General features: G+C 52.2%; 1 protein-coding gene across 2 annotated transcripts; it reads right to left on the minus strand.

The window, feature by feature from the left end:
• Positions 1-5,401: 5,401 nt before the first annotated feature.
• On the minus strand, positions 5,402-99,234 carry PDE5A (phosphodiesterase 5A). 2 transcript variants are annotated; one of them, XM_036450391.2, is made up of 21 exons: positions 99,107-99,234; positions 81,749-82,340; positions 79,043-79,132; positions 69,049-69,120; positions 66,726-66,815; positions 63,935-64,072; positions 61,255-61,322; positions 57,921-58,029; positions 56,491-56,578; positions 51,055-51,230; positions 49,001-49,060; positions 40,330-40,476; positions 39,277-39,402; positions 37,325-37,419; positions 36,044-36,131; positions 34,186-34,286; positions 33,028-33,105; positions 13,316-13,379; positions 11,509-11,583; positions 9,880-9,963; positions 5,402-9,041 (listed from the first exon to the last, which is right to left on the minus strand). In XM_036450391.2, exons 1-21 carry the CDS (start codon positions 99,187-99,189, stop codon positions 8,907-8,909), a joined length of 2,559 nt encoding a protein of 852 aa, XP_036306284.2. In that variant the 5' UTR covers positions 99,190-99,234; the 3' UTR covers positions 5,402-8,906. The 2 variants fall into 2 exon arrangements, with proteins under 2 accessions (XP_036306284.2, XP_036306281.2); XM_036450388.2 differs by lacking the exon at positions 99,107-99,234 and adding an exon at positions 98,344-98,439.
• Between the last annotated feature and the right edge of the window lie 44,945 nt (positions 99,235-144,179).

Consider the following 144,179-nt stretch of genomic DNA (forward strand, 5'->3'; position numbering starts at 1 on the left):
AAGGAGATGGAAGAACATACCATGTTCATGGATTGGTAGAATCAACATCATCAAAATGTCCATACTTCCTAAAGCAATCTATAGGTTCAATGCACTCCCCATTAAAATACCAACGACATATTTCACTGACCTAGAAAGAACTCTCCAAAAGTTCATTTGGAACAATAAAAGACCCTGAATAGCCACAGCAATCCTGAGAAAGAAGAGTAAAGTAGGAGGGATCTCAATACCAGACTTCAAACTATATTACAAAGCCACTGTTCTTAAAACAGCCTTGTACTGGCACAAGAACAGACATATAGATCAATGGAATAGAATTGAGAACCCAGATATCAACCCAAATCACTATGCTCAATTAATATTCGACAAAGGAGGCACAAATATACAATGGAATCAAGACAGTTTCTTCAATAAATGGTGTTGGGAAAATTGGACAGACACATGCAAAAGAATGAAACTAGATCACTAACTTACACCATTCACAAAAATAAACTCAAAATGGATACAGGACTTAAACATCAGACGGAAAACCATAAAAATACTAGAAGCATCCACAGGAAGCAAAATCTCAGACGTATGCCAAAAGAACTTCTTCACCGATACTGCCCCTAGGGCAATGGAAGCTAAAGAGAAAATAAACAAATGGGACTTCATCAAAATAAAAAGCTTTTTTACAGCAAAAGAAACCATCAACAAAACAACAAGAAAGCCCACGGTGTGGGAGAACATATTTGCAAATAATACCACTGATAAAGGTTTAATCTCCAACATTTACAGACAGCTTATACAAATAAATAAAAGGAAGATGAATGATCCAATTAAGAAATGGGCAATGGATCTAAATAGAATATTTTCAAAAGAAGACAGAAGGAAGGCCAAAAGGCACATGAAAACATGCTCAAAGTCACTAATTGTCCGAGAGGTGCAAATCAAAACAACAATGCGGTACCATCTCACACCTGTCAGAATGGCCAACATCAACAAATCAACAAATGACAAGTGTTGGCGAGGTTGCGGAGAAAAAGGAACCCTCGTGCACTGCTGGTGGGAATGCAGACTGGTACAACCACTGTGGAGAACAGTGTGGAGTTTCCTCAAAAAACTGAAAATGGAACTCCCATTTGACCCAGTAATCCCACTTCTAGGAATATATCCCGAGAAACTAGAAACACCAATCAGAAAGGATATTTGCACCCCTATGTTCATAGCAGCACAATCTACAATAGCCAGAATTTGGAAACAGCCTAGGTGCCCGTCAGCAGATGATTGGATCCAAAAACTATGGTACATTTACACAATGGAATACTATGCGGCCATAAAAAAGAAGGAATTCACATCATTTGCAGCAACCTGGATGGAATTGGAGAACATCATGCTGGGTGAAATAAGCCAATCAATGAAGGAGAAACACCACATGACCTCACTCTTTGGTGGATGATAAAGATCATTATAAACTGATGAACCAAGAGACAGATATAGAGAAAGTAAAGCAACAGGCAGACTGTCAAATAACAGTGGGAAGGGGAGGAAGATCTGGAGGAGATAACAGATCAACCGAAGGACTTGTGTACATGCATATAAGTACAACCAATGGACACAAAACTCTGGGGAGGGAGGGGATGTGTGGGAGGGAGGGAGGGGGGCAAAAAAATTAATAAAATATGTAAAAATAAATAAATAAATAAATAAATAAATAAATAAATAAATAAAGGTTAGTTGTAATTTCTCCAGTAAAAGGAGCATTAGGGCCATTTTGTATCACACTATCACGCAAGGCCTTTATCATTTTGAAGTAAAATATTTCATGCTGTCTTATTATTTGATTTTGGAATTACGGGTTAGTTACCTGTATAATAGGAAAAACAAGTCTATTCTTCACTGTCATCCTTTAATCCTTCTCGGGTAGCTCTTTGCATCGGTGATTCTATTAGTGGCGATTTAAATGTTTCAGAATCAGGATAAGGCCACTTCTCCAATTTATCTTTCTGCTTCTCTTCAGGAATGGAGGGTGCATAGGGAGGAGGTCTTTCTTCTCTGAAAGGCTCTAGCAAATGCAATACCATTTCCCACAAGGAGAAACAATTTGGAGGCAAACTTTTCCCCTGCTGCTGAGCTTCTTTCAAGTTTTGACCTATTCTTTCCCAACATTCAACATCCAATGTACCCTCATCAGAAAACAATGAATTATCTACCCAATAAAAGGGTAACATGCTAATTGACCATACCTTTGCAACGCCCACCAGCCAATCAAGAGTGAGTATGCAAATAAACTGAACAAAGATGGTGGGTTAATTTACATATGTGGGCACTGAGCAGCCAGGGGTGGGGTGGGATGCTTGTGTTGGTGACGATGCATGCATTCTGCACGCCCCCAGCTGCTCAGGGCCTCTGAGAAGCATAGGAAGGCGGAAAGGTGGGAGGCTCTGGGGCAGAAAGGCGGCTCTGGCCAGAGGGAAGGCAGTGCCTGCAGCCAGAGAAAGGAAGTCCCATTCTGGCACAAATCTTCATGTACGGGGCTTGTAGTATTCTAAAATAGGCTATAGAAACTGTAAAAGAAGATCTCCTGACACTGCAATTCCCTTATCCTTGAACATGCAAGCCAAAAGTCTACAAGAAAGTCCCCTTTCAACGAATTCTGTCCCATTATAATCTGACTGAAACAAAAGAAATTACTTGAGCACTTACAAATCTGTGGGTTTCTGCAGCTGACACGAGTTTTACATTCCGTTAATCTTCCACCTTCGGACCAGTGATTTCTTTCTCTGCTCTGGTGAATTCTTTTTCTCCAAGTTGCAGTTCAAGGATGCCAAATGTGAAGCCATGGCCCATGTGGCCTTGGGTTCAAAGACTTGGAGAAAGGGCTGACATGTAAATTAGTATACAAGACAAGAAATGGAGAAAGAAGAATTTGAAAAACCAAACGGGGGAAGCCAGTTGTGAGCTTGGTACAAGGGACCAGGTTCCACTGAGTCTCCATTCCCATCTGCTTTTATTTACTAGAATACACAATTACCTTTTAGGAATGCAAACAGACATGTCAAAGGTGATGTTTGGCAAACAGTAAGATTATCAGGTTGGGGGAGTTTGCTTTAGGCCATCAGTCATTAGCAGTAGGTAATAAAATGCAAATATTCAACCCTGCGAATATCAAAAAGCCCCATTTGGCCTTCTGACCAGACTTCTTGCATTTATATTAATTGCTGTTGATCTTGGCTCCTGGCAGATACAAATAATTAGTATTTTGATTCCATTCTGAATGCCTATGGATTTCCATTTGGAACAAGTGGTTTGTGAATTGGAAATGTGTTGCGTTGTTCCTTTTGAGGCTGAATGTAGCTTGAAATCAGAGCATCATCTCTGCCTATTCAATGGGCTTGTCCGTTCCTTGATCTCCTGTGGCTTACACATGGAGTCATCCGACACCGACCCGTCACTCAGGGCGTGTCTGATGGGAGGCAGCACGACCGGCACAGGACGGGGTGCAGAGCTGCCGGGCTGGCGGCCTCAGGGAGGGGTGCTGAGGGTCAGTGGACCTTCCAGAGGTCAGTGATTGTTCATTTGGAGAAAGTCACCATGAAATGTCACTGGACAAAAGGCAGCCAGTCTTCTTTCTCCATTGACTTTTTCCCCCATTTATTTCTCCTTTGCTAGTAAAATCTTTTTATTTTTATTATTGTGGGCGAAAGAAACCACATACTAACCTGACAAGCTCAGGGAAGGCCTGCGTGGCAGTCTTGCAAACTCGGAGACCTAAAATAACCACAAAAGATGGTTTGAAAATTAAATATTTAACTACAAACAAGTTATAGTGGGTAGTCATGTCGTAGGCCGATATTTTCCCAAAGATCAACTTGGGTCTTCTTTCCTGAGCCCATTTGCCTTTTGCCTCTAAGATAACACATCTGTGAGATGTCTGGGTAACTTGTAACTTCCCTTTTTCTGGAGCCCCTGGGGCACAACCAAATGTGGTGGGCGCCAGGACAGATGCCTCAAATTCCTTCTTTATCATGTTAATTGTTCCTGTACTCACCTAAGTGTGTGTCCATCGTTTTACTTTTTATCCAATCCCAGGGGTTTCCCACCACTTTGCTTTCTCCGGCCTCCTTACTCCATCACCAATGAATTTCATGTAACCCACCTATGTCCCTCCTTTGATTGCAATGTATAAATACAGATGTGTAACCTGCCATTCTCCGGAGCATTATCTCAATCCGTTAAGGTTCTGCTTCTCGGCATATGTTGACAGTTTGGCTCAGATGAACTCACACAAATTCTTTACAGGTTTCAATGGTTTTTTTTTTTTGTTAACATTTTTTTTTAAATGTATTTTTTAGTGTTGATAGTATTACAGATGTCCCCATGCCCCCCAGGCCTTCACCACCCGATGGCCTGTGCCCATGGGTTACACACATCGGTATATAAGGTCTTCAGTTTCTCTCTTCTCGGCCCCTGCCCCCACATCGAGGTGTGCCAGTCTGGTCCGCGCCTCCCTGCTTCAGGTCTTATTTTGTTGGTCAATTCTTTTTTTGTTCATTAGATTCCACTAGTAAGTGAGATCGTGTGATATTGTTTTTTTCTCAGTTTGGCTTATTTCACTTAGCATAATATTTCCCAGCTCCTAAAAACTTTTAAAGAGCACTTCTACTCACTGTTTGTACCCAGTGTGTGGGTGGGTTTGGGGAAGGGGTGATGGTCATTTTTAAATACAACTTCTGGTGCCCTCTAGTGGCCCGGAAGCCTGAACGTTGGCTGCAGGCGAGCTCTGTGCACCAGGCCTTCAGCCCTGCTGTGCAGGCTCAGCTCCCCAGCCTCAGGAAGGGGCCTGTCCAGGCAGAGCCTACAAGGCCCGTGACCCTGAAATGAACCCCCTTCTGCCTCTGCAGTGCGTGGGAGGGCCCTGTGCCCGAGGAAAGAAGGGGTCACTGTGGATCCCAAACACACCAACCGGCGTGGTGAGTGACGCCCGTCTCCATGCTTCCGGCTGCCCACCTGACCCCCACACACAGACTGGGCCCTCTCACAGTGACAATGAGAGGCGGACTGAGTGGAGTTGCATCCACTTGGAATCCGGGAAGCTGGGCTGGCATCCGGCCATGCATGTGGCCAGCACCCTCCCTCCCTCCCCCTCCCCCCACACCTGCACCTCCACGCACGAGGCTGGGCCTGCCCTCCAGAGCGCAGCTGGGCTCTCGGAGGGAGGAGACGGGAAGTGTGGCTGCCAGTGGGTGGCAGAGGACATGGCTAACAAGAGGGCTGCTGCTGGGAGAAGTCTGGGCCGGGGAGGACTTTTCCCAGCTGGCAGGACCCCGGGGAGCGAGATCTAAAGTCTCCCCATCTATTCGACTCCTTCCCTCCGCCTGAAACCCACACCCGATGACCATGGCGCACTCACACGTGGTTGCTCATTCTGCCTTTTATTTTTACAAAGCGTGGCAGCACCGGAGACACCGGGCAGCAATGAGCCTGCCCTCTGGGGCCACCCTGACAGAGGCTTGTAGGGCTGGTCCTTGTGGGGGGTGGTCCCCGTGAGTTCCTTCACAGGGACCTGTCTCTGACATGCTTCTCGCGGTGGGGGTGGGGTAAGACGAGAAATCAACACCCACAATTATTCAAATGCTAACACAATATACATAGGACCTCCGTTATCCTAGTACAAAAATAGTGCCAGAAACTATATATTTGTTCAAATATGCTGAAAAGGTATAAGAATACAAATAGATATGAACAGTGGCTAGTGAGGACTCATAAGGTTTTCTTGTCTTAACCTGGAATAGAAATTTCTATTTTCAAGATTTCCACGGCTTTCCACAGATTCACCCGGACGCGTCCACAGGCCTCAGGAGGGGGTGCAGACGGCGTGAGCGCCACCCTCCCTGCCGCTCCCGCAGCAGCCGCACCCGCCCGTGGCCAGGCGGCGGCGACTGGGCCCGGCGGGCGCTCTGGTGGCAACCGTCCGCAGGAAGACAGGTGTCCCACCAGGTCCCCGAGGGGGTGGGCGAGGAGCTCCTTGGAAAGCTGCGCCACCACACGTTACCGATGAAAACACACGTGGCACACGTGCCTGGGTCCCATGGCCACACGCAGGCTCAGCGCTGAGCGGGCTCACCAGCGCCGCCCAGGGGCCGGGAGCGCCTGGTGCGCGGCGGGGCCAGGCGGGCCGGGCGGTGGAGATGCCCGGTGGCCGCGGGCACTCGGAGGCCATGGCAGAGCCAGGGTGTCCTCCTCTTGTCGCCAGCGACCTCAGGACGGAGCAGCAGCATTGCTGTGGGATGTGAAGTCTGCGGAGCACGGACGGTGAAAAACGCAGGGGACGTGACATCCCAGGGCTGTCACGCGTGCTCAGAGCGGGACACGGCACGTCCCTCGCTGCTGGCCGTCCCCTCGGAGCCGCAGTCCGGCGGGTTCCCACGCGCCCGCGGCCAGCAGGGCGTCAGGAACCTTCTGGAATCAGGAGCAGGGCCGCTCACCAGCCTCTGCATGGGAGCCAGTGAGGCGTGTCTGAGGGGCCGCACGTGGGGCCACAGCTCCGTGGCCGCGGGTCCCAGGCGGCAGTGGCCTGGGCGCCGGGGGACAGCCGCCGCCTGTGATGTCCCCTCGGGGACACGGCTTCGCCCGGACACAGCGCCCCGTTCCCCGGCCGGGACAGAGGCTGTGGCCCCCGGACTCACAGGATGCAGCCACGGTCACAGGGTTTTAACGCCTGAGAGGAGGGGGCTGGGGCTGGAAATGGAGTGAAGTCCCGGCCTCATGGTGCTCAGCCAAAACCACAGCGCCCTTCTCCGGGCAGAGCGGGCCGCCATGTGGGGGACACAGGGAGGCGGCGGCGGCACACGGGGCGGTGGGGGCTGCTGAGTGGGGGGACCGCTGTGAGCACAGGAAGCAGCTTGCTCTTTCGTGCTGCTTACTCACTGCTGCACTGTTTTCCCCACCACAGACTGTACACCCCCCATTTCCCACTAGGAAGCGGCAGGAGAGCAAACAGTCACGCAAGAATGGAAACTTGGTGCCACATACCAATAGGAGTCCACGAACGGAATGATTTTCCTAAAGTTAAACGGTTGGAAGCAGCTCTGAGGAGGGTCCTTCTGTGGGGGCTGAAGCGCCAGGCAGGGCAGCGCCCCTTCTAACTGCTAAGCACGTGAAGTGAGACCGACCGGTCTGAGGGCAAACCGAGGGGCTTCTGACCTAAGTTACTTCTGTGCCTGTTCAATGGCCCTCACGCCCGCACAGACGGCTCTGCGGGGCTTTCACAGGCTCAGAGGCGTGTGCGGGTCGGAACGGAAGCTGTGACGCAGATGGAGGCCTGGTCACGGTGCACGGTGACAGGGGGCTATTAGAGATGCCACTTCAGACAGTGTTCCACACGGAGGAACACGCGTGCACATGCGTGTGCACAGGGCACAGGGGCGTGATTCAGGGGCAGCCTGGGACAGACACCCTTGTGCCCCCAAAGAGGCTCCTCACTCATCTATATGACATGAAATAGGAATGGGGTGACATCCCGAACATACCAGTGTCATGACAACCACACACACGGCACCACACAGTCTGTAACTTGCAGACTGGCCTTTCCCACAGAGGAATGGCCGTAAGACACCCCCCCCCCCCCCCCTTTATTTTTATTTTTACCTGAGTGGCAAGAATGCAGAGGCATTAGCTCAAAGTGCACAGACAGGAAACTTCACATGTCGAGTGTTAGGCAGTTTGGAGGAAAATGCTACACAAGGGAACCTTGTTTCACGAAAGCTTTGCTAATGCTGTTACCGCCCCCACCCCCCACCCCAAGGAGATTTCCCCCCCAAAACAGTGACAGAAACTTGGTGTTGTTTGGGGGAGGGGGAGGTAACAAACCCAGCAAATACCTCTCTTCCTGCTCAGTGCAGACATTTGCACGGGTTTGGAGCAGACTGTCTTCCCAGAAGCAGCGCCTGCCCCGCCCTGCGTCTCCAGGACAGGAGCACACGCTGCGCGTGGAGCTCAGATTCTAAAACGTTCACACTCCCCACGTGGCCTGGAAGCTAAGGCGTGGACACAGCTCCGCCCGGGGCCAGGGTGCAGGGCACGTGCCCACTCTGCCACCCGGGCGGGCTGTCCTCCAGGCCATGCTGGGCGATGCCGCCACCAGCAGCCTGGTGACCTCCTTTGGCGGAGTGGTTCCTGCTGCCCCACGTCCATCCAGAGGGCCTTCGGCTGCGCGTTCTTATCTGCAGCCACCGCTCCCGTCAGCTCTGGGCTCCGATCGCCACTCGGTTCCTGACTTCCCACCGAGGTGCACGCCGCCTGCTGTAAGGCGAACGGAGGTCACACAGAGAAGGGACAGAACCGGTGGCCGTGGCGTTCCTGGGTCACATGGTCTGGTGATCAGACCAGTGATCGTCAGTGAGAGGGCACCTTTGCTTTACAACCCCGCCTGGCAGCACCTCCCGCTGGTCTGGGAGTGTTCAGTGTTTTAACATCACACATTGCTGACAAATCTCCCCCTCCCCCCTTCTCATCCACGCAGCCCCGATTTTTCTCAACCTTATGCAGGTTTCACGTGCCACGAAATATATTCCATTTGCTCGGGGCCTATTTTTGAGAAAGAAAAGATTCCAAACATTCTCGAAAGGTCAGCAATCCCAAAACCATAAAACCAATTACTTAAAATTCCCAAGCCAAACAGCCCACGCTTTCAGCACCGATTCTTGCGTGGACCTGCAGTGGGGGGTGGAGTCCGTGCAGAGCCTCAGGGGAGCCTCAGCTCAGTGGGCAACACACACACAGTAGGACACCCCGCACACAGTCTGCGGTGCTCTCAGAAGCTGTGCACACACACCGGGACAGCGTGGGGAGGGCACAGGCAGGGGGCTGTGTCCAGGCCGGCCGGGCAGGCCGAGGTCATGACATCCCGCCCAGGGCCCAGGCGGTCAGCTGCGCGGGGCGGAGCCGCTGGCCCCGTTGACCAGCGCATCCTGCTGCTCGGCTAGCGCCTGCCACTTCTGCCTGTTGTGCCTGCAGCCGTCCAGCAGCGGGGAGCAGTCGGGGGACACGCACGCCAGCGCCTGGGGAAGGAGAGAGAGCCGCCTTAGGGGGTGCCAGGCAGCAGCCGCCCCGGGTGCTGGCTGCACCGCTCCCCGTGGGCAGCCGCGCTTCCCCAGGCTCCGCCAGCACCCATGAGACCACGGCTATGCCACAAGGACGGTCCCCGGGGAGCGGGTACGAGCTGACAGAGCAAACACACGTCCAAACCACAGCACTGGCTGGGAATTAGGCGTTTTGCACAGACGTCGCTCTGCCGGTGACTGGCCTGGTTTTTGTGTTTTTCTATAAAATGTTTTTTTTCTTATCATGTACTTAAAAATCAATTTAACCCACTATTACAATAAGGATGAAATCATAATTCTCTGTGGTTTTATTTTTAGCAACTATAGTGTCATAAACATTTGGGGAAAAGGATGTTCACTGCAGATTGCTTCATAATAGAGAAGCATTGACTTGAGCACCCAACAACGGGGTTGGGGATGGGATACCATTTACATTTCAAAAGATGAGGCAGCATTTACTTCCTGGAAGCAGTTGTGTTAGGGAACATCATCACCTCGAAAATAAAGTGTCTGGAGGAGGGACTGCAATGTCCCCCAGCCCCTCCTTTTCCCTCACAGACACTGGTCTCCGGGAAACAGCTGGACAACAAGCTTCTCTGTTTAGATCAGACTTAATGTACAAAGAGCAACACCGACAGAGAGCGTGCCCGTACATGTCCTCGGGCGGACACGGGGCAACAGTCCCCATGTGCCTGCACCATTGGGACCAGCACACGGCAGGCACTCGCTAGATGGCTGCCCTCGGTGGAGTGAAGGGTCTGAGGAGTTAGCAGCCCACCAGTCTGCATGGAGATACCTCATACAGCTGCAGGCAGATGGCGTCGATGAAGCCGACCTGCATGCTGGGGATCTTGTTCTTCTTCTCCCTGTTCATCAGGTCCTGGAGCACAAGCACAGGATGGACACTCAGACCTGCAGCCACGGAAAGAGGACACTGCCCGTCCCGGGCCAGTGGAGGGCGGCCTGGCGCCTGCTCACCACCTCCTGACCTGTGCTCGTCTCCTCAGCAGTGCCAGCCTCCAGCACTGCCCGGAAAGAAGGCCTGATCCTCAGCCTTGTCTGACTTGGTGGTGACCTTCCCACATCACCCAGAACTGACCATTGCCCTAGAGCTGACCACTCCAAGGGCTGACCTCTCCTAGAGCTGACCCTGCCCTAGAGCTGACACTGTCCTAGAGCTGACCCTGCCCTAGCGCTGACACTGTCATAGAGCTGACCCTGTCCTAGAGCTGACACTGTCATAGAGCTGACACTGTCCTAGAGCTGACCCTGCCCTAGCGCTGACACTGTCATAGAGCTGACCCTGCCCTAGAGCTGACACTGTCATAGAGCTGACACTGTCCTAGAGCTGACCTTGCCCTAGAGCTGACCCTGTCCTAGAGCTGACACTGTCCTAGAGCTGACATTGTGCTAGAGCTGACATTGTGCTAGAGCTGACCCTGTCCTAGCGCTGACACTGTCCTAGAGCTGACCCTGCCCTAGAGCTGACCACTGACTTGCAGCCCATCATCACTCTAACGTTCATTGCTAATGTTGAACTGAATGATGACGTGCATTTGGAAGACACTCAGGCTGTGAGCTGAATCTGCTGTGGATCTAACACCTGCTCTGTGGGAGGTGCCGAGGCCACAGTGGGTACAACTCAAGGCCTGAGCTCCCGAGGGAGGCTCTGCAGGTGCCGCTGCTGCTTCGCCCAAGAGCTGGTGACGAGACCAGGTGGGCAGCACCGGTGTGGGAAGCACTGCGTCTGTCTGGGGCTTTACGTCAAGCACATCCTCCCTGGCTGTCACCACCACTCTGCCCTCCACTTCTGCACAGACTCTGAGCTTCAAACAGCTCGCCTCACACTGGACAACCGGGAGAGGTGATGAGACAGCCTGGGCCTGTTAACCATGGCCGTTTCCCCCGGGCCCAGTCAGTGCCCATTGGAATTGGAAAAAGAAGGCTCTATGCTTCATGTGCAGGAAAACTCGGCCCAAAGGTTCAAGAGGAGGATTTTTCTTGTATTTGAGATTCATACTGCATGTAAAAGGAAGTATGTATTAAGAAAAAAACCCTTAAAAATCTATGTGCCCCCTGGGAATTCACCCTAACAGGACGCTGACCATGGTCAGCCATGCAGATGCTTATCACGGTGCCATGTGGAATGGTGACCATTGCAAACACCCACCAAGGGAAGTGGGTAAGCGATGGTTGGACCTGTTTTATGTCACCACAATAAAAAATATATAGAGGATGGCATCGTTAGAATGAAAAGTGGCTGAGGATACTTAAATGGAAAAAGCGAATTACGAAAAAGTAGGTACAACAGGATGGGAAGTGTGTTCCTAAGAAAGACCTCCCTGACACCCAAAGAGGAGTTTATAATGCAGAAGCGTCTGAGGCGTTATTTGAAGGATTCCCAGCCACGGGGCCTCACGCTCACCATGGGTTCTATGTTGAGCTCCCTCCTCTCTTTGTCTCCTTGGTCAAAGAACTCCGCCGCCACCAGCTCTGCGATCTGCAATAGACAGCACCAGCGCTGGGTCACTGGAGGACGTCTGATCTCCAAAGTCCAGTGGCTCTTTGGAGTCTCAGATAAACAGCGTTAGGAGTTTACCGGTTTCTCAAATGTTGCTAGTTTATATAAATCGAACAAAGGGTGTACCCTGTATTTTTGACAGAAACCTTAAAAGTTACAACAGCATTTTCAATTCTTTCCAAGGACAAATAATACAAAAAACATAGGCTCAAAAGCAGTTGAAAAGAAGAAAATACAAACATTTTATATTGTATTATTAAAAAAGGATAATCCTACATAGTTGCACAGCTTTACATACTAAAACACCAAGGAGGCTTTTAAAATGCGCCAATGTTATAAACTATAGAATTAGGAGTATTTATCATGTATTAGTACATGGTAAAATGTTGATAAAAACACCAAGTTATGAATTTTGCAAACAGAATATTACTTGTACCTTTCAAGACCTATATATCTATTCCTAACACTTTTACCTACTACACCCTCACAAGAAACTATGCCCTAGATTTTGTGTAATTCATTTGTTTATTATGTTAGCATATGTGTATAGGCATTAAAAATAAATTGGTTGGTTTTATCTGTTTTTGAAATATATATGATTTTAAGCTAAACAAACAAACAAACAAAAAGGATAATAAAACCGGTCAGACCTACAGCTTTCAAACACATCAGTACACTTAGGACCAGGCAGAAACGGAAATGAAACTGTATCCCATTTGCTTTGCTTATACTGTGTTTTGCCAGGCAGAAGCTATTTTAATATTTCCATTTTTATGGAATCAAATGCATTTGTCTTTCTGTGAAGGCCTCCTCATTCCTGGCTGCAGAAGATTGCACAGTGTTCTTTTTTTTAAAAATATATTTTATTGATTTTGTACAGAGAGGAAGGGAGAGATAGAGAGTTAGAAACATCGATGAGAGAGAGTCATCGATCAGCTGCCTCTTGCACACCCCCTACTGGGGATATGCCCGCAACCAAGGTACATGCCCTTGACCGGAACCGAACCCGGGACCCTTCAGTCCCCAAGCCGACGCTCTATCCATTGAGCCAAACCCGTCTCGGCTGCACAGTGTTCTTGTTGAGCACGTGGCTTACTTCCCTGCACCAAATCCACGTGGAGTTTACCTTTGCAGACTGGACCCCACTCTGCCTCTCGCTACTGGCTGTGGAGACAGGAAAGGCACCCTTACGTCATTTAAGTCTGCCCCGGCCTGGTTATTGTAAACGCCACCTCTATTGTACAGCCAGTGTTCCGTGCAGTGTGTGACGTCCTATGGCCTCTGTGTCTGTCGCCCTCACCACCTGCTTTGATTACAGAGGTCTTACGGTGTTGCTTTGTAGGTCCAGACCCAAGCTCACCTCTCTGCCTTCCCAGGTCTGATGTGGAAGAACAAAAAGGAAACAGAAATGCCAATGCTTCCCTGTTGCACTATTAAAGGGACATGCTAACACCAATGCTAAGTGAACAGACGTGGTACTTACCAAAGTCAAACTTACCAGCCCTAGGCGTTGCCCTCTTCAAACACCTCCCCCTTATTCTAAGAGCTAATGAATCTTCCACGAAGAAAACTTATGGCCAACTGCCTGCTTGTCATGCCACTTAGAAATGACATCACAACGTCCACAAATATGCCAGAAGCCACCTTGCAGAGTGAAGACATGTCTTAGTTTGATTTTCAAAGATTACTTTCACTTCATCAAACGACATACCCGTTGCTGAATGGGCCAGGGTTTCGTGATGGCAGAGAGGTCGCACGCCGTCATCAACATCGCCCTGCAGGGGGGAGGGGGAGAAGCCCAGCAGCCCCGTTACCTCTGAGCAGCATTTGCTCTCAGCAACGGTCCCAGTGGCAGGCTAAGCCAAACCCCCTCACCTGGGAGCGGCAGTTTATAGAGGGGAAGACACAGGTTTACACAGAAATGTGACTGATGCCGGGGATCAGGGATCACTGTTTGGGTTACTCAGTGAAAAATTGGAATTTGCCCTAAAACCACCTCCATTAGCCTGAGACAGCAAAAAAGAGAAATCACTGCCGTTTGGGCAAAACCTGCTCCTTCCTTCATTCTTTCCACCTTGGTATTCCATTCTCAGCGACCACCTGATGGAAACACACTGATTACTAACGATGAGCCATTCAATCCTACAGTAACACAGTCCACTGGTAACATACCCTACTGGTGACACACCTTACTGGTCAAATAGCCTAGCACAGGCTATAGTAATATAGACTACTTTAGCACAGCCTACTGGTCACATAGCCCACTGTGACATAGCCTACTATAACACAGCCTACTATAACACAGCCCACTGTGCCACAGCCTACTGGTCACACAGCCTACAATATAACACATTCTATGGAGACACAGCCTACTGTAACACACCCTACTGTGACATAGCCTACTGAGACATAGCCTACTGTAGCAGAGCCTACAGGTCACACAGCCTACTGTGACACAACCTAGTGTAACACTGCCTACTGGTCACATAACCGACTGCGACACAGCCTACTGTCACACATCCTAGTGTAACACACCCTACTGCGACACAGCCTACTTGCCACACAGCCTACTATAACACATTCTACTGAGACACAACCTACTGTAACACATAATACTGAGACTCAGATTCCTGTGACAGTCTACTGAGACACAGCCTACTGTGACACACCCTATTGTGACACAGCCTATTGAGACATAGCCTACTGTAGCAGAGCCTACAGGTCACACAGCCTACTGTGACACAACCTACTGTAACACTGCCTACTGGTCACATAGCCGACTGTGACACAGCCTGCTGTAACACATCCTAGTGTAACACAGCCTACTTGCCATACAGCTTACTATAACACATTCTACTGAGACACAACCTACTGTAACACATAGTACTGAGACACAGATTCCTGTGACAGTCTACTGAGACACAGCCTATTGTAACACATCCTACTGGTCACACAGTTTACTGTGACACAGTCTACTGGTTACAAATCCTACTGTGACACAGCCTAGTGTCAAACAGCCTACTGTGACACATTCTACTGAGATAGAACCTACTGAGACACAGCCTACTGGTCAAACAGCTTACTGTGACACAGCCTACTGTGACACAGCCTACTGGTCACACAGCCTACTGTAACACATCCTACTGGTCACAAAGCTTACTGTGACACAGCCTACTAGTCACATAGCCTACTGTGACACAGCATACTGGTCACACAGCCTACTGTGACATAGCCCACTGTAACAGCCTACTGGTCATACATCCTACAGAGACCCAGCCCACTGTAACACATTCCACTGTGACACAACTAATGTGACACAGCCTACTGGCCTCACAGCCTACTGGTCACACAGCCTAGTATAACATAATCCACGGTAACACAGCCTACTGGTCACACAGCCTACTATAACGCATTCTACTGAGACACAACCTACTGTGACACATTCTACTGTGACACAGCCTATTGTAACCCATCTTACTGTGACACAACCTACTTGCCACATAGCCTACTATAACACATTCTACTGAGACACAGGCTACTGTGACACATTCTACTGAGACACAGCCTCCTGTGACAGCTTACTGAGACACAATCTACGCTGACACATCCTACTGGTCACACAGCTTACTGTGACACAGTCTACTGGTTACATATCCTACGTGACATAGCCTACTGGAACACATCCTACTGTGATACAGCCTATTGTAACACATCTTACTGTGTCAGCCTACTGGACACACAGCCTACTATAACACATTCTACTGAGACACAGCTAACTATGACACATTCTACTGAGACACAGCCTACTGAGACACATCTTACAGTGACACAGCCTATTGTAACACATCTTACTGTGACAGAGCCTACTGCCCAAATAGCCTACTATAACACGTTGTAGTGAGACACAGCCTATTGAGACATGCTACTGTGAAGCAGCCTACTGAGACATAGCCCACTATAACACAGCCTACTGGTCACAAAGCCTATTGTGACACCACCTACGATAACACTGCCTCTGGTCACATGGCCAACTATAACACAGCATACTGTGACACTGCCTACTGTCACACATCCTAGTCTAACACAGCCCACCGTGACTCAGACAACTGGCCACACAGCCTACTGAGACACAGCTACTGTGAAACATCCTATTGTCATTCAACCTACTGTGACACACTTTACTGCTCACACATCCTACTGTGACACAGTCTACTGGTCACAAGCCAGTGACACAGCCTACTATGACACAGGCTACTGATAAACATCCTACTGTGATGCAACCTATTGTGACAGAACCTATTGTGACACAGACTATTGGTCACACAGCCTACTATAACACATTCTACTGAGACACAGTCTACTGTGACAGCCTACTGAGACACAGCCTACTATGACACAGCCTACTAATCACACAGCCAACTGTGACACATTTTACTGAGTCACAACCTATTGTAACACATCTTACTGTTACACTACCTACTGGCCACACAGCCTATTATAACACATGCTACTGAGACACAGCCTACTGTGACACATCCTACCATGACACAGCTAATTGTAACATATCTTACTGTGAAACAGAGCCTACTATAACACATTCTACTGAGATACAGGCTACTGTGACACATTCTACTGAGACACAGCTTCCTGTGACAGCCTACTGAGATGCAGCCTATAGTGACACATCCTACAGGTCACGCAGTTTACTGTGACAGAGTCTACTGGTTAAATATCCTACTGTGACACAGCATAGTGTCACACAGCCTACTGTGACACATTCTACTGAGACAAAACCTAATGAGACACAGTCTACTGTGACATATCCTACTGGTCACACAGCTTACTGTGTCACAGCATACTGGTCATAGACTGTACAGAACACACAGCCTACTGGTCATACAGCATACAGGGCAACAGCCTACAGGGCACACAGCCTACTGTGACACATCCTATTGGTCACACATCCTACTGTGACACATTCTACTGGCCACACATCCTACTGTGACACAGCCTACTGGTCACACATCCTATTGTGACACAGCCTACTGGTCACACATCCTACTGTGACACAACCTATTGTAACACATCTTACTGTGACTCAGCCTATTGTAACACATCTTACTGTGACTCAGCCTACTTGCCACACAGCCTACAATAAAAAATTCTACTGAGACACAGCGTAATGTGACACATTCTGCTGAGACATAGCCTTCTGTGTCAGCCTACTGAGACACAGCCTACTGTGACACATCCTACCGGTCACAAGCTTACTGTGACACAGTTTACTGGTTACATATCCTACTGTCACACATCCCACTGTCACAATCCTACTGTGACACTTTCTATTGAGCCACAAAATACTGAGACACAGCCTATCACACAGCCTTGTGTAATGGAACCTACTGAGACACAGCCTACTGCTCACATAGCCTACTGTGACACATTCTACTGAGAGCCTACTGAGACGCAGTCTACTGTGACACAATCTATGGTCACCCACCCACTGTGACACAGCCTAGTGTAAAACAGCCTACTGTGACACAGCATACTGGTCACACAGCCTACTGAGACACATTCAACACTACCACATTCTACTGTGACATTCTATTGATACACAGCCTTCTGTGATACAGCCTACAGTAACAGCATACTTTGACACATTCTACTGTAAAACACCCTACTGGTCACAGATCCTACTGTGACACATTCTACTGAGACAGCCTACTGTGAAAAAGCCTACTGGTCACACAGCCCACTGTGACACATTTTACCGGTCACACAGCTTAGTGGGACACAGTCTACTGGCCACACATCCTACTGTGACACACTCTACTGTGACACAGCCTATTGAGATACAACCTGTTAAAACACATGCTACTGTGACACAGCCTACTGAGACCAGCCTACTGTAAGACCCACTACTGTGACAGTCTACTAAGACAGCTTGCTGCAGCACAGCCTACTGATATCACAGCCTACTGTGACACAGACTATTGTAAAACATCCTACTGTGACACAACATACTGGCCACACAGCCTATTATAACACATTCCACTGAGACACAGCCTACTGTGACACAGCCTACTGGTCACATAGCCTACTGTGACAAATTCTACTGAGTCACAACCTATTGTAACACATCTTACAGTGACACAGCCTATAATACATTCTAATGAGACTTAGCATACAGTGACACATCCAAATGAGACACAGTCCATTATAACACATCTTACTGTGACACAGCCTACTGGCCACATAGCCTACTATAACACATTCTACTGAGACACAGCCTACTCTGACACATCCTACTGGTCACACAGCTTACTGTAACACAGTCTACTCGTTACATATCCTACTGTGACACAACCAACAGGTCACACAGCCTACTGTGACACATCCTATTGTGACACAGCCTATTGCAATTCATCTTACTGTGACATAGCCTACCAATCTAACACACTACTCTGACATCCTACTGGTCACACAGCTTACTGTAACACAGTCTACTCATTACATATCCTACTGTGACACAGCCTACAGGTCACACAGCCTATTGTGACAGAGTCTACTGAGAGAGTAATGTGACACAACCACCGGCTACACTGGCTACTGAGACACAGTCAACTGTGAAAAAAATGCTACTGTGATGTAACCTACTGTGACAGAGCCTACTGTGACACAGCCAACTGGTCTCACAGCCTACAATAACACATTCTACTGAGACACAGCCTTATGTGACACATTCTACTGAGACACAGCCTACTGAGACACAGCGTACTGTGACACATCTTACTGGTCACACAGCTTACTATGACACAGTCCACTGGTTACGTATCCTACTGTGACACACCCTAGTGTCACACAGCCTACTGTGACATATTCTACTGGTCACACAGCCTACTGTGACACATCCTATTATGACACAGCCTGTTTTAACACATCCTACTGACGCACAGCCTACAAATCACACAGCCTACTTTGACACATACTACAATACTTGTCACAAAGCTTACTCTGACAAAGTCTACTGGTTACATATCCTATTGTGACACATCCTATTGTCACACAGCCTACTGTGACACATTCTACTGAGACACAGCCTACTGTGACACAGTCTGTCACACAGCTTAGTGTAATGAAGCCTATGTGATACAGCCTAATATTAAAATGACATACTGTGACACATTCTGCGGTACAGCCTACTGAGACACAGCCTAGTGTGACACAGCCTATTGTCACACAGCCTACTGTCACACAGCCTAGTGTAACACAGCCTACTTTGACACATCCTATTGTCAGACAGCCTACTGTGACACATCCTACTCTTCCACATTCTACTGAGCCACAGCCTTCTGTGACACAGTATACTGTAACATTCTACTTTGACACGTTCTACTGTAACACACCCTATTGGTCACACATCCTACTGTGACACATTCTACTGAGACAGCCTACTGTGACACAGCCTACTGAGAGGGCAACCTAATGAAACACACACTACTGTGACACAGTCTACTGTGACCCAGCCTACTTTAACACCCACTACTGTGACAGCCTACTGAGACAGCCTATTGGTCTCACATTCTACTGGTCTCACAGCCTACTGTGACACAGCCTACCGTGACACAGCCTACTGAAACATAGCCAACTGTGACACAGCCTGTTGTAAAACATCTTACTGTTTTACAGTGTACTGGCCACACAGCCTACTATAACACATTCTACTGAGACCCAGCCTCCTGTGACATGTTCTACTAAGACACAGCCTACTGTGACACAGTCTACTCGTCACACATACTACTGTGACACACCTGTTGTGACAGCCTACTGGCCACAGATCCGCCTGGTCACACAGCCTACTTTGACCCAGCCTACTGGTCACACAGCCTACTTTGACAAATCCTACTGGTCATACATCCTACTGAGAGACAGCCCACTATAACACATTCTACTGTGACACAACGTACTGTGACATAGCCTATTGTAACACCTCTTACTATGTCACAGCCTACTGGACACACAGCCTATTATAACACCTTCTAGTGAGACAGAACCTACTGTGACACATTCTACTGAGACACAGCCTACTGTGACACAGCCTATCACACAGCTTAGTGTAATGGAGCCTACTGAGACACAGCCTACTGTTCAAACGACATATTGTGACATATTCTACTGAGACACAGCCTAGTGTGACACAGCCTATTGTCACACAGCCTACTGTCACACAGTCTAGTGTAACACAGCCTACTTTGACACAGCCTACTGTCACACAGCCTACTGTGATACATTCTACTCTTCCACATTCTATTGAGACACAGCCTTCTGTGACACAGTATACCAGGCGTCCTCAAACTTTTTAAAGTGGGGGCCAGATCACGGTCCCTCAGAGAGCTGGAGGGCCGGACTATATGAACTACTAATTCCTACTGTAACACCTCGGCTGCGCTCACTGCCCAAAAAACCTGGCGGGCCAGATCAGACTCCTCTGCGGGCCGCATGTGGCCCGCGGGCCATAGTTTGAAGACGCCTGCGAGTATACTGTAACATCCTACTTTGACAATGTTCTACTGTAACATGCCCAACTGGTTACACATCCTACTGTGATATATTCTACTGAGACAGCCTACTGTGACACAGCCTACTGGTCACATATCCTATTGTGACACATTGTACTAGTCACACAGCTTACTGTGACACATCGTACTGGTAACACAGTGTACTGTGGCACAGTCTACTGGCCACACATCCTACTGTGATACATTCTACTGAGACACACCCTACTGTGACATAGCCTACTGAGACGTAACCTAATGAAACACACCTCTTACTGTGTCACAGCCTACTGAGACACAGCCTACTGTAACACCCAGTACTGTGACAGCCTACTGGTATCACATTCTACTGGTCTCACAGCCTACTGAAACATAGCCTACTGTGACAGAGCCTATAGTAAACCATCTTACTGTGACACAGCGTACTGGGCACATAGTCTACTATAACATATTCTACTGAGACACAGCCTACTGTGACATATTCAACTGAGACACAACCTACTGTGACACAGCTTCATGTGACACAGCCTATTGGTCACACACCCTACTATAACACATTCTAATGAGACACAACCTACTGTGACATGTTCTGAGACACAGACTACTGTGACACAGCCTACTGGTCACACAGCCTACTGTGACACAGTCCACTGGTCACACATACTACTGTGACACAGCCTGTTGTGACAGCCTACTGGCCACAGAGCCTACTGGTCACACAGCCTACTTTGATACAGCCTACTGTGACATTGCCAACTGTAATATAGCCTACTGGTCATACATCCTTCTGAGAGACAGTCTACTATAACACATTCTACTGTGACATAGTCACAGCCTACTGGAAAACATCCTACTGTGACACAGCCTATTGTAACACCTCTTACTGTGTCACAGCCTACTGGACACACAGCCTACTGTGACACATTCTACTGAGAGCCTACTGAGACAGTCTACTGTGACACAGCCTATTGTCACACAGGCTACTGTGACACAGCTTAGTGTAAAATAGCCAACTGTGACACAGCCTATTGTCACACAGCCTACTGTGACACAGCTTAGTGTAAAATAGCCAACTGTGACACAGCCTATTGTCACACAGCCTACTGTGACACATCCAACTCTACCACATTCTACTGAGACACAGCCTTCTGTGACATAGCCTACAGTAACAGCATACTTTGACACATTCTACTGTAACACACCCTACTAGTCACATATCCTACTGTGACACATTCTACTGAAACAGCCTACTGTGTGACACAGCCTACTGTGACACATCCTACTGGTCTCACACCTTATTGTGTCACAGTCTACTGGCCACACATTCTACTGTGACACATTCTACTGAAACACACCCTACTGTGACACAGCCTATTGAGACACAAGCTACTGAAACACACCCTACTGTGACACAGCCTACTGAGACCCAGCCTACTGTAACACCCACTACTGTGTAAGCCTACTAAGACATATTACTGTAGCACAGCCTACTGATATCACAGCCTACTGTGACACAGCCTACCATTACAAAGCCTACTGGAACACATCCTACTGTGACACAGATTATTGTAAAATATCTTACTGTGACACAGTGTACTGCCCACACAGCCTACTATAACACATTCCACTGAGACACAGCCTACTCTTACACATGCTACGGAGACACAGCCCACTGTGACACAGCATACTGGTCACACAGCCTACTGTAATAAACTCTACTGAGTAACAACCTACTGTAACACATCTTACTGTGGCACAGCCTACTGGCCACCCAGCCTATTGTAACACATTTTACTGTGACACAGCCTACTGGTCACATAGCCTACTGTAACATATTCTATTGTGACACAGCCTAATGTGACACATTGTGCTGGGACACAGCCGCCTGTGACAGCCTACTGAGACACAGCCTACTCTGACACATCCTACTGGTCACACAGCTTACTGTAACACAGTCTACTCATTACATATCTTACTGTGACACAGCCTAGTGTCACACATCCTACTGTGACACATTATACTGAGACACAACATAGTGAGACACAGCCTATTGCAACACATCTTACTGTGGCATAGCTTACCAATCTAACAGCCTACTCTGACTCATCCTACTGGTCACACAGCTTACTGTAACATAGTCTACTCGCTACATATTCTACTGTGACACAGCCTACAGGTCACACAGCCTACTGTGACACAGTCTAATGAGACAGAGAGTAATGTGACACAACCATTGGCCACACAGGCTACTGAGACACAGTCTACTGTGAAACATGCTACTGTGATGCAACCTACTATGACAGCCTACTGTGACACAGCCAACTGGTCTCACAGCCTAATATAACACATTCTACTGAGACACATCCTAATGTGACACAGCCTATTGTAACACATCTTACTGTGAGACAGCCTTATGTGACACATTCTACTGAGACACAGCCTCCTGTGACAGCCTACTAAGACACAGCGCACTGTGACACCTCCTACTGGTCACACAGCTTACTATGACACAGTCCACTGGTTACATATCCTACTGTGTCACAGCCTAGTGTCACACAGCCTACTGTGACATATTCTACTGGTCACACAGCCTACTGTGTGACACAGCCTGTTTTAACACATCCTACTGACACATAGCCTACCAATCACACAGCTTACTTTGACACATACTACTTGTCACACAGCTTACTTTGATAAAGTCTACTGGTAACATATCCTATTGTGACACATCCTATTGTAACACAGCCTACTGTGACACACTCTACTGAGACACAGCCTACTGTGACACAGCCTGTCACACTGCTTAGTTTAATGGAGCGTACTTTGACACAGCCTACTTCTCACAAGACCTTCTGTGACACATTCTACTGAGATACAGCCTACTGGTCACACAGCCTACTGTGACACATTCTACTGAGACACATTATACTGAGACACACACTACTGTGACACAGCCTAGTGAGAAAAAACCTACTGAGACACACTTTACTCTGACTCAGCCTACTTAGACATAGTCAACTGTAACACCCGCTACTGTGACAGCCTACTGAGACAGCCTACTGCAGCACAGCCTGCTGGTCAAACAGAGTACTGTGACACAGCCTATCCTGACACAGCCTACTGGTCACACATCCTACTGTGACACAGCATATTGTAACACATACTACTCTGACACAGCCTATGGCCACACAGCCTCCTGTGACACATTCTACTGAGACACAGCCTACTGTGACCCAGCCTACTGATCACACAGCCTACTGTGACACATACTACTGTTACACAGCCTATTGTAACACATCCTACTTTGACATAGCCTACCAATCACACTGCCTACGTAGACACATCCTACTGGTCACACAGCTTACTGTGAAAGTATACTGGTTACATATCATATTGTGACACAGCCTAGTGTCACACAGCCTACAGTGACACATTCTATTGAGACACATTCTGCTGAGACACAGCCTATTGGTCACATAGCTACTGGTCACAGAGCCTATTGTGACACATTCTACTGAACACAGCCTACTGTGACAGAGCTTACTGTCACAAATCCTAGTGTAACACAGCCTACTGTGACACAGCGTACTGGTCACACAGCCTATTATGACACATTCTACTGTGACACATTCTACTGAGACACAGCCTACTGTCACACAGCCTACTGTCACACAGCCTAGTATAACATAGCCTACTGTGACACAGCCTACTGGTCACACAGCCTATTATAACACATCTTACTGTGACACATTCTAATGAGACACACCCTATTGTGACATAGCCTACTGAAACACACCCCACTGCCACACAGCCTTCTGAGACTCAGCCTACTGTAACATCCACAACAGTGACAGCCTACTTAGGGAGCCTGCGGTAGCACAGCCTACTAGTCTCACAGCTTACTGTGATACAGCCTATTGTAACAAATACATACTACTGTAACACAGCCTACTGGCCATACAGCCTACAATAACACATTCTAATGAAACACAGCCGACTGGTCACACAGCCTACCGTGACACAGCTTACTGTGACACAGCCTACTGCTCACACATTATACTGAGCTACAGCCTCCTGTGACACATTCTACTGAGACACAGCCTTCTGGTCACACAGCCTACAGTAACACATTCTAATGAGACACAACTTACTGAAATACAGCCTACTGTGACAAAGCCTATTGTAACACATCTTACAGTGACAGCCTCCTGTGACACATTCTACTGAGACACATCCTATTGTGACACATTCTACTGAGACAGTCTACTGTGACAAAGCCTACTGGTCACAAGCCTACTGTGACACATTCTACTGAGATACAACCTATTGTAACACATCTCACTGTGACATAGCCTATTGGCCACACATCCTGCTGTGACACAGCGCATTGGTCACACAGCCTGTGACACAGCCTATTGGTCATAGCCTAATATGACACAGGCTACTGAGACACATCATACTATGAAACATCCTACTATGATGCATCCTACTGTGATAGAGCCTACTGTGACACACCCTACTGGTCACACAGCCTACTATAACACGTTCTACTAAGACACAGCTTACTGTGACACATCCTACAGTCTATTATATCACATCCTACTGTGACATAGGCTACTGTTCACACAGCCTCCTTTGACACATTCTACTGAGACACAGCCTACTTTGTCACATCCTACTGACACAGCCTATTGTAAAACATCCTACTGTGACATAAGCTACCAATCACATAGACTATTTTGACACATCCTATTGGTCACACAGCTTACTGTGACACAGTCTACTAGTTACATATCCTATTGTGACAGAGCCTAGTGTCACACAGCCTACTGTGACACATTCTACTGAGACATAGCCTACTGTGACACAACCTACTGGCCACACAGCCTACTGAGACACAACCTACTGTGAAACATCCTACTGTGACATAGCCTTTTGTAACACAGCCTACTGGTCACACATCCTACTGTGACACAGCCTACTGGTCACACAGCCTACTGTGACACAGCCTACTGGTCACACAGCCTACTGTGACACATTCTACTGTGAAACAGCCCATTGTAACACATATTGCTGTGACACAGCCTACATGCCACACAGGCTACTATAACACTTTATACTGAGACACAGCTTACTTTGATACATTCTACTGAGACACATCCTAATGTGACACATTCTGCTGAGACACAGCCTACTGTGACACATCCTACTATGACACAGCCTATTGCAACACATCTTACTGTGACATAGCCTACCAATCTAACACTCTACTCCGACTCATCCTACTGGTCACAGCTTACTGTAACACAGTCTACTCATTACATATCCTACTGTGACACAGCCTACAGGTCACACAGCCTACTGTGACAGAGTCTACTGAGACATAGAGTAATGTGACACAACCACTGGCCACATAGTCTACTGAGATACAGCTTACTGTGAAACATGCTACTGTGATGCAACCTACTGTGACACAGACGACTGGTCTCACAGCCTAATATAACACCTTCTAATGAGACACATCCTATTGTGACACAGTCTATTGTAACATATCTTACTGTGACTCAGCCTACTTGCCACACAGCCTACAATAACACATTCTACTGAGACACAACCTAATGTGACACATTGTGCTGAGGCACAGCCTCCTGTGAAAGCCTACTGAGACACAGCCTACTCTGACACATTCTACTGGTCACACAGCTTACTGTAACACTCTACTCGTTACACATCCTACTGTGACACAGCCTAGTGTCACAGCCTACTGTGATACATTCTACTGAGGCACAGCTCAGTGAGATGCAGCCTTTTGTGATACAGCGTACTGGTCACACAGCCTATTGTGACACATCCTATTGTGACACAGTCTATTGCAACACATCTTACAGTGACATAGCCTACCAATCTAACAGCCTACTCTGACTCATCCTACCGGTCACACAGCTTACTGTAACATAGTCTACTGTTACATATCCTACTGTGACACAGCCTACAGGTCACACAGCCTACTGTGACATAGTCTACTGAGACAGAGAGTAATGTGACACAACCACTGGCCACCCAGGCTACTGAGATAGCCTACTGTTAAACATGCTACTGTGATGCAACCTACTGTGACAGAGCCCACTGTGACACAGCTTACTGGTTCTACAGCCTACAATAACACATTCTATTGAGACACATCGTAATGTGATATAGTTTATTGTAACACACCTTATTGTGACAGCCTACTTGCCACACAGCCTATAATAACACATTCTACTGAGACACAGACTTATGTGACACATTCTACTGAGACACAGCCTCCTGTTACAGCCAACTGAGACTCAGTGTACTATGACACATCCTACTGGTCACACTGCTTACTATGACACAGTCCACTGATTATATATCCTACTGTAACACAACGTAGTGTCAGTCTACTGTGACATATTCTAATGATCACACAGCATACTGTGACATATCCAACTCTACTACATTCTACTGAGACACAGCCTACTGTGACATTCTACTGAGACACAGCCTTCTGTGACACAGCCTACAGTAACAGCATACTTTGACACATTCTACTGTAACACACCCTACTGGTCACATATCCTACTGTGACACATTCTACTGAAACAGCCTACTGTGTGACACAGCCTACCAGTCACACAGCCTACTGTGACACATCCTACTGGTCTCACACGTTATTGTGACACAGTCTACTGGCCACACAGCCTACTATGACACATTCTACTGGAACACACCCTATTGTGACACAGCCTACTGAGACCCAGCCTACTGTAACACCCACTGCTGTGACAGCCTACTGATATCACAGCCTACTGTGACACAGCCTACCATTACACAGCCTACAGGAACACATCCTACTGTGACACAGATTATTGTAAAATATCTTACTGTGACAAAGTGTACTGCCCACACAGCCTACTATAACACATTCCACTGAGACACAGCCTACTCTTACACATGCTATGGCGACACAACCCACTGTGACACAGCATACTGGTCACACAGCCTCCTGTGACACAGTCTAATGAGACTGAGAGTAATGTGACACAACCACTGTCCACACAGGCTACTGAGACAGAATCTACTGTGAAACATGCTACTGTGATGAAACCTACTGTGACAGAGCCTACTGTGACACAGCTGACTGGTCTCACAGCCTAATGTAACACCTTCTACTGAGACACATCCTAATGTGACACAGTCTATTGTAACACATTTTACTGTGAGACAGCCTACTTGCCACACAGCCTACAATAACACATTCCACTGAGACACAGCCTTATGTGACACATTCTGCTGAGACACAGCCTCCTGTGATAGCCTACTGTGACACAGCCTATTGTCACTCAGTCTACTGTGACATATATTCTACTGGTCACACAGCCTACTGTGACACAGCCCGTTTTAACACATCCTACTGATACATAGCCTACCAATCACACAGCCTGCTTTGACACATACTACTTGTCACAAAGCTTACTCTGACAAAGTCTACTGGTTACATATCCTATTGTGACACATCCTATTGTCACACAGCCTACTGTGACACACTCTACTGAGACACAGCCTACTGTGACACAGTCTGTCATACAGCTTAGTGTAATTGAGCGTACTGTGACACAGCCTACTTCTCACAAGACCTACTGTGACATATTCTACTGAGAGTTACTGAGACACAGTCTACTGGTCAAACAGCCTATTGTCACACAGTCTACTCTCACACAGCCATATGTAAAACAGCCAACTGTGACAAAGCCTATTGTCACACAGCCTACTGTGAATAATTCTACTGAGACACAGCCTACTGAGACCCAGCCTACTGTGAAACAGCCTACTGGTCACACAGCCTACTGTGACACAGCCTACTGTGAAACATGCTACTGTGATGCAACCTACTGTGACAGAGCCTACTGTGACATACCCTTCTGGTCACACAGCCTACTACTAGACATTCTACTGAGACACAGCCTACTGTGACACAGCCTATTGTATCACATCTGACTGTGTCACAGCCTATTAGCCACAATCGACTATAACACATTCTACTGAGACACAGCCTACTGAGATACAGCCTTCTGGTCACAAAGCCTACTGTGACACATCCTACTGTGACACAGCCTAATTTATCACATCTTACTGTGTCACAGCATAATAGCCACACAACCAACTATAACACATTCTACTGAGACACTATATACTGTGACAGCCTACTGAGAAAAAGCCTACTGTGACACAGCCTTCTGGTCACAAAGCTTACTGTGACATATCCTACTGTGACACAGCCTATTGTAACACTTCTTACTGTGACTCAGCTTATTGTAACACCTCTTACTGTGTCACAGCTTACTAGACACACAGACTATTATAACACCTTCTACTGAGACACAACCTACTGTGACACATTCTACTGAGACACAAACTACTGAGACATAGTCTACTTTGAAACAGCCGATTGGTCACACAGCCTACTATGACAGTCTCCTGGTTACTAATTCTACTGTGACACAGCCTAGTGTCACGCAGCCTACTGTGAAAAATTCTACTGAGACACAGCCTATTGTGAAACAGCCTACTGGTCACACGGCCTACAGTGACACATCCTACTGGCCACACAACCTCTTGTGACAGATCCTACTGTGACACAGCCTATTGTAACACATCCTACTGTTATATAGCCTACAAATCATACAGTCTAGTAGGACTCATCCTTCTGGTCACACAGCTTACTGTGACAGTCTACTGATTACATATCCTAATGTGACACAACCTGCTTGCCACACAGCCTACTGAGCTAGCCTACTGAGACAGCTTACTGTTCTCACATTCTACTTGTCTCACAGCCTACTGTGACACAGCCTACCATGACAGAGTCTACTGTGACACAACCTTCTGGTCACACAGCCTACTACTAGACATTCTACTGAGACATAGCCTACTGTGACACATCCTACTGTGACACAGCCTATTGTATCACATCTGACTGTGTCACAGCCTATTAGCCACAATCGACGATAACACATTCTACTGAGACACAGCCTACTGAGACACAGCCTTCTGGTCACAAAGCCTACTGTGACATCCTACTGTGACACAGCCTATTGTAACACTTCTTACTGTGACTCAGCCTACTTGCTACACAGCCTACAATAAACATTCTACTGAGACACAGCCTAATGTGACACATTCTGCTGAGACACAGCCTTCAGTGTCAGCCTACTGAGACACAGCCTACTGTGACACATCCTACCGGTCACACAGCTTACTGTGACACAATCTACTAGTTACATATCCTACTATGACATATCCTAGAGTAACACAGCCTACTTTGACACATTCTATTGAGCCATAGCATACTGAGACACAGCCTACTGTGACACAGCCTATTGTGACACATCCCACTGTGACAACGCCTATTGTAACACATCTGCTGTGACATAGCCTATCATTCTCACAGCCTACTTTGACACATCCTACTGGTCGCACAACTTACTGTGACACAGTCTAGTGGTTACATATTCTACTGTGACAGCCTATTGTCACACAGCCTACTGTGACGCATCCTACTCATCCACTTTCTACTGAGACACAGCCTACTGCGACATAGCCTACTGAGAAACTCTACTAAGATACAGCTTACTGTGACACAGCCTACTATAACAGCCTACACTGACACATTCTAATGTAACACAGCCTACTGGTCACACATCCTACTGTGACACATTCTACTGAAACACACGCTACTGTGACACAGCCTATTGAGACACAACCTTCTGAAACACACCTTACAATGACACAGTCTTCTGAGACCCAGCCTAGTGTAGCACCCACTACTGTGACAGCATACTGAGACAGCCTACTGTAGCACAGCCTCCTGGTATCACAGTCTACTGTGCAACAGCCTACTGTGACACAGCCTACTGGAACACATACTACTGTCACATAGCCTATTGTACAACATCTTACTGTGACACAGCGTACTGTCCACACAGCCTACTTTAAAACATTCTACTGAGACACAGTCTACTGTGACACAGCCTATTGTCACACAGCCTACTGTGACACATCTGACTCTACCACATCCTACTGAGACACAACCTACTGTGACCTTCTATTGAGACACAGGCTTCTGTGACACAGCCTACTGTAACAGCCTAATTTCACACATTCTACTGTAACACACCCTACTGGTCACATATCCTATTGTGACACATTCTACTGAGACAGCCTACTGTGACACAGCCTACTGGTCACAGCTTACTGTGACACAGTCTACTGACCACACATTCTACTTGATACATTCTACTGAAACACACCTTACTGTGACATAGCCTATTGAGACACAACCTACTGTGACACAGCCTATTGTCACACAGCCTACTTTGACACAGCCTACTGTCACACAGCCTACTGTGTCACATCCTACTCTTCCAAATTCTACTTAGACACAGCCTAATGTGACACAGACTACTGAGACCTTCTACTGAGACACAGCCTTCTGTGACACAGTCTACTGTAACATCTTACTTTGACACGTTCTACTGTAATACACCCTACTGGTTACACATCCTACTGTGAAACATTCTACTGAGACAGCCTAGTGTTACATAGACTACTGGTCACACAGGCTACTGTGACACATCCTACTGGTCACACACCATACTGTGACACTGTCTACTGAGACACAGCCTACTGTAACACCCTGTACTGTGGCAGTCTACTGAGACAGTCTACTGTACCACACCCAACTGGTCTCATAGCCTACTGTGACACAGCCTACTAAAACATATCCTACTGTAACACAGCCTATTGTACAACATCTTACTGTGACACAGCGTACTGGCCACACAGCCTACTATAACACATTCCACTGAGACAGTCTACTGTGACAGCCTACTGTGACACAGCCTACTGCTCACACAGCCTACTGTGACAAATTCTACTGAGTCACAACCTATTGTAACACATCTTACTGTGACACAACCTACTGGCCACATAGCCAATTATAACACATTCTACTGAGACACAGCCTACTGTGACACATCCTACTGTAGCACAGCCTATTGTAACACATCTTACTGTGACATAACCTACTGGCCACATAGCCAATTATAACACATTCTACTGAGACACAGCCTACTGTGACACATCCTACTGTAGCACAGCCTATTGTAACACATCTTACTGTGACACAACCTACTGGCCACATAGCCAATTATAATACATTCTACTGAGACACAGCCTACTGCTCACACAGCCTACTGTGACAAATTCTCCTGAGTCATAACCTATTGTAACACATCTTACTGTGACACAGCCTAATGGCCACACAGCCAATTATAACACATTCTACTGAGACACAGCCTACTGTGACACCCACTACTGTGACAGCCTATTGAGACAGCCTACTGTAGCACATTTTACTGGTCACACAGTTTACTGTGACACAGTCTACTGGCCACACATCCTACTGTGACACATTCTACTGATACACAACCTACTGTCACACAGCCTACTGCCACACAGCACACTGAGGCACAGTGTACTTTAACAGCTTGGTGAGAGCAAGATTTTGGTGGGTCGTCCTAATTCACACACACAGTGACTTTGAACTATTGGCCAGTGTCTACTGGAGAAATGACAGGAGGTCATTCTTGGTCTTGTTAGAGAAGGACCATGCTGGCCTTTGGGTCTGGGAGCAGGCACTCCAGAACTCAGGATTGGGCTTGCCCCGTGAAAACGTGCCCGATCCAGACGTCTGCACTTCATCCTTTGGGTTTGTTTGGAGGGACAGGCAGGACGGGATCGCTGGCAGAGAGCACTCAGGGTGCAGGGCTGGAGCACTTGCTGCTCGGGTACCCCAGCTAAGAGTGCTTCCCCTCATCCCACCGTGTCAGCTCTCATGGCAACACTCCAGAGGACTGAGTGCACAGGGAGTTCCCGGGGGCTTACACCACCGCAGGGACTTCCGTAGAGCACGCCATACAAGCAGCTCACCAAACAGCACTTTGTGCCTACATGCCAAACCCCCTGCGAAGTGACGAGTGCGAGAGTGACAGTGAGTGGCCCGGCCCGCGAGACCTTGAGGCCACAGGGAGGAGAGTGGGCAGCGAACCCTGAGGCACAGGCTCGGCTGTGCATAGATTTGGTTTTGTTATGGAGAAGAGCTGGTGGGCACTCACCAAACACATGGTATCTCTATACTTTCCAGAGGCGCTGCCCTGAACCCTAAAACTGTCAAGCGTGCAGGACAGACAGCCGAGCCCTGTGGGCTGTTGCTTCATAATTCCCATCTTCACGCTCAGTGCTGACAATCTGTTCCAAGAAATGCACCATCCCTACTATTGCTCTGTCTTGTTACTGACTCTATTCTTTCTCCCGGAGAAGGCTCTTGCTCCGCAAAGGCAGCCAGGGATGGGATCCAGAGCTGGAGGGACCAGCGGGGTCAGCTGAGGGGAACACACCCGGACGGGCCCAGTCCCGACCTCTTGGCTCTGCCGTCATCCTTCAAGAGCAGAGGACACCTCGCCACTAGCTCCTGACTTCCATGCCTTTAGGTGCTAGTTGCAGCTCTCTCATCCCCCAATCTGGGATGTGAACACGGAAGCCAACAGAGCCAGGTGCTGGTGCCCCACCCATTCTAACACCCCTGCAGAGCAAAGGCCCGTTCCTTCACTGGGCTCTGCACACACATTTCTTTCTGTTGAATGTTCACGTCCTGCCCTTGGTCCAACGCTGGGGAACTCCCCGGCCTCTAGGTCACCAGGTTGTGACAAGTGATTGCAACACAACCTGGCACTGATCACATGAACCGGAAGCCAGACCTCGGCGCGGAGGCAGACAGAGGGCCACTTACAGAAACAGCTCCTTCTGGTGTGGGTCTCCCAGGTTGAACTGTTTTTTTCTTATAAGTTCAAAAAACTCTCCCCGTCTCCTTGGAAAGAAAGAGAAACATTGGTCATTCTGAGGAGCCCTTAGGCTTATTTTATCCCAAGGTCTACAAAGAATCATTGACTCACTTTTTTGGGGGGAAATCTCCAATGGATTTTATCCATCTTAGAACCCAACATAAAAATCATCATTTAAAAATTGTGAGTACCTCCCTTTTCCTCCTTATAGAATCTTCTTTGGGTGAAGCATTGAACCTCACTGTGCAGATCATTGATACTGGTAATCTCATTCCTAAACACAACTTCATGAAAGTGAGACGGCCTGGCCGGCACGGCTCAGTGGTTGAGCATTGACCTATGAACCAGGAGGTCACGGTTCTATTCCCAGTCAGGGCACATTCCTGGGTTGCAGGCTCCATCCCCAGTGGGGGGTGTGAAGGAGGCAGCTGATCAATGATTCCCTCTCATCATTGATGTTTCTATCGCTCTCCCCTGGTTGGCATCTCAGGAAGCCATGATGCCAGACACCAGGAAAACAGAGAGCTTATGGAACAGAATGGATGGCCTGCGACTGAGAACCAGCAAGAAAACGCCGGTTCCAGAGAGACCTGTGGCCCGGGAAGGTTACAGGTGTTGTGCTAATTCTTAGTTAGGTGGCCATCTTTACCATCATGTGGAACCAGCTGAAATGAACTCAGTTCTCTGTTGTCCTGGCTGGGGTTAAGGTGCTCCCTAATCAGGGAAGCAGAGACACCAGCGGCAGCTCCCTCTAGGTGCACACGCTCCTGTGTTTGCTGTTTGTGCTGACTTCCCATCAATGGCCTACATGCAGGCGTGACTCCCCACATGGGGGAGAGAGGCCACATGTCCAGGGAAATCACGTGAGTGGGACCATCTTCTCCTCTCACTGCTCCACGATGCACAGACCGGGGTCCCGTGTGCAAACCACAGCCTGCTCATGCGGTGCAGCACACGTCACCCATGAATGCACGCTACGTCCTGAGCCAGTTCTACATTCCCTTCTCTAAGAACTGCACGCAGTCCTAGGATCCGGACGTGGCCCCACGTGGAACAAGGCACACTCTTCCCACAGCCACTCAGCACCGGGTGCTGGTGAGACTCACTTGATGTACAGCGCCAGGTCTGTGGCCAGGATGGCCTGCTTGATGATCTTCAGCGCAGTCTTATACTCCTCGATGGAGAGCCCGCTGAGGATCTGGTTCCCCTTCACAAGAGGAGAAAGCCATCGTCAGCACCCCATGGAGCACCCCGCAAGGACTCAGCAGAAGACGTGGTCACAGACAGACCACGGGCCGGGGGTTTGGAGTCGTACACACGGGCCACCCGCTTCCTGAGAGTGAATGCCTGATGCCACCCTGTCCTCTGCTCCCTCGGCCTGGTCTCCTAGGAAACGCCAGCTTCCTGCCTTTCTGCCCACTGCCCAGACCCCGGGCCTCTGTCCAGCCTACATGCTAACTATCTGGCTATGGGCAGCTTGCTTACTGCACTGCAACTGCAAGTGAAGTTTGAAAGCCCAAAGCTACACTAATGAAGAATGGAATGGTGAAACTTCTGAACAAGTGATGACTAACACATTTTCTCTCTCTATGGCATTTGTAATAAATCCAGTGACACGTGGACACACATTTGTGTAATTTTAACTTAATATCGAGAGCAGCGCGTATTCCCAGTGGGAAGGATGCACAATGTGAAACCAAGAAGGACTCTAAAAGGGACTGATCCCGGGCAAACACTCCAGCGCTGTCGCTGCATAACCATTGTGTCCTGGTGCCTGGGGTTCAAAGCAAACCTCTCGTCCTGAACCAGGTAAAATGTGCCTCGGTTCTCAGAATAAACTCAGCATCTGCACGGCCCCAGGGCTGAGGGGAAGCAGCGGCTCAGGCTGGGGCCCGGGCAGCAGATGCTTCTGAACACGGGGCCCTTGGGGTGCCGGGCCCGGACAAGACCTCGCTTAGCGGAGAGCTGGAGGCTGGACTGGAATCAGCATATCCCTAACTGATAAGTCTGGTATCACAGTCATAAACATTCCTTAAAAATAGCAAACCAGCCCCATTTTAGGTTCTGGGCTGAACAGAAAACTGTTCAGAAAACACCTTCTGGTACTTCCATTTAGTGTAAGGTCAAAGCATTTCCAGGGGAAAGGCCCTGCCTGAACGGCAATGTCTCCGGTGCTATCTGTATACCCCCTTCCCCAGGCAAAGGCTGTAAACCCCTGTGTGTGGGGCGCCTCCAAGGATGAAGTGTGGGGGTGGGGGTCTGCCTCAAGGTGTGGGACCTGCCGTAGGAGGATGTCCTGGGCACCGGCTGCTCACGGCAGCTGTAACTCATGCTTCTCATTATAATGTCATTCGTGCACACAACAGATCATGTGAGTAACGGAGGAACAGAATGAGAAAATAAAAAGTATTCCCTCGGCAAAAACAACCATTGCTAACAGGTCAGCGTATGTGTCCTCAAACTTACTTCCCTCCATAGAAATACGTCTAGCGTAGCATGTCAAGTGCTTTCTCACACTGATAAACACCCATCATGTTCTCACACTGATAAACACCCACCTCCACCAGGCTGTTGAACAGCTCATCCCGTAACAATGTGTTTGTGGTCAGAAGTTTTAGTAAAAAGAGGAAAAGGTTCTTGAGTGCTATATCACCCACTTAATTTTACCAAAAAACAAAAAACAGAGTTAACTGAGAGCCAGAAAACACCAGCTTTGCTTGTCTCTGAACAATGTGGAGTAATGAAGTAAGCAGACCCTTTGTCGGGCAGCTGACAGCTTAGGGTGCACAACGGTGAGGCTGTAGGGCCTCGGCCTTCCATACCCAGAAAAGAATGATGCACACTGGAGAACTGTGGTCCTGGGCCTGAACCAAACACCTAACACACACACACACACACACACACACACACACACACACACACCCCGCGTTTACGCAGCCTCGGGCAGCGCGCTCTGGGCCTCACCGGGCTGTTGAGGACCATCAGGCACTGGTCAAAGTGGTGGTGCTCCAGGGTCGAGTGGCAGTACAGCTGGGCCAGTGGGTGCTCGCTCCTGGGGGGAGTCGCAGAGAGAGGGCTCAGAGAGGACGGTCAGGCGCCACATGCTGGGCGGTCACTCTCTTCTCATTTGCTACCTAAAAGAGAGGCTAAAATCCCTCAAACCGACCACTCTCTCCTTTGGCTGGGAAGAGAGGGAGGTCATCTCTGGGAAATAAGTATAAAGAGTCAGGCTGTTCTGAACGGCTGGTTCAAACTGTGAACAACCCCATCGATTTTCGTACTGAGGCCAAAGTACTAATTTCTCTAGACATGAAAAGAAGATCCCTGAGTCTTGTACTAATAATTGTTTTCTTCTTTAAAAAAAATGTGTGTGTATATATATATATATATATATATCTCTGATTTTTTACAGAGAGGAATGGAGAGGGATATAGAATTAGAAACATTGATGAGAGAGAAACATCGACCAGCTGCCTCCTGCACGCCCCCCATGGGAGATGTGCCCACACCCAATATACATGCCCTTGATCGAAACTGAACCTGGGACTCTTCAGTTTGCAGATCGATGCTCTATCCACTGAGCCAAAGTGGTTTTAGCCCAATAATTGTTTTCAATGTCAAGCCTTTAATTCACTTCCCTGAGGCCACAGCTCCTCAGAGCACCTGCTGAGCACCTGATCGCAAGGCCCTTCCCAAGTATCACCTTGTCTGTCAGGGCAGAGTGTTACCTCTGCTGAATATAGTCTTTAAAATTTCCTCTGAAGCCCTAATTCAACCTAAAGCAAAATTCTTGGCAATTATCTCATGGAATAAGATTCTCAACATAAACATTTTCCCACTTTAGGCCAGAAATGTTACCAACACAATACCAGACTTGCATTCCCCTCCCTCTCCCCATATCCTTTAAATAAAATCAGCCCAGCTGGCGTGGCTCAGTGGTTGATTATCGGCCTATGAACCAGGAGGTCAGGGTTTGATTCTCGGACAGAGCACAGGCCCAGGTTGAGAGCTCTATCCCCAGTGTGAGGTATGCAGGAGGCAGCCAACCCATGATTCCCTCTCATCATGGATGTTTCTCTCTCTCCCTCTCCCTTCCTCTCTGAAATCAATTAAAATATATTTAAATAAAATCAGAGTAAGTTACGGGACCTTGACCGATGCACTTTTGCTGTGGGTTTTGCTTTAAGAAGGACCGCCCCGCTGCTGAACAGGACCTCCTGCTGTCTGTCGGGGCGGCCCCCTCACCGCTGGATGTAGGAGTTGTTCACGCCGCGGTGGTCCAAGTCGTGGCTCAGGGCGGCGACCAGCAGGGCCAGCACCTCCAGGTCCGACAGCTTGCTCTGCACAGCGGGCAGGGAGGAGAGAGAGAAGGACCCGTGAGGGTGCGAGGACACCTCTGGGCGACCTCAGTGCTCACACAGCCCTGCTGTGATGTGGGAGGTCCGCTCCGCAGGGGAAGAGCTGTGTCTCACACGCAGAGCGGGGCTAGCGCCAACGTCACTCACCTCCAGAGGGCGGACATGCCTCACCAACCACCTGCCCCCACAGCCAATGCCACTCCTTCCTACTGTCTCCGAATGCATGTGGGCTAACCACATGAACTCTGAATCCCAGCTTCTCTGGACGTTTAACCCCTATAGATTCCGTTGTTCCCATCTCTGCCCTGAGGGGCTGTGCCTAAGGCACCAGACAGTGAGAATACTTGGCAGAAGAATACACAAAAGGGGATTAGGAATGAAAAGTTGTCTTTAAAAAGTTACATAATAGCCTGGCTGGTGTGGCTCAGTGGTTGAGCGTCAACTGTGAACCGTGAGTAAGAGGTCGATGCCTGATCCAGGGCACATACCCAGGTTGCGGGCTTGATCCATCAGGAGGCAGCCCATCCAGGATTCTCTGTCATCACTGATGTTTTTCCCTCTCCCTCCCCTTTCCTCTCTCTGAAACCAATAAAAAAATTTTTTTAAAAGAAGTTACATGATATATTCCAAAGCTAATTCCAGGTTATTTCTGAGCGGCTGCCATTTGTATTCTCGGTACTACTGTTCTTCTTCATAAGAAAAACACAAATTGAAATTTCTATCAGCTCTCTTCTGCTGGAATTCTCAGCACTCTAAGTGGCACAGTCACAGCACACACACACTGGCATTTGACTTTTCCTTGCCAGAGCCCAGATAGCCTTCGGTGGTTTAACCCTCCGGACCTTCCCAGCCCTCCGACAGAAGTGGAGCCCCCTCCCCTGGGCGTTTCCCTCAGCAGGGAAGTGGGACTCTAACACGTGGCTCCGCAATAAGCCCTGCTCTTGGCTCTGGGTTAAAATGCGCCCCCTATGGGAGCAGAGAAGAACAGCAGCCACAGAATTCAATACTGTAATAACAAAGCATGGAAGCGCCCTGGCTCCTGTAGCTAAGCGGTTAAAGCGTGGGCCTTCACACCAAAGGGTTGTGGGTTCAGTTCTTGGTCGAGGGCACCTACTTGGGTTACAGGTTCAATCCCTGGGCCCGGTCAGGATGAGTGCAGGAGGCAACCTATCAATGTGTCTGTTTCTCTCTTTCTCTCTCTCCCCCTTCCTCTCTCTAAAAATCAAAACATCCTTTGGTGAGGATTACAACAACAAAAAACGCTCACCAGGCGAGCACAGCTCTGGATTGAAGAGCTCTGTGAGGGGCCTGGGCTCACGCACCTACAATGACTCGTTGGTTCCCACCGACATGGGGATCTAAGGACGGAGCAAAGCATAAAGCCTGGCCTGGAGGACCTGGCTGCTGGAACGGTGTCTGCATTGCTCTCTGGGCACAGGGTGTGGCCCACACACTTGTGAGCTTAACGGGGCAAAGAGAACCCGCAGCAGGGGCCTGGGCGCGTCTGTGTAGCCCCGCTCAGGACCCGTGTGGCGTGGATTAGCCCGGGGGAGCAATGTGACTGCGAGCAGGGGGCCGCTGCTGCCGCTTCCCTCTGAGGGTGGCCAGCTTCCCAAGCACCACTGGAATTTAACGGGGAGCTATTTAGAGAGCATGCCAACGTGCCATGTACATTCCACAGGAAAGGAAGTTGTCAAGCAAGTTCTTTGCCACCCTAGCCTTCTTTCCTGAAAATGCACTTTATTTTGTTACTGGCAACAAGCAATACCCTCAACCATCACCGAAGCAAAATGAAAAAAAATACTTGAGAGAATGTGCTGTAAACTTTGTCACGAGTACCTGGATCTTGCCCGCCTTCAGGGCGGCGAACATGCACTGTGCTGTGTTGAAGGCGTGCCGCCAGTTGTGGTAGGCCACGTTTTTCCGGTAATTCTTCTTCACGCTCAGGATCCAGCGGCAGAGGACCTGCGGGAGGAGAGCAGGCACTGGTCACACGCTCACCGCGGCCAGGCAATGCACATGCACAGCCACACCTGGCTCCGGGGGGCGGACACCAGGATGGAATCACCTAACAGACGCGGACACCACCACGCCGAGAGGGACCACGCTAAGGTCATGCGGCTCCTAAAGGGCGGGGCCCAAGTTCACACCCGAGCATCCGATGGCAGAGCCCAACCTGCTAACCAGCCAACTAACAGTGCTCAACGCAAGGCCGCCCTGGGGAGGCTGTGGGGCTGGAGGCACCGGCCAGCTTTCTGAAAGACACCGAGTCTACATGCCTTCAATGAGAGAGCCCCACGTGAGGAGGAGTTCCCCGTGGGAGAGCCACGCCAGCAGCCCCAACAGTCCTCCCAGGCGCCAGCCGCCTGCTGTGCGGCTTCAGTGCCAGGCTCGGGGCTGAAGGGGCGCAATTGGGCACACCCTGAGCTCCTGGTCCCTTTTCACCGGCTTGGATGCTCTGACAGAGGCACTGAGCGGTTACCAAGAAGCAATGAAAAAAGAACCCATGCGCCCCTTCCTCATGCTTCATCTGGAAGTTCTGCACCAGGGTGAGGTCAGTGAACATCCAGATAGTACACACACACACACTCACACATGTGTACACATGTGCACATGCTCTCGCACACACGTGTGTGCTTCATCTGGAAGTTCTGCACCAGGTTGAGGTCAGTAATATTCAGATGGTGCGCACACACACACACACACACACACACACGTGCACACACACACACAAACATGTACATATCACACATGAGCCTCACCTCGTGCTTCATCTGGAAGTTCTGCACCAGGTTGAGGTACACACACACATGCACACACCCTCACACGTGTACACACACACGCACACACTTGCAAACACACACACACGTACATATCACATGTGAGCCTCACCTCGTGCTTCATCTGAAAGTTCTGCACCAGGTTGAGGTCAGTGAACATCCGGATGGTGCACAGCGCCGTTTCCAGGTCCGACAGCTCGAAGTCGCTGAAGCCGAAGTCGGTGATGCGCAGGCTCTGGGCGGAGGGCACCACGGCCGCCTGGGGGAGGGACAGTGCGGGAGGCTCATGGCCTGGGCTTCGCTGCGGGAGCAGCGTGTGCTCTCCTCCGAAAGGGACACTCGGAGACCCTCATTGAGGCGCCAGGCGCAGGGAGAGGGTGCTGCCCGGAGGCTGAGCCCAGCACAGGACATGGCCGGGGCCTCCAGGGGGCCCTGCAGGTGGCCAGCTTGTTCAGACAGATGACTGAGTGGCCGTCCTGGGCCGTGCCAGGGCTGGGGGCGAGGATCGGGGGGCAGCGCAGCGAGGACTCTGAGCATTTCACGTTTCATTCCCAGGCACCCCCTCGGAGACACAGAAACTGAAGCACCGCCGGGGCTAGCCGCCTGCCCTGGAGACGAGCAGGCGCCCCCTTCCCCGGCCCCTGGGGGTGCTCACGGACAGGGCCCGGCTTCGGGTCTGGGCTGGGCCTGAGAAGCTGGTTTTGCTCGTGGCGGGACCTGCGTGCCAAAGCCCCCTCCCGCCCAGGCCCCCCCTTCGGTGCTGCTCCTACGCTCGTTAAATGCAGCAGCTGCACCAAGGCACCGAGCTCGCTTCCCTCGATCTCATCCACATCCTTCTCTCTCCTGGCGGGAGCTTCCCACCCACAGGAAGGGCAAAAGGGCAAAATGCGGCAGAGCTGACCCGGCTGGGCACACCCATTCCCTCCGCGAGGTTCTCGGTACGTGGTTTCCTGCGTCTCCTGACCACAGGGACCTGCGCTCCCGCTGTGACCGCCGGCGGCTGCGGCTGTGACTGCGCCCCAGGAAGGTCCATGGAATGGACACAGGGGCCCTCCTCCCCTCCACGGGGTCTGAGCCGTCAGCTTGGGCTTCAGGACCCCGCACCCCACAGAGACACCTCCACCGGGTGGGAAGATGCAGCTGGGAGCAGCCTGCGACCTCTCCAGTGTGGGACGGGAAGTTAGCAAAAATCACCAAATGGACGATGCTGTTAGAATTGGGGAGTTTAAGCAAAAACAAAGGGTTTCCGGTTTCTCCCTGGAAAGGCTACACGGAGCCCAACTCCCAGGAAGCCCCAGGGGGCCAAGGCCTCGGCTGAGCTGCGGGGTCTCCCCTAGACTTCCTGTGGGGCCTGAGGCCCAGGACCGGCCCTGACAGGAGTCCCCACGCCCCCTCCCCACCCCGGCTACCCCTCCAGCGCCTTAGCCGATGGGGCTCGGCGTGGAGAGGCCACAGGAAGAGGGGTCCCCCTACTCCCTCCAACGCCCAGGTTCCCTGTGAATAGCTGGGTGTCACTACTCTGCTCCACCTCCACCTTCTGTGAAGCAAAGAGGTGAAATAGTAAACCCCTCGGCGCAGTCAGTCCAGAGCGTTCCCTCCAAGAGGGCACCTCCCTTCTGCTCCCTGTGACCTTCATGTCGGACTTACACTCAGCAGGTGTGTTTATATTTCACACGCATGCCGCCTGCTTCGCCTGCACACACACTCTCCCACCCAAATGCCACGAGGAGGCATGCATCTGCCCCGTGAGTTTCAGACTGGGGACGGCATGGCTGTGAGGGGAGGGGCTGGATGTCACCAGCAGCCTCATCCGCACAGCTGGGCAGTGTATCACCCCCCCCCCCCTCCACACACACACCCAGCACCGGATGCAGCCATGTCCCCCAGGGTGTCTCTGTCTGTGAGCTGGAAGTATCCTTTGTTCCTTCCACGAGGATGCTCTAGAGCTGTGGTTGGCAAACTCATTAGTCAACAGAGTGACATATCAAGAGTATGTGAAGGAAAGAAGCCACATGCTAACCTGACAAGCTCAGAGGAGACCTGACAAACTGGCCTGGCAGTCTTGCAAACTCAGAGACCTAAAATAACCACAAAAGATGGTTTGAAAATTAAATATCTAACTACAAACAGGTTGTAGTGGGTATTCAAGTCCTAGGCCGATATTTTCCCTGACAAAGATCAACTTAGATCTTCTTTACTGAGCCCATTTGCCTTCCAGCCTCTAAGATAACATATCTGTGAGATGTCTGGGTAACTTGTAACTTCCCTTTTTCTGGAGCCCCTGGGGCACAACCAAATGTGGAGGGCGCCAGGACAGATGCCTCAGATTCCTTCTTTATCATGTTAATTGTTCCTGTACTCACCTAAGTGTGTGTCCATCATTTTACTTTTTATCCAATCCCAGGAGATTCCCACCGCTTTGCTTTCTTCTGCCTTCTTATCCCATCACCAATGAATTTCACGTAACCCAAATGTCCCTCCTTTGATTGCAATGTATAAATACAGATGTAACTCGCCATTCTCTGGAGCATCATCTCAATCCGTTGAGGTTCTGCTTCCCGGCAATGTCGACAGTTTGACTCAAATAAACTCACAAAAATTCTTTACAGGTTTCAGTGGTTTTTTTTTTGGTTTTTTTTTTGTTAACAACGATTGAAATTTCTTTTGAGAGCCGAAAACTGACTTCTGTGCATGGGCCACCAAGTTTCAATTGCACTGAGCATGTGCACCCGCATGTGGCATTCTGTGGAAGAGCCACACTCAAGGGACCAAAGAGCCACATGTGGCTCTCGAGCCGCAGTTCGCCGACCATGGTTCTAGGGCTACAGGAAAAGAGCCAGCCTCTCCCTGCTGCCCGCCAGGCCAGGGGTCGGCCCGACCACAGCCAGGTTTCCGAGCTGGCCTCCCGGGCAGGCGGCCACAGCACCCAGAGCCTTGAGGTGTTGGGTCAGTGATACGGAAGCTCAGGACTCTTGGGACCCAGGACTGAGCCGCCATGAGGAAGTCCCTGTCAGTTACAGCTCACGGACCATCCCGCTTCCTGTCCGCCCTGGTGGCTTGGAAAGGCGATTTAACCTCCGTTTTATGAAGCAAACTGCGTTTCACCAGGAGCAGGGAGGGCAGAGGGCACCCTTCCCGGGGCACACAGTTCTGCATTCCCACGTGTCCTGCAGCTAGAATTTGCCAGTGAGAGTCTGACTTTGTTTCCCTTCGGGGGATAATGCAGTTGAGTGCGCTATGGTGTTGGAGATGGACAGAAACCATGCCTTTTAAAGAGCCTGTAAAGCACCAGGCATCGGAGATGTGCCAGTCTCATCGCTGAGCACCCACTGCAAACCTGCCACCGCCACCTCCCGGCCCCCAGCCCGGCTCACTCCTCCATGGCTGCGGCCTCCAACTCCTGCAGAGGCGGGTCAGTGCTAGTGTGAGGGAGCCACACCCCCGGGGTTCAGGAAAACTGCTCTTGTTAGTCTGAAGCTGAAACGACAGACCGTTATTTAAAGCTACACCCCTGGCTCACGCTTGGCCAAAAGTTTGACCTCGGCCGTGGTTTGAAAACACTGCCTTCAGCCATCCTGCTCATGCACCGTCAGGAAAACAACCTTTGTGTCACCGGCCAAGTCCACGTCCACGGTGCCATGGGACGCCAGCTGATGGAGGAGGCTCTGGGGAGGCCTGTACCCAAGCAGAAGCCCACAAGCCGCCCAACAGCCACCGAGTCGCACCTCCCAGGAGGCTGACAGCTCCCCTCCCCTTCAACACGCATGGGACGCGTGCTTTTAAAGAAAACTCGCATACGGTGTGTTTACAAGGCCGTCAGCACCTCTCTTTCCGTGAGAAGGAAGTGAGTACATGCACAAATGAGAGAGGAAGCCCCTGTACATCGGCCCCACGTAGAGCCCAGCTGTCAGAGCGCAAAGAGAACGAGGTTCACCAGGATTCGTGTGTTTCCTTCAGTAACCACAGCAACGGACTCAAGATGGTCCCCTCTCTCTGGCATCATAAAGGTGATTCCTCTAAGTCTCAACAGGGCAGAGTCACAGACTACAAAGGCTGGATCATGAGTGTACAGTTTTTCATATAAAGAAGGCATGTAATAATGGCAAGATTAGGTGGAACTATGTGTATGCTTGTAAGGAAAACTTGAGAGTGAATTTGACTACAACTGGGCGGGTACCCACAGATCTGGGTGACATCTCCAGAACAGAGCTGTGGTATTTTGGAGCTAAGAACATCAGTAGAGCCCTGGCCTGTTTGGCTCAGTGGATAGAGCGCCGGCTTTTGGACTGAAGGGGCCCAGGTTTGTTTCCGGTCAAGGGCACATGCCCAAGTTGCAGGCTCAGTCCCTAATAGGGGGTGTGCAGGAGGCAGGCAATCAATGATTCTCTCATCATTGATGTTTCTCTCTCTCTCTCTCTCCGAAATAAATAAAACATATATTAAAAAAAGAATATCAGTAGCAATAATCCACTAGCAACATCAAAGCAAAACAGGATTAGCTTAGTGAATGAAAGAGGAGGAATCAAGCTGAAGCCGCTGTCTTATCCAGGTAACCAGCTGCAGCCAGTCACGCCCTGCACGTCTGTCTGTAAAAGATGACGCCTCGATGGCCTCCAGGGGTCTGAAGGGCCCGGTCTGTCCCAAGTGTGTCCCCAGCACCATGTGAGGAAGAGGTGTCTTCCCGGTCTCCATGGTTACAACAGTGCAGTGACACTGGTTAATAAGACCACAGCATCAACTCTTCTTTGTTATCGTTTGCTCCAATCTCTCCCTTAATTATTGGCTATTGATAGAGATTTTCCCCAAGAGGGAGGGGTGTGGTCATCTGACAGGAGGTGCTGGGTGGCACTGAACACTGACCGAGGCATCAGGGCTGTGGTCTTCCCCTCACTGCTGTCCCCTGCAGTGATCGCACCTCACACTGTGTCTGATGGCGGGATCCTCTCTGATCGAGGGATCCCCACGTGATGGAGGGCTCCCCCCGATGGAGGGCTCCCGCCTGACGAGGGGACGAGGAGTCCCCTCTTCCCCCCATGGAGGATCCCTGCCTAGTTCTGGCTCTGAATGCTGGGGCGATGTGGCCCCTGTCCTGGGGAACCTGCCTACGTGCTCAGCTGCTCCCTCTCCCGCTATTTGACAAGAGTCTCGACTCGCCTTTAGAGACGTTTCCCGCGGTTACAGAAGTCCAGCAGGAGCTGAATTGGCACCAGCTCCAGGACAGAACCGGAGCTTCGTTCACATCCTGAACTCCAGGACGTGCCCGTTCCTGTCCTTCTAACGAGAGGAAAAGGCAGAAATGCAGCCAGCCGATCCATCCAACACCCCATTACCTACATAGACAAACACCCCGTCTGCCCATCCATCAAACTCCCCGTTACCCACATAGACAAACACTGTGTGTCCGGTGACTTTCCAATGACCAGAGCCCGGTCAGCGGGGCGCCTCTGTTTCTATCTCAGTAACCAGGGCTATTAAAACGTCCGCGGCAAATGGGTTGCTTACGGCTCTATTTGTGCTACACCCAATCCTAAGCCAAGAGAGGATTAGATTAATAATAGGGAACTCAATAAATTAAAAAAAAAACACACACAAAAAACAAAAAACAAAACAAAAAAACCCTCAGGGAAAGCAGGCAGAGAAAATAAGGATTGTTAGTTTCCTATCAACAAAGTCATTTTCTATAAGTAGTGAGGTTTCCTGGCATAGGCATACGTGTTTAGTATTCTTAGTGCACTATTTCATTTTTTCAGATCTAATTTTTTAAAATAAAAGTTAAAGCTTGTGACAGCTTTTCCACTTATTTTAGGTTTAAGTTGGGATAAACAATCAGACACATGACAAAGCCAGCAATTTTGTAGTTTCTGGGGGACGCACACACCTGTGTCGGGGCTGCACGGGAATCGTTATGAGACTGAGAGAAAATGAGAATTGCAACCAGATGCTGAATTTCCACCAATTTAAAGAGTCCTTTGACCTCCCAGCTTTGCAACCCTGAATTTCTGAATGCAGCTGCCAGAAATCTATTTTCTGAATAGAAAACAGATGGTTTTGAACAATACTGCAATTTTTAGTCACTCCAATGCATTGTTCTTTTGCTAAAATTATGAACATAATTGAGAAAATAATTTTCAGGTTTTTCTGAAAGACTATTGCTATTTTCAAAGTGAAAAGCAAGTTTAATGGCCTGGTGTTTGTGTAGCAGGGTCTTTGGGAATTCCTCTCTATGCTAGTTGGTATTTATCTCAAACCACACAGGGTGGAGTGTAAGCGTGACCTCATTTTAGAGCCACTGGAATGACCTCCGTGCCACACACACCCGAGAGCGTGCCTTCTGTGGCAGGTCCCAGCCCACAGCGGGCAGCGGCCCCAAGGCCAGCGTTCTGGAAGGGCTAGCCACCAGGCCAACCGAGCCTGCGGTGAAGGAGTCTTCACATCCACAAACCTTTGCCAGTAATTGGGGGAAAAGCTAGTTTCTTCAGATAGCATCGAGAGCAAAGCAAATACAGCCAATTCCGATGGCTAACCCCAGGGCAGCCAGCTTCTTGGGAAAATCATCCCCAGCTCCTGATGCTCCTCCTCCTCATTCCTCTCTCCTCCGCAGATGGCTCAGCTCCTCCTCGGCCACAGAATCAGATCCAGCCCTGCCGCTCCCTGCCTTCCCGCTCACTCTCTCTGCGTGTGGGCAGGGGCTCGGGCTCTGGCCCGGACCGCCTGGGCTTACCCCGGCACATCTCTGCCAATGGGGCGGCCTGCATAGGATCCCCACAGGCTCAGCCTCCAGTTGCTTAAAAATCCCAGTAACAGCGGCGTGTGGAGTTGTTGTGGATTAAACACACAGCTAACACACACAAACTTCACACAGGCCATGTCGGTGGTAAACACTCCCTAAATGCAGTTTCTTCTTCTTACCCCCTTCCCCTGGTCTTGTCTAGGGGGTGGCTCTCGAATGCCCAGCCACGCCCAGGCCTGGATGGCGCCCCATCCCACTCTGGGCCTCACCCACCTGCTCCCTCCCTCTCTGTCCAAGAATGTGCTGGCCTCTTGCTCAGGAGCAATCCCTGCTCAGAAGCCCAAACAGAACCGAATTACAAACCTCCTGACTCAGCAGCACCCTCATCGCACCTCCTCCTCTCTCTTACACAGAAACTCGTCTGTAATGCCGTCTGCGTCTGCTCCTGTCTTCTCTTGTCCCCTCACCTGCCCTCTATCCCAGCGGCCTCCCTGCAGCCTCTAATGGCCTCACACCCCCTAGTCTGAGCCCGGCCTCCACCTCCCAGATCCTGTGCCTGCCTTCTGCCCTCCACCGCCTCCTGCTCAGCAGCCACGTCCATCCGTCCACCAGCCCAGCACTCTCTCCTCCTGCTCCTCCTGGTGAGCTTGTGCTCCCACGGTCCTGCCCGCCCTACCCTCCTGGACTGCTCCCCCCCCCCCCCCTGTCTTCTTCCCCTCCCGCTCCCCCCCCCCCCCCCCCCCGGCAAACCTGCCCTCCCACCACCCCGCACGGGAAACCACGCCTGGATGCCACGAATCCAGGGCCACCCCCCAGAATGCCGCCTCCTTGGGAGCCTAGTCCTCACTCCCCGCCGGTCGTGCTGTCCATATCCATCGGGGGCCGCAGCACCTAACCGCCCCACGTTCTAAGCCACATTGGCCGCCCTCCTCCTTCCCATTCTCGCTGGTTATTCAGGCACCTGCCTTCTCGTCAGGCTCACCTGCCTTCTCTCTGCTCACAGGGAGCGCCATGGGCTGTGCATGCCCCTGGGGGTGCACTGTGTTTCCTGCCACAGAGACCCTGACCAGTCACAGCCACCCTGAGTCAGCCATGGCCACCCTGAGCCAGCCACGAGCCAGCCATGGAGACCCTGACCAGCCATGGAGAAAGACCATGACCAGCCACGGCCACCTTGATGACTAGCCACGGCCACCCCAAGCCAGCCATGAGCCAGCCACAGATACCCTGACCAGCCACAGAGACCCTGACCAGCCACAGTCTCTCTAAGAACAGGGAGGCCTCTGTGGCCCAGCTGTGCAGTCACAGGAGAAAACGCAGGAGCTACCCAGAGGACTGGGCTTGGCGGTTTTGATGCTGATGACCTGGACAGAGAACCCCCGTGACTGGCCACACCCTTATCGCTCCTTACCTGACCCCCGTCACATCTCCCATGGACCCGATCCCTGAGGCCTCAAATATAAACTCAGAGGCCGGCCGTGGCTGCAGAGGCGGAAATGCCTCAGACCGTCATGGACCTCCACCAAGACAGAACCCAGAGCCCAGGGCACTCCAGCACGGCCCAAGCCTCCCCCCCTGCCCCGCTCACTGGAGAAAGGCACGGAGAAGCCAGGCCCTGGCTTGGGGGCCGATGCAAACCGCCTCACAGCCATGAGGGCAGAGGTGACATCGCTCAGGACACAGGGCAGGGCCTCAGTAACAAACCATGGCACCCGCCTTCATGACCCCAACCCCCAGCCACTTTGCAGCTGCCAGCCCCTCCCTTCTCCCTGGGAACTGAACCTGAGTTTACTGTTGACCTAAGACAGACGTGAAGATGAGAACAATTGTTAGAAAAAACCCAGAGCCATCGAATGCAGGACAAGGTCCATGGAGCTTACTATCTGCGCTTTGCATCGCCGGGGACGACAGCCGCAGGAAACGGTGGACTGCGTGTTGTGAGTGTAACCTAACTCTCCGCCCGTTTGGCACACTGTCTCGGGGCCCTTACTGGCAGGAGACACCCCCCGCCCCCCCGAAAGGCGTGTCTATGGAGAAGGTGCTGTGTCATTACCGCTAAGGCCTGCAGCTCCCGGGTCTCCTCCTCGGCGGCTGAGGCGTGATAGGACAGGACCTGCGGGGAAGCGGGGACAAGTTACAGACCAAGGTTCACACCGGGTGCCGCTCACACCTCCCGGAGAAAGAACTGGACCCCTCAGACCACCAAGCCTGGTTCTGGTTCTGTTTCCTTCAAAAAGAGGAACCCAGACTTCAATTCAGTTGTTCCGGGAAACAAAGTCAGATGCCCCCTGGCCCCGTGTCCAAAGAAAACGGCTCACTGCAGTCTGTTATATAATCATATAACAAACACATGACCTAAAGCCACACTACTGGCTCAAATCTGCAGACAATTTTGTTTCAACTGCGTGTGTGTGTTGTGTGTAAAATCCTGACTTCAGTTATTTGTGCTTGTGGACAGAGTTAGGGAAGCAACTTTTGTGAAAACTGACGTTTCGAAGCCAGAATCCGTGAAGACGGCGTGGCTGGGACAGGGAGGCCACAGACCCAGGGACGCGGGGCGCCCGGCGGAGCGGTGTGGCCTGGGGACCCGCCAGCTGATGCTGCGGCCACCCCCGAGCAGGGACTGTCCTAACCTGGCTGAGGTTCACCCAGTGAGAGGAGGGGCCTGGGTGCCAGCTTCCCCACCTCTGCTCTAGCTTTCCACTTCCATTCTAGAACTTTCCATTCCTAATCCAGAGGGTTAGGAAGTCAGGCTCACCGTGTCTTATAACTGAACCTGAGGAGCAGCAATGCCCGTTTTCAAAAGTGAGATCCTTTAGCAATGGGACAATATTTCAGACATCTTTCTAACCAGGGTGGTGTTTGGATTTAAAATGTCTATCATACTTTTAAAACATACTTTTTGAAAGTTAATATTTGACAGAGATAATACAAGATTTATATGAAAAAATCCCCAAAACTTTTAGGATCATTGTTAAAAAGGCACCCATTTTCAGACCTTTGAAAGTACAGGTACACATGTATGTGTGGCATTTGAACATGTATGTGTTTGTGTATTTGGAAGTGGGTTATGGTCTGAGATCTCCTCTGAGATGCTTTTCTAGCGGAAGTGTGATGTGTTCATTTCAGGGAGTGGAGAACCAGTGGCCACTGACCAGTCTCAGCAGGGAAAGGGGAACTGTCTAGCTCTTCAGTCGGGGGCTGTTTATTAGGGATGGAGGGAAGGTTCCTTCCCACCATGGATCCCGGCTCCTGGAGAAGAGGCGAACATTCCAGTGTGTTCTACACCAAAGCTGAGTGACGGGGAGACATGTGCACCCTCTCACATCCGCTCCCCTGGACCGGCCCGGGGGGGAGGATGTGTGTGTTACATGAAGTGCACATTTTCATGGGTGCTGGTGAGGTCCCCCTGGAGGGGGCCGCCCTCCCCTCCCTACCCCTTGGAGGGACCTGCCCAGGTAAGTGCCCAGCCAGCATGCCCGGGGTCCCTATGTGTCTGGGATCCCTGTGGACACTCAAGAACACTCCGGAGTCAACCATGAATCCCTGAACGGAGTGTCTGATGGTGGCGAATGGCCAGTCTAGGAGTGTAAGCTGTGCCAGATGCGTCTTTTCTTTTCCTTATTTCTGCTGCTCTGAGAGCACTTAGCATTTCTGTCTGTTTTGTTTTTCTTGTTAATCCTCACACGAGGATATTTTTCCACCGATTTTTATTTTTTAAGAGAAAGTGGAAAGGACGGGGAGAGACAGAGAGAGAAACATCGAAAGTGAGAGACATATCTGCCTCTTGCACACACCCTGACTAGGACCAGCGCTCGAGCCTACAACCAAGGTACATGCCCTTGATTGAAATCGAACCCGGGACCCTGCAGTCTGCAGACCAACATCCTATCCACTGAGCCAAACCAACTAGGTCTGTCTTTGTTTTTGAAACTGTGACTAGAGCGTGGCAAGGTGAGATGGGCCAGGTGGCTGAGGAGCAGCTCCGTCCGTGGGAGTGGATGGCTTGGGTCAAGCAGGCAGACCGAGCGAGCGTGGGCCCGAGTTGTGGTTTGGTCACGTGACCTTGACCAGGACGGACACGAAGAGGCCCCCGGCTGTGCTCACCTCCAGGGTGACCATCTGCTTGGCCATGGCGCGCTCCACTGCCTCGTACATCTGCGTGTTCTGGATGCCCAGGCCGCAGAAGATGACGAAGGCCTCCAGGAACTGCTCGTCGTTCCGGTTGAACGGCTTCACCTTGCCGGTGCTCTCCTCCATCTTGTTCACCAGCTGGCACACCCCTGTGACGACCACGGACAGGAGCCGGCGTTACTGAGATCACAGTGCTCACTGATGTCACCCCACAGACCTGACCCTCCTCTGAGGAGCGCCTGGCAGCTCAGGACAGCGGCGGCCCTCCCCGTGCAGCACCAGCTGGAGAGGTCACGGGAGTTATCCCACCAGCCCTCACTGCACGTGGGCCAGAAGCTATCCACACCAGCCCTCACTGCACGTGGGCCAGAAGCCATCCACACCAGCCCTCACTGCACGTGGGCCGGGGAGCTATCCACACCAGCCCTCACTGCACGTGGGCCGGGGAGCTATCCACACCAGCCCTCACTGCACATGGGCCGGGGAGCTATCCACACCAGCCCTCACTGCACGTGGGCCGGGGAGCTATCCACACCAGCCCTCACTGCACGTGGGCCGGGGAGCTAATCCAATCCACACCAGCCTCACTGCACGTGGGCCGGGAGCTATCCACACCAGCCCTCGCTGCACGTGGGCCGGGGAGCCATCCACACCAGCCCTCGCTGCACGTGGGCCGGGGAGCTATCCACACCAGCCCTCACTGCACGTGGGCCGGGGAGCTATCCACACCAGCCCTCACTGCACGTGGGCCGGGGAGCTATCCACACCAGCCCTCACTGCACGTGGGCCAGAAGCCATCCACACCAGCCCTCACTGCGCGTGGGCCGGGGAGCTATCCACACCAGCCCTCACTGCGCGTGGGCCGGGGAGCTATCCACACCAGCCCTCACTGCACGTGGGCCGGGGAGCTATCCACACCAGCCCTCGCTCCATGTGGGCCAGAGCGTGGGCTGTTCAAAAAGTCCTGAGCGCTATCTTCTCGCAGACGCGCCCTGGGTATTAGGCGCTGGGCCCCAGAGACAGCCTGTCCTGTGGGGACCAACTGGCTCGGTGCACTGGCCAAGGGAAAGATTTGGACACACATCGGACTCTGGGCCAGGCAGCCCGCCTCTCCTTCCCAGAAAGCAGGGCGCAGCGCCCAGTTACACACAAGGCGGGACACGGACAACAAGTCACAGGACGCCCTCACGGCTCATCAGGGCCTGCGTCTCGGAGAATCACGCGTACAGACGGCTCCCGACACTCACATAGAATGACGCTTTGCATAGAAATAAAGACAGGATGCATCTCTGAAGCAAACCGTGACCTCCTCTGTCCCAGCCTCTTTCAAGATCAAACGTGTCATTAACAGGCCTGGACGAGGACGTCCATGTCCTGACCGACCTCCACGGAACCATCCGCCCACAGAGTCTGAGCCTCATGGTCCCTACGAGGACTGGGTGCCGCCTCACTCCCCTTCTGGTCCCTACATATTCTCATATATCCTCAGGGTCCTTTGGAGGTTTGTTATTATTGTGTTTGCCCATTATCTCTTGTTTTAATCCTTCCCAGTTCATTAAGTTATCTTTTCATTGCTTTCTTCCTTCCTATTATTCATTTATTTTGGAGGAGGGGTCAGCGTAGAGAGTGAGAAAGAGAAGGCCCTGCTTTTCTGATGTCTTCAGTTGACCACTTTTTCAAGCAATTTCATTTCTTAATAATAACAACATTTAAAACAATATTATCTCCCGTGTGTATACCTTTGACCGTGTACCTCAAATGTTTGTTGTACAGACACAACCATCAATTTTCTAAAATGCTCCCTAATCCGTGGGGGATACATCCAAAGTCCCCTAGTGGAGGCCTGAGACCATGGCGAGTCCCAGACCCCCGATCCAGTGTGATTTTCCTGTACACACGCATTTTCCCTGTACACACGCTAGGATGAAGTGTAATTGATAAATTAGGCACAGTAAGTAATACTGAAATAGGACAATGCTAACAACAGGTGGGGCATCTATAGGTGGAGATGGGGGAGGGGAAGGGGTAGTCACATCCCATAGGAGAAGGCGTGAGGCTCGAATTTCATCACCATCCTCAGAAGGGCATCCAACTTAAAAGCTATAAGTTGTGCCGAAACCCGTTTGGCTCAGTGGATAGAGCGACAGCCTGCGGACTGAAGGGTCCCAGGTTCGATTCCGGTCAAGGGCATGTACCTTGGTTGTAGGCACATCCCCAGTAGGGGACATGCAAAAGACAGCTGATCGATGACTCTCTCATCGATGTTTCTAACTCTCTTATCTCTCTCCCTTCCTCTATGTAAAAAAAATCAATAAAATATAAAAAAATAAATAAAATAAAAGGTATAAGTTGCCTACTTCTGGAATTTTCCATTTCATGCTTAGGACATGGAGCAGTTGAAACCATGGAGCTACTACCGCACTCTCCTTTTGACTCTGGGGTTCCTCTCTGTCATTCAGGAGGACACGTTCAGTTTCTAACAGGGCCTGCTCCTCCCCATTGACCCTGTCATTCTGCGTGCCCAGCTGTAACGCATCGTGGGGGAGAATGGCTGCCAAGTCCACTCCCCAGAAGCCACTGAGCTCGTGTTGTGTGTGTAAATATCAACAGTATTTGTGAAACTGGGATGCATATTTGACAGGAATTTGCATTTTTAAATATGAGATAAAAAGTGTACATATGCTGATTAGATCCATTTCATTTCTATAGTAATCAATGCTAATGTTTCCTCATTTCCCCCCTTTCTTTAACATTGTGTGGACTGCCATTTTGTCCAGTTCTCTTTGTATTTTCAACAGCTTTGGCTTTCATATATCAATGGTGTTTTTTAGTTTATTAGAAGCACTTAGGACAATTATACTTTCTTCTGTGGATTTTAAGTCTAATCAATGTGGAGACCTGCTGGGGGTGACCAGCAGACCCCAAGCAACAGGTGAATGAACTAATCTGACACGCTTGCTGTAAAAGAGAGGGCTAAGGGATGGCCTGGCCAAAGGCACCAGGCAGCTCCCACTGCCTGCCTTGCTAGGCTTTTATTACAGTTTGAAATAGAGTTTATCTTTAGACACAATCTGTAGGGTGAGCAATCTTGGGAGGATTAAGATTGCTCTGGGGATTAAGAATGAGGATTCCAGTAAATGCCCAGAGTCTGTATGTGCACAGACTTGCTTAGAGTGGTCAGGGAATAATCAGGGGCCCTGTCTTGGGTGCTCCCCTAGGCCTCCCCGAAGTCGGAATTCCAATAAACAGGACCAGCAGCCTTCCACACGCACGCTTCCCTCTCCTCGGAATGTCCTCCTGACAACTTTCCCACCACGTCTGGTGCTTCTCCACAGAGACATCGTTTTCACCTTAAATCCCCCTTTGTCTGATATTATTCTCTCTATTCAAATGTTGCCCCTTTTGTGTAAAATGCATTATTGCAAGTGGCACATTCTTCAGATCTTTCAGAAACTCCTCAGCATTTCTGGCCCAATGAGGCAGCCTTCTCTGTTTCCTGGTGCATATGACATCTGTCTCATTTTTCTGTTTCTTCAATCAATGTTTGAAACCTTAACATCCATATTGTTTTCACTTTGTAGATTTTCACTTGGATAATTTTAAACTATAATTTCTTCATGTTATTTCTTCTCATTTCATTCCAGTTATTACTGTCTCATTTCCGGGTGCTTCACCGGGCATTTTTAATAAGCATTATAACCAGAGCATAATTCTCAGTTCTCCAACGGGGGCCATGCTGGGAACTTTAAACATTATAACATTGCGTGCTCCGTGGAGGCCACAGTGCAGCTCAATCACGCCCGCACAGGGAAAATCCTAGCGAATGTTTAATAAACAACGGAGCCATCAGCGAGAGAGCCGACCGGTCAAGTTTAACATGAAACATAAAATGAAGCAGAAGTCAGCATGAAACGCATGTAACTTTAGGACTTTGTGCTCTGGAAACCAGACAGCGACCCACGGGTGAGTGGAGGCGGCGGGGAGAGGATTTGGACTCACACTCAGTAATGATGCCCACTCCTCACAAGTCCCATTCAGGCAGTGTGAGTAGAACCCTGTGCTTTGCATTAGACTTTTCAATAAAGAAGACATGGAAACACTAGTCATTTACTGTGGAGATGGCCCAAACTTTTTATTTCTTTGGATGGGATAAATTCCTTTTAAAAAATGCCCTGGAATGGTGTGAACAATGGAAGGAGCTGGTGCAAACAATGGGAGGAGTTGCTGTGAGCCATGGGAGTTGGTGTGAACAGCAGGAGGAATTGGGGAGAACAATAGGAGTTGGTGTGAACAATGAGAGTTGGTGTGAATAACAGGGGGAAGAATTTCAGGCAAATACAATATGGGGGAAAGGCATGTTTAGCCTAATCAATAGGGGAACTAGTTGGCTCAATAAATGAATGTTGACTAGGAAAGTATTTCCTTTGGAAGCAAAGCGGCGGAAACACTCTCAGCCAGAGCACTGAGGAGACACGTGTGAGAAACAAAGCCTCGGGCACATCGGCCTGACATCTGTAATGTCATATTCCCCTCGGCCACGGGGAAGGGGGAGCGGGGGAGGGAGGGGAGAAGACAGAAAACACATGGCCCGCCTGTGTTCTGTGTAACTCCGCGGGGATTCTCCATTAGAAGGACACGATTCCAGAATCGGGTCTGTGACAGGCGAGAAGAATTACCCGCCGCCCTGATGTTCTCCAGGCTGCCTCCGGGGTGCAAAGTCTAGGCAAGCACGGACATTCTTTGTCTGCCCCGCTTCCAGAGCAGCGGGAACACAGGAAATTTCCTTCTTGGACTTGGAACCAACTCGAGCCCCCGCTAAAACCCCACTCGGGGAATCATTTTTAAACCCTTCTTATTTACAGGGAATTTTCCTCTCCAAAAACAGCATCTGCTTCCTGCGCTCTGTTCTCGGGTGGGGCCACAGAACGTAGGCCAAGGGAAGTCCGATGGCTTCCCCCGGCATTTTTAATTGCTTTTGCTCACTCGTTGACTGTTTCACCCCAGAGCCTAGAGAAGGAGGGTGCCCGCTAGATCCTCTTGATGAGTAAATCAATACAACCTACAGTCTGAAGCACGTGTTCAAGAAAGAAAAGCCAGAAACCAAGAAAAGAGACTCTAAGCCAATGCACATTATTAACTGGATGTGTCTTAGTCTACTAACTTTCAACACATCATCCTTAAACAAAACTGCTGTTACAACAGGATTCCAATCATTACAGGAAGCACATCATGGCTAGTAAGACAGGCACCACATGCCTGTGGTTAGCTGAGCATCCTTTTCTCATTTCCATTTTTATCTTTTACACATTTTATTCTTTCAATTTACACTTGGGAGTCAGAAGTTCCTGGGAATGCGCTATCTTTTTCTTCGGTTAGGGCGGCGTGGAGGGTGATGGAAATCTTACTTACCGATGACTTTGTTCTTCTTCCCATTTTTGATGGGCGTACAAAGCAAACTCCGAATGCCCTGCTGGCTTACGCCCCCCACGCCTTCATTCTAAACAAAGCAAAAGCAAAACTTACAAAAAGAGTGACTTTCCCATTAGATGCTGTTAGGTAAACTATATTGGACACCTGAGCCCACTAACAAAGTCATCTTATCAGCTGGAGCGATAAGAGTGCAGAAAACGCACCATGTACAATGGTATTCACATGAATGCAATGGAAAGCAGTTAGTCTTTATATTGTTAAAAATACAAATGACCTAGCCCTGGTTGGTCTGGCTCAGTGGTTAGAGAGTTGGCCCACAGACCAAAGGGTCACAGATTTGATTCCTATTCAAGGGCATGTGCCTCGGGTGCAGGCTCAATTGGGGCACATGCAGAAGGCAACCAATCGATGGGCCTCTCTCACACCCATGTGTCTCTCTCTCCCTCTCCCCTCCCCCCTCCCTCCTACTCTCTCTAAAAACATCAATCAGGTGAGGACATATAGATGATCTAGTTTTCTTTTTTTCCCTATTTTAAACGTTCCCAGCAGCTTACAGGGCTGGCATGCACTGTGCCTGGAGGAGGCGTCTCTGGTAGCTTAACAAGAGGAGCAGAACCCAGAAGAGTCAAACCCTCCCTGCCCCAGACATCATGTGCACCACACTGGCCCTCTGTGGACGCATGCCCACCGTGTCCACTGCCCACACTGCTGACTTCTAAGAGGCCTCTGAGATGTGAGATAACAGCAGCAAGGCAGCTGCCTCCACATGCAATGATTCTCTGGAGCAAAGGAGAGAAAACGCCAGGATCCGAAGTTTCCTGTGGCTGAGAAAGGGTCTTTGCAGCCTTTTTTTAAAAAATATATTTTATTGACTTTTTACAGAGAGGAAGGGAGAGAAATAGAGAGTTAAAAACATCGATGAGAGAGAATCATCAACCAGCTGCCTCCTGCACAGCCCCCACTAGGGATGTGCTCGCAACCAATGTACATGTGCTTGACCGGAATCGAACCTGGGACCCATCAGTCCTCAGACCGAAGCTCTATCCACTGAGCCAAACCGGTTTCGGCTGCAGCCTTCTTGTCAGGGAACACAGACCCTCCTTCTCCACGGAGCTGCTCCACGTGGTGGACCACCAGCTACGTCCCTTCAAGCCACGGGAATCTTATGCTTATGAAGATAAACCCACAAACGCTAGGAATCCTGTCTCCGGGCCATCACTGGCATGAAGTAGGCAATAGATCCATCATCTCACGTGCCAATGAGTTATTTAAAAACTGATAAAAGGACACCGGAAGTACTCAAGCATCGCTGACTGGCTCCCGGCTCCCACAGAGGCCGTTCCAGGCCATGGAGGTCCCCGTGAGCACTGACGGGGAGGCCCCCCTCCTCCAGCCGCTCCCGTACTCACCGCCCAGGGGAACCTCTGGTCCTTGCTGACGTCCGGGATGCTGAGCGCCTCCATGGTGCGGGCGACGTACTGCGCGAACATGTAGTTGACCGGGCCGCCGTCCCGCTCCCTGTGGGAGGAACGAGTGGGCGCTCTGGGCAGCGGAGTCAGAAACGGACACGCGGGGACACACCAGCCTGAGGCCGCTGGGCGCGCGTGTCCCACAGGGAAAAGACGGCTTCCCACGCGCGGCCTGCCTTTCAGCTTGGTGTTCCTGTAACTGAAACGTTCTGGGAAGACAAAGACCCACAACTTTCCAACGGTCCCCAGCGAGTCTGTAAACGTCCCGGGCAGCCTCCTGGCCGTGTGAACGGGCTGCTGGCCTCTGTGCCGTTTACTGTACACCCGCCTGGACTCCCGGCCAGGCCTTGTGTCACCCGAGACAGTGACCGAGGCCAGCCTTTTCCTCCGCAGGGAATCTCTCCGCCTGCCCGCCCCACGACCGCCCCCCATCCCAAACCCGGGGGAGCGACATGCGGAGACTTTACCCAGCAAGCTCGCTCCCACCTCTTTCCTTGGAGACCTTTTATACTTTTAAAATCGTAAAAATCATAAACATTCATCTTCTTCAGAGATTCTCATAAACTTAGAATACGTTCCCAGGGACCACGCGTCCGGTGTTCCGTGCGGTGAAAGAGAAGGACTCGAAAAGCCACCCCACTGAGCCCCGGCAGTCTGGAGGGAACCCCAGGAAAAGCCCGGATAAGCCTGGGCTTCAGGCTCATTAACGAGCTGTAAACTGCGAGCACTCTGCCAGCAGGAGAGTCGGGATGGAAGCAGGCTTTCGGGGAGATAAGGAAAGCCGAGGTCGCTGGAGAGAGAAGGGGCGGAGAGGAAGTGATAACAACACCATTCACGGCTTTTATTATGGAACCCAAAATAGTTACGCACCTGCTGGGGAGGATAAAACCCGATTTGAGAGACGCTGACATGGAGAAGCAGAAACAGGGACGTGACTTTTAAAGCGAGAGAAACCCGGTCTGTTAATCCCCGAAGCTTCCCAGTGTCCTAAGGGTCGCTTCGGGGAAGAGTGGCATTGGAGTACTGGTTCTGCGATCGCACTTTCCTCTCGCCGAGGAGGGCTGAGTTCGCTTCCTCCCACGCTCTGTGGGGGCAGCCTGAGTGCCCGCGGCCCGGAGGCCCGGTCAGCGTCCCGCGGAGCCTGCCCACAGGCCATTGCTGTCATGGCAGCCGTGGTCTGGCGCTCAGCTGCACACACTGCTGGGCAGTGCCCAGGCTCCAGACCCTCCCTCCCACCCACACCCCAGGCCCCAGAGTGAAGACTCTGGCTAATGATTCCGCATCACGAGCACCCTGAGTGTTCTACACTCAACACTTCGAAGCTGCCGCTAACAAATGACTTTACTGACAAAGGTAAGTGGGCTGGTGGGAGGGTACCACATGAGCCAGGCTTGAAGCAGCGGACACATGCTGACTAGAAGGAGTGATTTGCTCATGGCTCCCCTCTCCCACCACGGGTGCTTGTTTACTGTAAACCCCCTGGCCTGCAAGGTGTGGCCTAGTTAGGGCGGGAGGGCCCACAGTCTGTCAATGAGTGATTTCAGGAAGAGGATGAAGACTCTGATAGTGACTGCGAGCACCAGGCCAGTCCTTTGTCAAGATGCAGAAGCTATTAAACATAATTCTAATCACAGTTTTTGCAAAACTCCGCCTCATATCTAATTTTTTTTAAACCACTAATAGGTCTTTAATTGCATCATTAGAATAGCAGTTAGGTTAAAAATGTTTAGCGGAAATAAGGCATTAGCATTAAATAATTTTCACTACTGTAAAATCAGTTAATGAATCAGTTTAAATGATGATGTGAATTAGTTTCCTTTAAGGTAATCATATCCAACTAGCTATCTTTTTTAAAAAAAGTATATTTATTCCAAGACTGTTTTGAAGGGATTAAAAACATAAATGAAAATATTACCTCCATTTTGCTTACAGAAAGGGAATATGGTATTCACCAGGAACAAATCAAATATAGAATAAGAAAGTAAAGATGCTGTACAGTAAGACTTCGCTTAAAGAAAAAAAGCATATCCACCAATAGGGGTCACTATTACACCAAGTCACTGGGCTAGTTCAGCTATCATACCAGGAGTTAGAGGACCCCGCTGAATTATAATAATAATAAAACTCAAAATGCGAGTAAAAATAATTACACACACAGGCTGCTGCACAAATATTCAAAAGCAAATGTGGGTACTTCATAGTTTTACATATTGAATATTCCTATCACACCCATTTCCTAATCTCATAACATACGTAAACTCTTAAATATACATGTTTATATCTGCACCTATATAAATTCATTATGTATGCAAGCCAAAAAGTAAACTGGCCTGATGTTTATGTGTCTTATCTAGAAGCTTTCTAAAATGCTCTTTATAAAAAAGCAACAAAAATGTCACAGCATCCTGACATCAAAGTAATACAGATCAGTGCTTGTCCTGAGAATGAGAAACCGCCCCTGACCGAGGCGGCCCGGCCCGAAGCCCACAGTGGAAGGTAGGGATGTTGTTCAGATAATGCCCCGTTTCCACGATCGAACGATATCATGTCAGCGATCTCTGGAAAAATGATTGGGAGGAAATGAACCTGTGACCAGCCCTCCCGTCGCAGAGCCTGGCGGACACACCCCCGCAGGAGAGCCTGAGACACACCATGGCCAGCGGCTCGGAGGGCGGGGCTGTGGGAGCACCCACCGGTCTCCTCCGCGTCCTTTTCAAAACCCAGAGCGCACAGGCACACCGGGGCCAGCAACACACAGTCTCCAGCATCTGGACACTTTGTTGTTTCTGAGCCACCGTTTAAAAACGAATAAGGATTTAAACATCACAAAGAACACAAAACACCAGTGAGCTCCAACGGACACCTGAGCACCCTCCAGCCCCGGGTCGGCCGCAGCTGTGACCGGCCCAGGCTCCCTTCTGCAGTAACACCCTGCTGACTCCAAACCAAAACGGGGTCGCGGAAAAGCCTGCTTAGAGACTGTCCCGTGTCCAGGGAGGCTCCACTGCAGTGAAAGATCTGAGTGAAACAGCGCGCTGGGGGCCTACACACACACACAGACACACTGACTCAGACAATGTTGGGCCCACTCACAGGACGCACTGCCCACCTGTGCTGTGGCCACTCGCTCCGGGAAGGAATCCTCCGCTGGAGTGCACACACACACAACACGGCACAAGCCCCGGGCTTTAGCACAGAAAGGCCAGCAGCAGCTCCGTCTTAGTTAGTGGGGTCACGGAAGGACGCTGCGGCCGGTCTGCACGCGATCTTTTACCTTGTTCCCGCGCCGGGCGCTCGCTCCAGTTCCTCCCGCTCCATGTGGAACACGCTGGAAAAGGCGTCCTGGGAACACAGGGACGAGGCGGAGTGAGCGTGAGGAGGCGGCACAGACCCGGTCCGAGGAGCGGCCGCGCTGATGGTTTTTACATTTGTGCCCGTCCTCTCCGAGGGCCTGGACCAGCACGCACTTCACCGCCCCGCGCTCCGAAAGCCGGTTCCTGTAATTCTGATCTCCCCGGGCCAGAAGGCTTATCTGAGCCCCTTTTCCCCACCTACTAGGTATTAATAAATGTTAGCTTTAAAATGTCTCTCTATTTCCTCAAAACCCTCCAGTTTCTGCTTTTATGCAGACACTGATCACTGCTGCAAGATCCCAGGAGAAGAATGGCTTTTTAAAGTCCCACCATTCAGTCATATTTTGTGGGCTCCAAATAGTCGGGGAGATCTGAGCAACATAGAGAAATACTTCTGAAGTTACACTAAAAGGCAGGCACTCATGCATGGATGAAGGATCAGAAGGAAGCGGGAATAAAATACTGATGTTGGCTAAGGTGGAGGGAAGGGGCAGGAGAGAGGGGCACATTGTTTTCCTTGCTCACGTTTTGGGTTTGGCTCACGTTGTGGAAATACTTTTAACCGGCAACTAATTGCAATATAAATCAAGTCCCTTAATTCCCTATCTGATCCCAACAACCGAGTTGTTAAAAGTGAGCAAAGGGCTTTAGCGGGCAGGCTGCCGGGCTTTATTCAAAGCACCAGGGAGCTCAGTCAGACGCTGCCATGACGGGGTGAACCAGGGACACGTGAGCCGAACGCTGATCCAGAGACAGTTACATTGTCTGAAGAAGGAGAGCCTCGAGTGTAACTTGCACACAATAAATGCTAAAGAGCAGTGGCAGGGGAAGCGTGGTGAGCTGACATCCTGCATTGCTGAGTGCCGACCCGAACTTTAAAAGATAGCTCCTATCTTATAATCATTTCCGCCTTGCAGGTTTTATGGCTGATGAAGCACATGAAGCAGTGTCTATGAGAATACTGGTTATCTTACAGGATAGTGAGTTCCTAATAGATATCCTATTAATGAGAAACACACACACACACACACACACACACACACACACACACACTGATTCAGACGCTGTTGGGTCCTACAGTGCAATATTACTATCTAAAACAACTAAAAAATGTTAAATATAAGCATTAAATATAGTTTATTCTGCTTCCTTCCAAAAACATGAACTCAGCTATCACACACAAGTGGCAGCTGGCCGATGCCAGTGGTAACCCCCCCTCTTTCCCACTAGCCCCCCATAAGGAGCCTCTCGCCAGGGTCTAATGCGGAAGGAAGATGAACAACGGCGTCCAATAGAACACCCGGCAGCAGTGGGTCAGGGGCTGGGAGGGGAGAAACGGCCGGCCCGGATTCTAACGGCAGCTCAGCTGCCCATCGGCCCATCGCAAGGTAACCAGCCTCCGACAAGAACAACCTCCCACACATCTCAGTTTTTCTTTTTCTTTTGAATCCTCCCCCGAGGCTATTTTCCCACTGATGTTAAGGGAGAGTGGGAGAGAGAGGGAGAGACAGAGAAACATCAATGGGAGAGAAACACATCCATGGGTTGCCTCCTGCAGGAGCCCTGACCAGGGCCTGGGCCAGGGAAAAGCCTGCAACCGAGGAGCGTGCCACTGACCAGAACTGAACCGGGGCCCTTCAGTGTGCAGGCCAACACTCTACCCACTGAGCCAGACTGGCTAGGGCACAACACTCTACCCACTGAGCCAGACTGGCTAGGGCACAACACTCTACCCACTGAGCCAGACTGGCTAGGGCACAACACTCTACCCACTGAGCCAGACTGGCTAGGGCGCACATCCCTTTCTTTGCATTACAGCTCAGTGGATTGAAATCTACCACTCAGAACCTTTTAGTGGTTTCCCATGTTAGTAAAGGATCAGGGACCCACGGGCAGCTCTATTAATGTGGCCTCTGTCGGACATGCCTTTGGTTTTTAAACAATTCCATCGAAAGAAAATGTGGCCTTGGCCAGTTTGGCTCAGTAGATAGAGTGCCGGCCTGCGGGCTGAAGGGTCCTGGGTTGACTCCGGTCAGGCACATGCCTGGGTTTCCTGCTCGATCCCCAGTAGGGGTGTGTGCAAGAGGCAGCCGATCAATGATTCTCTCTCATCACTGATGTTTCTATCTCTCTCTCCCTCTCTCTTCCTCTCTGAAATTAATGCAAATATATTTATGAAATGAAGTGAGAAACCTATTTAAAAAATAAAATAAAATAAAATAAATAAAATAAAATAAAATAAATAAATGTGCTACCCAACCCGTTCAGAATTGGGATCTCCCTGTTCCTAGCAGTGGGGACACCGCTCTTCCAGCCACGGAACGTCAGCGATAACGACAATGCGTTTCCCGGAGGCCACGGAGCCCTGACCACAGCCAGCGCAGCCCACGCCCACGGTGACCGCTTTGAGGAGGGACACGGAGGCACTTTCCCCCACCCCACCTGTCTTCAACCAGGACGGGTCCACTGTCATCAGCCTCGCATGACCCACCACACAGGGTTGGAGAGAGGGTTCGAGGCGCACATGGGGTTCACGAGCAGTGGCCCGAGGACTCCCCGTTCCTGTCTTCCTAACGGGGATGGGGCGCGCTCTGTACTCACGGCGCAGTCTTCGTCCACGATGAAGATGGTGCACTTCTGCACCTGCATGAAGGAGATGATGGTGGCGGCGATCTTCTTCAGGATGACCTCCAGGGACTGCTGCTCCTCGAAGATCAGGCTGGCCAGGTCCAGCAGCACCTGGCAGAGACACCACACACCTCACGGTTACTAAACAGAGGCCCGCTGCACTGGCGGGGTCCCTCGGCCTGGCCTGCAGGATTGGGCTTAAACTAGCTCTCCGACATCCCTTAAGGTGTCCCGGATTGCTAGAGGGTGCACTAATGGGGCGGGGAGGGTTGACCAGCTGGGGAGGGACAGTGGGAGGGCTCCAGGGCATGTCCAGCCCGTCTCACTGAGTCCCAGTTGGCCAATCACCTACCGGTTGGAGCATCTGCCCCCAGTGGCCAGTGCATGTCATAGTGAGCAGTTGAGCGGCCATATTATGCTTTGGATAGGTTGAATGGATAACCAGTCAAATGGACACTTAACACATTAGGCTCTTATTATAGGAGGATTGATTGCAAACACTGAAGCAATATAATGAGATATATATATATATATATATATATATATATATATGAACTATAAGTTGTTTATATATATTTAACCTAACAAAGTTATGAGCAAGTTTGCATTCTGCTTACTAACGGTTGTTATTACAGTTAGTACAGTGGTTCTATCATAGACTCTTAACCCAGCTAGAGTCTTCAGATTTTAATTCCACCTTCCCTTCCTGTCAGCTTTGTAATTTAAGGGAAATTTCTTGAAAATGGGGATAACAGTAGTACCAAATAGGAATGCTGTAAAAACTAAGTGAGTTAACATTTATAATGCATTTTAAACAGTATAGACACATAAAACACGTTGTTAATAAACAGTAAGTGTGTATTAACATTTATTGACATTTTCACAGGACACATTAAATACTGTCCAAAGTAAACAAAGTATTAAGAGTTATTTTTTTAATTTTCCTGGTAATTTCTCTTTCCTTTGTATCTCACAGAATTTCTTTCAATTTCACAAAGCATGTGTGTGATGAGGGGATAGAAAGTGTATTACAGAACATTTATTGGAGGCGATACTGTCCTAGGCCAGGCCTGAAAGAGGAGTAGAAGTCATTATGGTGAAGTGGGGGGAGGGGCTATTCAGTTAGAAAGAACTGAACTGAGAGAAAGCAGCACACTCCTGGCCTCGATCAGGTTTCACGTGCCTCTGGAGTGTGAAGAGGAGAGCTGGGCAGAGGAGGCTGGAGAGGGAAGCAGAGAAACAGCCTCACACCCTGTGTGTCTCCTGGAGCAGTTTGGATGGTGACAGTTTGCAGGAAGGAAGTGACAAGTCACAGTTGTGTTCGTAACCATGGGGACTGGGAGAATGGATGATAAGCATGGAACATGGAGACAGTCAGGGAGATACTGCAGTTGAAGGCAATGGAAGGTCCAATATCTTATTAATACAATAAATATTAATTTTCAAAAGAGAAAAAATCGACAGCCAAGGAGATTAGTTATCAAAGAAATAATAATGAAAAAGAATCATGTAAAACAGAAGGGCATAAGTCTCCAGGCTGAGATGACCAGGTATCAGCATGATGAATTACAAAGGGAAAAAAGTCAAATTGTGAAATTAAGTTAACAAAGCAAAGATAAAGAAACAATCCAAAAAGCTTACAGACATTTAAGGAAAAAAAACCTACAAAGAGCCAAGAATCAGAACAACATGGGTACTAGTTAGAAGGCAAAGCACTACCTTTAAAATCTGAGGAACTGATTTTTTTCATGAGAATTCTGTACCCAGCAAAACTGGCAAGGATGGTACAACAGACATTTCCATACACGCCAGGGTTCTGAAGGCTTGCCTCATGGAGTTACCTGAGAACACGCAGCAATACAACAAGGGGAGGAGCTGAGGGAGGAGCTGCAGGATCCGAGGCTGCAGAGGAGCCTGAGCGTGAAGGGCAGAAGCCATGGGGGGAATGGTTTGGCTTGGAAGAGGCAAGATGAAGAACACCCACGTGGAGATCTCCGAGAGAAGAACTCCACAGAATGCCTAAGTCGTGGAGAGTCTCGGTGTGGGCAGGCCAGCAGCATGTGATGACACCAGAGCAAACAGGGTGAGGGAAAAAGGATGGAATTCTGAAACACCCAGAAAAACTGACACAAGCAACATTTTCACAGTCACGGTGCTTAAACATCTTATTTGAAATTGCAACTTTAGAATTAACCTAGACAAAAGGTAAAAAAGAAACCACAAAAACCCACACAGTTAATCATGGCTGTAGACAATACTGTATGTATGTCATCCTTGTGGGCAGCATAAGAGAAAAAGCACAGAAGGGAAAGCGGAGGTAAGGAGCAGTGGTTGGGAAGGAGAGATGAGAGAGGCTGAGGTTCCAGTCTTACGAAGCATGGAACCAAGAGATGATGTCTGTAGTCAATGGAGCAAGAACAGAAAGCCTTTTTTTAAACACGACAAATGCAGCCCACCCATGACTCACAGCAGTGACCGATGAAGCTGGTCGGCTAAGGGTCATGCGAGCAAAGGGTGGTGCGAGCCAAATACCCTCCCCTGCTCATTAGTGAACACTGTCCCACGGTCACACTAGCAAACGTGGGAAGAAGAAAACAGAAGGAACTGTTAAAGGGAACAACGCACGTGTTTAGAAACGGAATCTGTGCTGTCTGGGTTTTCAGTCACGCACACAGACTGGCTAGGAATCACACACATACATTAGACAAACGTTAACACGTTTTAGGAAGGATCTCTGAGCTCTTGCTCTGGTCCCCGGACTTGCCTGGTTCCTCTTGTTCTCCAGCAGCGACGTCTCGTAGAGCTGTGCGTTGTGCAGGACGATGCCACAGAACGCCAAGTACGCAGCGAAGTCCTAGGAAACGGGCCAGACAACTGAGTGAGAGCCGTCTACCCACCCTCCAGTCTGGGGGTGCTGCATGGAACGCAAGGGACACCCAAAGTTATGCAGAGTGGACATAAATACCGGAGAGCCCAAGGAGAGGTGTATTCTGCATAAAACTAGGATATGAGGCAGAGCGGGTGTGAGCTACATGGCACTCATAGTGGGTGACAAGCACTAACACAGCCTCCTAGGTCGTAAGTGAGGCAGACATGAACAAGGAGAAAGAGGGTGAGTCCCGAGAACTGGTCTCTTTATTGGAAATGGAAACCTGCTCTGTGCAAAAACCCAGGGTGGTCTCTGACTGACGCTAAGTTGAGGATCCATGCTGAGAAGATTTGAGTAGCTATAACTTCTTCCCGGGCAGAGAAAGCTCCCAGGCTCCTCAGGAGAAGCTGGCAATCACACTCCCTCGAAGGCTGCAGAGTTAGTTGAACTGTGCTCCTTACAACAGGTAACTATTGTCCTCAATGTACTATACTCAGGTGATGTCCTCATTTATACTGCTTGTTGGTTAAACTAGTTCTTTACCTGGCATGCTGGATCCACAACCTAAGGAGGCCACCCTTTCCAGAGGATTCACAAGGATGGGCTATAAACGGACAATGGTAAGAAAGCTGGCCTAACCCTAAACCTAACCCTAAACCCTAAACCCTAACCCTAACCCTAACCCTAACCTAAACCCTAAACCCTAAACCTAACCCTAACCCTAACCCTAACCCTAACCCTAGCCACGTGTCCAGCAAGCACTCTCAGGTGGGAGAGTAGATGCCCAGGACCCTGACTTTAAAGGCGCTCTGTTCTGAGCAGCTCAGACGTGGAGACTGACACTAGGGCCAGTCCAACCCCGGCCTGGACACAGAAGCCACTCCCGTCTTGTCTCCCAAAGGCCTAACCTTCAGGGAGTGATGGAAACAGCACTGGGCTTGAGTAGGAAGAGTTGGGGGGCCCCATGGCATCCCTGTAACGACCCTTCATGAGCAGGAATGGCAAACCCTCCAGTGGATGCCACCGTGACCAGGCGTGTGGGCTGCGGTCCTGGAGCGGAAGCAGGTGGTGTGAGACAGGCGTGCCTGTCCCAGGACGATGGGACCGCCCTTTCTGGAGCTGCTCACATGCCCGCCTGAGTGCGCGCACTGGCGCGCCCGTCCCTGGGCCAAGCTTAGAGGACACCAGGACGGGGCCTCATGGGAGGGCAGGCCCAACTCCCAGCTGACCGGGGGTGCTGACCTTGGAGCACAGCTCCAGGGATTTCACTTCCTTTTTTTTTTTCTTTTAAATACATTTTTATTGAGGAAGGGAGAAGGAGAAGGAGAGATAGAAACAACAATGATGAGATTCATGGATTGGCTGCTTCCTGCATGCTCCACACTGGGGATCTAACCCATAACCCCAGCGTATGCCAGCCAGGGCAAGACTTCCTTCCTTCCTTCCTTCCTTCCTTCCTTCCTTCCTTCCTTCCTTCCTTCCTTAAAATATATCTTTATTGATTTCAGAGAGGAAGGGAGAGGGATAGAGAGTCAGAAACATTGATGAGAGGGAAACATCAATCAGTTGCCTCCTCACCCACTCCTGCACTGGGGATGTGCCTGCAATCAAGGTATATGCCCTTGATCAGACTCAAACCTGGGATCCTTCAGTCTGCAGGCTGATGCTCTATCCACTGAGTCACACTGGTTAGGGCACATGTGTCAAACACAAGGCCCTCGGGCCAAATCCGTCCCGCCAGGCCTTGCAATGTGGCCCGCACCGCGCTGTCATCACTGCACTCCGCTGCGTTTCCATCACAATGACAGTTTATGACTGTTCAGTAAACCATTCGACCCGCGATTTAGGCTGGATTTTAGATTTTGGCCCCTTCTCTGATTGAGTTCGACACCCCTAGGTTAGGGCAAGGCTAAATTTCTTAATCGCAGTGATGAAAGGTAGAGAGCAAACTGAAAGTCCACGTCACCCTCTGTATGGCCCCAATGCGCGCGCGCGCGCGCGCGCGCGCACACACACACACACACGCTGTGGGTGAGGCATGGTCACACAGGGCGGGGCTGACTGAGGAGGTACCACAGCCCCCCCTGCAGGTCACTGTCTGTACAGGAAGCCATCCTGACCATCTCGGATCATGTGAACCCACAGGGTGTTCAGTGACGGGCGTGTCAGCAGCTCCCTCTGAGGAGACATCGCACCAGACACACACGCACTCCGGTACCTTCTCATCTTTCTCGGTGAACGTCCCGCCGTCTCCCGACTTCTTGTTGATAGCCTGGGCGACGCCCACCACCTGGTGTGAGGAGAGAGAAGTGTCCGGAATGATCGGTGTGAGTTCACCGGCGCATCTGCTGCTGATTTCTGCAGGTGCTTCCAACACAACCACCGCGGCTGCAGCCAGAGCGCAGCCCCGCAGCCGAGCGAGCTGCAGCCTCCACCGCGGCCCCTCCCCGGCAGTGTGACAGTGTCTACCTCCTGGTCCCACACCACCTCTGACCTGGGCGTCCCCTGGCCTCCCAGAGCGCCGACTGGCCATCGCAGCTCAGCAGCTGCCCAGGCCCTTCCTGGCGCCCAGCACTGCGGCCTTCTCTCTCATCCTCAGGCTGCGGGCGTGGAGGGCGAAGTGAGGAGAGAAGAACGGACCCCCTGAGCCACCCTCTCCCCCGGGGGGTCTCGTCATGAGGCCGGGGTTCTGGCCCCCAGGAGCCCGAGCCAAGACCTTGCTTCACCCCAAAACTGAGACCTTCATGCACAGGAGTGGCGGAAGACCCCCCGAGTCTTTTCAAACATCCCCTGGGCTCAGTCATCCACTCAGAAACAGGTATTTTATTCAGCAAATGGTTTCCGGGCGCCGATTACGGACCAGGCCCTGTTCTAGGCAATGAAGACACGGGCGGAACAAGACAGGTGGCAGATGCCATGACGGTGACGTTCCAGTCAGTGTGAGGCTTGAGAGGGAGTCCCCTTCGCCACCCCATTGTACAGGCCAGCTAACAGGAGGTGAGAGGCAGACGTGGCCCATGCAGACATCCCCATCTCTTCCAAACCCCAGGCAGTCCTCACGTTATAGACACCTGCACACCGCAGGCAAACAATGGCCCCACACACGGCCTCGTCCTAACTTCTGGAGCCTGGGAAGAGACCCCTTACGTGGCAAAAGGGACTCTGCAGATGCGTTCAGTGGAAGGTCTGGAGACAGATCACCCGAGTCATGCGGGGAGTGGGGGGCCCGGGGCCGGAGCAGGAGGCGGGACAGCTGGTTGGAGATGGGAAGAGCAGGGCCACAGGTCCTCTCCGATGGCAGAGGAAGAGCCATTCGCTAAGGGATGGGCAGCCCGCAGGCAAGAGGAGGGCTCCTCCCCGCCTCAGCCCAGGAGCACAGCCCGCCCGCCGAGGTTAGCCAGGGAGAGCAGTCTGGGCTCCGGCCACCACACCGTAGGACGGCGCATTTGTGTGGATCTAAGGCACCACATCCCCACAGACTTTCACGGCAGCACAGCACTCAGTCGGCCCATTAGAGCTGCTCTCACACTCCTCTCCACCTCTCACCCCTCTGCACCCCATCCTGCATCCGCTTCACCAGTGAGACCTCACTCTCTCCGAAGACTTGCATCTCACTGCTGATGGCTTTCCTGCCGATAGTCCGTCTCTGACATGAGGCCAGCTCTATCTTCCTGGGACACTGCTTTGGGCATACAAGTTACCCCATCACTCAAATGTTTTAATGTTCCACCCACTCACCCATCCACCCACCCACCCATCCATCCATTCATCTATCCACCCACCCATCCATCCACCCATCCACCCATCTATCCACCCCACCCATCCACCCATCTATCCACCCCATCCATCCACCCATCCACTCATCCATCCACCCATCTATCTACCCATCTATCTACCCACCTTCCCCCCATCCACCATCCACCCATCCATCCATCCAGGATAAAAATCGCAGATGGATTCCACACCCTCAACTTGCACTGAGATCACTTACATGGCCTTTGAGTTAGAATTCTGCAACCTTTGATCATGGATTTCCTTGAACTATGACCTTCCTCTCTCTCGTCTCCAAAGAGCGACCCGCAGACCCTGAGTCCCATGTGGCAGTCCTAACGCCAGACACCTGACAGCAAGGCCTTTGGCCTTGAGCCTCTGCTCACACTCATCCCGAGTCTCCAGCCAGCTTGCTTCCCGAGGACCCGGCACAGGTCTTGCCCTCCCAGTGGCCTGGGCCTCTGCGCTGTCCTGACGCACCCATGTCGGGCGGGTGCTGTGGGTGATCAGGGATTCGTGTCCGGGGTCACTGTTTAGGCTGAGGTACTTACTGGACAACCCACATCTGAGTGAGAGTTAACAGATCTGCCCACGTCCCTCTGCCTTGGGCTTGGTACTAAGAGATCTGCCCACACCGTGAAGCTGACATGGCGGCGCTGTCTGTGCTCTTCGTCAGCATTAGTTATAAAGTTAGCACAGCACAGGGACTTTGGGAGAATGGAAAAGAAAAGCCTGCAACTACCGTGTTTCCCCGAAAATAAGGCCCCCCTAGGCTAAACATGAGAGATTTGGTCCACTGATTCTGAAAGAAATGGAGTCACAAGAAATTCACCAGGAAATTCAGGAATTGGATTGTTATGATGATGTTCCAGAAGATGATGACATGATTGTCATTGAATAAATGAGTAAATTCTTGATACTGTAGGATTCACAGTTTGTCTGGTTTGTGTTGACAACTACCGTACTACCGTACCGTATACAGGTAATAAATTTCCTTTATTTTCATTCAACAATAAATGTGTACCGTATTCTTCATGGAAAAATAAGACATCCCCTGAAAATAAGACCTAGCACATGTTTGGGAGCAAAATTAATATAAGACACTGTCTTATCTTCGGAGAAACAGGGTATTTCAGCTTCTAATTTTTAAAAATATAGAAAAATTACAGAGAGCAAGATGGTAAACACCATGTCGTTGTCAACCAGAACATGGTAATGAAGGCTGTGTGAAAACTCAGCTGTGACCCGGACAGGGAGGCTCAGTGGTTGGGCATCCTCCCATAAACCAAGAGGTGGCTGGTTGGAGCCCCGCACGGGGCACATGCCCAGGATTCGGGCTTGGTCCCCAGGAGGGACTATGCAGGAGGCAGCCCAGGGCAAAGTGTGGGCAGGCCTGCTGTGAGCAGACTCTGAAGCACCATTCCGTAACAGAACCACCCAGCCTGGGGTCCCCAGTGCATTCAGGGCTGTCTCCCCACACCCCATAGCACGCTCACATGGTTAATGCATATTTCCACCCAATGCAATGGAACAATTTCAACATGAGAACTTTGAGAAACAAAGATGAATCCAGAGTGGTGTTTTCTTTGACCGCGATTATAAATCTCATGACACGTTCTTGTGGCCAAGAATCACTCATGCAACATAAAAAAGTCCTACATTTCAGGGAGAAACAGATAATGGTGCCATTTCAAAAGTAAGCAGTTCTTGCAGGAAGAGCCAGAGGGTGACAGCAGTCAGAGCCGCGGGGGGCTGACTGGGGTGAGGGTACGTGTTCTAGCTCTTGACGGGGGTGTCAGCCACACAGATGTAAACACGCTGGTCAAAATGCATCAGACTGTACATGCAGATCCATGTCTTTCACTGTACGTAAATTTTAGTCGGTTTTCAAAACAGGATTTAAAGGTGAAACGTGAACTTGTCATTGCTGGCGGTCCGTGTGCCGGGCCTGCTGCCTCGGTGACGGTGGCGCAGGCTGAGGTGTGACCGTCTGCGGGGTGCTGTGAGCAGGACGGATGCCCCCAGACGGGGCAGGACATACCCAGCCCCGGACCAGTGGTCTCCCTGCCCTCACAACGCCCCGGGGAGCTACCCACCCGCTGGCTGTGTCCGGGGAATGCTTGGCACAACTCTTCATCCTCCTGTTTCTTCCTGTCCCTTCGCTCACAGAACCCCTCTGCCCTGCCCGGGGCAGCGTCTCTGCACCTCGTCCAGCACAGGGCCTCTGCCTCCTCACTCGGCTGTCTGCCCGGGCGCAGAGATGGGTTCTGCGTCAGACGTGGCCACTGCGAGACGCCCACCAGGCGCCCTTTATCCTATTTTTAAAAGACACATCCTTACCCATTTCAGAGAGAAAGGAATCATCAGTGACGGGAGAGAATCATGGATGGGCCTGCTGCATGCCCCACACTGGGATGGAGCTGTACCCAGGCCTGTGTCCTGACCGGGAATAGAACCGTGACCTCCTGGTTCATGGGTCAGTGCTCAGCCCCGGAGCCTCGCAGCTGCTCCCCAGATGCCCTTTAAAAGCCGCTAGAGACACAGGTCACGTAGCGGAGAGCCTGTGTCCCAGGGAGCACGTCCCGGGGGAGGGGAGTCCATTCCCATCCCCTCTGGCTGGGCGACACGCTGAGGAGCCATCAGCAGCCTCTGAACCTCACGGTGAGGCTCGGGGTCACCGGCACCTTCCTGTCTCCAGCCCCTGGAATCGGTGCTTCACGTGCCAATGGCCAGGGAGCCAGGGGAGGCGCCAGGAGCCGGAAGGGGGGGGGGGGGGGCTTGCTCGGTTCCTGCTCCTCGGCCAGCGCAGACCAAGCTCTTCCTGCCACACAGTCAGACTATTCCTTCCGATGGTCTCTGCTCCATTAGGAACACGCTAACACCGAAGACCCCTTGGCCTGCGCAGAGCATCACGCCCGGTCCTGGCATCAGGTGACCCGGCCGCTCGCCACCTCCACAGCCACTGCCAGGAGTGCCCGGCCGCCCTCACAGCAAGGTCTGTTTTCCGGGCGGCGTCCTGCCAGGACCTGGCGGGCGCAGCGGGCTCCCCCTGGGCAGGGCTGTTGGACTTGGACTCGGCCACACCAGGATCCAGTTTGTTCCAGCTCAGCCTGCCCCGGGGACAGGCCCGCGCCTCACTCGGAATGAACGGCTCAGGAGGGCGTCCCCCAGGTGCTCCTGACCCACCCCTATGGGGAAGGACACAGTGAGATGGAGAAAGCAATCCCATCATCAAAACCGCGACAAGGCTCCTCTCATCAGAGGGGGAGGGGAGAGCAACTGGGATCTCCCCGTGGCCCCGGGCCCCCAGGCAGCTGGGTGCGTTTGTAGTGCTTCACGCTCAACAAGCCCTTCCCCTGGGACACAGGCCACAGCCCAGACGCCCTTTCTTCTCCAGGTTCCTCCCTCCACAGGGACGGGAGCCCCAGCAGGTCCCCGCATAGAGAGGCCAGAGCAGAGGTCTGACTCTCCTGCACCTTCGGGGGGGGGGGGGGGTGCGTCCCCGCACAGCGGACACTCCCCACCCCGCACCCCGCGGCCCTGCCAGACGCAGTCCTGGAACCACTGTCTGCAGACCAGCCCTCAGGAGGTGCGGCTCCAGCCCAGACTCGCGTTGTGTAGACTGAAGCGGTGAAGAAGCTGTCTGGTGGCTGCTGGGGCACAGCCACGGGGAAAGGCTGGGGGGGAGGCGTGTCCTGGTGAGAGCAGCGCGGCCGCAGGATGGGGCCCGTGGTCTGGCTCCAGCTCCGACTCCTTGCAGGAAACGTGGGGAGACGTCCTGAACGCGGCCAGGCCCACATGTCCCCCTAAAATGGGGGCGATGCTGCCAGCGAAAGTGGGGATGGCTGACTCTGAGACCCGGCCCTGTGACCATGCGCCCCTCACCCGTCCGTCCGTGTTGGCTCCTGTGTGAGTGAACGGCCGGGCTCACTCAGGGCAGGTACCCGGCCGGCTCTGGGGAGCGCCCTGCCTGCAGTGCTGGTGCCCAGCGGAAACAGGGCCAGAGAGCCCCGCAGGCTGCCGGCGCTGAGAGTAGGTGTGGGGGAGGGGAGCAGGGCCGGGGGGGGGGGGGGGGGGAGGGCGGGGGGGCTCTGGATCACCAAGGACAGCCTGGAAACGCCTTCCTGGGATGTATCTGAGGGAAAGCTTGATGGAGACGAGGCTGGAGGGTGTGGGTAACAAGGGACAGAGACACCACAACGGCAAAGGCCCTGGGGCACAGCTATCGGATTTGCTGAGAAACAGTGGAGAGTAGGGGCAGGGGGCCACGGGAAGTTGGGGGCAACTGGGCCTGCAGGGAAGGGCAGTTGGGGAGACCAGGCCTGCAGGGGAGGGCAGTTGGGGGGACCAGGCCTGCAAGGGAGGGCAGTTGGGGAGACCAGGCCTGCAGGGGAGGGCAGTTGGGGGGACCAGGCCTGCAGGGGAGGGCAGTTGGGGGGACCAGGCCTGCAGGGGAGGACAATTAGGGGGGACCAGGCCTGCAGGGGAGGGTAGTTGCAGGGGACCAGGCCTGCAGGGGAGGGCAGTTGGGGAATACAATGCCTGCAGGGGAGGACAATTAGGGGGGACCAGGCCTGCAGGGGAGGACAATTAGGGGGGACCAGGCCTGCAGGGGAGGGCAGTTGGGGAATACCATGCCTGCAGGGGAGGAAAGTTGGGGAATACCATGCCTGCAGGGGAGGAAAGTTGGGGGGACCAGGCCTGTAGGGGAGGGCAGTTAGGGGGGACCAGGTCTGCGGGGGGAGGGAGGGCAGTTGGGGGGACCAGGCCTGCAGGGGAGGGCAGTTGAGGGGAACAGGCCTTCAAGGGAGGGCAGTGTGTGTGTGGGGAACCAGGCCTGCAGGAGAGGGCAGTTGGGGCAAACAGGCTGACAGGGGAGCAGTTAGACATCAATCAGGCTGGCAGGGGAATAGTTAGGGGGTGATCAGGCTGGCAGGCAGAAGCGGTTAGGGGCAATCAGGAAGGCAGGCAGGCGAGCAGTTGGGAGCCAGCAGCCCTGTATTGTGAGAGGGATGTCCAACTGCCTATTTAATCCCATCCCGATGGGCCACCCAGGGTAAAAGGTCAGTCGAGGGGTCCCAGATTGGAAAGGGTGCAGGCTGGGCTGAGGGACACACCCCCGTGCACAAATTTCATGCACTGGCCTTTAGTATTTATGTAAAGATATAAAGGAAGATGTGTATATATTGTATATATATATATATATATACAAATAATTAGATATTTAGCTAAAAATGCTCCTTTATCAAATTATTCAAACACATATCATAAAACCCTGCTGTATTTGCATCCAAGAGTTGTAAGTGTATTATCACATGTGATGAAAAAACCATAAGATGCTAAAACAAAGCAGAGAAGGAGGGAAGGACTCTGACTCCAGGTGAGATTTCCACTCAGGACCTGGAGCGGCCAGCCAGCCCAGGAAACAGGTGTTTCTGCTCAGAGGCATCCCGGCCGCCTCTGCAGCTCAGGTCCACAGCAGGCTCTGGATGCTGGCGTTATCCCAGTGTCCTGCCCGCCACCTGCCCCGTGCAGCCCCTAAAGACACAGGCTGTCCACTTCAAATTCACCCTTTTGCAAAGCAAATTCATTTCTCTATTAGACAGAAAAAGGACGTCACAGGGGAGGCCGCACCACAGAGCTAGGCGGTCCCAGCGGCAGAAAAGGCCTTGCTGTGACCGCTCCTCCTGCCTGGACGTACGGGTCTGTCTGGTTAGAGAGCCAACTGATGCGGGTGGCACCCACAACTCGGGCCCGTGCCAGGCCCCTGACCCCGCCGGCGGGAAGGAGCTGAGCGGTTCCAAAACCCACGCGCCTTGCGGCCTGTCTTCTCTGTGCCATGGGCTTGGGGTGGGCCCCTCTGAGCATGCCGCCTGCTTCACAGGACACGGATATTTCTGTCCCTGGGAACCCCGGCCGCCGGCTACTGGCCGGATCCCCAGGGACGCCACAGAGGATGTGGCTCACTCCTCCTTCCTCTTTCCCTCTGAAAGGAGCCGTCCCCATGGCCGCGCGCCCTGTGAACTCCGAGGGCCAGCAGCACACACGGCCTCCCCCTCCCCCCGTCTCCACCTTCCAGACCTCCTCTGCATGGAGCCACGTCAGACGCAGAATGCTGAGAAACTCTCCTTTCCATCCACGACCCTGGGGTCAGACTGCCCGGCTCCAACCTCAGCTTCGCCAGTTTTATATTATACTAGTGGCCCGGTGCACGAAATTCATGGACATTAAAAGGGAATTAATCAGAGGAAATATTTTAATATCGCTATTGGCCCTTTCTCTATAACAGAAGTGTCAGAGATTAAAGAAAATTAGTAAAATGTATATGAAAACCTTCCTCCTGTCAGTCTGGGGAACACCTCGGGACCCAGAGTCAAGTCCCCGCCCACCACTCACACACACTTCGGAACGCAGGAGACCCAGACCCGGCAGGCTGCACCCCCAACCTGCCCCTCCAGGCAGGGGCACAATCTCAGGCCCCCTGTCAAGCCCCACCAGGCGAGGAGCTTGGTCTGAGGTCTCCCAGCCCAGCGCTGGGCAGGGGGAGTAGCCTCAGGTCCCCTGGCCCAGCCTGGGGAGGGGGGCGTGGCCTGAGGTCCCTGTCAAGCCCCACGGGGCAGGGGGCCCAGACAGGCACCAGGCAGCCTCAGGCCCCTGCTGTTCAGTGGTGACATTATGGCGTCCCAGCTAATTTTCATATTTCTCTATTGTTAGATAGATTCATTGATGTCAGAGAGGAAGGGAGAGGGAGAGAGATAGAAACATCAATGATGAGAGAGAATCACCGAGGGGCTGCCTCCTGTATTGTATGCCCCACACTGGGGATCGAGTGTGGGGCATACAAAAGGAGCCAGAGAAATCCAACCGTCAGCTTCCCGCGCTGCTCTGCACCCAAGCATGTGCCCTGACCGGGATCGAACCATGACCTCCTGGTTCATAGGTCCATGTTCAACCGCGGAGCCATGCTGGCCGGGCCATGCTCTATGATTATAAAAACTAAAACAAAAACATTTGTCACAGAAGTCTGGGACTCTGAGATCCGACCTCTAAAATCCCCCGCTGCCTGAGGATGAGGACACCGTGGAGAGAGCGCCTGGAGGCCTCGTCGGTCGGTTACAACGCTGCCCAGGAGAGCGGGGTATGGGAGGAGGGGGGCGCAGGGGAGGAGGGGGTGCAGCGAGGTGTTTACAAACTGTGTGAGGAAACCCGCTCTTTACAAAGCCATGGAGCCTCCGGGCGATGACTGATGGCTCCTCATCTTAGGAAATGCTCGGGCCAGTGGGCTGTGGAGGCCGCTTCACACGGGGTCACCACAGGTCACACAGGGCGGAGAGGACATGGGAGCGGGGGTGGGGGTGGGGTTTGGGGGTGTGGACCCCGCAGGAGGCTCAGGGGAGTGTGGCAGCCATGTCTGGGGGCCCAGCTGACCACGTCCACCAGACCTGGAGGGAGCAGCTGCCCTGGCTCAGAGGGGGGTTATTGATCCACCTGGGCCACGCCCAGTCTCCCCGGGGAATGGCTAGGCTCAAAGGCCAACAGCGCCACCTGTGGCCAGGGATGGAGCCGACTCTCAGGCCTCAGCCACTCTCCCAGCCCTGCACTTTCCTCACAGGTTAACATCACAGGGCCTCCTGTTCTGTCATCCTCACCAAGGGTATTTTCCCATGGATTTTCTTAAGAGAGAGGACAGCAGCAGGGGACAGTGGGGGATAGTTGGGAGGGGGAGAGGGAGAGAGGGAGAGGGAGGGAGGGAGAGAGAGAGAGAGAGAGAGAGAGAGAGAGAGAGAGAGAGAGAGAGAGAGAAACATCGAAATGAGAGAGGCACATTGACTGGTCCCCTCCCACATGCACGGGACCAAGCCTGCAAGCGAGCACTTGCCCTTGACCAGGAATAGAACCCAAGATCCTTGGTCTGAGGGCTGATTCCCTAACCACTGAGCAAACCGGCCAAGGTGCAATTCCCCTTCTTGGACAACATAAGTTCGAGCCACGCAGGTCCACTTACACGCGGGTTTTGTTCATTAAACACACTGACGTATTTGGAGAGTTGTGACCACTAGAAAATTATTGCGGACGAACCGTCACATTCCTGAGGATCCTGCAGCTAGACGCCCACCATTCAGCCACTTAAACCACAACGTGCAGTGAGCTGATCACCACCACGGTGATACGTGGTGGACAGAACGGAGCCGTGAGGGGACTGGCAGGGGCAGGACATGACAGGCTGAAACCCACTCTTGAGTCCCAGGAAAGCCGGTCCGGATCCATCCTGGAACCGAGTCTAAACCTAAAGTGCCGAGTGGAACGCGTACGTGCTTTGTTGTCCACTTGTCACCACGCTCGTATGTCATACGTGTGCACAACGCATACGTTGCAAAGCAAGGTTTTTCCCCCAAAAGAAAAATGCTTTCCAACGGCCTTTCACCGGACGGAGTGCCTACCTCCTCCCGGTGGTTCTTGATCGGCATGCAGAGGATGCTCTGCGTCCGGTAGCCCGTGATCTGGTCCACTTCCGCGTTGAAGCGAGGGTCCTGGAAGGAAAGAGAAACGACTTCAGTGACTGGCCGGGCAGACGCCGATCGATTTCCTGGCTTCTCCGGCCAGAGAAATCCAACCGTCAGCTTCCCGCGCTGCTCTGCACCCAGCTCTGTTGTTGTAAGAGGCACCAAATCACACAAGTTTGTATCATTTTTGACAAAGATGAATCTAAGTCCTTCTGAGATGCTAAGGATTATGAGAACCAGAAACAACAGATTCAACGTGCTCAGAAATAAAGGGAATTCAAAGCATTGACGGGTTTGGACAGCCTCAGTCACCCCAGGGGCATTCGGCTTGCCCTCCCATCTCGCCGCCACCATGCCTGGGTTCGCAGCCCTGAAACTGCCCTGTAACACCCACCCTGCCCCCCGACCTTCCCAACTTCGCTTTTGCTTCCCTGGTGATAGGTTCACAGTTCTTAGCATCCTGCTCTACTCTCTCCGGTGTTCATACAAATTTAAACCATATCTTTTCTCCCTTCTTTGACATGTAAAAAAGCCGCCTGGCCTGAGCTGGTGTGGCTCAGTGGATAGAGTGTCGGCTGTGAGACGGAAGGGTCCCAGGGTCGACTCCAATCCAGGGCACATTGCCTCCGGTGCAAGCCCTGGTCTGGGCTCCTGCAGGAGGCAGCCCACCGATGTGTTTCTCGCACTCACATCCATGTTTCTCTGTCTTTTTCTTCTTTCTAACAATCAACGGAAAATATCCTCGGGGGAGAATTAAAAAGGCCACCTGGCCTCAGTCACACTGCAAACAACCCCTTCATCTTTGGAACGCTTTTCCCCTTTCACAAAGCACACCACGCACGCCCAGTGATCACAGGGACTCTGGAGGCGGGACAGGTCTCCATGGGGCAGAGAGACAGGCACAGGCTCTGCGCGCTAAGCTTCGGCGGGGAGTGAGAAATAGGCGGTCCGCCCCAGGAGGGGCTGTGCCTCGGTTCGTCTGTCTGTGGGTCCGAGTGCAGCCGGGAACCAAAGCTAAACGCTGAAGGACTTGGTCCGCCCCGGCACTGTCCTCACTGAACGCGATGACCTCGGCCGCTGAGCTTTAAAGCAAGCGCGGGCGGGACGGTGGGAAAGCACGCCGGCGGAAACGGACAGCTGCCAGGCAGAAGGGAAACGCATTCCAGGACGTAAACACTGGGATGAGAGCTGAGCGCGGCCTGGGAAGTTATAGGCTCAGCCTAATAATAGCACCGCTGCGCTCTCCGTTTCTGCAATCCCCTCGGAGCACACGGAGAGCCGCGGAGCGGCCGCCTGCGGAGGTCAGGGCCGTTCTGTAAGGAGCCTGAAGCCGTGCGGAGCCGAGGCCATGAGTGAAGCGAGTGACGGCACCGATTCACTCAATCGGGGTCAGAAACGAGGCCGTTTCCCCCAAGAGAACCAGACCTGGCACTGAAGGTAATGCCAAAGGAAGAGTGATGAAATGGTGGGAATCAGAATAAATATTTAACATTGTAAGTAGACACTATCTTTGCCTTCTTGCAAATACGCTGAAAGTTCTATGGAGACACAGTGGAAACCTTGGCTGAGGGTCTCTGAGAAATAGTTCTTAACTGACACTGGATGGCAAAGTACCTACAGAGGCTGAGAACCGCAGGCAGGGTCGTCTGAGACCATCGGAAAACACAGGTATTTACATTACGGTTTGTAACAGTGGCAAAACGACAGCTATGAAGGAGCAACTGAAATAACTTTACGGTGGGGGTCACCACCGCATGAGGAGCTGGATCACAGGGCCGCAGCATCAGGAAGGCGGAGAACCACAGGCGTAGAGGGTTTTTGTGGTTTGGGACAGTGTCTGCATCTCTCATTTCAGAATCTCAGTGGAACCCGGAGTTCACGTGGAGGGAGCACAGACTAGGCTGCGCACTGAGGTCGGGGGAGAGGTGAGGTGGGGAGAGGTGAGGTGGGGAGAGGTGAGGTGGGGAGAGGTGAGGTCGGGAGAGAAGTGAGGTGGGGAGAGGTGAGGTGGGGAGAGGTGAGGTCGGGGAGAGGTGAGGTGGGGGAGAGGTGAGGTGGGGAGAGGTGAGGTGGGGAGAGGTGAGGTGGGGAGAGGTGAGGTCGGGGGAGAGGTGAGGTCGGGGGAGAGGTGAGGTCGGGGGAGAGGTGAGGTCGGGGAGAGGTGAGGTCGGGGGAGAGGTGAGGTGGGGAGAGGTGAGGTCAGCTCTGCCACAGGCCAAGACGAACCCTCGTGAGGGAGGGGAGCCAGACAAGGTCCGCTCAGCCCCATCCTGACCCAACCCCCAGCCAAGCTCTTACCAAACTGCAGTTTTAAATAAATGCGCAAACCATTACAACTCAGCTTCCAATGTCCCTCAAACCAGTGCCACAAGCCACAGGGCATCATCCACAGCACGGCCAAGTGCCCACTACCCACCACGCACCCACTGCCCACCGCCCACTGCCCACCACACTGCCCAGGGCCCACCACCCAGCACCCAGCACCCACAGCACCACCCAGCCAGCGCCCACCACCCACCGCCCACAGCACCGCCCGGGCCCACCACCCACCGCCCACAGCACCACCCAGCGCCCACCACCCAGCGCCCACAGCACCGCCCGGGCCACCACGCTCCCCCGCAGTCCTGCCCGCGAGGCCCTCACCTCGTAGGCGTCCTTGATGTTGAGCGGCTCGCCGCAGGCGGCCACGTGGCCCACGATGCCCTTGTTCCACTCGAGGCGGATGCAGCTGCTGGACGCCTGCTCCAGCGTGGAGCCCTCGGCCACGTCGAAGAGGCGGCTGACCAGGAACTTGTCGTTGGAGCTGTCCTCGCACACCAGGAAGAGCGAGTAGCGGTCGGCGGCGATGAGGCCGTGGATGTGCAGGAAGATCTTGTGGCAGAGAGCGGCCACGTCCAGGTGGCTGGAGATGTCCTTCACCAGCTCCAGCAGCCGGGCGCACCGGTCCCCGTCGCCGCCGCGCTCGAAGCGGCGGGCCGGGAGCGGCATCTGCTGCTGCTGGTCCGCGTCTGAGAGGAAGCTGACGGCGCCCTCCGCGTCCTTGACCACGATGGGCCGCAGCGGCCGGTCGAACTCGGAGGCGGAGATCTTGCGGGCGGGGGTGCCCGGGGCGCCGGCCTCCACGCGGGGGCCGGGCTGCGGGGGGCTCGGGCAGGACTCGGCGCGGCCGCGGGCGCCCTCCTTGCCGACGGGGATGGCGTGGACACGCTCAGAGAACCAGGCGTTGACCATCTCCCTGAAGGACAGAGCGGGCAGTTACCTCCGGGCCAGGGACGGGGCGCCCCGAAGCTGCAGACCCCCCACCAACGCTCCGGGGAACGGTCCGCTGTGCCATCGGGAATGTGAACAAGGCAGCTTACTACGGCAGCCGCTTTTTGAAAAAAACTATAGAGAACCATTGGTCAAAGGACACTGAAGTTAAATGTGATTTAAAATATGACGTCCATGCACATGGCTGCAGATGTCTGACCTACAACACACCAAACCCATCACGTCTGCTTCTCCAAACCAGCGGAGATTCCCGCATCAGGCTGCACTGGACGATGCGCTCAGGAGACAGACATGCGGAGGTCAGTTTGTCGTTTAAAACAAACTCGTTCTGAAGTTAAGCCTTGGAAGTTAAAAGCCAGCGTGGAGCTAAGTTTGTCTCGCTGACAGGCTCGCTGCTGGACGGCTTTCTCCATGTCACTGCACACGGATTCGATTGAGAAGAGAAAATGATCAGCAATGTGATGGGGCTGCAGGAAGACCGTGGACTTCCGTGGACTTCCCCGGCCACGGCCTGCGCGGAGCCGAGCAGGAACTTCCCTCCTCCAGACTGTCAGCTGGTGGAAAGGTGATGACTGTAAAGTAGGCAATCCTTAGGTTCACACATTCAGCCCAAAGCTTTAAACCATTCGTTGCTAACGTGCTCTCCTGCGAAGGAAACCTACTGAATACCCACCCCGCACATCAAGGCGTGGCTGATTCAAAACCCCCCTCCTTGCAAAGCTGTCCTCTCTCACTAACCGGCAGTGCCATTCCTATAGGCATTTTAAAGCTCTTCTTTTGAGACTAACTTCCAAGGAAACCCATAAGCCGCAGAAGAACATGTTTATCTACAAGTTGGACTAGTCTCTCAGGAAGCCTCTCCCCAAACAAACAAGTAAAACAAAACCCCCCCTCCCCAAACCTAGAGGAACAGCTCCCTCAGAACCCAGGTTGTAAGGCTTGACGTTTTCCAAAAGGAAAATTCACCTTCCGAAGATAAACATTTCAGAGCGTTTGCCTGCGGCGCGAGTCGCGCAGCCGGCACCCGTGGTAACACATGGTTACCTGCCAAATGGCCCGGCAGGAACGGCCTGGCCCTCACCGCCGTGAGGAGCGACCTCTCAGACGGCAGTGAGCAGCCATACCTCCTCTTTGGGGGCCACCAGCCATATCGAACAGCTTTAAAACGCATCTGTCCATGTCCCAGAGGCGGCACGGGGTGCCGGACTCGCGACAGCCGGTTTGTGAGCGCAGAGATCAGAACCACCTCACCCCACCGGAGGCTGCCCACGCGCACTACGCCCGTGAGCCGGCGGGACAAGTGGCCGACGCGGACAGAGGCGCGTGTGGGATGTGGATGATCGCCACCACTGACTGGGCGGGAAAGGAGGTGTGGGAGGAGGGCGGAGGAAGAGCCTGCCTTACCGCAGAGCACACCATGGGGTGTTCCCTTCATCATTTTACTGTGAGCAAACACGGAGAAATGCTCCCAGTCCAGCACGGAACGGGGAAAGAAGGTAGCAGATATTGTAAGGATGACCCACAGTTTTAAGTGATGGGCACAGTTATCAGAGCCCTGTGAAGCTCTCTGTAAGGGACCAGAGTGGGCAGGTCTACTGCACAGACCACAAGCACAGCCTTCAAAAAGGGCACGTGTGCTGCCCTGGCCGGTGGCTCCAGTGGTTGAGGTTCATCCTCTGCCCCCAAAGACTGCAGGGCACATACCTAGGTCCTGGGTTTGATCCCTGGTCAGGGCCCATATGGGAGGCAACCGATCAATGCTTCTCTCTCACATCGATGTCTCTCTCTCTCTCTCATCTCTCTCAATATATCTTCAAGTGAGGATTAGAAAGAATTAAGTGTCCTGATGCTTTATAAATCCATGTTGTGGCTTAGAACAAACAGTGACAACAAATGCATTGATTAAAATAAGGCTGTGTCTTCAAACACGGACGTGAGATACCATACTCTGCGAAAGGTCTCTGCCCCCCACAATCACACCGTGGGGTCCGACATTGGTGCCAAAGATGCACCAGCCTCTCAAAAGGCAGGCGACTCCAGAATAAAACCATCCTGTCCAATGTGAGGCAGGGAGAAAGCACTGTCTACAAGAACACGTGTCACGTGACTTAACACATGTACATGGAACCTACACTGTTCAACCAACATAGGCATTTTAACCATTTCAGCTACAAATCTCAACCTTAGCCACAGCATATCTTACCTTCTGACCGGAAGATGGCGATGAGCTTTTTTCTTTAATCAAACCACCTTCTATCCCAATCTGTTCACTTCCACCTCCTGCCCTCCACCTGGCCAGAGCCCACCATGCCCCCTGGAGGTGGCCACGGCCCCTCCTGGTCAAAACCCCCCCCCCCCCCCCCCGCTCCCCATATTACTCCGTATTCCCCTATTATAAATGGCCCTTTCAATCCTCTCTCCACCCAAAGGCAAGTAATCTTGTCACAAAGTGGATCTTAGCATCTTCTGTTGTTGTTGTTCATCCTCACCCGAGGGCATTTTTCCCATTGATTTTTAGATTTTTAGAGAGTGGAAGGGAGGGAGGGATTAGAGGGAAGAGACAGAGACAGAGAGAAACATCCATGTGAGAGAGACACATGGAGTGGTTGTCTTAGGCAGTGTTTTTCAACCTTTTTTGGGCAAAGGCACACTTGTTTCATGAAAAAAATCACAAGGCACACCACCATTAGAAAATGTTAAAAAATTTAACTCTGTGCCTATATTGACTATATATAAAGTAATTCTCTTGAATAGGAATCAAATAAACACAAAGAAAGTATTTTATAATTACTTTATTATGAAATATTAAGTAAACAAAATAGTGAAAAATTATAAAATTCTTGTCTTGTCTGCATCTCGCGGCACACTAGTGTGCCGCGGAATAGCGGTTGAAAAACGCTGGTCTTAGGCATTTGCCCTGACCAGAGCAGGCATGTGCCGTTGACAGGGAATCGAACCTGAGACCTGTCAGTGCGAAGGCTAGCACTCTAACCACTGAACAGCACCAGTAGGGGTGATCTTAGCATCTTCACTACCCCACTTGGCTTCTCACTCGAACTGAGAATGGAACCCAAACTCAAGCACACGAAGCTCTACATGTGCCCAGTCTGGGCCCCTCTCCCCTCCCATCCCCTGGCTGATCACAGCTCTCTCCGCTCCCATCCCCTGGCTGATCACAGTTCTCCCCGCTTCTCCCCCGCTCAGCCAGGCCCTCCCTGACCCAGCTAATGTGCCTCCAGCACAGCTGGTCTCACCAACCCCACCCAGTTCTCCCTGAGGGTCACTGATCCTGGTTATTAACCAGGATTGTCTGTCTTCTCCCACCAGAGCGACCTGTCCGTCCCATTCCCTGCTCAGCCCTGCGCTTACTGATTTCAGGGAGGAAAGGAGCGGTAGAGAGAGAGAGAAACCTCAATGATGAGAATCATGGATCGGCTGCCTCCTGCAGGCCCCATGTGGGGGATGGAGCCCCCAACTGGGACAGGTGCTCCGGTGGGGAATCGAACCGAGGCCTCCTAGCTCACAAGTTGATTCGCAACACCTGAGCTATGCCGGCCCGACAGAGCTCAGCAGGCAGTTCCCGAGAGAATCAGGAAAAGGTCCTAAGGTAACTGCCTCGCAGGAACAGCAGGCCGTGGATGTCCGAGAGCCCGCACTCGCACTCAGAAATCAGCACCCCCGTTAGCAGTTCCTGCTCCCCGCCCCTGCGAGGCCCTCCCCGCGGGCCCGTGTGCGCCTCAGACAGAGGCGGGGCTCACCTCCGTCCCGTGTCTTTGCTGCTGAATTTAATGGGCTCACACGTGTTTGCCGGGAGAGAGGAACTCCGTGTTAAATGACACAGGACATTCAGTCATTCAATCGACCATTTCCATCAACCACAATCACGGGGGAGGGGCTTTCTCGCAACCACATTCTCAGTGATCTGCTGCCTGGAGCGCCGTGTGCGCAGGAAAACACACGTGACGATGACATCACAACAGCCAGTCAGGAACCGACCACAAGGAAGGGGATGCAGCCTCGCACCCATCGCGCCCCTCGGCGGCTTGTGTGGCTGCTGGAGGTGACACCAGCCCTTTCCCTTCAGACGGATGGTCCTCCCGCCCCTGGACCCTGTCCGGCGCCAGTCACCTGGGATGGAAGTTAGAATTCTCCCGCGAGATGTGGACTTGCTCGCAGGGGGCAGAGGACGCGGGGCACATTCTCCTGGGACACAAGCCGCGGGCGGCAAAGGGTGTGCCTGTTACCGGGCAGCTAGCGCGAGGAGGGAATGACATCCGGGAACTTGAAAAGAGAATTCTAGCCCAAACCGGTGTGGCTCAGAGGATAGAGCATCGGCCTGCGGACTGAAAGGTCCCAGGTTCGATTCCGGTCAAGGGCATGTATGTTGGTTGCGAACACATCCCTGGTAGGGGGTGTGCAAGAGGCAGCTGGTCGATGTTTCTCTCTCATCAACGTTTCTAACTCTCTATCCCTCTCCCTTCCTCTCTGTGGAAAATCGATAAAATATATTTTTAAAAAAAGAATTCTACTCTAATAACTACTATCTGGATTAAGAAAGGCCCTTGGGAAGGCGGAGGAAGTCTTCATGTATTAAATATTTAAGAGCAGTGTTTTGGGGGAGAAAAAGGTTCTCCTGATCCAGGTGTGAACGTCAGGCTGGGCGAAAAGCTATTGTGTATGGTACGACTTTGCCAGGAAATTCACTGCTTATTCTAAAGATTAGCATTGAGTGTGCTCGATCATCCAAACTTTATTACATCTAAAGTAACTTTACCTTCATAACCTGCAGTTCCACTTTTTAAGACAGAGTCTCAAACAAAACCCTTTCTCTGATATTTTTCTACTTTAATTGGATTCCTTTGCTTCTGGAATAAATTATTCTCTGGGGGAGATCCCTGGGCTGGTCCAGGGCACCAGGGAAACAGCTCACTGTGACCCCGTGTACCACGACCCGGTGTACCAGCCACTCCGTGACCCCGTGTACCAGCCACACCGTGACCCCATGCATGTACCAGCCACACCGTGACCCCCGTGTACCAGCCATACCATGACCCCGTGTACCAGCCACACCGTGACCCCGTGTACCAGCCACACCGTGACCCCGTGTACCAGCCACACCATGACCCCGTGTACCAGCCACACTGTGATCCCGTGTAGGATAACTGGACAGTAGAAAGCTTTTGGATTAATAATGTGTGGCATCAAATTCCTCTCTAAATCTCGCAATTTCATTTCACTCTCACAGCCACACGTCTAATGTACTTAATAGACAGAAAAGCAAATTTCAGCCTCTTAAGGACGGAGGCGACTCCCGCTGGGGTTGCTAAGCATTCTGGGTACAAAGCCTGGGAGGTGGGGATCATCAACGCGTCCTAAATTCTCATCTCATCTCGGCGTCTGCTGCTCATGGGACCACTTCGTCCGCAGTTTCCACCCCGTCCTCCATCCCACATCCTGGCGCTCACTTCCTGAAGGAGATGGAGGGGAGCCATCTAAACACGCAGCTCTAACGACCACGCCTACGGTGCCACAGCAGTGACGCCCGTGCGCGCACTAACGGGCAGCGTTCTGCACGTACGAGGCACTGCCTCTGCTCCCTAGAAACTTTTATAAATTTTTATAAATTCAGTGCTATTCACTATAAACAGTGAAAGGTCCCTCGTAGGGGTGTCGAACTCAATCAGAGAAGGGGCCAAAATCTAAAATCCAGCCTAAATCGCAGGCCGAATGGTTTACTGAACAGTCCTAAACTGTCATTGTGATGGAAACGCAGCGGAGTGCAGTGATGACAGCGCGGTGCGGGCCACATTGCAAGGCCTGGCGGGACGGATTTGGCCCGCGGGCCTTGTGTTTGACACATGTGCTCTAAGGCACAAGCGCTCTCAGGAATGAAAACGTCCTCCCTTCCCAGTTTCTCATTTGTACCGAAGACGACTGTAACTGTTTCGCAGGAAACAGTGTCACACGGCATGGTTGTGTTCTAGAAATTTCCCTCTGATCTAGACCAGCCACGGCCTCTCCCATACACCCACTATCTGGGAGCAATCAATAGATCGTGCAAAACTCACTCACAGGACGGGGGCCCACACCCCACAGCATTTTACACAGGACTAGCCAAAGGGACACATGTGTGCACAAACATGTACACGTATGTGCACATATACACACATGCATGTCCAGAGACACAGCATATGTTGTCTTGCAGCCAGAACTGAACTGCTAACACCTGACAAGATGACTCTGGAATAGACAGAAATGCCTAAAACACATAGTCCATGTTCCAGACGTGTAGACGGGGAAAGCTGGACCCCCTCGCCCAGGTTCACAGAAGGTCCTGGCTCCCAGGAGAGTGAGGACGGACGCTTACGAGGCCAAGGAAAAATGCGATGTGAGCATCACTCGTGTGAGTTACAAATATTAGGTGCTACCTACTGGAAAAGCAACTAAAGTGTGTTTGTACTCTCGCCTAAACCAATGTATCGAAGGATAAAAAATTCTACTGAGGGCATCTGTGTCCTCCTATAAAAAATAGAACAGCCGCGGCCTAGTGCTTCAGTCTCAGCCACCCTATTTAAGAAGGTCGTCCGAGCGTTCCACTTTCATGTTCTGAACTCACACGTGGACGTGGACCCTCCAGGCGGCGGCCGGCCCTCGGCGGGGTGTGCCAGCACCTCAGAGGCCACGAGTAGGTCAGCCTCCCTGAGTTAGGGTCCCGGGGGGGACGCCTCCGTGAGCCCTGCTCTGCCCCTTTTGCGTGGAAGGGACCCCAGTGCGCGTGGCGGACAGGGGATGGGGCCCGAGCAGGAAAGGGGGGCTTCCACCCAGAAATACTGCTTTTTTAAAAAATCTTCATCTGAGAACATGCCAAGAGAGAGAGAGAGAGAGAGAGAGAGAGAGAGAAAGTATGAGGCAGAGAGAGAGAAAGAGAGGCTGAGAGAGAGAGAGAGAGGCTGAGAGAGAGAGAGAGAGAGAGGCTGAGAGAGAGAGAGAGGCAGAGAGAGAGAAAGAGAGGCTGAGAGAAAGAGGCTGAGAGAGGCTGAGAAACAGAGAGAGAGAGAGTCAGAGAGAGAGAGAGAGAGAGAGAGAGAGAGAGAGAGAGAGAAACATCCATGTGAAAGAGGAACCTCCATCAATCGGTTGCCCTCCCTGGGTCCTGCCCAGGAATCAAACCGCAGCCCTTCGGTGCACAGACAGGACAGTGCCAACCAGCTGAGCGCCCTGGCCGGCCCAGGACCACTGCCTTCGGGGAGACACCTCCGGGCGTTACTTCCTCTCCCTACAGGTGGACACAGCGGCCTCCCCTCACAGCCTCTGAAGAACTGGAGGAGACGATGCATGTGCAGGGACATGGAGTGCAGTCCCAGTGTTCAATGCACAGTAATTATTGTTCTAAGTTAACTGAATATTAAATGGGGTATATTTTCAAAAGCACTTTTCTTTGCTAAATATAACAAGAAATCATTCAGTAGGCTACAACAGAAAAACGAGGCATAGCATTGCTGCTTCTTAAGCTCCTAATTTAAATGCACTGATTTCTCTTCAGAAACACTGATACTGAAAACACAAGAGTTGTTTTAACATAAAAATTTTCTCAAAAGCAGAGGTGGAACACACTGACTCTCCAGACCAATAACTACACTTATATATAATGTTTTCTGAACAATACATAAATATTAGGAGCCTAACATTTAGCTAAGAAAAATAAATGCAAGAATGTAACTTTTTTTCATTCATCACTACCTCGAAATTAATTTTTTTTCAAAAATACATTACAGATTTGGGGGACAATTCCCCCCCAAATGTCAAAGCTATAATAAAACTGACAACAAATGTGAGAAAACATACAACCAACAGCTATGATGAGGGCCATGGCGACATTTCATCATGACCCTCAGGCTGAGCCGGAAGGGGGAGAGCCCTCAAGGCTCGGGGCTCGGCCTCAGGGGGTCGGGGTGGCAGTGGCTGGGTTGGCTCGTACCCGGGATCTCTCTGTGCGCAGGCTGGCATCTGGGCTCCGGGTCAGCCATGGGGCCAGTCCCGGAGCAGGAGCACCTGCAGAGATTTGCCAGAAAGAAGCCCCAGACCGAGTGATGGGAACACACAGCGCACCCTCATGCGCTTGAGTCTGCCCTTCCGTGGTCACCCCCGTCTCTCCCGGGGTCTGTCACTGGTCTGTGAACCCATCACCAAGGACCCATTGCAGACTGTGCGGTTCCCGCCAGAGGAGGGAACGTGGACGGTGACCTGGTAGAATTATCTGCCAGAGACACAATCGCTCCGTGAAACGTACGCTGGGTGTTCTCCCCGCACGTGGATGCCATTCAGATCGGCCGGGCCACGGTACTGGCATCTTCTGACCGACCCCCGTCTGCGGAGAAAGTACTGGAAGGAGGACAAGCTCCATCTGAGAAGTGTGTTGGGGGGGGGGGAGCATTTGGAAATGTGGGTCACAAAGATGAGATGCTCCCAGCAGCCAGGGTCTGGGCCCCGGGATGTTAACCCTCCCCGATTCGCTCAGCAGCCTCTCCTAGCCAAGGTCAGCACCCCGCAGGGCACCGCCTCCCAGAAGCGCTGGTTTAGGTCCCCAGGTCGGCAAACTGCAGCTCGAGAGCCACATGCGGCTCTTTGGCTCCTGGAGTGTGGCTTGTCCACAAAACACCACGGCCTGGGCGAGTCTATGTTGAAGAAGTGGTGTTAGAAGAAGTTTAAGAGTAAAATATTTGTCTCTCCAAAGAAATTTCAATTGTTGTGCTGTTATATTTGGATCTGCTGACTAAAGAGTTTGGTGACCACTGGTTTAGATGAAGGAAATATTACCTACAATAGCAGGTGTCACAGAAAACAGGGGCGGTTTGGGGCGCCTCCACGCACACCCCCAAATTCTCCACTCCGAGCCACAGTGAGGAGGCCCTGGGACGAAGGGGGAACGAAGGCTCTGCCTGGAGTTATTGGGGGGCCCGGCTCTCCGCCAGCTGGAACCCGTGTAAACAAGAGGCGGATCTCCAGCCGCTCCACTGGGCGTGAGGGTTTCCCCGGAAAGAAAACCACGGACACGGGAAGGGAAGCACCCTGAGAGCCATGCTTCCCGCGCCCGTGACGTGCTGTGAGCCCTGCCCCCGAGCAAGCATGTCCTGGAGGCCTGGCCGTGGCCATGAAAACACTTTCCCTCATGTTTGCAGCGATGGCGGGTCAAACGGGAGAAAGGTGGAGGAGTGCACTTCACATCCCCGGTGCCCACCGGTACCCGGTACCCATCCCCGCGGTGCCCACCAGTACCCATCCCCGCAGGGCCCACCAGTACCTGTCCCTGTAGTGCCCGCTGGTACCCGTCCCCGTAGTGCCCACCTGTACCCATCCCCGAGGTTCCCACCAGTACCTGCCCCGCGGCCCCCACCGGTACCCATCCCGTAGTGCCCACCGGTAGCCATCCCCGTAGTGCCCACCGGTACCCATCCCGTAGTGCCCACCGGTACCCATCCCGTAGTGCCCACCGGTAGCCATCCCCGTAGTGCCCACCGGTACCCATCCCGTAGTGCCCACCGGTACCCATCCCCATAATGCCCACCAGTACCCGTCCCCGTAGTGCCCACCGGTACCCGGCCCCATGGTTCCCACCTGTGCCCGTCCCCGTAGTGCCCACCTGTACCCATCCCCGTAGTGCCCACCTGTACCCGTCCCCATAATGCCCACCAGAACCCGTCCCCGTAGTGCCCGCCGGTACCCGGGCCCCGCGGTGTGGCACCAGGTCCTCTCGGGGCATCAGCCACTCTGCGGCTGGCACGCGGGACAGAGCAGGGGGGGGACGGATGTTGGGGGAGGGGGAAACGTGACCCGCAGATGCACATCCACACCCAGCGCACCCAGAGCCTCGGACTGAGCTTGGGGCTGGGCTCGTGGTTGTTCACGGCCGCGGGGGCAGGGTCGTCCCGGGGCAGAGCGGAAGGCAGCTGACCTGGCCCCTGTGGCCAGCCGGGCCACGTCCCTCCGCAGGTAGGTGTTCAGTGGGTGCTGTCAGGTGGCTTTTGGTTGGAGGTTTTCCATTTTATTCATAATTAACTTATTTTGGTATCAGTCGCACACATGCCTGACTGTGATTAACTCACACGAATCTTACAGATTCCACATTGAAATAACGTTAAAGCACAGAGAGCCGGGCTGGGGGTTCCCTGGTCACTTCCTTTGGGGAGCCCCGCCCCACAGACACGGTCACACTCGGGCCATCTGCCTCAACAGCGCAGTCAGACGACACTGCTCCCGACAGGCAGGGGACCCCGAGGCCAGGGGCGTTTGAGGACGGGGATGGAAGAAGGCACCGCTCCAGCATCAGAAGTGAAGGCCTCAGACACTGGCCCCGAAGAGACCTGCCAACTCACGAAGAGAGCGGGAGGGTAACAACGCCACCAGCACAGGGCCCGTGAGGGAGGGACAGATGGATGGACGGATGGATGGATGGGTGGATGGACGGATGGATGGATGGATGAATGGATGGTCGGACAGGTGGACAGATGAAGGACAGATGGATGGATGGACGGGAGGATAGATGACGGATGGATGGACAGAAGAACAGACAGATTAAATAGACAGACATATAGAAGAACTGACAGAATTTTGATGATTAATATTTGACCTGCTGAATTTCACAGCCAAACCCAATTCCCAGGAACTTCAATTCTAGGCATCAGTTCTGTATGAGCTCAAGCTGGGTTTCTGTCACTTATGACCAAAGCTTTCTAACTACGGTCAGGGAGACAGACAAGCATGTCTCTTTAGCAGAGGTACATCGCTTAAGTTTGAAAGACACTGGATCGCATTATCTCCGTTACCTCTGAAAGACAACAAATCTGTGTGTGTGTGTATGTGTGTGTGTGTGTGTGTGTGTGTTTCCATCATTTCATCAACTCAGAAGGCCAGGGTCTTTTCTCTTCTTATAATCTCAGCTCTGGTGAACAGAGTAGAGATGAGGATTCCTACTGTTTCTACTTACCACTGAGGACAGGGTACCAAACGACTCTGACGGCTCATGTCTGGGTGTGCTAAGGTCAGAGCAATGGGCTGCGGAAAAGCCAGCCTTACTCCCCGATCAGACTCCAGGGAGCGCTCCGCACACAGGCCGGCGGGGCACGCAGGACTTTGACAGGCCCGGCCGCCTCGGACAGAAACCGGAGGAGTACACACGGCGAAAAGCTTTGCAGAGGACGTGGCAACATGGTTCTTACGAACTTAACACTCAGGCTGCTTTCCCTGCTTTAACCACTTACATGCTTGGCAATCAGTACACATCCCTACCATTGAGACAACACGAATGGGGCACTTACATCATAAGTATATACATGTAACTCAACTTGAACCGAGAATACCACGTCCGCTGATGCGGTTGCGGAGCTAACTATCAAACGGTGACTCATGTGGAAAGACTTCCTTCTGCTTTTATCCCGAGGTCTGCAGCTCGCGGGCACTTTCTTTGGAGAGGCCGGCCCTGTGACATATTTCCGAGGCCCATCCACCAGCGGGACCAGGTCACCGGCCTGGTTTGTGCAGCTACACCGAGCTCACAGGCCCTGCAGAGGCCTCGCAGGGCTGCACCTCAGGCCAGGCCCTGGCATTTCCACCTCCACCGCCCAGCAGCCCGGGGCCTGCCAGAGCGGCCCGCAGTCCTCACTCAGGGCTCGATCCTGGAGAGGCCAGCGTCCCACAATCCGCTCCAAGAACAAAACACATACCGGCTCACACAGCAGGGGGGGCTTAATGAAAGGCTAGAAATGATAGAAATATCAGTGATGAGAGAATCACTGACCGGCTGCCTCCTACACGAGAAACTAAAAAGATACCAAGCAGTCCCGTCCAGCCTTTTTAACGACAGAGAAACCTTTCCCGGGACTTGTTGCTAAAACACGGAGTAAGTTGAACCAAAGTTCTAGGTAATTTGTGTTTTCCGATCAGGAGGAGGGGCCTGGGAGGTGGGCACTCTCTGCTCTTTACTTCCACGCCGCGGGAGGCATTTCCAAGGCTCTGAAAATAAATGTATCAGAGGCCAGAGTCAGATCAACTGCGTGGGCGGAATTATTTACGAAACCCGATGTACTACCCACTGCACTAGGGAGGCACCAGGGACTTAAGGGAAAGGGCAATGGTTACTCCCTGTGACCAGAGTGCTAAAAAACGCTCGGCGGGGGTCCCGAAGGCACAGTGAAAATAGTGGCGATTTTTATACATTTCAGACCACAAATGAAAACACTCCTGAACGGCACTGCCAGCCTGCTCAGGTCTGTGAGATAGGAAGTGAAGAGTGATTTCCAACTGTCCCTCTAGGACTGTCACTACGTCATTCCGGCACCATTTCCGGAAGCTGGTCTTACGCTGAGGCTCTACATCAGTGGTTCCAAGCTTTTTTTGGCCACGCCCCCCAGCATCTCTAAAATCCTGACACCCCCCCCCCCCCCCCCCCCCCCCCCCCGCTCAGTGACATATAATTCTGATTATTCAAAAAGCGAGCTCCCATTCACATGGAGGAAGCCTAAAAGGCCATGAACTTGGTCTACACAAGCTTCCAAAGAACATGGCATCCATGAGAGAAAGAAAAGAACCAACGGACAGCCGAAGTACCGAGGGAGAAATCACTAAGTAATTGTCAAAAAATGGTAATAATATGAAGTGATAGAAAAATATGGCAAATAAAGTTTCAAAACATACAATGAAGAACTGAAATGTGTAACTATGTCACAGGGTATATTTATGTACTGTAGGGGAGGCCCCTAGCACCATAAGAAATGCAAAAAATTCACTAACAACCAGAATTGCCCTTAAAACCAAGCTGCCCCCGGGGGTGTGTGTCCCCATTGGGAACCGCCGCTCCGCATGGTCTGACAGGGAGACCCGGGAGGTGAGAGGTGTCACCTCAGGGGTCTCTCAGGCCACTAACCGCTGGAGCAGGCGCTGTACCCCAGGTCACAGACACACATGCGGGAAGGCCGTTCAGCCCCAGAACCTCCCTCCCTCCTCCCCCCACGTCAGCCTGCCGGGGAGGCCCAGGCAGCCTCTGGCCGGGCCGAGCCGAGTGCACTCCTGCATTATTATTCACTGTTGTATTACATAATTTGTCTGAAAACTGTGAGGTTTATATTCCTATGTGATTACAGAAGTCATTAAAATTTTTAAAAATATATTTTCATTGATTTCAGAGAGGAATGGAAAGGAAGAGATAGAAATATCAGTGATGAGAGAATCACTGACCGGCTGCCTCCTACACGAACGGTGACCCCCTGATTCATACGTCGGTGCTCAACCACTGAGCCACACTGGCCGGGCCAGAAACAGTAATTTTTAAGAGTGGGTAGTAAGATTCATATTCCATCCACCAACTCTTTTAATATGAGTGCCATGCAAATAAAAATGTTAAGGCTTTTAGAGGTGAAACAATTATAAAAGAGAAAGTAAAAAAGACAGACAGACAGACAAGCCCGGATAGGGGACCTGGAGCAGCAGCACCTCAGCCAGCACTTTGCGACGGCGGGGAGTCTGTCACCGCCAACCACAAGGGAGGGGAAACTTCTGTTTCTGGACTCCGATCCCAGCGGCCATAAACGCCGTCCCCTTCATGTCCCACCCCGCCCCGCTCTGCCACCGGCTCCGCTCAGGCCGCCGCAGAGCAAAGCGGCGAGAAGCTCAGGGCTGATAATCGTCTGCGGCCGGTCACAGCGGCCGAGGCTCAGGGGAGGCAGCACGGCCGCGGCACTGGCCCGGGAAGGGGCCCTCTGAGAAGCAGGGGCGTTCGAGCCCCTCCTGAGGGTCTCCAGGCGACTGCAGGGTGGTCCCGGGGCGAGGGGGCTCCACGCTGGGGACAGCCTCCCCTGAGCCTTTATGCCAGAGGTTACGGGATGGATGGCTCACCGGACACTCCAACTCACACCCACGGCAGTGATCACCAAGAGGATCCTCGCCTGCCCCGGCTGCAGTTTTTACGGCGCTGCCTCACTGCGTCTGGGGGAACGGCAGCAGCTGAGGCTCTCAGGCCGGCCGCGCAGGTGTTCCAGGGGAACCAGGCGGCCAGGACCCAGCCTGCCCGTGCCCCGTGCCCCGTGCCCCGAGCCGCCGAGGGGGACCGCCCGCCTGGGAGAGGACAGAGAGGGCCGTGGCCCCAGGCAGCACCGCCCAGAGCGGACAGCGCGGGGGCCTGCCTCCATCACAGGGAACCCCAGTGCGTTCACACCTGCCGCCTACACCCCGAGTCGCCCGCAGCGTTTGTGACAAAAGGGGACACAGCACAGGGTGAGCTTCTGGGGAAAGAACAAATCTCGGCTGTGACGCTGAAACGTCTGCATTAGTTCTCACTCCACTGAGAGGGTCGCGCTGGGTTCAGAAGGCTGGCAACTTTATAAGCAGCTCATGTCCCCCCTCCCCTTGTTCCTTTAGGTCAATGCCCCCAAAACAGACCCGGGCTGGGCTTCTGCTTTAGAAAGCACCTGGCTACATACTGGCAGCTTCTAGTACTTTGCAACTTTGCAACTCCCAGAACCGAGGCCTGAGATACTCCCACTGGTACATACTTTCATTTTCCAGTGTGAACTCAGCATGCACTCCTCTCTCCCTCTCTCCTTCTCTCCCCCTCTCTCTCCGCCTCTCTCCCCCTCTCTTCCTCTCTCTCTCCCCACAGACAGTGTGCAGCCACCTGTTTTATAGCCACCAGCTGCCCGGTAAAAGCCGGAGGAAGGCACGGCCTCATACACCCTCCAGCGTGCCCTGAGGAGCATGCTTTGAGAACTGGGGTTTTCACCCCATGCCAACTGGGAGAAAACCCAGCATGTACAGGAAGGCAGCAACATTTTCACCTATTTCCCACTAAAGGGCCGCTGGAAAGTTCTGCGGTTCTGGAAGTCCCTGTTGGTAGGTGTGACTAGTTAAAAACCCGCTTGTGTCTTTAAAGGGCGGTGGTGGTGAGAAAGAGGCCTGTAGGCTCATTTGTAAAACAAGTAACTTTCCCTTTCCACTGTGGATAAGCTGCCCAAAGAACAACCCGCACTTAAACATCAGCTTCCCCTGCCGCCCCATCCCGCCACGCTCAGAGGTCAGGGGTGCAGTGTGCGGGGGGACAGGGATGTGCAGTGTGTAGGGGACAGCTCAGAGGGCAGGGGTGCAGTGTGCAGGGGGACAGCTCAGAGGGCAGGGGTGCAGTGTGCAGGGGGACAGCTCAGAGGGCAGGGGTGCAGTGTGCAGGGGGACAGCTCAGAGGGCAGGGGTGCAGTGTGCAGGGGGACAGCTCAGAGGGCAGGGGTGCAGTGTGCACGGGACAGCTCAGAGGGAAGGTGCAGTGTGCACGGGACAGCTCAGAGGGCAGTGTGCAGGGGGATAGCTCAGAGGGCAGGGGTGCAGTGTGCAGGGGGACAGCTCAGGGGGCAGGGGAGCAGTGTGCACAGGACAGCTCAGAGGGCAGTGTGCAGGGGGACAGCTCAGGGGGCAGGGGTGCAGTGTGCAGGGGACCGGACACGGGACAAGGGAAGGATGGGCTGGGAGCAGCTGCGGACTCGGCAGCCATCCCCACAGCAACGCACAACTCCTGCCGCGCTGCTCACCCCAATCTCCCAGGGATTGGCCTCAGAAGGACCCGCTCTCCGCTCAGGGTGCACCCCGCTCCGCTCAGGGTGCTCCCTCTCCGCTCAGGGTGCCCGATCACAGCTCAGGGTGCCCCTCTCTCCGCCCAGGGTGCCCTCTCTCGCGGGTTCCGGGGAGAGGCGGGAGCAGAGGGAGGCGCACTCTGGGGCGCACCGCTAACCCGGAGGTAAGGTCTGTCCTAAGCCGGCGACCGGCGACTCGGACCGTTTCTGGGGAGAAATGGGGTTCAAAGGGCCCCGTCTGAGATCGCGAAGGGACCCCCCGCGGCGTCAGGGGCCCTGTGGCCCCAGGTCCCCGGTCCGAAGCCTCCCGTCCGCCCGCCCGCCGCCCAGCCCAGCGCCCCGAGCGGAGCGCGGAGGTACCTGGTTCTGTCGCCGAAGGGCCACATGGCGGCGCGGGGCACGGCCCCGGAGCCCGGAGCCGGCAGCGCGGACCGCGGACCCCGCCCGGGGAGGCGCGCCGGAGCGGCGCCTAGCGCCCCCGCCGCCCGCTCGCCGTGCGCGGAGCAGGGACCGGCCGCCCCGCCATCGCCCGGCCGCGCACCGTCCGTGCGCCGCTCCCTCCGCCGCCGCCTCGGCGCCTCCGCTCCCCGCGCTTCCCACGGCGCCTCCCGGGGGACCGCGTCCCCGCCCCGCCCGCCTGGCCCCGGCCCAGCGGGGTGGCCCCGGGGCGCCCCACCCGCCCCAGATCCTCTCCGCCCGCCCGGAGCCCGGAGCCCGGGGAGCGGGGAGCGGGGAGCGGGGCGGCGGAGGAGGCGCGGGCCGGGCGGGGGGACCGCTCCGCACTCACCGGAGCTCCCGCCGCCGCCTCGGCTCGGCTCCCGCCCGCGCCGCGCGGGGCCGGGGGAGGAGCGGCCGCCGGGTGGGGACGGGCTTCCGGGCGCGGGGCCGGGGCTCGGGCTGCGGGAGGCGCCGGGACGTCTTTGTGTTTGAACTTCGGGAACGAGTTGGACCGGGTCCACGCTCGGCACTTCGCCTGCGCTCGCCTCCAAGCCCAGGTCCCGGCACCGAACCGGACCGGACCGAGTCCTGGAGCGAGGCCCGGCCCGCGCTGCCCCCGCTGCGGGGGGAGAGCCGGGGCAGCCCATGTCCCGGTCCCGGTCCCGGCCCGGCCCGGCCCGCTCACCTGGAGGCTTTCCGCACGAAGTAGGAGAAGGCGAAGTCGCGGTGGTCGTCCAGCCAGGCCTCCACCGACTCCGACCGCTCCATGCCCGCCGCCCCGCGCCCGGGAGTCCTCCCGCCGGTCCCGAGCCGCCGGCCTCCGGACCTCCCGCCTCCCCACCTCCCGCCTCCCCGCCTCCGCGCCTCCCGGTCCGGTCCGGCTCCGGCTCCGGCTCCGGCTCCGGAGCTGCGGGGGCGCCCGGCCAGCCGCCCCGCCCCGCCCCGCCCCGCCCCCCGGTCCCTCCAGGTGCGGCGGGCGGGGCCGGAGCAGCCGCGCCCCCTGGGAGGGAGGGTGGGGGTCCGGCCCAGACCGGCTCCGGAGTCCCGGCCCGGCTCCGCGGCGGCGGCGGCAGGCTCCCCGGAAGCCGGTGCCACTGCCCCAGGCCGCGCGTCCACTGGGGTGCGCTGCGCCCGCGCGGCCCGGGCGCCCGGAGGGGCTGGGTGTGGGGGTGTCCGTCCCTCTGGGAAAGGGAGGGGAGACTGGGACCCGTCCCCGCGCAGAGCGGGCAGGGGAGCGTCCCCAGGAGGAGAGGGTGCCCCCCTGGTCCTCCTCCTCCGCGCCCTGCTCTGGAGTGGGGAGCCGCGGACCCCCTCCCACCCGCCGCTCAGCGCGTGGGGCACGGGCAGCCGGGACAGGTTTGCGGGCGACTTCCAACATGGCTTTGCTGGGCTCTGCTCATAACAGCAGTAATCTCTATAAATTATGTGCCTGTGCATCAAACACCCTCCTCATGACCCAGGCAGAGATCTCCTGTGAAAGAGGGGGCTTCCCGCGTTGCATGGCCTTTGTGCCCAGACCACAGGGCGCCCGCATGCCATCCTCTTCTCTTGAGCCAGGGGCAGGAGGGCACAGGCAGAGGAGCCCCTCCCCCAAGTTCAAATCCCGCCTCATTGCCCTGAATGGACTGAACTGGCCCCTTCAGAGGCCTGGCCTCCCCCGCCCTGCCCTCGCTCTGTGGCTGCTCCGCAGAAAGCAATGTGTGTCTGCCTCTGCTTTGTTCTGTCTCCATACCTCCGGAGCACCTGCCCTTTTAATCTGGTGTTTTGTTTTTGTTTTTCCAATGAACTAAGTTTTGGGGCAGAATTTTGGGACCTTGTCTGTCTCACAGCATGGGAAGGACCTATGTATTAGCCATGATGTGCCCACAGCGATGACCATACTTACTTCCCACAAATGCCTTTCAAACTGTGCTTGGCAGCGGTGCAAGAAACGACTACCACATAACACCACGCAATGAACTTGAGACGTGAGAGCTTTACACGTGTGCCCTGGCCCCTCCTGCAGGGGCTAAGTGTCCTTGGTAAGGTCAGCTTCTCTGGAGCTTTGCTGCTGTAGGCAAGTAACCACGACCCCACACCGCGTGCCAGCAAAGGGGGAGGGAGCGAAGTGAGGCATGATCGATTATATCAGGTTGTACAGGATCAGAAGCCAGGAGGGTTTCTGGAAAATTCCTGCAAGAGAAGCAATTCCTGCCGCACCCCCCCCCCCCCCCATCCCTGAGCCCTGCGAAAGGTGGGGGGTCAGTGGGAGGGCCCGTCACCTGGGCTGAGGGTGTGAAACTGTTCTCTCTAGAGCAAGTAGGTAATGTTGGTAGCAACACCTCTTGTAACTGGAATCTATCAACAGGCAAGCATATTCAGAATGGGTTCCTATTTTCCAGCCCTAGTTTATTATTATCTCCTCGTGCTCAGTTATTTCATGTGGTAACGCACTTGTATGGATTGCTCTAAGCTTCTCAAATCCCCTCTTAGAGTGAGTTGAGGAAGAAGTAAATGACAAACATCACCAGGAAATAGCACACAGGACACTTCATGCTGTTCACAACACACACGTGTGCAGCGGCTTAACCGGGAGGCCCCCCGTGCTGTGAGAATGAGGCGCCAGTCAGTCCTGCAGCATGCCCGTGGAGGTTCCCCTGGATTTCATTTTATCCGCCTCTCCATCCAAGGTTTGGATTTCCCAAGTGGAAAAGCTAACACACAAAACTGTGGGTGACCAGATTCCTTTCCCCAAAGGGGTAACACCAATGGGAGGAGTGATGGTGTCCTCCCTGCCTTGCCTTTAAAAACAACCAGAGAATACCACTCACCCAGCACCATCTGGTCTCTGGTCTCTTCATCAATCCTGCATTCTAGGCTTGAGAAAATTGGGTGAATGTATTTGCACATAAAAGGGATCCACCTTCCTCACTGTGAAAGGGGAAAGACCAGAAGGTACGTGGTGTTGAAATGAAGTTAAAGCTCAGTGTGTGTGTGTGTGTGTGTGTGTGTGTGTGTGTGTGTGTGAGAGAGAGAGAGAGAGAGAGAGAGAGAGAGAGAGAGAGAGAGAGAGAAAGCACGCATCATATGGGAAATTCCACATGCAGGCTGTTTCTAAGAGCCGTGGGCAGCCATTAGCTAACAGCTCACAAGGAGCTAGAGCAAGAAAGACCTCGGTCTTAAAACCGAGAGAAGCTGAACACTGCCAACAACCCGAGTGAGTGCAGACGTAGGCATTTCCCCAGTCAGCCCTCAGTTAAGATCACAAACCCAGCCAATACCTGTATTGCACCTTGAGAGATGCTAAGAAAAACATCTTTCTAATTGACATCTTAATAACATCAAAGCCCACAGTCCATGAACATGGTATACTTACCTACTGATTTCAGCCTTTCAAATTTTTTCCTAGCAACATCTTATAGTTTTTGATGTATACATCTTGTACACATTTTTTAAAATTTATAAATATGTACCATACTAGAGGCCCAGTGCATGAGAATTCATGCACTGGACAGGAGTACCTCAGACTGGCCTGCTACGTCTCACAGTCCAGGAGTCCTCAGGGGTGGGAGATGACCTGGCAATCAGGGGAAAGGGATGCTTCATCACATCTGTGTTGCTGCCACTGCGGGCAGCGAAGCCTTGGCCGGCCCTCATTACCTGAGCCTCGGGCGGCCCTGGGAGGCTGGGCAGCCGCCATCTGAGGCTTGTCTGTGTCTTGGGCATGCCCTGGGCAGCTAAAGGGACTGAGGGATTCTGGAGGCAGGAGCACCCGCAGGGCTTAGTGGACTGGTTCCACCAGCTTCTGGCTGTGGGCACTGCCATCTTTGAGGGCATGGCAGTCAATTAGCATATTCCCTGCTTATTGGCTGTGGATGCCACCATCTTTGAGAGCTGGGCAGTCAATTAGCATATTTCCTCTTTATTGGCTGTGGTGTGAGAGCCAATTAGCATACTCCCTCTTTATTAGATAGAATTTTCCATGTATAAGGCGCCCCCCACTTTTCCAACCCAAAATTAAGAAATAAATATTTTAAACATTTTGCTGGTTTTCCTCTCAAGGCCTTCTCCTCTTTTGGCACCTGAAGGAGTTGTTCTTCCTGTTTCCCACTGTCTGATCAGACCCTCAGCGGAGGAGGCCCCCTGGTCTCTGCAGCTCTGTTTCCAGCTCCTTTGTGGAGCTGATGACATTCCATTTGAATTTTGCAGAGTAAGACAATCAATTACCGGTATTTATCTTTTTATTTTCTGACATCTTTATGGGCTCAGAACACTCCAGTCCCTGTTGAATCTGCGCACTCTCCACCTCCATCTCCAATTACGGCATCAGCTGACATCAGTAACAATAAGGCTCGTGATTGGAGGAAGCCGGTTTAACAAGGTCTGGGCAGCTAAGCACCTGCGAGGCTCCCTTTTCAGCTGACTTCCGTGTATAAGATGCCCCTCGGTTTTCAGTCTAATGATTTTAGAAAAAAATAACGTCTTATTCATGGAAAAATAAGGTATATATTCCAGCTCCGTCACTTTGAGATGCTGGAAGCGATGACATTCCAGGAGCAGTGAGTGAGTACACTTAGTGCCTGTATTTTGGCTACTAAATACCACTCTTCACTTTAAAAAGAAGCCAGGAGTCTTTGAGAAAAGATCCAGGTCTGGGACCAAGAAAGTACAGAATGTACCTGAAAAATCTTGTTTTACCAGAAAATGAGAAAGGCTTAACAGCTATGCCAATACATCCGAAGGACAGAAGATACATTTGAAGGGAGTGTACAATTTGAATATCATTTTCTGCAGCTCCATACTGATATCAATAAACAACTAGATAAGCAAATAAACAGGAGGGCGTGGTCCTCACAGGGGGTGGCACCTGGTGACTATACAAGGGATCGGCTGTTAGGAAAGCAAAATGATTGCTCCAGTGATGGGGGAGCATTATGATGAGTGGATTTCTACAGAAAGTATCTTCTCACAAGTTACTCATTCGTTACCATAGGAAAAAGGTAACTGTCCTTCCTAGGAAAGACCCGCAGATCAATCTAGAATCACTTCTATTGGGATGATTAGCAGTAACCCCTTTCAATAGGCTGTGCAGAGAAGGATACAGCTTACTTAGGTCTTACTAGAGGCCTGGTGCATGAAATTCATGCACTGGACCCCTCAGCCCAACCTGCACCCTCTACAATCCAGGAGCTCTCAGGGAATGTCCTACTGATGGCTTAGGCCCACTCCCCATGGTTCTCTGCTCTCTGAAGGCCTGGATGTTTCACTGCAGCCATGGAGATGAAGCCCTATGCCCTGCTCTCCCCTCTCTGCCTGCCACCACCATGGGCCATGTGAAGGAAGCCCCAGTGCCCTGCTATCTGGGCTCTGTCTGCCAGGCCTGGGGGCTTTCCTGACACTGACACACTAAGGAAATCCCCATGCCCTGTTGTCCTGGCTCTGCCTGCTGGGCCTGGGGGTGTTCCCATCCCCTCTGCCTAAGGAAGCCCCCAAGCCCTGCTGTCCAGGCTCTGTCCGCCATGTCTGGGGCCGATCCAGCTTCCCCGCTTGGTCCATGCAAACCCCCGTGGGGCTGACGGGCCCAGACACTGCAGCAGCGGTGGAGCGGGGAGGCTGGATCTGCCCCCTCCTTCAGCAGATCCAGCCTTGCGGCTTGGTTCCCACAAGCCTGTCCAGGTTCTGTCTGCCCGCCGCTTGGTCCGTGAGGGGCTGAGGGGCCCAGACTCTGCAGCACCGGTGGAGCAGGAAGGCTGGATCTGCTCCTTTGGGCGGACAGGCCCAGACACTTCAGCAGCAGGGCTGAGGGACTGGGCACCACCATCTTGTGGCTACGCCATTTTTGTCACAGAGTGATGGTTAATTTGCATATTACTCTTCTGTTAGATAGGATTCCTGCCATAAATCTGAATCTGTTCCTGATGGTTAAGAGGGATGTTCACACCAGCACAACCGGGCTCTGGGGGGCTTTCCACAGGGATTTGAAGGTTGGGAAAGACAAAGAGAGAAGGAGGAGCTTCAGATTACTTACTGCTGTGCAGCAGGTTACCCCACCCCCTTAGAGCTTAAAGCCACACACCGGCTCTTCCCGGGGTCAGCCGGGTCAGGTGGCAGCCAGAGCGGCGGCTCCTCGGAGCTGAGCTGCAGAGGGACCCCTTCCCCCCTCCTCGGGCTGTTGGCAGAATTCGGCTCCTTGGATGGCAGAAAGGAGGGATTCCTCTCCTTGCTGGGTGCTGCTGGAGGCCCCGCCGGCTGTCAGCAGAGGCCTCTCTGCCTGGAGGCCACCTTTGCTCCCTGGTCCTCCCAAGCCTCCTGCAGGCCCACTCCGCAGGGAGACTCCTGTGAGGGAGGCGCTGTGTTCTCACAGGACATAGCCCCAAGCTATGTGTGCTCAGTCACGGTCACTTACATCCGGCACCTTTGCTGAAAGCGAGTGGCAGTCCTGCCCTCCCACAGGGCGGGGATCACGCCAAGAGGCAGGGGCCACTGGGTCCTCAGGAGTGACCCCGTGTGATAGGCAGTGACCCCGTGTGACCGGCAGCGATCCCGTGTGATAGGCAGTGACCCCGGCAGTGACCCCGTGTGATAGGCAGTGACCCCGTGTGACCAGGCAGTGACCCCGTGTGACAGGCAGTGACCCCGTGTGACCAGGTGTGACAGGCAGTGACCCCGTGTGACAGGCAGTGACCCCGTGTGACAGGCAGTGACCCCGTGTGACCAGGCAGTGACCCCTGTGACCAAGCAGTGACCCATGTGACAGGCAGTGACCCCGTGTGACAGGCAGTGACCCCGTGTGACAGGTAGTGACCCCGTGTGACCGGCAGTGACCCATGTGACAGGCAGTGACCCCGTGTGACCAGGCAGTGACCCCGTGTGACCGGCAGGACTGGACATCCCCTGTGTACACAGCTGTTCGCTGGGTCCACATGAGAAGAAGGGGAGCCTGTCCCCGAGCCCGTGGCAGAAGGGCTGTGTGCGGGGGGTGATCCCGTCAGCCCCTGACCTCTGACCCAGGGCCATGCTGTCCAGGGTCCTTGGCGTCTCAGCTCTCACTCTGACGCCGTGTGGCAGAGCGGGCTGAGGACAGAGCTGAGAGCAGGTTCCGGGTGCTGCACCGAAGGACCAGCGGGATGTTTCACCTTTTATTTGTTATTTATTACACAAACTGGGTGACATATGGGCTCCAGGTGTGGGTGTCCATGTTACAAGATCTGTGTGCCCACCCCCCAGAGTCAGATCTTCTCCTGTCACTTCATATTAGGACCCCCTTCTCCCTCACCCTGCATCTGGCAGCCGCCGCACTGCTGTTTGTGTTCATGAGTTTCAGTTTCATGCCCCACGTGTGAGTGAAGTCATATGGCCCTTAGCTTTTTCTGACTTACTTCACTTCGAATAATGTCCCCACGGTCCATCTGTGCTGTTTCAAATGACTCTCTTTCATCCTTCCTGGGGCTGAGTACTATTCCATTGTGTATGGATCACGTCTTCTGTGTCAGGTCCTCGATCGGGGACACTTCAGCTGTGTCCATGTCTTGGCCACGTGAATGCTGCTGCAGTGAGCACGGGGGTGTGTGTGTCTGTGTGATACATGGTTTTGAGTTTCCCGAGTGTATGCCCAGGAGAGGGGCGCTGGGTCCTAGGGCAGCTCCATTCTCACTTCTCTGAGGCCTCGGCAGCCACTTTCCGCAGTGGCTGCAGCCGTCCACGTTCCCACCAGCTGGGGGTGAGGGCTCCTTTCCCCACGGCCTCCCCACCGCTGTCAGTGCTGGTCTTGTTGCTAACAACAGGCAGGTGTTTTAAATGTGTGGCCGAACTCTCACCATGGTGCTCAGGTTCAAAGTCAGAGCACCCTTACGAGTGACGGGACGTACTCATCCCACAATGGCTCCCATCAGCACCGGCCTTTCCGCTCCCAAGTCTCTCCTGCGATTTCTTCCCCGATGCCAGGCTGAGGAGTGGAAGCCAGTCCCTGCGGAAGGCCGTCGCCCTGAGGACCGCGAGCAGCTGCCCCTCTGATCAGCCGGGTCCCAGGCTGAGACGGGGCCCGGTGGGCAATGGGAGGGCGTTGGGGCGGGTGTAGACACCCCTTCCTGACCGGGGCGTGAGGCACGTGGCTCCCGACAGCAGACAGCATGGGAACAGCGGTGGGTTTCCCTGAGACAGACCCACACGGGCGGGGGTGCCCAGCCCCCGGGATGGTGCTCCCAGCCGAGCCTCAGGTGACATGTTCTCATGGCTGAACACTGTGGACCGTCATGGAGACATTCGCCAGCACAGGACACGCGGGCCGGAGCACCCCTGTCCTCTCCGGCCACTTTTCCACGGGAGAGGAGCGTGCACCCCCGCGAAGCAGCCGGCACGGTCGGAGAGACTGGATAACCCTCTGGAAAGAGAGCGAGGGCAATGAAACTCGTTACGTCAACCGCAGGCCGGCGGGACACGCATCACTAAAATCCAGGCAAAAAGTAGGTCATTTCAGAGCAGGTCTTTAGAGAGCGGAGGAACAAAAAGGCGAGTTTTAAAAGAAAAACCGAGAGGAACGGGCTTCCTGGTCTCCGTTTCCCATCCAGGCGGCCAGGGGCCCTGCTGGTAGACGGTGCAGGCAGAAATGCCTCCTGATGCTCAGCCTCATTTCAGAGCCTCCCAGACGCTGTGGAAAGCCTGCCTCCCGCACACGTGGGGGGAAAAGGGCACGGTAATGGCCGGGACAGAGACAAAGGAGGACCCGCACGATGTCACATCCTCGCCTCCTCCGGGGGAGACAGTATTCCTGCCGCCTCATTCACAGCACGAGAACCGGCTCGCCAGCTGTAAGACCCCAGTGCACACCGCGGCAGTGAGATGTGAACAGTGTCGGTGACCAGGCCCAGCGCGCTGCTTGTTGGATTTAGAAAACGAAGCCGTGTCGCCTAACGCCTTTTGAACTGTGCCACTGCCTGCTCCCGCCTGTCCGCCAGGTAGTCACCCGTGATGACATAAAGCCACCTTTTCTACAGAAGCGAGCTGCTCTCAGAGCTGATAACCCTGTCTGTTTTGCTGTAGGACTTGAGTGGGCGGTGGGCAAGGAGAGGAGGCGGGCTGTGCCCAGGAGAATGATTCTGCTGTTCAGAGGCCACGGAAAGCACCTCAATGTCGCGTCCAGGTCTATTTGTGCACGCGTGAGCTCGTGGACAAAGGGTTTGTGAATGCCTCCCGTGGACAGAAATGCAGTCACTGAAACGTGTTTCAGGAAAACACGCCGTTACTGGAAAGACGGCGGCCAGCCGTTTATTTTCTGTTTGTTTTGCAGGAAGCAGACGCCGTGCTGCTTGGCTTGGACGAGGATCCCCAAAGTAAACCGGGCTGGTGGGGGCCTCCTGCCTGCCCCGGGCCAGCCACTCTCCATGCCTCCGATGCTCCCGGTGGCATTGCTCTCAGCGTGTTTGTATGTGAACACCAACTACTTCCTCTGTCCGGACTGGTCCCGCGTTCTGGCCTCACCTCACCAGGAGACAAAGCACTTTAGAGCAGAGGCATTGCTTTTCAGGAGTGAGACTGCATCTCGTTCAGGCCCACACTTAGCGTCAGTCCCGTTAGTTTTTAGACAAAAACGAAACGAACTCCCCAGGGCCCTGGTCCTTAGGGGTGATTTATTCCCCCTCTCTTCTCTGCACAGTGAGGTCCCAGCCCGCCGTCAGCATCCCTCCGCCTGCACCGCGTCCTGCTTCCCGGGCACCAGGCCCTGTGCCGCCCTCTCAGCGGCTCCCTCTCTCCTCCGCCTGGGCTTTCCTTCTGCACCGAGCTATCCCACCAGCTGAACACATGCTGAGGGTTCCCGTCTCTCTAAGAAGAGGCCCTCTCGTGACCATCTCTGCATCCCACTCTCCCTACGCCACTTCCTGCCCCCTTTGTTCCCTTCCCTTCCTCCTGCTCTGCCTGCTTCTTGCACTTGAACTCACTTTCTTTACTCCTCCACACCACCCCGTCTGGAACGCATGTCCACTCCCAAGGCCAGTGCCTGCTCAGGTCGCCGCTGGATGGTGGACTTGAACAGGTGGTGGGGGAGGGATTGGCTACAGTGGCTGTTGGTATCTCCACACACACATGGCCGTGAGGTGCCCGCGATGGTGGCCAGCACCCCTGTCTCCATGATGGAGGGGCTGGTTCCAGTTTACACACACAGATGTGGTGACAGTGATTTGCCCAGAGGGAGTCCTGAAGCTGATGGGGTGTAGCCGGATGTGTGGGCTTTGGGGCAGCTCTGCTTGTCCCTGTTTAAGAAAATGCTTGTCCAGTCCTAGCTGGTTTGGATCAGTGTTTAGAATGTGGGCCTTTGAAATAAAGGGTCTTGGGTTCAGTGCCCAGTCAAGGGCACATGCCCAGGTTGTGGGCTCGATCCCCAATGGTGGCTATGCAGGAGGCAGCTGATCAATGATTCTCTCTCATCATTAACGTTTCTATCTCTCTCCCTCTCCTTTTCTCTCTGAAATTAATCAATCAATCCTAACTTATAAAAGAGCAATATGCAAATTGACCATCACTTCAACACACAAGATGGCTGCCCACATGTGGTCAAAGATGGCTGCCCCCATATAGACACAAGATGGCTGCCACAAGATGGTCAACAGGGGAGGGCAGTTTTGGGTGATCAGGCCAGCAGGGGAGGACAATTGTAGGGGACCCAGGTCTGCAGGGAAGGGCAGTTGGGGTGGACCAGGCCTACAGGGGAAGGCAGTTGGGGGTGACCAGACCTGCAGGGGCAGAAAGTTGGGGTTACTGGGCCAGCAGGGGAGGGCAATTGGTGGGACCTAGGCCTGCAGTGGAGGACAGTTAAGGACAACCAGGCTGGCAGGGGAGGGCAGTTAAGGGCAATGGAGCTGGCAGAGGAGCAGTTTGGCATTAATCAGGCTGGCAGAGGAGTGGTTAGGGGGTGATCAGGCTGGCAGGCAGAAGGGGTCAGGGGCAATCAGGCAGGTGAGCAGTTGGGAGCCAGCAGTTCTGGATAGTGAGAGGGATGTCAGACATCCCTTAAGGGGTCCCAGACTGGAGAAGGTGCAGGCTGGGCTGAGGGACATACCTCCTGTGCATGAATTTCATGCAACAGATTTCTAGTCCTAATAATAAGAGCTAATATGCAAATTGTCCCCTTGACTGGGAGTTCAACCTGCCTGCAGCCCCTTCCCTCAGCCAGCCTCACTCCTGATCAGCCCCCACACCCTGATTATGGTCAGGGCCAGCTGGCCAACCTCCTACATCCCTTCCCCGCAGCTGTCCTGGCCCGATCAGCCTCTGTTGGGGCATGCCAGCCAGACTGCACCTGTGCACTAATTCATGCACTGGCCTCTAGTATGTATGTGTGTGTATATATATATATATATATATATATATATATATATATATATATAAATGCTTGTTCAGTGCTTTGTGCTCAGACACAGCGCTTTTCTCGGGGCTTTTTTAAATTTAATTTAATTAATTAATTTATTTTTTACCTCGTCGTTGATTAAATGCTTTGTTTACTCACAGTTCATTCCCCTGGGATCCACAGCGGTGTATCTGCAATTTTCATCACCATCATTATTGTTAAACCATGTTTCCCCCAAGACTGCTCTGGCTTTTCCTTCCAGCTGCCGTGTGCCGTGAGGACAACCTAATTCACCCACTTTACATGGCCTCGTCTTAGCCCCCGAGCTCAGATAGTCAGCCTTCCCCTCCCGTGAGTGCATGCAGAGCGTTCAGCTTGACTAGGCCCTTCGCCTACCACTGTTAGAGAATGTGGGTAAAGTTATAACGGTAACAACCACGTGTGTGTGTGTGTGTGTGTGTGTGTGTGTGTGTGTGTTCCTGGCACTGTGCTCAGTGCCTTACAGACAGTCCTACCTTCAGTTTTTTCAAGAGTATAGAGGTGATCGCAGGCGTGGTTCAGTGATTGAGTGCCAACCTAGGAACCAGGAGGTCACAGTTCCATTCCCGGTCAGGGCACCTGCCCAGGTTGCAGGCTCCATCCCCAGTATGAGGCTTGCTGGAGGCAAATCGATGATTCTCCCTCACCATTGATATTTCTCTCTCTCTCCCCTTTCCTTCCTCTCTGATATCAATAAAAAATATACATATTTAAAAAAAGAATATACTGAGCTGAGGTGGGGAGAACTTCTGTCAGTATTTATTCACTCAGCCGTAATGGAAAGCAAAAGTCACAATAACACATGATGTTCACTGATGAACGGACCAAGTGTAGAATGAATGCCCACGCAAACACACATCCCTTTTATGTAAGTGCCAGCATCCCCGGCAGAGCCAGAGGTCCTACCTCCGGTGACCAGGCAGCTGTGTCCCACTCCTAGCTGTGCAGAGAACAGCAGCATATAGCTCGGCCACAGGTGTGGGAAAATGCAGCTTCTCGAAGATGATAAAAAACAACACGCCGGACAGCGTTCAGACCACCCACCAAGGCCTGGACTCTCAAGCCATATGTGGCTCTTTGGCCTTTTGAGCGTGGCTCTTCCACAAAATACCATGGCCTGGGCGAATCTATGTTGAAGAAGTGGTCTTAGAAGAAGTTTAAGTTTAAAGAATTGGCTCTTAAAAGAAATTATTTCAATCGTGGTACTGTGGATATTTGGCTCTTGACTGATGAGTTTGCCAACCACTGCCCTAGCCAGTTGCTCAGTGGATAGAGTACTGGCCTGCAGACTGAAGGGTTCCGGGTTCAATTCCAGTCAAGGGCACAGGTGCAAGCACCCCCCCTGGCTCAGGTTGGGGCTGTGCAGGAGGCAACCCATCAACGTGTTTCCCTCACGTTGACATTTCTCTCTGCCTTTCCCTCTCTCTTCCATTCTCTCCAAAAATTGATGGGAAATATCCTGGGGTGAGGATTAAAAAAAAAAAATTTTTTTTAAGAAAAAGAGAAAGTGGGCAAGCTGAAGGTCATGCTCTTCACACAGAGGCCAATCTCCGGAGGGCCGCCTGCTGGGCACTGCAGGATGCATCCCGACCGCACACCTGGTCTTCACGCTAAGAGACAGCACACTTTCGCAAAGGCAACTATGAAATAAAATGAACTAGTTTTCATGTAGTTTAGCTTGAGTTTTTAAAGATACATTTGCAAACTTTTGACAATTTGATATGAAATTGGACACATTTGAAGTGGGTTCATGTTAAGTGTGTTTCCCTTCAGTGCAAATCCCGCCCAGATCAGGAGGCTCCCACTTCACTTCACAGTTGTCCATTGGACATGCTCTGGAGAGACAAAACAGTACGTGGCAAGGTCATGGCCAGGCAACGGTCCCCAGGATGCATCTCGGTCCTGCATAGCCTCGCCCCTAAGGTCAGTGTTCTGCCAAAACCGGTTTGGCTCAGTGGATAGAGTGTCGGCCTGCAGACTGAAAGGTCCCAGGTTTGATTCTGGTCAAGGGTACATATTTTGGTTGTGGGCACATCCCCGTGGGGGGTGTGCAGGAGGCAGCTGGTGGGTATTTCTCTCTCATTGATGTTTTTAGCTCTCTGTAAAAATTCAATAAAATGTATATTTGTAAAAAAAAAAAAAAGTCAGGGTTCTCAGGTCACTAGGACAGTAAGAATGTGAACCACACAGCCAAGAAGACGAGGTGGAGGAACTTTGTTTTTTAATATTTTTTAGTATTTTAATATATTTTTATTGATTTCAGAGAAAGGAGAGGGGGGAGAGAGAGAGAGATCAACGATGAGAGAGAATCACTGATCAGCTGCCTCCTGCACGCCTCCTACTGGGGATCGAGTCTGCAACCAGGGCATGTGCCCTGATCAGGAATCGAACCCTGACCTCCTGGTTCACAGGTTGACGCTCAGCCATGGAGCCACGCCAGCCGGGCAGGATGGGGAGCTCTCAGTCCTTGGCTTGCACAGTTGCCGAGAGTGATGTGATGACAGAAGATGCAGAGCAGGAGCTGCGGAAGTCACGGGATTTGTCATCTGGGGCCGAGCTGCCTCTCCCTCAGAGTGACTACAGCTGGCAGGGAAAGACCGCGCTCCAGAGGGCGCGCTCCGTGGGCCGTTGGGTGCCAAGGACGTTGGACAGATGGAGACATCTGGAACATACAACCGTGCCCTCCACCCCCAGCGCTTCCTCTGCCCGGGCTGTGCATGTGGGAGCCGATGAGGCAGCGCCGTGGGAACCGGGTACCACCTGCACCTCCAGGCGCACCTGTGGGGCTGCTCACCACGGTGTGGCCGCTCCCTTGGTCCTGGCCGCGTGGCAGCGGGAGGGGCTGTGCAGCTTTGGGCATTTCATGCCGATTCCAGAAACACCGGCTCTGTCCACAGCGCCTCCTCATCTGTGTGAGGGCAGAGAACCAGCCTCAGCTGTTCATCACAGAGCAGCATACCCTGTGGGAGGAGGGAGAGACAATAACGCTTTATGGCCGCATTCAGCGCTCCCACCTGCACAAACTGAAGGTAATTTTGTTAGAGAGGCAGCAAGACCGGGAGACTTCCCTGGGAGAAAGATGTGCTTGGCCTGGGACGTGACCAAGGGGCATTCAGGTCGTGAAAATTCACTAAGGCGTGTGCTTATGTGCATGTGGCTGACACATATACTTTCCTACATGCCGGTTACGTTTGTGATAAAAAATAAAACATATGCAGGAGGAAAATTATTCCCAGTCCTGTGTCTTTAATGGCAGAGGGTGCTAGTTTCTCTCTGTCGCAAAGAAGCAAGCACTTTTTTGCAATCTGCTTATTAAACAAGTGTTTGCCACAGTGATAAGAGACAGTCTTTTTACTTTTGTTGTTGTTGTTGTTTTGTTTTTTCCTCTCGGTTCTACCTCAAATCCATGCTGTGGGTTTTGTGTTTTTAGTTCCAGCCCAACCCTGCGCTTCATCACATCCCCGTCTGCCGTGTATGTCACAGCAGAGCTCAGGTACCACCCCTGTCACACACCAAACCAGTGGTCCCATGCGGAGACATCCCTCCAGACGTTTAAGGAATGAGAGTCCCCTGAGCACGCCAGGACAGGCACTTCCCTCAGGGTGAGGCCGATGGCGGAAGTGGATGGGCGGATACAGGCTTGATTCTGTCAGGAGAAAAGCCACCTGTCCCCACAGCTTCGCACGTGGCCCATGGCAGCCCGGGGGGATGGGCTTGGAAAGACTGGGTTTCTGGGCTCATCACAAGCTCTCACTACTAGCGCGCTTGGGGGAGGGGGTCCCCCAGCCTCTGCACTCCAGTGACTTCTCTATAAACACAGGAACCAAAGAATCTGCATCATAAAACCGCTGCAAGGGTTTCAATTGCACCATTAAATGTCTCCATAACATTGAGCTCATCGAGATGTTCAGGAGGTGAAACACTCTTCTCTTCTACGCTTTACCTTTTTAGGCAAAAACATGTCTTTGTAGGAGTTTGCAATCCGGTTTGAATTTTTGACTCACGAGAATCTGGCTTTAGAGGTGAGAGGCTCTGGGATATTCATTTATTTCATGAATACATGTGGGACCCATGGTTTTTTCTTACAGTTCCTCCTCTCTGTCTCTGTCTCTCTCACTCTTGCCTTTTGAATTTTCTAGGTCAAATATCTATGCTAAATGGATAAGAAATAATGATGTCTGTAAAATATCTTTAATGGGAAAGAAGACATTTTAATATTTGATCTACTATCTTAAAAATATAGAGATAGTGTAGACTGGAATTTATTTTGTATGTTTAGTTCCTAATTCAAAGTCTCACATATTTGAACAAATCTCTGTTGAGACCTGGACATGACTGGTGATGTTTAAAAAAGATAAATGAACATTAATTGATTATGCTGATCACCAGTTGGATGTGACTTTATTTATTTTAAATATATTTTTATTGATTTCAGAGAGGAAGGGAGAGGGAGAGATAGAAACATCAGTGATGAGAGAGAATCATGGATTGGCTGCCTCCTGCACGCCCCGCACTGGGGATGGAGCCCACAACCCGGACATGTGCCCTTGACCGGAATTGAACCGTGACCTCCTGGTTCATAGGTCTGAGCTCAACCTCTGAGCCGCGCTGGCCAGGCTGAATCTGACTTTTAAAACAGTTACTGAGGGAGTCCGTACATGAAACAGTTGAAGGGAATTTCAGTGCCGAGCCAGCTCCCCATTTTATATCTAAAAGCCTGCAGAAGGTGAAGCAACCCTCCTGAGGTGGCCAGGGAAAGTTGGGGTCAATGGGCCCCCTTCCCTCTCTCCGAGGTCTAAGTGGTAGGAAGTAGACACACAAAGCAGAGTGCTGTGAAACTCAGAAAACACAGCCGGGCTGAGGTTCAAAGGCACTCTCACCTCGCCTCCATGCACCCCCACCCCCACCCCCAGCCCAGGGGGAGCCCTGGCGCCCGCACAGCCACCCCGTGTGCTCTGGGCAACTCAGGACTGAGAGGCGCTCCCCGGCCCTCTGGGCAGTGAGCGCCCCACCCCGATGCCCCCGGCAGAGGCAGTGGAGCAGCCAGCAGATGCTTAATTAGAATGCTACTTGTTTTGCAGTCTCACCTGGAGGGTCTGTGAACTGCTATGTCCTGTCAGGGAAGGTGCCAGCCTGCCCAACAGTCACAACGCCTCGTTATTATTATTATCATCCTCATTATTATCTTCTGATCGCTTTTCCTCCTGTCCGGCAGGTTTCCCCGGGCCTCACACCACTTAGGATAACAACCGCCAAGGAAGGTCCTTGGAAGAGGAACTAGAACGCTGAACTGTTTGCCTGTGCAGATGGATATGGGGTCACTTCTCCAGATTCCCAAGGAGCTATTTGATTGTGGTCTCAACTTTGAAAACTGCTCCGTAAAACTGCAAAGCCCAGGGGGAAAGGAAGAAAAACACAAGCCACGTGACAAGGAAAGACTATTGCCGCCTGGCTGGCGAGATCGGGTTTCTGGTCAGCAACTGCGGCTCATTCCCCACGCGAGACCCTGGGGGGGAATGTCAGGAAGGAGCTGGAACCACTCTCGCAAGGCACTCTGCTCCCCCATGGGGATAAACATGGCGGCCTCGGGAATACAGAGGAAGTCCTTTCTCTGCCCCCTCTTGCCACAGAGCATTTGAGGCCCTGAGCCATTACTGAGAAAAGAATGACTTGTTTTTTCAGGAATCAGGCCCCTCACACAGCTGTGCATGGCTGTGTGGATGGGAATGAAATACACAAAAGCAACGCGGTGAAAAGTTCTCGAACGTGGCTGCTCTGTGCATCTGGAAAGCTCCAGGAGCTAAAACTAGGGGGAGAGTGGGGTGCACGGGAGAAGGCCCCGCATCACCTCTCTGCTCGGAGGCAGGAGCTCGATGTGGAGACGCAGGCGAGTTAGTCATTTCCTGGTGATACTCAGCTCAGCCTTTTCTCCCTTCATCTCTCTGCTCCCTTCCGCCTGCCCTCTCTCCTCCAAGCGGCCCTGTGCTGAGGAGCAGAGCAATCGTCTCAGTGGGTGAGCATAGCAGCTCTGGGGTCCCCTATTGCAGGTTAGAGGGGCTAAAGACACACTGCAGAGCTCTGAGCAGGAAGCATAGGTGTAAAAGGACATTCCTTGTCCTGCAGCACAGAGCCTGCGCTGTGCTCAAGCCGGGCGGTGGTCCCCGTGGGACTTCTTCCCGTCTGCTGATGGAGAGGCAGCCTGCACGCAGGGTGGGAGAGGTACAGCTCATCCACCTTCCGTCGCCTCTGGACCTGATTTCTTTTTTAAAAATAATGTATTTTTATTGATTTCAGAGAAGAAGGGAGAGGGAGAGAGAGATAGAAACATCAATGATGAGAGAGAATCATTGATTGGCTGCCTCCTGTACACCCCTCCTAGGGATTGAGCCTGAAACCCTGGCAGGTGCCCTTTACTAGAATTGAACCCGGGACCCTTCAGTCGGCTCTATCCACTGAGCTAAACCAGCTAGAGCTATTTTATTCTTTTTGATGCTGTTATCAATGGAATTGTTTTCTTAAGTTCACTTCTATTTGCTCATTGCTGGTGTATAACTATAAGCTGATTTTTGTCTATTGGTTTTGCTTCCTGCAACAGGGCTGAGCTTGTGTGTGTGTGTGTGTGTGTGTGTGTGTGTGTGTGTGTTTGATATAAAAATCATGCATTCTGCAGACAGAGAAAGTTTTACTTCTTCCTCCCCAATTCGGCTTTCCTACTTCCTTTTCTTGTCTCACCGCCCTGGCTCGCACATCCACGTGCACTTGGTAAAGAGGTGGAGAGAGGGTAGACCCCCTCCTTATGGCCGATCGCAGGGGGATGTCTTCAGGTTCCCACCATCGAGCATGAAGTAAGCCGTGAGGTTTTATGCTTGTCTGTTGTTGTTTTGTTTGTTTTCTAAGATGTCCTTTATTCAGTTGGGGGAGTTCCCTTCTATCATATTTCTCATTTGTTATGTGCTTTTATTATGAAAGAATTTTGGATTTTGCCAGCACCCATTGAGGTGACCGTGTGGCTTTTATCTGGTCTTTGTTAATACACTGTACCACGATGACTGGTTTTCATTGTTGAGCCAACCTTGCATGTATGGCTTACATCCCACCTGGGTACTATGCTTTTCAAACCCTTGGCCTAAACGATGTTTCTGTTGGTGTAGACAATGTGCCCCAAGTGTGAGCTTTAGAGCAGTCAGTCCAAGGATGCCATAGTGGCTCCATGGAAAACAGGTACATTAAGTCACTGGGAAATGATGTGAGTTAAATAAGCGGTTTTTTATTTGTATTAGAAAAGACTATCTCAGCGAATATAGTACACTAATGTACTTTGAACACCTTCTAAGGGGCGGTATGGTATGCTATGCTTTATATTTATCTGGCAAAGATATTTTGTGAAATTAATTTCCCATCGAACACACCTGGAGAAATATGGTCCCAAGAATTTAAAGTTCTCTATCATGTAATGGTGACCTCCAAAAGCTTGACACTAACAGCGTATTCAATCTTTAAAGCATATATTGCTACCTGGAAAAATCCATTCAACATGCAGCGGGTATTTCTGGAGTGTCTCTTATGTGCCAGGTCCTCTTCTAGGCACGGAAATATGGCAGAGGGAAAAATAACTAAGAAAGCTCTGCTCTTGTGGTCCTGACATTCTGGGAGAGAGGCAAACAAGAATCATAAAAATCATGCAAACTCTAAAGATGCTCTAGAGAGCATCGTATGTTATGTAAAAAAAGAAAAATCAGTTAAGCTCCCTGATACTAGTCTTAGTGATAATTTTTTGGATTTGATACCCAATGCAAAGTTAATAAAAGAAAAAATAAACAAGAGGGACGACTTCACTCTAAAAAGCTTCTGCACAGCAAAGGAAGCCATCAACAAAGTGAAAAGGTAACCTAGTGAAGGAGAGAAATTATCTGCAAGTCATATATCTAATAAGGAGCTAATGGCCAAAACATATAAGGAACTCAGACAACTCAATAGGGAGGAACAAACAATGTGATAAGAAAGTGGGAGGAGGACCCTAATAGACATTTTCCCAAGGGAAATGGCCCACAGGCATATGAAAAGTTCTCAACATCACAAATTGCCAGAGAAATGTGGACCGAAACCACAGTGAGATACCACCCCACGCCTGTCGGGAAGGCTGTGATAAAAGTGACCAGAAATAACATGCGTTGGAGACTGTGGCTCAAAGGGAGGCCGTGCACGGTCGGTGTCTTCGTTAGCGGGTGCAGTATAGAGGCCCTGCACACATTTAAAATAGAACTACCACATGACCCAGCAATTCCACTTCTGGAGAGTTATCTGAAGGAAACAGAAACACTGCTTACAGACATGTGTGTCCCCAAGGTCATTGCAGCATACTTACAATAGTCAAGAGAAAGGAGAGCCTCGTGTCCAAGGCGGACGGATGGGTGAGGAAGATGTGATCCACATATACAATAGAAAACCACCCAGCCACTGAGTAGAAGAAAGTCTTGCCATTTGCAACCCCCTGGATGGACCCGGAGGGCATTATTCTAAATGAAATAGGTCAACAAAGAAGGAAGAGAGTGTAGGTGGAACAGATTTGTGAAGGAAAGTCAAGACTTCAGCTTTGGAGCATGTTGTATTTGAGATTTCTTCTGTGAGACCTTGCATCTATGCTAACTCAGCACAGGGGTTACCCAGCACACGTGGTCTCTGCGATTACCTGGATACAGAATATCTTGACCTAACACCAGCAAAGACACCATCCCCCAGTCCTTTTCATTGTGAGTAGCTATCAAGATAAGAAAAACAACAAAAACAAAACAGAATTGAATAGATGCTATTGATAACATCTAATATTTATTTTGTATCATCCCCTCCATTTTCCAGGAAATTGACTGCTTATTACTTTATTCTTATTTTTTAAATACATTTTTATTGATTTCAAAGAGAAAGGGAGAGAGACATAGAACCATCAATGATGAGAGAGAATCATTGATCAGCTGCCTCCTGCACGCCCCCTACTGGGAGTGAGCCCACAAGCTGGGCCTGTGCCCTTGACTGGACTCAAACCTGAGGACCTTCAGTCCACAGGCTGATGCTCTATCCACTGAGCCAAACCAGCCAGGGCAACTTGACAGCTTTTTAGAACTTCTTTGTGGTCTAAGGGTCTCTTGCTTAAACTATTTTTTGATCCTCTCCCATCAAAACTCCACAAAACAACAACAAAACTACAAACAAACAAAAAAATCAAAACTCCCAGCTGCCTTTGCGCTGCGGTTTGGCACGGAGCTGGGTCCTCACCAGGGAAACAGGAGCAGACGTGGTGTGCCTCCTCCCAGGAGGGTACAGAGCCTTTCCACTTGCCGCTGCCACTCCTCCCTCTCTGGTTGGTGGAGGCTGCCATGCCACAGTGGGAGAGACACGGTGAAAATTTGAAGCCAACATTGGGAGAAGCCCAGGGAATCCTGCTGGAGGGAGAACCTCCATTTTGGACTTAATGGGAGTGGGCGATGGGTCTACTGCGTGAGCTGGCACAGATGTAGGTTTACTTGCTGCAGCAGCGAGGCCATTTCTCCCCTCCTCAGAACGTCCATGGTAGCCGAACTCAACCCAAGTCAGAGAGCCCCGGCCTCTGAGTTAGTCCCCGCGGAGGGGAGGGGATGATAGCGCGTAGTTGCATGTGATTCCTGGAACGGGCATGCAAAGGCGTTCGCTGCCGAGTACCAGAGCTCCCGGCATCGTGGCTGTTCACCGGGAGCGATCACGGTGACTAACGAGGAAAACTCCGTTACTCGGTTGGGTTGCACGAATGGCGACCACAGCCGACCAGAGCGTTCTCGTCATCACAGGAAGTCCTGCCAGACCGGCTGTCCTGCAGAGAGAAGGTTCATAACACGGATCCATCATGTCCATAGATCGTGTGCAGACCTCACTTTAGCTGGCGGTTTCTTATCTCCCACAACCCCCTCCGAGTTCTCACACACAGAACCCAGGTCCTCTGCCAGGGGCTGGCCTGCAGTGGAAGCCTTGTCCTCCGACCCCAGCCCCGAGGAGGCACTGGCCGGGAAAGCCGAGAGAGGAGCAGGGAGGCAGGGGACGCACCGACCGCCCCAGCCTGTGCCCCTCGTCCTGCAGCCTCTGGGAGGAACCCTTGAGGCAGGCCCCACAGAGCCACCGTGCAGCCCAGCAGGTGGGGGCCAGCCTAAAACCAGAGTGTAAGTCGGAAAAGAAGTGAGAATCAGCAGATGTAATAAGACGGCTCGGTTTCAGACCATCCAGGAACAGTGTCCCCCCTTGAGGCAGGGCATGGCATCGTCCCTGCTGCCCCACATCACAGGACCAGGGGCCTGGGGCTGGCACCTCTGGGCAATCAGCCCACCCAGGGGTGTCCCCCCGCCTGGTCCCCACCCAGGGCTGGAGCTCTCACCAGCTACCAGCCGCCTGCTGAGAACTCCCCTCTGGAAGCCTGTCTCAGACCCAACGGAACACGGTCCCGTCCCAGTGGGTGTCCGAGACATGGCAGTGTCAGCCCTTCACTGTTCCCGAAAGTTCCTACTTCCATTGCAAATGTGCTCAGGCCTCACTTCTGGCTGACCCGGTCACGGCAGGCCCCTGGAATTAGGTCTCTATGGTTACCATCTTCTCTTCCTCAAGCTGTGTCCTGTCATCTCCCGCCCCCCTGAAACACCTCCCTGCCAAAGACAATGAAATAAATATTACATTTCAAAAACCCACAAAGGCAAGCAAAAGGAAAAGGTGTTTGCATGGACGCAGACATAGTTCACGGTGGTGTTTAATCTTTGTCTTTTAATACAAACGCTCGCTCCGAGGGGAATGCTGCAGGAAATGGGAGGAGGAAGAGCCTCTCAGACACTTAGGCACAGGCTGAGCCCTGAACCAAGGGTTTAACCATTTCGCCGGAGACTTGCCCTTTCCTGGCCAGGCAGCCCCGAGCTGCAGCGTCATTATGGCTGGGCCATACGCTGCACTGCGTGAGGGGCATCTGTTCCATCTGGAGTAGAATTCATGAAGAATATTTCCCTGAGTACTTCAGGAAATCTTAAGTCATTTTTGTGACTTACTTTGAACTAAGGAAATATAAATATTAAAACTTACAATTTCTGCCCTAGCTGGTTTGGCTCCGTGGGTAGAATGTCAGCCTACAGACCAATGGGTCCCGGGTTTGATTCCGGTCAAGGGCATGGACCTTGGTTGCAGGCTCCTTCAGGGCCAGGCACGGTGAGGCAAGTATAAGAAGCAACCAATCAATGTGCTTCTCTCACATTGATGTTTCTCTCTCTCTCTCTCTCTCTCTCTCTTCTACTCTCTTTAAAAATCAATGGAAAAATATCCATAGGTGAAGGTTAACAACACAAAAACAAACAAACAGACAAACAAACAAGCTAACACTTCTAATGGCTCCTTCTCAGGCTGCCGTGTCCAGACGCCGCGGGCCGTCCACCTGAGAGCCAGCCCAGCACATCCTGTCCTGGCCGGGGGTCTGGGCTCTGTCTCCTGCTCAGTTTCCGGAGACAAATTGTGGGCTCTCTTCATTAATTCTCATTCACGCCATAATTTTTGCTTTAAAACGGGATTTAAAATAACAACTGGCATTGTTAGATTGTAAATATCTGGCATAGTTGAGCACAGTCAATATTTATTAAATACTGAATAGTAATGGAATAAAATGGGGCCCAAACAAGGTGAAGACCATATATCTTTATGGATATGATTTATTGCCTGTCTTCCCACAGCACGGGTTTGGATAGAGCGCTGACCTCAAATCCGAGCTATTTGTTTACATGTAAATGCCAACAAGACAAGCCATTGAGACAAGCAGCATGCTCCCGAGTTCCCTCGCCTCCAATGGACCTTCGTGAAAGCACATTTGGAGAAGAAACTAAAACCTGAACTGCTTTTCTCAGTAACATATCACTGTCAACAGTTCTGGTGTTGAGGTCCATTTGGGGAAATAGGAGCCGAGCCTGGGAGGCCTCCTGGGTGGTGATGCTCTGTGATTCCCTGTGACACCCACCACGCCAGCCGGTAATTCACACACGCCACGGAGACCGGTGGTCCGGTGACCGTCCTCAGCTGTCCCGGTGAGTGCGGCTCCGGCATTGTCTCCACCTGTGCGCTCCGTGGGCTTCCTGCCAGGGACCTCGAGTTGCGCGTTAGACACGAGGGCTCAGAGGGGCGAGCCTCTTACTCCTGTCAGCAGTTCTCCCCAAAATGCTGGTGCAGGAGGAGGAGGTCAAAGCCACTAACAAACGTTGTTCACATGCATCCGTTTCAAATCTCCGTGGGAAAGGTGAATCTGCTGAGCTTCACACGCTGCAGAGGGGCTGGGAGCCTAGGAAAGGAGTCACATCTCCTGCTTCTTATAGTTGTCCGAGGGACAAAGAAGGAACTGTCTTTATTTGGACACTAACCCCTCCCCCACGTGGGCCTCGTGTCCCAGCTGACGTTCCAGCGCTTTCCCGGCCTATGCCGGTCCTCCGAGCGCTCCGCGTGCTCCTCGGAAGACAGACAGCGGAGGGTGCACTGTGCGCGGGCTCCGGGGAGGGCAGGGCCTTCCAGCAGGAATACAGTGACTAGTGTTACCCTCCGAGCACTGGCTGTGGCTGACTGCTGGCCGGACGAACGTCCAGGAGGTCGCCCACCTGTTTCTGCGTTCAGACGCTGGGCCCGAGGGCAGCGCACAGGGCAGGAGCCAAAGGCAGGCCCAGTGCCCTCATCACCGGAGGCTCAGGGCTGCAGAGAACAGGTGCTTCTCAGGATCAGGTGTAGTCGGTGTCTGTGTGGGGACAAGGGCGGGGCGGGCAGGTGCAGAGGGGACAGCTAACAGGAAATCTCACTGTCCTTGTTGGAACGCGGAGCAGAGCAGCCGAGGTAGTTGAGACGTTCCCTGATTGTGCCCAAGGCTGCCCGGCAGACCTCGGTCTGGGTGCGGCGCCCTCAGGACGGAGGGATCGCTCTTCTGCCCTAGTGATGCCCTCCCTCCCTCGGCCTCACTCCCCCCTGCCTCGGTCTCTCTCCTCCTGCTGAGTGAGCGTGGACACAGGGAATGTCTCAGGGTGCCGGGAAGCGCAGGCCACATGCACGTGAGCACCAGCTGGCATGAAGTGTCCATCCAATGTTCATGCCACGCCTCAGAGCGCACACACGTTGTTCTGGGCCCAGAAGGGGAATCCAGCTCCCTGACCTGCTCTGGACCAGCCCTGAGGACCAGACTGTAATGGGGTCCACACCCACGTTCCCCCACGCCTGGTGCCTGCAGCAGCCACTGGCAGGGCCCTGGCGGAGAAAGCCTCCGTGTGCCCTGCGTGGCTGCACAGAGCACAGTGAGACACTAACCAAGACCGACAAACCAGCACTCCCAGCACTGTTCCCTGCCCCAGGCCAACCTGCCCAGGGGTGTCTGAGTCCCTTTCCCGCCCTCCGGGGGACAGCTCAGGGGAAGGGGAGAATGGGCTTCTGGTATTGGCAAAGGGTGGGGACATTGACTTTACTTTTTTTTTTTTTTTTGCTAATAAATCTTTATTGTTCAGATTATTACAATTGTTTCTCCTTCCCCCCTCTTCCCATAGCTCCCCTCCATCTGGTCCCCACTCCACCCTCTGCCCTTACCCTCTCCCCCGCAGCTGTCCTCATCCATAGGTATAAGATTTTTGTTCAGTCTCTTCCTGCACCCCCCACACAGACACCCCTTTCCCTCTGAGAATTATCAATCCCCTCTCATCCTATTATATTCACCAGTTTATTCTGTTCCTCAGATTTTTTAATTCACTTGACTTTTAGATTCACTTGTTGATAAATATGTATTTGTTGTTCATAATTTTTATCTTTACTTTTTTCTTCTTTTTCCTCTTTTTAAAGAACACCTTTTACCATTTCATATAATACTGGTTTGGTGGTGATGTACTCCTTTAGCTTTTTCTGATCTGTGAAGCTTTTTACTTTTCAGTGGCATGCTTGTCTCCGAACAGAAGGCTATTGCGAATACGTAGCTGGAGGCCTACGCTGTGAGGACGGCGGCAGAGCACAGCTTCCGACTTTCCCCCTCGGAGATGGCTCCCCTCTCTTCTCGACGGCCCCGGGGCCGGGGCAGACCCTGCTTCCTGCTCGCCCTGCGGTCTCCCCTCTCACCACAGGACTCGGGGTTGGTTTTGTGGGTCAAACCCATTCCCACTGAGTCAACAGAGATACTCACTTTGCAAGCCTCCTCTCAGCTGCCCGTGACCACGTCACTTTTCCTGCGTCCGCGGACACCCTCTCCTGGAGTCACTGCCCTCCGCCTCCTGGACACAGAAAGGTCTGAGTGCTCTCAGGAAAACCCCAACCACCAAGAGGCAGGAAACGCCTTACCAAGCCAAATGGAGGGACTCTTAAGTAAAAAAAGGTCTTATATGTATAATTAAAATCAGAATTCAAATGGCTTTGCTGGAACCCTATAACCCCACACAGGTAAAAAGGAGAACAAAAGTATTATATATTCTTTTACTTCCTAATGGTGGCATAATAAAACTATTAAAGGATTCACCCCAAGGTGCAACGAAATCAGCAATAGTTCACGCTCAACCAACACACTTTTTTAGTATCTGTCATAGGCTCTTCTATAATACTTTTATTCTTCTTATCTATCAAGATAAAGGATTTAGGTTTCATCCTTTTCAAAATAACATGCAAGTAATTCTATCTGGAATTTAGATATTTAGTAATCATTATACTTATTTATATATAAACTAGTGGCCTGGTGAATGAAATTTGTGCATAAGGGGCTGTCCCTCAGCCCAGCCTGCACCCTCTCCAATCTGGGATCCCTCAGGGAATGTTCAACCGCCGTTTTAGGCCTGATCTCTGGACATCCCTCTTGCAATCCGGGACTGCTGGTTCCTAACTGCTCACCTGCTTGCCTGCCTGATTGCCCCCTAACCACTCTGCCTACCAGCCTGATCGCTCCCAACTGTCCCCCCTTCTGGTCTGATTGCTCCTAACTGTCCCCTCTTCTGGCCTGATTACCCCCAACTGCCCCCCTCTGCCAGCCTGCTTGCCCCTAACCACCTCTACCTCAGCCCTGCCACCATGGCTTTGTCAGAAGGACGTCTGGAAGGTCTCCTGGAAGGTCTCCCAGTCTAATTAGCATATTACCCTTTTATTATATAGATATTAATCAATGTTAATTACAGAATCTGATTTCTAATTGTTTTGTTTGAATAATATTTCAAATGAATCATAAGTCAGCAATTGTATGACTATTGCCAAAGCTTTCTGGCAAAGAAGACACATCTCCCCATAGGATTGCCTTTTGACAACTGTTACCCTAACCTGGAAGGTAGTCAAGAGTAACAAAACTCGGTCTTTTTTATCTGCCTTTCTCAACAAAGTCAGGCCCACCTCCCGTGCCCCAGAGCCAGCTGACCCTGCGGGCATTCAACTCCCATTCCCGCCGCACAGCCAGGCACCCAGGTCTCCATGCTTCCCATCCTCGTCCAGTCGGACCCGTCTGCTGTCCCCTGGCTCAGCCTCCTGCGCCCCTGCTCTGGGCCGTGGTTCTGTCATTCTTCGTTGGCCTCCCCAGCTGTGACTCCTAGGCTTCCTAAGAGCAATGGTTTGTGCCCGGCCAGCATGGCTCCGTAGTCGAGTGTTGACCTATAAGCAAGGAGGTCACAGTTGGATTCCCGGCCAGGGCACAGGCCCGGATTGAGGGCTCCATCCCCAGTGTGGGGCATGCAGGAGGCAGCCGATCAGTGACTCTCATCACTGATGTTTCCACCTTTTTCTCTCTCTCTGAAATTAAGAAAAAAATATTTTTAAAAAGAACCCCAAAACGATGGTTTGCAACTTTTAATTCCTTTCTGGATCCTGACTCCTTCTTACTGAGTCCCCATGCAGCTTTAACAGGTCAGACTCTCGTCCCCAAGCTCGATGGTGAATGACCAGGCCAGAGGGGATCCCACCCAAGTTATAATGCAGGCATACAGCTAAGAGCAAATTAAACAAGACTGATAGAAATTGTGGCATACACATTTTTATGTTTAAATAAAAACAAAACACTTTTCTGACCTATTTGTTCAAAACACATGTTTATTTCTTCTGGTAAAATGCTCTATTTTCTTATCATTTGTAAATGCTATTTGAGATAAGAATTTTTTTTTTTTTTCATTTTGACCAACCCAGAGAATGTGTTGACATTGGTAACTGTGCCAAGACCCGATTAAACACCGAAGCTCTGCGTGAGGACTTTTGTACTTTTAGAGTTCACCCCCCTCACAACACACACACACACACACACACACACACACACACACACACACACAGTGCCTGCCTTCTGAGGCAGAGAAGAGAGGAGAAGTGCTTCCATTAACTCTCCTATGAAGTCAAGTAAGGCCTCGGGGTCTGGCTCTGCGTGGCCCCGGCCTGAGCCCTGGCCGCAGCCCTCCCGCAGAGGGACGTGGGTGCCGGACTGGCGATGGGCAGACAGTGATGGCAGCGCTTTGGCGTAGCCTAATGTGGGCCATTTCCACGTGCACCTGCTCCAGCGTTCCATTCCCGATAGAACACACGGGGAGCATGACATCGGGTTTAGGACGCAGGTGCATCCCAGCAGCAGACAGCATCCTTAGCCACTTACAACGTGGCAGTGTAGAGCTAGAATGGACTTTCATTCCTCCATTTAGACCAATGCTTTCAATTACTTTAGAAAAAAAAAAATCAGAATACTGTCTGACACATGCCGATATTACATAAAGCTTTCCATGAACGTACTCTCTGTACACATCATTTACATGGTCTCAAATTCCTACCAGCCATTGGTGTGGAAATCAGTGTCCTCAGTTTATGGGTGGGGACACGGAGGTGCCGAGGATTCCCACGGACTTTTAAGAGTGGGAAGCAGACACTTTTTAACAAATGATCTGATCTTTCACAGAAGAACCTTTTCATGGTGCCAAGTGGACGGGGGCCAACCTGCCTTAGTCTCACATTACGAGGTTACCCTGAAGGAGAGCCCTGGGGCCCTCACGGTGGAGCCAATAGAACCAGCGGAGACTCAGAGGGAAGCCCTGGGGCTCAGCTGGATCTGTGGGGTGAGGAGGGGGGCAGCCAGCGGTGGCTTGGAGAGCAGTGGAGCACTGGCAATGATGAGGAGCCCTGACAGGAAGATTCAGGGTGCAGGTGAGGCGGGATCGCCTTGGACTCAGCCAGGTTTCTGTGCCTGGGACCCGGGGTGCTGTCCTAGGAGAAGTGCTCGTGTCATGGGGGTCATCGCATCCTCCACTGGGGCTTGGAGCTCTGGGGTGCTTGCCGAGACAGGCACCTGGAGCTCAGAGGGCCCGTGGGTGGAGGGGTTGACACGGTAGGAGGGTGTCTCCAAACAGGAGAGTGTGCGACAGAGATGGGAGGGTGTGAGTGCGAGGAGGCTGTCTCTGTCACACATGGGTCCCCTGGGGTGTCTGAACCCCAGGAAGGATCTCAAGGGCCTGTGTTCGCTGACATAGAAGTACCTCAACGAGGGATGCCAAGCAGGACACTCTGGAGGGCTGCTCGCCACCCACGCTCTGAAGGCAGGGACGACAGAAATGGGTGGGTGATAGCCTGTAATTCCACATGGAGCCCACGGGATGCGAGTGTGGCTGTTCCTGTGGTCTTGTAAGCAGCGGTGAGGCCTGCAGACACGGCGGGGGGTTGTGTGGGGGGGGGCGCTAGCAAAGTAGGCCTCAAGCTTTGTGGAAATGCCCTGCCCACGCCCCCCGTCTGGAAGGTCTGGTTGGAAAGCATCGGGGGGCACCTGGGCAGCTGGGTTATGACAAAGCTGGGAGTCCTGGCACTGCTCCTGCCTGGTTACGAGCCACAGAGCAAAACCCACGGTTGTAGAGGCACTTCCCCTGTTGACTTGGTTGTTTCATAGGCTCATGCCTATCTCCCGCACCCCCCTCACAGCCGCTTCCTTTCCCTAATATGGCTCCTCCCGCAGCCCGCCGTGGAGACCCAGCCTCCGCTCTTCAGACTTGGATGTGGATGAAAAGGAAAACGAAGAATGTAAACATCCTTTCTTCCTCCCCAGAAGAGAGTGGCTCACAACCTTCCTTTTTTGATCTGCTCGGTGCTAAACATTCGTGTAAATATTTTTCTTGAAACTCGCTCTCTCGTCCCCTCTGGTTCCACAGGTCACGGTGCTGTCAGTTTGGTTCAAATGTGATGGACGGACTTGAGACATCCGTGTGCCTTCAGCTCATTTCTTCTCTCTGGCTCCGCGGCACCAGTGCCCCTCCAACCTGTAAGCCCCAAAACCATGCAGTCACACTCCATGCGTCCCCGGGCCAGGTTACTGACCTAATTCCTGGCTAACGAGTCCTTGATTCCCCAATGTCAGCCACTGCTTTCCACCCGGGGGGACTCTCTTTTCCGAAAAGAAAGCTAGAACATGATAACTGCGATGCTTTCTCCGGTGTGAACGTTTCCAATGCCCACGCATTGCGTTCCCTGGGAGGCGAGGCCCTGGGTGCAGGGGAGTGACAGGCCTGTTTCCGTCCAAGCTCCGGGGGGGGAGGAGGGAGAGGAGGAAGGTCAGGCTCCAGATGAGCTATCCCCACAGCCTCGCTGTGTACTTCCCAGCGGAAGGAGCCCGAGCTCTGAAGAAGGGATGGCCAAGTTCAGGGAAAGCAGTTTCTGGCCTTGGGAATGTGGTAATCTGGTGGCCAGCGGGGTGCCCCGGGCTGACCGCCAGCTGCTGGGAAGAGGAGCTGGTGTGGGGGAGTGGGTGGTGCCGGGAGGGATTGTGCTCACAGCAGCCCTCCACGGTGCGGGCTCTGTGAGAAAGGGAGGTGCTGTCCTTCCCACTGAGAACTACAGGATGTCACAGCCAGCTGTTTTTTTTTTTGTTTGTTTGTTTGTTTTGAATGCTGTCTCTCCTCTTTTTTTATTGCTTTGAGCTACATGTGAAAGCTGGTTGTACCCACCAGGAGTGCTTTGCAATCATCTGAGCATGCCAAGCTGACAGGTGACATTTATCTCTTTAAAAATTCTAGAGGAGATACATCTGAATGAGACGCCCATGCTGACTGCCCACAAGATGACGTGGAAACGGAGGCTCTTTATTCCGTGTTGTTCTTTCCTTAACGCATTCACCTCACTCGGATTTACTATTCACCAGAGGCCAGATGCACGAAATTCACGCAAGAGTACCCTTCCTTCCCCCAGCTGCCGGCACCGCTTCCCTCCGGAACCCGGGACCGGAAGGTTGTCCTGAAGGACTCCGGTCTAATTAGTATTTGACACTTTTATTATTGTAGATAAGGTGAAAGAAAAAACTTCCCATCCTAACCTTTTCCCTTTATGGATGGCTTTAAACAATTGATTTGCTCTCTCCAAACTTCAGTATTTTATTCTTACTGGGACATCAGGGGAAATGTGAGTACCTACCTGTTATTATGGGAGAGCGGATTTCAGATAAAAAGCCTAAGGATTTATTCAGACATGTTCCTTGGAACTATCTCAGCAAAAGAATTAAAATAAAATGTGATTAAGCTAATACTGCGGTTTCAATGACTCAGCTGACCATGGTGGCAAGATGCTATCTGAGGAGTGTTACAGGCCAATGTCAGGGCCGGGCAGACACGCTCTAGGTCAAGGTCTCTGGCACCTTCCCACTGCACAGCCCATGCGGGGGCACGTGAAAATGGCCTTGGAAAGAGTTTTAGAAAGAAGAGAAGTGCCTTCCGGTCCTCAATGCCTGCCACTTAACAATGTAAGCTATCCCTGCCTTTCCCAGCGAAGGCTCACATGCAGGTGGCGCAGGAACAGGGATACCCCTGAGGGAGGCACGGGGACCGACCGCCAGCGCCCCACTCCGCCCTCTGCCACCTCTGCCAACTCAATGCCATTTTCCATTTATTGTTCTTTTCTCAATTGTACAAAAGGCGTCTTTTGAAGACATTTCTATCTCCATTGATCTGTGATTTGTTGTTTTAGTAAAAACAGATGACAAGTCCACTAATTCACCCCACCCCCACTTCCTGCTGCCCCCCGTCTCTCAGGACAACATGCGGATCCCAGCAGAAAGGAAGTGAATGCAGAGGTAATGTCTTCGAGGGCTCTGTGAACTGGAAGGGGCAGGAGAACAGGGCTGGTGTCCCAGGAGGACCCCGGCTGTTGTGCGAACAAGTCCATCCTGAGGGGGACACGTGATTCCTGAGAACAGAAGGCCGGCTCACCGGCTCCACGGTGCATGGTCCTGGCGATGGCAGTGAGGTCACACCACTGGCCGCCTTTCACTCCGTCGCTTTTACATGCAAAAGGGACAGGGGTTGTCTGTGGAGCTTTTGTTTATTAGTCTTGAGTGGCCTGGGCTCATTTCTCTCCACCGCCTGCTTCTGCACACCGCACGCGTGGAGGGACTATGACCCCTCACAGGCAGGAGAAGCAGATGCATCTCACCACTTGAGAGGAGGACAGGAGTCAGAAGTGATGAAGCCGGAGAAACACGGTCACGACGCTGGAAATGTTCTCATAGTCAGCTATCGGACAAGCACCCCACGATTCCCCGTCTCTGGAAACTAGAACGCGAAGGCTGTGACCAATCTGAGTCTGATCTGTGTGTGAAATAGGACACAGTTGACCTTGAGATGCCATCTGAGGTTGCCCTTGAGACGCTGGTTGAGTTTCCGCTCCATCGAAAACACGTTGAGAAGTGGCTCTGTGTGAACCGTGGTCCAGGACGGGTGGAGGAGGAATCCCCTCGGTCCCTGCTTCCAGAGGAGATGGATCCGGGGAGGGGGCAGCCTGTGGGAGCACACGGAGCACAGGCAGGGAGCGGGCAAGGCGGCGGCGGCAGGAAACGCTGGCGGGAGCCGGGAAAGAGAGGCCGCAGGCAGCCTGGGATGCAGCTACTGGGGACGCCCTTTGCATCCTTCGCTGTGGAGGAGCCGCAGCACATGACCAGGCCAGAGGGAAGGCCTGTGGGTAAGTCTCACATGAATCTGAAATCTGACACCACTCCGTTCCCACAAAATCCAGTGCTCTCAACCACCTGTAACTTCAGGGGTCCTGGAACGTTGGAACAGTGTGCATCCCTCAGGAAACGGGAATACCTGTGATCCCTCCTCATGGAAGGGAGAAGCACAGGAGCAATTTCAAGGCCTTCTTTCTAAAACCTTCAGGCAAGCACCTAACCTCTGCATCTCAGTGTCTGTCTGCAAAATGGAAAAGACAATACCTACTCCACAAAGAGTTGGTAGAATTAAATGAGATGCTTATATAAAACTGGAGGCCCAGGGCACGAAATTCGTGCACTGGTAGGGTCCCTAACGGCTGCCATCTGCTGGCTGGGGCCTTTCTTCATTCCATACCACCCGGAACTGAAGTCATCAGTGGAAAATGAAGATTCACCTTGCTTTAGTCATCTTTCCAAAATGATTAACCACCCGCAGCCACCCACCCACTCAGACAGGGACAGCGGGCAGCTAGCCACCTCTGCACATCGGAGGGATGTGGAGGACACCCAGGCCCGGGAGACCCACAGGACTGGTCTAGGGTGGGTCCTGTCGGTGCCCTGAGCTGCTGGACAGGAAGGGACAGGCTCCAGCCTGGGGACCTGAACAGAAACCACCTGGGCAGGAAGAGGCAGAGGGGGTGGGGCGGCCCTGGTCAGCCGTCCAGTGGCTGAGGCCCAGCAGCGACAGCAGTGAGGCCCCAGATCACACCCCACCATGGCCCTGCTGCCTGGGGCCTGACTGGAGTTGTGTGGTGGCAGGTGAGGGGAGTGTTGCAGGGAAGGTGCTAGGGGTCAGGGATGCCGTCCATGCAGCAGCGGGTCTCCTGCATAGACACCGGGAGGTGAAGGCACAGTGCCCCAGAGTTGGGTCAGAAGAGCAGCTGTGAAGGGCTTGGGGATGGAAGGGCAGGTGTGGGTAAGGGAGGGAGGGACAGGGACAGGGAGGGGACAGGGACCCCAGGCTGGGTCCCCTCCTGCTCCTTGTACACTGTGTTGAGGCAGAGGACAAAGAAAGGCAGAGCGTAGCGTAGGGGTGACTGGAAGCGAGATGAGATAAGGGGACAAGTTGACAATGAATGTGAGTTGGGAGAACGCTTGCTTGGTCCGCATGCACATAAATAAGCTCTTTGTGGTTTGGCTCGCCATTCTTCGTGTCTGGAAGCCTTATCAGCGCACACGCAGGCCCGTGCTCTTCCCGTGGCCCGGGCTGAGGCTGCTTGTGTGGGCTGGTGTGTCCCCCTCCGCTGGGCCTGAAGCACCAGCACCGACGGGAACGGAAGTGACTTCAGAGAGAACACGAGTGAGCTGGGGGGCGGCTCACTGTGCTCGTACTCACTGTCTTTTCTCGTCACAGGCGCACATCGCTGTCACAACACCACGCGGGCCCAGCCCCTCCATTCTGGGACCCCGGGAACAGCTGGCGGTGCTGGTGACATGCCGTCCGCACCACAAGCGTCCCCTCCCTGAGAGCCATACACCCATGCAGCTGCATCCTTCGCTGGCTCTTCGGGCAGAAGCTCTGGGACCGGAGGGTGAACAGAGACGGACGATGGGGACCATTTCCGGGCAGCGGGTGCTCTGTGATGGTGCTGAGACTCATGGGGGGAGGGAGGGGCGCTGCCATGTGTCCTCAATCTACGGAGAAACACTTCACCGAAAGGTGCAGAGCGCTGGTCACCGCAGACAACGGGGCTGAGCTTGAAGCCCTTGGACCGTCCAGCGCCTGTGTCTCTCTGAGTCACACTGAGGGTGGCGTCCTGTCCGCTGAAGGGCGCCTGGTGGTGCAGAGCGTGAGGGTGCTGTGGTCGGGGTCTGAGCAGGGATCCAGGGAGTCGAGGCCTTGACAGGCTGGAGGGGCCTGCGGAAGCGAGTGGGGTGGGTGGGGTGGGGTACGGCCTGTCCCTGCAGGCTGTCACGGGTCCTTCAGGAGGCAGAGGGCAGAGCAGCTGATGAGCACACGTGCGGAGAAGGCTCTCACTCCATGTGCCCCTCACATACTGAAAGACCAAAATGTCCTTCCAGACTTTACGTGAAAATACACAGAAGCCAACCTCGCGCCCTTCTGAAACAGGTAATTACTTTAAGTGACTTTTAGAGCAAAGGGCAGGGGTCAAGAGCGTGGCTGTGTCCTGAGCGGCTTTCCCCAAAGCTAGTCTTTCCCACCCAGAATATCCCAGAGCCACGCCAAAGTCAAGGCAAGGAACTGAGTGCTTAGCTAGGTGGTAACTGGAGGGTTAGGAGAGTGTGACGCACACTTGGCTATTGTGTGCATAAGTGATTTGCTTTATGAGCCTTAATGATAGGTGATAAGACCTGTGAACATCAGTAGAAGTATGCAAATCGCCCTCGAATAGGCAGTGGCCTTTTAATTAAAATTTCCCCACACCTGCTCTTACACTTCCTGGTCCATTTCTGAGGAACAGTTTTCCCAAAGGTCTGAGGCAATAGTCCTGTCATTTAGGAATTCAATTAGTAACTTAATCTTTATAGCGATACTTGTCCATTATAAGCAGTTACTGTGTTTGTGCGCGCACACCCACCCACACCCCCACCCACCCCTACCCACCCCACCCCACCCACACAGACACACACACGTTCATACATAAAAGACTTCATCCCTCATAAACTAATTTTGCCTTATTCATCAGCCAAAATTGAGTACTATCAATAATCCAATAGTTCACCAAAAAGCTCTTGGGGGAAAACTTTGAATCTAAAGGGGAATAATTATTTATTATACTTTCAGAAACTTCTCAAGCTACAATTCACCCGTCCTTACGTTGAAAGGATAGAAACATTAAATAGCACCAGTTTTTATCTTGCCTGTACCTCTATTCTGTGCAGGAAAACGAATAGACCCTCTCTGGCATGGTTTTGTGTGTTCCGACATGTGTGCTTGAGCCACACCACTACGCCCTGTTCTCTCACACGCCTCTGAGCTGTTCATTTGCCCCCCGTCTATCTTGTGACTTCTGTTTCCTCGTGGAATGTGCTATTTTAGGTCTAGATGTTTGATCATATTTAAATGCCTTATTCTTTCCTCTTCAAATAGCAGCTAATTTTTCTAGCAGTTCTGCAGAGGAAGTAAGCACATTCTCAGGGTCTGAAATGTTTAAATTGTCTTCAGAACATTCGTGGGAAAAGGAAAGAGTGACCCTGCCACACTCTCAGCAGCAGAATGTTTAAAAGAAGTTGGTCTCCAGGAAAAGGACTTGTGGGGGAGTACACGGAGAGATCTCCTGCTGAACCGCTCACCCTAAAGTTGAGTTCCTATTGAGAGCGAGCAGGACAGAGCGGAAGGTCCGGGAGGGTAACTTCCTGAAACACATCAGACCCTGACATATGAGGACAAATATCAGCCCATTTCTAACTTAGAGTTTTAAATCGCAGGGAGGACATTCGTTTGAGATGCTCTCTGTGGTATATTTGGAAAGTTTAGAATAGTTTCCAATAGGTTATATTAGGCTAGGTTTTATTTCCTAACAGCCACACAGAGAGCCTTCAGGCCCTATTGGAGTGCTTTTATCTTTTAACTTAATTATGTTTTATTCATGTGCTGTTTATTTTAAAGTAAACTTTGTAATCAAGTACATGTTTCCCTTTAATACAGAATAATGCACAAATCAAGGAGTTTGCACAAAATGAATGCCTGGTGCAATCTGTCAAACTCTGACAACTTGGGAGACTCCCAATCTCTCTGGAAACCCTGGAAACCTCTCTACACTGTGCCCAGACTTCCCTCAGGACTGGCCTGCTATGCCGGGAGCACATGCCCCCCACTTCCCTGTCCCTCCCAGAGAGAGACGGTGCCTTTACTGGCTATCGCCTTGGCTGGGTGTGACACCGGGTAGCTGGCCTGAGGACAAGCCCGCCCGTCAGAAGGCGGAATGGGACCTGGCGGCTCCTCAGCCCGATGCTGTGGAGGCACTGACCACAGGCACCAGAGCTGCTGCCCCGAGTGTCCTCCACGGACTTATACGCTGCACGCGGCTGCAGCTGGCTGGCCAGCATTTCCTGCTTCTGCAGCTGAAACTTTCCTATGAATGCACTGGGGGACGCTTCACGCGTGAATGAGCTCTTTTGTTAGTGAAGGGCTGGTCAGAGTAAGCAGGTCTTTATCGGAGCCTGTCTCACAGGATAATTTATCTGAGAGGGAAGGCCGAGGCTTCTGAGGGCAGATTGCATGCCTTCCGAGGCGGAGGCTGAGAGAGCGCTCAGGAGGCACTCTCCTAGCTTTGGATTTTCCATGCTCCAAAACCCCAGGCGCTTTACTTTATAATAATGTGTTATTTTAGGCACCAAACAGATGGCCTCTGCCTTCTCGGTACACTTTGGAATTTTCAGTTATACAATGAATGTCCTTTCTAACCTCAATGACTGAAGTTACATTTCTCTTTCCAAATTCTTCTAGAATTTTTTCCCCTCTTTCTTAAATATAGTTACTCAAATAGGGAGTAGAACTTGATTCTGGCCTAGAATAAAAGATTAGTTGTATCTGTCTTTACACTGTTATTTTTTAGTAAATTAATGTTTCTAGGAAAAGCACATGTCAGCATAACTACAACGAACATGTTTTAATAAAAATGCTTTTAAAAGTTTTCTAAAGTCCTAGACACAAATTCTTAGATTACAGATGACATATAGAGATGAATTATTGTGTGATTTTTATGATTTATTTGTTGAAAAACTTTATCTCACTGTCTGATGGTTAACAATAATTTCCATTTTATGAGTACTGGTAATCCATATAAGGCAAAGAAGAATATAGAAAAGTTTTCTAAAACTTATCATCTAATTTTTTTAATTGGGACAGGAAGTTGAAATATGACACCAATATATGAAATGACATAGAATCATAGATTCTTAGAGCCAGAACTTTTGATGATCTAATACAGTCATCCATATAAGCTCCTATTTTCCTATGGAAGTCCAAATTGACTAAGTGAAATCCATAAAGCCAGTTGCTGCTTCAACAGATATCTTGGAGTATTTATTTCCCCTGACTCTGGGAATGTGCATTAGTTTCCTAAGGCTTTCTTAGCCGGGTGCCACACATTGAAACAACGAAAATGTGCTGTGTGAGGTTTGGAGCTAGAAGTCTGACATCTGTCTCAGCACCTTATTCCTTCTGAAGACCCTGGAAGAGCCCGCCTCCCCTCAGCCTGTGCGGAAGGCCCGCTGCCCTAGGCATTCTTGGCCCTTACAGGTGCCCCTCCAGCCTCCGCCTCCCTGGTCCCATGGCACTTCCTCTGTGTCCCCATATGTTCCCATTGCTGTCTTCTCAAAGGACACTGTCCTATTGGTTAGTGGCCCACCCTGCTCATCATGACCTTGTCTTAATGGTTACATCCACAACAGACCTGTTTCCATAGAAGGTCAACTTCGAGGCCCTGGATGGTAGGACTCCAGTGTCTTTGGGGAGAAACAAAGGAACCCATGACAGAATGCAAGGTGCGAAGAGGATGCTGTTTCCCACGAAGCTCTCCCCACATGGGGGAGGCCCGCACCTAGCTCCATGAAGATGCTGGTCAGGATAGTGCCGTGGGCAGAGGGTGCGTGAGCACCTGTGAAGGAAGGCTTTCCAAGGCGCGTGTCACTTGAACTGGGCTTTGAGGGGCCAATGGGAGTGCGTGATGGAGAAAGGGATGCTGGAGGGAGGGGCACCAGGTGTGGGTAAAGGCACAGAAGTAAGAATGAATAACATATTTATTTGCTTGACTAATACGAGCTGCTTTTTATTGATGATTAAATGTCATTTAATACTAGCAACAACCCTTTGGTATCCATTTTGCAGATGGAACACTAGAACTTAGAGGAATTAAGTCCTTTTCTCTGCCTCACACACCTAGAAGGTGGTGCAGTCTGGTTGCACAGTTCGTGTTGTTAGCCACTGCAGTACTAATGAGAGTTTAGCGTCTTCGGAAGCACATTTGGGATGGTTAGAGAGAAGGAAGGCGGAAGAAGCAGGTTGCAGAGAATTGTGAAGAAACCGGTTTATCACATTAGGAGTTTGAACAATTGGACAATTGCCCAGGCTTTGAGGAAAGGTGTCACGGGGCCAGATTCCCGCGGAGTAGAGGGAGGTCGGAGGGAGAGGGAGACTGGAGCCCAGAGGCTAGACAGGAGGCCACTGAGACTCACGAAGGTTGGAACGAAGGGATGCTGGGGTGGGAGGGGTGACAGAGGAGACGAGACGCTTGTTCATTAGGATCTAATGCTGAGGTCACGAGCTGATGCTGAGGTCAGCACTGCTCTGCTGCCTTGCCATCCTCACTCTCTGACTCAAGAGCTCAAAGGAGAGGTCATCTCAACCCAAATGACCCAAACAGCCTTTTCACCCCTAACCCGAACCTTAGGGAGCCTTAAATAGTTACAGAAGACGTTAGAATCTTCTCCAGAGACCAGCTTCACCTCATTTCAAAGCAGACTGCATAAAAGTGGCAGGAAATATTTTGCAGAAACGCTCTTGTTGATGGAGACAATGACACTGGGTGTTAGGCTGGAGGCTCAGACCAGGCCTGGGGGCAGCAACCTTGGTACTTGAGTTACAGCCAAGAAAGAATTCAGAGCCAAGGCTCAAGGGATAAGAGAAGGTTTATTTACGAAGTCAGAGGTAGAAGAAGTGAGCTGTCAGAGAAATGGGCTCAGAAAACGAGTCCCAGAGAAGGAAGAAGGGCCCGGGAGCTTCAGAGAAACAGGGGCAGGGACAATGCCCTGGGGAGAGGGGGAGAGGGTTCCTGCTCCATAGGGAGAGCAGCACTGGGTCCTCCGTTGAGGGGGCAGTTATACAGAGGTCTCGGGAGGATCCCAGCAGAATGCTCATCAGCTTTCCAGGTGTGTACTCTCAGGGCCCTGGTCTCCACCGATTGGTCAGTACCAGGCAGGGGTCACATGATGTGAAAAGTCAGGGGTCTAAACCACATGACCAGGAATGCACTAGGGGAGGAAAAGCCACCCTGGGGTCAAGGCCCTTGTGTTCCCAGTTTTCTCCCTTGCTGCACACCTGGGGCTTTCTGCCCTGGTGACCTGTATCTGGCCCATCGTCCTTGCTCTGCTTGTGTCTGTCTACCAACCACACTTTGATGCCATCTCATCTGTTATTAAGTTGTAATTCCTTTGGCTCAATTCACCCAGTTGCTTCTGTAGGTATAGCCACGTTTCTGCAAGTCAGCTTATTCAACATAAGGCTGGTTATTTGGGGAAAAAAAATCTAGTATTCCTTAAGAATAGTTATCATTTGTCACCAAGTCAATGTAGTAATATTTGCCATGAACTCAAAAGGGAGGCATTGATCAAGGGTCGCAGGTTGCCCTTCTGGGGGGCAGAGGAAACAAACAAAAAACTTGTCCTTGTGACCAGCGGCCTCGTGTGCGGACCTGCCAAAGCCGTCATGGATGCCAGCAGGAGAGTTTTGGAATTTTATCAGAGGATATCACTCACCAGAGGAGGCTTTATTAAAGTAACCTGCATTTCCCTTAGGTGGGTTTCCTGTGTTCTGAGGAATTGTTTTATGCCCACATCTGAGGCCAGCGCAGGCCACGGCCATGATTTCAGGGACCTGTGGCCTGTCTGTGTGTTCTTGGCCGCTGTCCTCAGCGCTGGCCAGGGCCGGTGACACAGCTGCCATTTGTACTTGTCAGGCAGAAGCAAACACAGAGTTTGAGAATCTTCTCCCCACTTCCAGGATATAACTTAAAAGTGTAATATCGCCAAAACTGGTTTGGCTCAGTGGAAAGAGCCTGTGGACTCAAGGGTCCTAGGTTTGATTCAGGTCAAGGGCATGTACCTTGGTTGCAGGCACATCCCTGCAGGAGGCAGCTGTTCAATGTTTCTCTCTCTTTATCCCTCTCCCTTCCCCTCTGTAAAGAATCAATAAAATATATATATATTTAAAATGTAATATCATAAATATGGGGAAAATGAGACATAAGCTGATATATTCACATACACACTCTCTATAGCTCATTAAGTGCAAGTACAGTCAGTAATGAACATCATGCTAAAAACTCTGTTTAATTGGTTACATATTGCACAATGGAACCGGAGTTACCTGAAAATGTGAGGCACCCTTTTCCTGGTGCTCTCCCAGGCACCTGGACACAAAACAGACCTAAATGGTGTGTAAGTGTTATTACTTCTTGTGACTGACTTGCAACTTGATATTTTGCATCAGTGGGAGAGAGTGATTCCTGGGGCATTAATGTAGCATGCCGAGCTCTGACTTCACATTCGCTGTTGTAAGACCTGACACGAACGTCACAATGAAACGTTTAAAATCCTGTGCTTCATGACTTCCGGGAGACTGCCATCAGTTGGAGCTCCAGTGGAACAGCTGCCCAGCAGACAGGAAGACGGAGAAGGAGCTGAAGACAGGAAGAATTATTCATCTTTGCTTAGTTCAGAAGCACATCTGGCCATGGCTGAAGGTCCCGGGTTTGAGTCCAGTCAAGAGCAAGTCCCTCGGTTGTGGTTGCAGGCTCCATCCTGACCCTGGTCAGGGCGCCTGTGGGAGGCAACCAATTGATGTGTCTCTTTCACAGTGATGTTTCTCTCTGTGTGTCTTTCCGTTCACTCTCTCTAAATATCAATGGAAAAATATTCTCAAGTGAGGATTAACAACAACAATAAAAAACACACAAACAAAACAAAACAAAACAAAACAAAACAAATCATATCCAAAGAAAAATATTAAAGCTAAGTAGTGATGTAAATTGCTGATGGCATACTTACCGGCATGGGCTGAGAGCACACACACTTTGGTGTTGTGGTTTTTAGATTACTGTTAGGACATATAACACAACAGACAGAACACACTCATCATATTCCCAGGAGAGCTGGTGCTGCGATGTGACGGTCTATGCATCAGGTAATGATCCCATGGACTTGCTGTGGGGCACCGAGAATGAAGGAGCTGCCCCAAGAGGTAAGGCTAGCTGGGAGGGCCTTCTCCCCTGCTCAGCAGCATCCCTGGAATCAGGTGGCCAAATGGCGCCTGTGAGGGCTTTTCCATAGTGAAGCATCCAACATACCCAGAGAATGACTCTACAGATACGCGGTCCTATAGATAGGCAGTTTACTCAGAGCTGCCCAGCAGTTTAAAAATGGATCTTAACATGAGAGCTAGACCTGGGGCCTAGAACTGGAGCTGGAGCCAGACCTGGAGTCTAGAACCGGAGCTGGAATTAGAGCTAGAGCCTAGAGATCGAGCTAGAACTAGAGCCTGGATTCTGGAGCCTAGAATTGGAGCTGTCTTTAGAACTGGAACCTAGAACTAGAACTGGAGCTGAGAATTAGAGCTAGAATTAAAGCCAGAGGCTAGAGACAGTGGATCTAGAGCTTGGAGCCTAGAACTAGTGCTAGAGCTAGACCTGGGCCTGGAGCTGCAGCTGGAAGTAGAGCTAGAGGCTAGAATGCTTCCAGGTCCTCAGTGACCACGATCTCCAGAACCCACAACTCCTGGGAAGGGGCAGAGATTGGGTTCTGCTGGGCCCCCTTCGAGACCCACCTGATTGGGATTCAGTCGGGACTAGATCACCGGGACACGCTGAGGTTTGGGGGTTGTAACACGGAAGCCTTGCCGGTCAGCCCCACTCCGGCAGCTGCCCTTCTCCGCAGAGAGATCGGACAGCGGTATCGGACCCTGGCCACCGCCTCCTAGGACAGAGCAGTGGGCACAGCCGGACGCACCCAGCTGCCCCTGGCCTGCAGTGATCCCTGTAGGATCAGGCCTAAACCAGCAGTTGGACATCCCCCTGAGGGGTCCTGGATTGTGAGAGGGTGCAGGCAGGGCTGAGGGACCCTCCCCTCCCGTTCACAAGTTTCATGCACCAGGCCTGTAGTGATTTCAGAGAGAAAGGGAGAGGGAGAGAGAGATAGAAACAACAATGAGAGAGAAGAGAGAATCATTGATCATTTGCCACCTGCATGCCCACTACTAGTTATTGAGCCCTCAATCAGGGCATGTGCCCTGACCAGGAATTGAACTATGACCTCCTGGTTCATAGGTGGTGCCCAACCACTGAGACACACCGGCCGGGCTCAACAACACTCTGTAAATGAAAACATTTATAGGGACCATGCTGGTCCTGTGCCAGAGTTTGGGAAACTTTTTGAAAAACAGCCTCTGAATAATCACATCTGACCTGAAAACATTAACAATTTAGGGAAAAGACAGTTGTTGGTTCAATCAGCTGACATTGAAAGTGAAGACTTCTTAACTTCATTCATTCTTTCCAGCATCTCAGGCGGGACCCAGAGGTCTGCTGTCTGAGTTCATTGCCTCTTGAGGTAGTTCCCAATTGGCCGTTCTCACTGAAAAGGCGCTCACCTGGTCCTGTTTAAAAGTGCATTCAGCTAAAGAACACACAGCCAAGCCCTCGTTACGGCGTCTTCTTTCTGAAAAAAGTATGTTGTTGAAAGTGTTACAGGTGTCCCTCTTCCCCAGCGCCCGCCAGGCCTTCACCCCCCTATTGTCTGTGTCATGGTTCATTTCTTCCCACCACCCACCCACCCACCCACCTTCCCTCTGAGATCCCACAGGGCTCCCATGTCTCTGGATCTATTTTGTTCATCAGATTATTTTGTTCATTAGATCCCACAAATGCGTGAGATCATGCGATACTGTCTTTCTCTGACTGGCTTATGTCACTTAGCACGATGCTCTCCAGGCCCCTCCGTGCTGCCTCACAGGGTGAGAGTCCTTCTTTCTCCTACTGCAGGGTCCATGGTGTGCTGTCCACGCGGTCTGTGAAGCGTCCGTGTTTTCTCACAGACCAGGCCTCTCTGCCCCGTCCTTGTTTGCTGCCCCACAGGGGAGGCATAGCGCATCCTCATCTGACGAAGGGCAGGGCAGTTTCAGAAGAGGGAGGAGCCGTCGGAGAGCAGGTGCTCGCACAGGTGGGCCAGGTGCAGGCGCTGACCTTGAACTCCAGTTTTGGAGCACAGGCAGCGCTCCCTTCTCCGGAGCCTTACAGGCGGAGTCTGCCTCCGCTGCTCCCGGAGGATAGCTCTCCACCCACAAGGAGACCGTAACCATCCTCCCAGCCTCCACCCGGCTATGTGTCCGCTGCAAACACGGAGAGCTCTCATAGTGACGGCGTCACCCGGCATGTGTGTCAGAAGGCAGGCGCCCAGACGCCTCGCACAGAGGCCCGCCCTCACGATGCGTGGCCTGGAATTCCACTCACCGTGCCTGCCAGTCTGTGGCTGTGGCAATGAGACTCCCGTTTTCAGGGAACTGCTTTTCAAAGGACCCTATTAAAGGAATAAAGCACTGCCTCACCTGTACCTATTTGGTGATGATGATGAAGAAGGAAGAGGAGGAGGAGGGGCAGGGGAAGAAGAAGGCGAAGGAAGAGGGAAAAGAGGAGAAGGAGAAGGAGGAGAAAGAGGAGGAAAAAGAGAAGGAGAAGGAGGAGAAGGAGGAGGAGGAGAAGGCAAAGGGAAAAGGGAGAGGAGAGGGAGAAGAAAGAGGAGGAAGAGAAGGAGGGGAGGAAAAGGAGAAGAAATAGAAAATATGAAGGAAAAGAAGAAGAAGAAGGCGAGAGGGAAAGAGGGGGAGGAGGAGAAGAGGAGGGAACAACAAAGCTCTTATTTCTTGGGGATGCTCTGAGACCGGGTACAGCAGGAACTTGTCTGAAAGGAAAGAATGAAGAAGCGGGGTGAGCAGGACAGTAAACCAGTGAGTCCCCCCCCCCCCCCCCCCGACCCCAAACCTCCCGGCCTGTGTCTCCTCGGGACAAGCTTCTGGAGCCTCCTTGTCCTGAAGGCACGGGGCCAAGCTACGTGTCCATGGGCTCCCCAGAACACACAGTAACCAGACCCCGTGTCATTCCCCAAACCACACTCCCGCCCCCGGCCTGTGCTCTGTGCATCGGGGAGGCCCCCCTGCACTGCTGTGGTTGTCAGCTCCTGGTCTGAGCCAACAAATTCTACACGGAAAACACGCACATTCTACAACTGAGCATGTTCCATTGACGAAAAATCTGTGTTCTAAATTTCTCAGCAAGGGGATGGAGCAGCAGAGAGGGGATGGAGCAGCAGAGAGGGGATGGAGCAGCAAAGCGGAGACGGAGCAGCAGAGAGGGGACGGAGCAGCAGAGAGGAGATGGAGTATCAGAGAGGGGATGGAGCAGGAGAGCAGAGACGGAGCAGCAGAGAGGAGATGGAGTATCAGAGAGGGGATGGAGCAGCAGAGAGAGGATGGAGCAGGAGAGCAGAGACGGAGCAGCAGAGCGGAGCGGAGCGGCAGTTCTGAGAAGCCTGGTGTGGCCTCGGGAGCGGGGAGAGAGGCAGGCTGTCCTCGCTCTCCTGCCTTTGCCGGAACATTCTGCCGCCGGGCCCTGGGCTCGCCTCTGTAGCTCAGAGTCTCCTGAAGTCGGACCCAGGCAGCCCCGCGGTCAGAGGGCAGTGAAAGGGCAGAAGCAGCAAACGGAACCAAAGCGAAACCCGTTCACCCAAGCCGCTGGGCCACGTGAGCGTCCTGGAGGTCTGCCTCCGGGAAGGACACCGTCCGCCAGCCCGAGCTGCCGGTCAGTGTGTGCGCGATCACAGCTCCCATCCTCCCCCACCTGCCAACACCTGGCTTTCCTTACCAACCTTTCAGTCTGCCATGCCGGCTCCCCCGCAGGCCTGCTGCGGGGAGGAGAGAGGAACTGTGGCCTAGACACTCTCAGAACAGCCTTTCCCTGGAGCAATAGCCGAGGTCTCAGCGTAAAGTCCCGTCTGCAGGCCGGCTGCTCAGGAAGCACTGGAGGCTTATTGAGAGGCTGGTGGGCCCGGCCGGCACGGCTCAGAGGCTGTGCGTGGACGTGAACCATTCTGATTGGGGCACAAGCCCGGTTGTGGGCTCAATCCCCAGTGGGGAGCTTGCAGGAGGCACCCAGTCAGACTCTCTCTCATCACTGATGTTTCTCTCTCTTTCCCTCCCTCTCTGACATCAATAACAATATATATTTTAAAAACACCCCGATGTGTCCCAGTGCAGCCAAATGCGTGGGAGCCGGTAACCACGGCGACTCCTCCTTCAGAGGCCACCTGGGCCCAGACCGCCGGGGAGACATGGTCACGTTCACAGGTGGGCAGTGCAGACGGGAGCCAGGTGTGACGCCACGCCGGCCTACGCGCGGCTGTGTGACCCTCCCGCTGGCTCCCGCAGGCCGGGCAGAGCGGAGACGCACCGTGTGGGATGTGCTGGGCGGCAGCCGTGTGTCTGACCCTCTCCTCCTAGCTGCTCGCAGAAGGACCATGGAGCTGGCGGCGGGCCTGAGCTGTGTGACCGCACCAGGACGGGGAGAGGCTGCGGGTCGGGCTGCAACTGGAGCACTTGGCCGCGGGGATGAAGACCTGATCTGAGTGTTTGAAAGTGATTCCCGGGAAGGCCCTGCTCTCCATCGTGGAGATTACACAGAAAAGGCGCTGGATTAACAAGCTGCTCGG

The sequence above is a fragment of the Pipistrellus kuhlii genome, unplaced genomic scaffold, assembly GCF_014108245.1.
Source record: "Pipistrellus kuhlii isolate mPipKuh1 unplaced genomic scaffold, mPipKuh1.p scaffold_m20_p_21, whole genome shotgun sequence".
Lineage (NCBI taxonomy): Eukaryota > Metazoa > Chordata > Mammalia > Chiroptera > Vespertilionidae > Pipistrellus > Pipistrellus kuhlii.

Coding starts and splice junctions, on each gene's coding strand:
- PDE5A (XM_036450391.2), bottom strand. CDS start 99,189: ATGGAGCGGTCGGAGTCGGTGGAGGCCTGGCTGGACGACCACCGCGAC. Junction 61,323..63,934: donor TCGTGGACGAAGACTGCGCC/GTGAGTACAGAG, acceptor CTGTGTTCCCAG/GACGCCTTTTCCAGCGTGTT. Junction 58,030..61,254: donor GCGCCCGGCGCGGGAACAAG/GTAAAAGATCGC, acceptor TTCCTCCCACAG/GGAGCGGGACGGCGGCCCGG.